The sequence below is a fragment of the Neltuma alba genome, unplaced genomic scaffold, assembly GCF_004799145.2.
Source record: "Neltuma alba isolate B1F8T4 unplaced genomic scaffold, ASM479914v2 tig00012116_pilon, whole genome shotgun sequence".
Lineage (NCBI taxonomy): Eukaryota > Viridiplantae > Streptophyta > Magnoliopsida > Fabales > Fabaceae > Neltuma > Neltuma alba.
The window spans coordinates 772,419-883,704 of NW_021636668.1; the positions used below are offsets into that span (position 1 = coordinate 772,419).

The 111,286-nt window shown below is 35.9% G+C and overlaps 17 protein-coding genes, 2 non-coding genes and 3 pseudogenes across 22 annotated transcripts in view; 11 read left to right on the forward strand and 11 right to left on the reverse strand.

Annotated features, from left to right (window-relative positions):
* Positions 1–4,078, forward strand: part of LOC114722785 (protein REDUCED WALL ACETYLATION 1-like) — a 6,154-nt gene extending 2,076 nt beyond the window's left edge. Inside the window, exons 7-17 of the mRNA XM_028908879.1 lie at positions 483–641; positions 1,051–1,200; positions 1,316–1,571; positions 1,897–2,012; positions 2,101–2,187; positions 2,322–2,410; positions 2,573–2,635; positions 2,744–2,800; positions 3,058–3,154; positions 3,273–3,433; positions 3,604–4,078. Of these exons, the coding sequence (XP_028764712.1) occupies positions 483–641; positions 1,051–1,200; positions 1,316–1,571; positions 1,897–2,012; positions 2,101–2,187; positions 2,322–2,410; positions 2,573–2,635; positions 2,744–2,800; positions 3,058–3,154; positions 3,273–3,431 (1,233 nt within the window). The 3' untranslated portion in view covers positions 3,432–3,433; positions 3,604–4,078. The remainder of the gene's footprint in view (positions 1–482; positions 642–1,050; positions 1,201–1,315; positions 1,572–1,896; positions 2,013–2,100; positions 2,188–2,321; positions 2,411–2,572; positions 2,636–2,743; positions 2,801–3,057; positions 3,155–3,272; positions 3,434–3,603) is intronic.
* A 1,690-nt stretch (positions 4,079–5,768) lies between these two features.
* LOC114722995 (pentatricopeptide repeat-containing protein At3g14730) lies at positions 5,769–10,196 on the reverse strand. Of its 2 annotated transcripts, XM_028909147.1 has the most exons (3): positions 7,642–10,196; positions 7,286–7,489; positions 5,769–7,148 (listed from the first exon to the last, which is right to left on the reverse strand). In XM_028909147.1, the coding sequence occupies exon 1, from the start codon at positions 10,108–10,110 to the stop codon at positions 8,218–8,220; it is 1,893 nt and encodes a 630-aa protein (XP_028764980.1). In that variant the 5' UTR covers positions 10,111–10,196; the 3' UTR covers positions 5,769–7,148; positions 7,286–7,489; positions 7,642–8,217. The 2 variants fall into 2 exon arrangements, with proteins under 2 accessions (XP_028764980.1, XP_028764979.1); XM_028909146.1 differs by having other exon boundaries at positions 7,286–10,196.
* Positions 6,191–7,195, forward strand: LOC114722920 (probable purine permease 10; annotated as a pseudogene).
* Positions 10,197–11,451: 1,255 nt separating the features above from the next.
* On the forward strand, positions 11,452–17,335 carry LOC114722856 (probable starch synthase 4, chloroplastic/amyloplastic). Its single transcript, XM_028908975.1, has 17 exons — positions 11,452–11,646; positions 12,184–12,358; positions 12,562–12,652; positions 12,756–12,913; positions 12,992–13,386; positions 13,466–13,517; positions 13,799–13,921; positions 14,018–14,093; positions 14,183–14,367; positions 14,460–14,654; positions 14,732–14,803; positions 15,015–15,224; positions 15,445–15,570; positions 15,965–16,114; positions 16,344–16,405; positions 16,493–16,568; positions 16,702–17,335. The coding sequence occupies exons 1-17, from the start codon at positions 11,495–11,497 to the stop codon at positions 16,885–16,887; spliced, it is 2,484 nt and encodes an 827-aa protein (XP_028764808.1). The 5' UTR covers positions 11,452–11,494; the 3' UTR covers positions 16,888–17,335.
* On the reverse strand, positions 17,219–18,215 carry LOC114722857 (chlorophyll a-b binding protein of LHCII type 1). Its single transcript, XM_028908976.1, has one exon. It carries the CDS (start codon positions 18,151–18,153, stop codon positions 17,365–17,367), a length of 789 nt encoding a protein of 262 aa, XP_028764809.1. The 5' UTR covers positions 18,154–18,215; the 3' UTR covers positions 17,219–17,364.
* A 1,629-nt stretch (positions 18,216–19,844) lies between these two features.
* On the reverse strand, positions 19,845–24,154 carry LOC114722855 (LRR receptor-like serine/threonine-protein kinase FLS2). Its single transcript, XM_028908973.1, has 2 exons — positions 20,791–24,154; positions 19,845–20,277 (listed from the first exon to the last, which is right to left on the reverse strand). The coding sequence occupies exons 1-2, from the start codon at positions 23,939–23,941 to the stop codon at positions 19,955–19,957; spliced, it is 3,474 nt and encodes a 1,157-aa protein (XP_028764806.1). The 5' UTR covers positions 23,942–24,154; the 3' UTR covers positions 19,845–19,954.
* Positions 24,155–24,961: 807 nt separating this feature from the next.
* On the reverse strand, positions 24,962–25,041 carry TRNAL-UAG (transfer RNA leucine (anticodon UAG)). Its single transcript has one exon. It is a non-coding gene; the product is annotated as a tRNA-Leu (tRNA).
* Positions 25,042–28,229: 3,188 nt separating this feature from the next.
* LOC114722808 (glucan endo-1,3-beta-D-glucosidase-like) lies at positions 28,230–29,081 on the forward strand. Of its 2 annotated transcripts, none has more exons than XM_028908907.1 (4): positions 28,230–28,322; positions 28,448–28,482; positions 28,560–28,809; positions 28,916–29,081. In XM_028908907.1, the coding sequence occupies exons 1-4, from the start codon at positions 28,244–28,246 to the stop codon at positions 28,939–28,941; spliced, it is 390 nt and encodes a 129-aa protein (XP_028764740.1). In that variant the 5' UTR covers positions 28,230–28,243; the 3' UTR covers positions 28,942–29,081. The 2 variants fall into 2 exon arrangements, with proteins under 2 accessions (XP_028764740.1, XP_028764742.1); XM_028908909.1 differs by having other exon boundaries at positions 28,448–28,476.
* Positions 29,082–29,131: 50 nt separating this feature from the next.
* Positions 29,132–29,203, reverse strand: TRNAP-AGG (transfer RNA proline (anticodon AGG)). The gene has a single exon. It is a non-coding gene; the product is annotated as a tRNA-Pro (tRNA).
* Positions 29,204–29,962: 759 nt separating this feature from the next.
* On the forward strand, positions 29,963–30,888 carry LOC114722826 (mitochondrial inner membrane protease subunit 1-like). The gene is made up of 4 exons (XM_028908932.1): positions 29,963–30,126; positions 30,214–30,438; positions 30,606–30,716; positions 30,807–30,888. Exons 1-4 carry the CDS (start codon positions 30,025–30,027, stop codon positions 30,846–30,848), a joined length of 480 nt encoding a protein of 159 aa, XP_028764765.1. The 5' UTR covers positions 29,963–30,024; the 3' UTR covers positions 30,849–30,888.
* Positions 30,889–36,083: 5,195 nt separating this feature from the next.
* Positions 36,084–37,797, forward strand: LOC114722825 (mitochondrial inner membrane protease subunit 1-like). Of its 2 annotated transcripts, XR_003738187.1 has the most exons (5): positions 36,084–36,458; positions 36,541–36,765; positions 36,935–37,045; positions 37,125–37,335; positions 37,608–37,797. XR_003738187.1 is itself a non-coding variant. In XM_028908931.1 (4 exons), the coding sequence occupies exons 1-4, from the start codon at positions 36,333–36,335 to the stop codon at positions 37,164–37,166; spliced, it is 504 nt and encodes a 167-aa protein (XP_028764764.1). In that variant the 5' UTR covers positions 36,084–36,332; the 3' UTR covers positions 37,167–37,797. The 2 variants fall into 2 exon arrangements, 1 of the variants encoding a protein (XP_028764764.1); XM_028908931.1 differs by having other exon boundaries at positions 37,125–37,797.
* A 1,778-nt stretch (positions 37,798–39,575) lies between these two features.
* Positions 39,576–40,238, reverse strand: LOC114722921 (agamous-like MADS-box protein AGL29). Its single transcript, XM_028909041.1, has 2 exons — positions 39,969–40,238; positions 39,576–39,914 (listed from the first exon to the last, which is right to left on the reverse strand). Exons 1-2 carry the CDS (start codon positions 40,236–40,238, stop codon positions 39,576–39,578), a joined length of 609 nt encoding a protein of 202 aa, XP_028764874.1.
* A 9,581-nt stretch (positions 40,239–49,819) lies between these two features.
* On the reverse strand, positions 49,820–52,858 carry LOC114722922 (cation/H(+) antiporter 15-like). Its single transcript, XM_028909042.1, has 3 exons — positions 52,346–52,858; positions 51,156–52,163; positions 49,820–51,061 (listed from the first exon to the last, which is right to left on the reverse strand). Exons 1-3 carry the CDS (start codon positions 52,856–52,858, stop codon positions 49,820–49,822), a joined length of 2,763 nt encoding a protein of 920 aa, XP_028764875.1.
* Positions 52,859–54,909: 2,051 nt separating this feature from the next.
* On the reverse strand, positions 54,910–57,623 carry LOC114722923 (cation/H(+) antiporter 15-like). The gene is made up of 3 exons (XM_028909043.1): positions 57,429–57,623; positions 56,273–57,280; positions 54,910–56,172 (listed from the first exon to the last, which is right to left on the reverse strand). The coding sequence occupies exons 1-3, from the start codon at positions 57,621–57,623 to the stop codon at positions 54,910–54,912; spliced, it is 2,466 nt and encodes an 821-aa protein (XP_028764876.1).
* Positions 57,624–61,692: 4,069 nt separating this feature from the next.
* On the forward strand, positions 61,693–66,309 carry LOC114722883 (3-oxoacyl-[acyl-carrier-protein] synthase I, chloroplastic-like). The gene is made up of 7 exons (XM_028909008.1): positions 61,693–62,243; positions 63,054–63,485; positions 63,924–64,097; positions 64,734–64,847; positions 64,983–65,084; positions 65,619–65,685; positions 65,781–66,309. The coding sequence occupies exons 1-7, from the start codon at positions 61,803–61,805 to the stop codon at positions 65,846–65,848; spliced, it is 1,398 nt and encodes a 465-aa protein (XP_028764841.1). The 5' UTR covers positions 61,693–61,802; the 3' UTR covers positions 65,849–66,309.
* A 565-nt stretch (positions 66,310–66,874) lies between these two features.
* LOC114722885 (uncharacterized protein At2g34460, chloroplastic) lies at positions 66,875–69,127 on the forward strand. Its single transcript, XM_028909010.1, has 5 exons — positions 66,875–67,055; positions 67,195–67,410; positions 67,508–67,627; positions 68,423–68,695; positions 68,783–69,127. The coding sequence occupies exons 1-5, from the start codon at positions 66,918–66,920 to the stop codon at positions 68,795–68,797; spliced, it is 762 nt and encodes a 253-aa protein (XP_028764843.1). The 5' UTR covers positions 66,875–66,917; the 3' UTR covers positions 68,798–69,127.
* Positions 69,128–74,164: 5,037 nt separating this feature from the next.
* LOC114722884 (urease accessory protein G) lies at positions 74,165–77,712 on the forward strand. Its single transcript, XM_028909009.1, has 6 exons — positions 74,165–74,495; positions 75,407–75,467; positions 76,060–76,261; positions 76,451–76,572; positions 76,705–76,809; positions 77,425–77,712. The coding sequence occupies exons 1-6, from the start codon at positions 74,221–74,223 to the stop codon at positions 77,506–77,508; spliced, it is 849 nt and encodes a 282-aa protein (XP_028764842.1). The 5' UTR covers positions 74,165–74,220; the 3' UTR covers positions 77,509–77,712.
* Positions 77,713–78,582: 870 nt separating this feature from the next.
* On the reverse strand, positions 78,583–80,197 carry LOC114722788 (cytochrome b561 domain-containing protein At4g18260-like; annotated as a pseudogene).
* Positions 80,198–82,055: 1,858 nt separating this feature from the next.
* Positions 82,056–84,329, reverse strand: LOC114722978 (60S ribosomal protein L18a-2-like). Its single transcript, XM_028909110.1, has 4 exons — positions 84,219–84,329; positions 84,006–84,069; positions 82,762–82,837; positions 82,056–82,591 (listed from the first exon to the last, which is right to left on the reverse strand). Exons 2-4 carry the CDS (start codon positions 84,008–84,010, stop codon positions 82,250–82,252), a joined length of 423 nt encoding a protein of 140 aa, XP_028764943.1. The 5' UTR covers positions 84,011–84,069; positions 84,219–84,329; the 3' UTR covers positions 82,056–82,249.
* A 2,277-nt stretch (positions 84,330–86,606) lies between these two features.
* Positions 86,607–88,696, forward strand: LOC114722958 (40S ribosomal protein S14-like; annotated as a pseudogene).
* An 859-nt stretch (positions 88,697–89,555) lies between these two features.
* Positions 89,556–94,115, reverse strand: LOC114722815 (uncharacterized). Its single transcript, XM_028908917.1, has 3 exons — positions 93,940–94,115; positions 90,793–91,290; positions 89,556–90,339 (listed from the first exon to the last, which is right to left on the reverse strand). Exons 1-3 carry the CDS (start codon positions 94,025–94,027, stop codon positions 89,750–89,752), a joined length of 1,176 nt encoding a protein of 391 aa, XP_028764750.1. The 5' UTR covers positions 94,028–94,115; the 3' UTR covers positions 89,556–89,749.
* A 3,255-nt stretch (positions 94,116–97,370) lies between these two features.
* LOC114722960 (prefoldin subunit 6) lies at positions 97,371–100,122 on the forward strand. The gene is made up of 5 exons (XM_028909080.1): positions 97,371–97,506; positions 97,597–97,667; positions 97,791–97,915; positions 99,462–99,522; positions 99,811–100,122. The coding sequence occupies exons 1-5, from the start codon at positions 97,428–97,430 to the stop codon at positions 99,865–99,867; spliced, it is 393 nt and encodes a 130-aa protein (XP_028764913.1). The 5' UTR covers positions 97,371–97,427; the 3' UTR covers positions 99,868–100,122.
* The last annotated feature ends 11,164 nt before the right edge of the window (positions 100,123–111,286 follow it).

The window sequence follows — 111,286 nt, forward strand, 5'->3', positions numbered from 1 at the left end:
TTTTTAATAATACGATTTTTGTCTGAAGTACATCTGTAGTTGTTGCCCCTTTGGAGATTTGTGTCTTTTAAATGATACCTTCCTTCTTCTACCACACTATTGTTATCTACTAAACTGGAAGCATTGTGCAAAGACTGCAGCAATTTGAACTTGTAAATACCTTGATTCTTATGTTTTACCTTTAGGTTTGTACACTATTCATGAGTTCATGCTCTGATACTCTTTTTCATATAACCATTAGTTATTTGAACTGTGCTTTCTCATTGGACATGGCGAGACATAGTGATAAACATGTATGACTTGGGAACAGAAGCATGCACCGGATCTAAGAATGTTTTTCTAAGTGACCAGTTACTTGCTGTATTTATATGATTCTTTTAATACTATTATCCGGCATCTGCTATATCTATACTTTGCTTGCTTGCATTTATGATAAATAATTTCATTTGCTTCTTTTTCCTTCGTTTCCCTCTGTTTTACAGAGTTACAGTCGAGATCTTTTTCTCTTCCTCTACCTCCTTCTGATTATAGTTTCAGCCATGACTTCTTTGAAGAAGCACAGCGACAAATCAGCATTTTCTGGAAGAAGCATATTTTACCTTAATAGGCATCAAACAGAGGAGTGGAAAGGATGGATGCAGGTTGGTGCCTTCATCAGGCCTATGTTTGACATTTCAGCTTGTTATCAACAGATACTAATTTCTTGTAAAGTTTATAATTTTAGTAATCATTACATCATTGTTATGGAGGGCGTTTTTTTTTTTAAAAAAAAATTTTTGAACATGATTTTTCTCATGTTTTGGGCACCTCATGGTATAGATAGTTGCAGATGCTTGAAAAAAGCTGTGAAACTATTGGGTGGTCGCTTTAAAAATTATGGTTTTCTGTGAATGAAATTAAGAAATTATGGTCATAAAAAAATTGTACATGGCTCAACCTCTTCCGGCTTGATGTGTATTCCTTCCAAAAATTTCTTCTTTATAATATTTTAATGCCTTTCAGGTGCATTCCGCATTTTTCATTCATGATATTTCTATTCTGTTTATTCAGGTCCTCTTTCTAATGTACCATTATTTTGCTGCAATGGAGATATACAATGCAATACGCGTTTTCATTGCTGCATATGTTTGGATGACTGGATTTGGCAACTTCTCCTATTACTATGTCCGAAAAGATTTTAGCCTTGCACGCTTTGCTCAGGTCACGTAAAAGTCTTAATTTTCGTTGTTATGTTTTTCCTTTTTCTACTTTCCACTTCTTCCTTACCCCTTTTTTATGAAACTAGATGATTCTAACTCATTAATCTGCTGTGCAGATGATGTGGCGGCTTAATTTTTTTGTGGCCTTTTGTTGTATTGTGCTTAGCAATGACTATATGCTCTATTATATATGTCCAATGCACACCCTTTTTACTTTGATGGTGTATGGAGCGCTGGTTGTTTTTAACAAGTATAATGAGAAAAGCTCAGTTATGGCTGCAAAGATTCTCACATGCTTTCTTGTGGTGATCTTGATTTGGGAAATTCCTGGAGTCTTTGACATTTTATGGAGTCCATTTGCTTTCTTTTTAGGTCAGTAAATCTATCATGCCTGGAGTCAATTCATTTTTAGTCTGAGTTTGGTTATGCCTTCCGCCACCTTTGTCAGCTAGTTGCATTTTTAGTGGGTTTAGATTTAGCATTTATTTTGCCTCTAAAATTGCAGGCCTCATCTTGTTGAATGTAATACTTGCCAAAAAGTTATGCCGTATACTTTTGTACCATCAATCCTCCCAGTCTTTGTGCGTATTTTAAAATATAACAGTGTGTTGTCAACTTTCAAGTTGATGTGTTATCTTATGATGGAGGCTTGCATACTTTTTAATAATTGCGTATTATGGTTATCTTTTTGTGGCAGGGTATACTGATCCTGCAAAACCTGATGTCCCTCCAATGCACGAATGGCATTTCAGATCTGGACTTGATCGCTACATCTGGATAATTGGAATGATCTATGCCTATTTCCATCCAACAGTAATCTCTTCTGCTAGTTTTTCTATTGAGTCTTGTTTTATGATGAAATTTCGTTCTTGTAACTAACAAATATTCTCCTCGATATTAGGTTGAGAAATGGATGGAAAAGTTGGAGGAATGTGAAACCAAGAGGAAAATCACAATCAAAACAATCATTGTTTCAGTTTCTTTATTAGTGAGTTTCACAACCAATGATAAGATCATTGTTTGCTCAAATTGTTGTTCTCTTTCAATTTTCTTATCTGGTTATATTTATATCTAAACCAAGGTGAATAATAAGAAGATCTCATTTTAATGTTTAACTTTTAGGTTGGATATTTATGGTATGAATATATATACAAGCTGGATAAGATAACATACAACAAGTTTCACCCCTACACCTCATGGATTCCGATTACGTGAGTATGCTTAGTTTTCATTTCCCTTTTGTAAATTTTTTGGTTTCTGTTCCGTTTATTTTTACAGGAACCACGTCGTAGAGGAAAATGAACAGCAGTTTCATTAGTAACTGCTTTTCTTTTTGTTTTTTCATTAGTAACTGCTTTTCTTTTGTTTTTCAGTGTTTACATATGCTTGCGGAATTTCACACAGCAGTTTCGCAGTTTCTCTTTGACCCTCTTTGCGTATGTGTTCTTTACTTTGTTGTTGAAGTTCTCTTCACGGTGGTTTTTCATGAGTTGATGCGTAAACTTATGTTCTTCTTAATTTACACCATTTGCTTACGTCATTAGGTGGCTGGGAAAGCTAACTTTGGAGACTTACATTTCACAGTTCCATATCTGGTTGAGGTTTGTAAGCATATTAATAATGTAATGGAATGGAAACAAAGTTTGAGGTTGAGGTAGTTGAACTTTACGCTTTTTTTGTCTCCCCGCCTGGACTCTTCTCTTTGTATGCATTATGGCTTTTTAACTGATCATTTGTATCTATACTTTATTATCATGACTACAATGCACGATTTATCAGCACGAGAAAAAGATTATTTGTGCAAGACTTGTTTTGTAGTCCCAAAGGATTTGGCTGATCATTCCCTATATGTGCACAGATCAAACATGCCCAATGGACAACCCAAGTGGCTTCTTTCTATTATTCCGGGCTATCCTCTGCTCAACTTTATGCTTACAACTGCTATATACACCTTGGTAATGAGCTTTTCTCTTTCCTTCTTTTTTTGTCAATTTTTGTTCTGTTGTTTGACTCCCAGTCTCCGGAACAATCATAAGAAGTTGCGGTATGCTGCTATCTTGAAATTCTTTGCAGATATCCTATCGACTTTTTGACTTAACAAACATGCTTAAGTCAGTGTTCATACCAACTAAAGATAATCAACGGCTGCTGCAAAATTTTCTCGCTGGAATTGCTATTTCTCTTTCTTTGTATTGCACCTCGCTGATTCTGCTTCAGATTCTCAATCAGTGATGGTAAGCCCTTCTTTGCCCTGTAAGGGGTTTATGGTAAGGCATTAATGAGTACAATATGATGAACTTTGCTAATATTTTGTTTATCTAGTGTGAGGGAAGAGAGAAAATAAAGCAAAATTCCTTCCAATTTCTTAAGCTGCATGTACAGTAAATGTGTATCTTCTTGACAGGCTTGAAAATTCAAGACATTAAAACCAGGCCCCTCCATTCAAAACAAAAGAAAAATAGGTGGATTAAAATAAGGATATATGAAAATGTTAGTTCTCTCAAAGTGCTCCGGCGGCCCGTCTGCAAAGTTCATCATACTATCATTCTTCGTTACCGCATCAGATACAAAAGTTGATAAATCGTAGAGGTTGGGAAAAGAAGGGGCTGAACCCCATAGCAAGTTCAAATCAATTTTCCATACATGTGATTGTTCTTACACTTGAAAGAGATACACGTGGGGAAGTGTTATTGCGTTTGCCTCCAAGAAATTCAAGATTTAGTTACTTGTTTATATTCTGTAGCAGTACATCATTTGTGAAGGTAAAGGCAAGTTTATTCTTCGTAGTAACAGTTGCACTGTCTTAATGGCCAGAAGTGCCAATATAGTTTCGCTTTTTTAATTATTCTTACGAGAACAATAAAATGTAACTATATATTTCTATATAGATATGCTATATATATATATATATCGATCGGAATATATGTTTCATCTCAATGCTGAGAAGCCAATGATCCTTCCTTCATATCAGGTCGTAAAAGCGAGCATTGTAACTACAAATTTATATGAACGTCTGAGTTGTGTGAGGCTATTTATGGTTTATGAATAAATTTTCTATAAATTCTGCGTTATATATAAATAGAAAATAGATATGGGTGTACGTTTGGCAGATGATTAAGATCAGGATTTTAGTGAAACAATTTTATCTAAATTTAATTAATTATTTTTATTAAATTGTGACAAGATCGCATGGCGCCATCATTAGGGATAGAAGCAGACAGCCAGCAGCCAGGCATATTACCAAATGCAAAATTCAATCATTTGCATGGAGTGGCCCCTTCCACGTATTCTGTTCATGTTCGTGCTTCGTACAGATGCGCATCTTTTTGTGGGTTTAACTAGTCGAAAGGTTGTGTTGTTGTTTTTCAGCACTATTTGTTTGAATTGAGATATGAGATGTGAGGAGAGGTATAGGATTGTATCTACGTAGGTATGTACCACTCTGTTCTGTTTCTTATGTGAAGTAAGAAATTTTTTTTTTTGCCTAGATATGAATTACTTGTAGAGTGATTAATAATTTTTTTATTTTATCCCTATTAAATATAGTAAAAAATTGGTGAGAGAAAATTTACAATATTTTTTCAATATCTTTTCCTTTTGATAAATGTAAATTTTTTTAATCAATTTAATGTATTCCTTAACCTCGAGAATGTGACACAAGTAACTTATATAGGAAGCGAATAATATATATGTGTGTGTGTGTCTCTGAGGTCAACAAAGATACCTCACGTATGATCCAAAGTAATTAGACCAATCAATTATGTAAATACCAGAGTGGCAAAATAGCAAAATTGATAATTTAATACCTGACTTGTAATAACAACATACCATATCCAATATTTTAAGCTAAAATGCAATATTTTAAAATATTGGACCCTTTTTTTGTCAAAAAAATATTGGACATTTAAGTTGATTTCATCTGTTTTTTTTTTAAAAAAAAAAAGATATGCTTTCGTATGTATTGCACAGTCTAAGAAATAAATAAGTTGTATTATTTATAATTTGAGAATAAGGGAAGCTATAAATTTAATATTTAATATTGATTATTTAAAAAATTTCTATAAACATGAAGTGATATGTATGCTTGATTGGAATAATAAACAGATTTCTAGTCTTGGGGCAATAAATGTCTGTCACTTTCTTTCCCCTCATCCAACTTGGCTGCATCACGATTTTTTTGGCAACTAGTTTGTTTGATAAGCGTCTTACAAACCTTGTCTCATGCTGTTTATAGGCTGTCTATAGAATATAGATGACTTTTTTGTCTCACTCTCACGCTCTATACGACTCTGTTTCTCCACTAAAATGAACCCATCTTAACCCACCTAACTAATGAATTAAACTTGATCTAATTAGTACGGCAAGTGCTCAAAGTGCATTTTGGACACAAACATTATTCCTCCCTCTGTCTCTAATTCTCTTCATCTGAAACTACATCAACTTGGACATGGAAGAGCCTCGAGAAGTGCGTCTTGGCATAAGAGGAAGTCAAATGCTTATTTTTGTTTACAAAGAGAGAGATTCCTGTTATGAGATCATTGAGTTCAGAGAGCGAAGAAGGATTCTTCATATCCTACTTATGAATTTACTCATATATGAAGTCTTCTACTGTGATAAAAACTGAGTACTTAGATAGCAAGTTGATACTTGCAGACAAATCATACCCTGTTCTCACGCTACTTGGATCTAAACCTGTAAGAAGTGCCAAGCAGACTAAAAAACAAAGCTTTGGAAGCGTCATGTTTCTGACATGTCTATGTAGTTCAGTCACCTAACTATTTCTTCCCCGCAAAGAAAGTAGGAAGCAGAATCTGAGAGTTTAACTATCTCTTTCTATGTCGCCTGCTGTATTTCTTAAGCCACCTATAGCTGTATTAATGTCTTGTAAAGTTTCCCTTGCAGCTCACGGGCACAAAGAAACAGAACCATTGGAGGATGAAACAACTGCTTTCCCAAACCAATCAACAATCACTGGCCGAGAAAGACGATGATACAATCGTTGGCTCCGAGTAACCTTATGCACTGTATTTATCCTGTCAAGCCAGTCAGCTGCAACACTCTTGGGAAGATTGCACTATGAAAAAGGTGGAAAGAGCAAATGGATGGGGTCATTAGTACAGCTAGTGGGCTTCCCCGTTCTTCTTCCTTATTACATCATCTCATGATCCCTCTTTAAAAACCGCAACAGAAATTATTGACGTTCAGAATACTGAGAAGCAACCTTCTGTTCAAAAGCTAGCATTCGTTTAATGTCCCTATTGGTCTTCTTGGAGCATCAAATTGCTACACGTATTAGCTTGGGCTCTTGTACCTTCTTGTTTCTACTCTGTCTCTCATTTCCTCATCCCTGTTAGCTTTCAATGCTTTCTTCTCCTTCTTCCTCAGTTCTCTTCACTTCACACCTTGCATCATAAACTCTCTAGTCCTCCTCACCGTCTCCTCCATCCTCCTTGTGTTCCAAACAGAATCTGCAGCTTCAGATTCTTCCACACAAATCTCCAAAGGAAAATACGTGACTGGATTCTTGTGCGCACTTGCTTCGGCTGGTTCTTTCCCTCATACAACTAGCGTTCAAGAAGGTTATAAAAAGGGAAACTTTCAGAGCAATCATGGATATGATAGTATGTCAATCCATTGTAGCAACCTCCGCAACATTAGTTGGACTTTTTGCTAGCGGAGAATAGGAGGAGCTGAATAGAGAAATGGAAGAGTATGAGATGGAAGAGACTTCCTGTGCGTTGAATCTGACCTGGACAGCCATATTATGGTCGCTGTTTGCTATCGACTCTGTGGGGCTGATCTTTGAGGTTTCTCTGTTCTCCAATGCCATAAGTGTTCTGGGTTTGCCTGCTGTTCATATAAAGGCAATCTCTATGGTGTTAACAGCTTGGGGCTTTGTTTCATGTGTCCATCAACAGCACCTGGATGATTGCAAATCCAATAGTGTCACTGAAACGGAAACACCTCACCATCAGAAGAGTTTAACAGACGAATAATGTATATTCTGGATTTTGCATAAGATCATCGTAGTACTATTAAAACAGTGTGAAAATCACTTGTGATGTCAGATTTCTTCATCATCGTACCTGGGCCACCTCCGCCAGCTATATACTATCGATGACCGCAAACCTTGAGATGGACGTCAAGTTGAACCTATATTTATTATGAAACAGGCCAGCGGAGTTGGACCACGTGAATTTGTATGTTTTGAAGTTAGCCTTCTGCAATTGAACCAGCTGTTGGCCTGTCTGCTCTTGATGGTCCGTTCCAGCATTTATGAAATGAGAAAACTAGGGACACAATAATATAAGTGTGTAAAGGTTTATTTCTCCTATTTTTAATCATGCTTTTGTCTCTCTCACTAAAAGCATTTTTAATTTCAAAATATCCAGGTTTAAAGACAAATAACCAAGAAATGCTTGAATTCAACTAAATTACCAACCTTAGGACAACAAAATCATCAATATAAATAAAAATATAAATTTATAGCAAGCAACGCTATTCATAAATGAGTAATATTGCAAATCATCCTGTTCCAGCCTTATGCTCCGTTCTCTTCACTCTGTTGGGCCGACAGGATCATATAGAAATCCCCTGTCCAAGACGAGTGGAACAGTGGTCGTGGTTAATTTCAATATGTCTCCTCCTTTCAGTCAAGTTCAACATTTTCTCATTCTTCTCTTTCTCCTTTTCACCAGTAATATGTTCCTTAGCTAATAACTATTCTTATTGGGTCCTTGCCTGCCCTGGAACAGAGGAGAATCATGCAGCTGGCTATTGGCTGAGCTTCTCGAATGATGACGTTGCTGAGGAAATTTATTCAGTAGGAAGGTATCAATCTCGTCAATACCTTGTATAATTAATCCTCTGTTTAGGTGCAGCAACTAACACATCATCTTCTTCGACAGATATACACGGGTGCTGTGCTGTAGTGAACAAGCCACAACCACTTCTTAACACTTTCCGTGTTCCCCACAAAAGAGAGTTGTCGTGACAGATTTTAATCACATGTTAAATGCTAGATCGAAGGCACATATCCATGCTCCCGGAGAAGCACAGTCAATGAATTTAGGCCATCACGGATAAAGTCAGTTTCGGGATGGTTCCTATCACCTGTTACAAAAAAATGCACACCATCTGTGAGCTCAATCCAGCTACACCCAGGTGTCTTCCTCACATTCTCTTGCCTCATTGTATGTCTCACCTCTGATACTTCCTCATATCGACCAGCAACTCCATAGACATTTGACATCAATACATAATTTCCAGAGTGCCCTGGCTCAAGTTCAATCACTTTCCTTGCGGCAATCTTAGCCAGGTCTGTATTCTTGTGGAGATGGCATGCCGCTAGCAAAGCCCTCCATCCTATAGGATTAGCCTCAATGGGCATTGTTAGCACTAAATCATAAGCTTCCTGGAGTTGGCCTGCTCGACCAAGCATGTCAATCACACAAGTGTAGTGCTCAATGGTAGGAGAAACACCATATTTTGATTCCATTTCTGCCAAAAATTCCTGCCCCTTCTTCACCATGCCAGCATGACTGCATGCAGACAGCAAACCAACAAAAGTGATTTCATCAGGTGCCAGTTGAGTTTGACACAAACGAGAAAAAAATTCTAATGCTTCATTGCCACAACCATGCATTCCGTAACCCATGATCATGATGTTCCAAGATGCCATATCCTTCACCCTCATATTATCAAAAACCGAGTGAGCATATCTCATATCACCACATTTTGCATACATATCCATCACAGCATTGCTCACTATACTATCGTCTTTCCCAAAACCGTTAACAATCATATGGCCATGTATCTCCCTACCATGCGCTAATGCTGCAAGGTGAGTGCAAGCAGGCAGCACATTTGTAATCGTAATTAAATCAGGTTTAACCAATTCACCGAGCATCATGCTGAAAACCCTCAAAGTTCCATAATGATCGCCACAGTGTTCATGAATTGATAACATCGAATTCCATGAAAAGATATCCTTCTCATCCATTGCCTCAAAAATGTTCAAGGCATCAATTAAGCATCCGCACTTTCCATACATGTCAATTAGTGCATTAGCAACAGAAACAACCGAATCATAGCCCATTTTAATAACAAATCCATGAACAGCTCTACCATTTTCTAAGTCTCCTGTCATGGCAAAGATAGATAAGACACCAGTAACCGTGTATCTACTTGGAACTACCCCGTTTAAGCCCATCAACATAAACATCTCTAGAGCCTCATCAAACCGCGCAATCTGCGCATACCCATTGACCATTGAGTTCCAGAGCACCACGTCTCTAACAGTCAATTCATCAAACACCTCCTGTGCTTCCTCCATCAACCCAAATTTCAAATAAGTATTAACTAAAGCACTGCCAACAAATACGTCCAATTCCAGCCCAAGTTTAAACAACAAGCCATGAATCTTCTTAACCTCAAAAGAATCCATAGCATCACCACATGATCTAATGGCGCATGGAAACGTAAATTTATCTGGCACAACGCCCACACACCGCATTTGCTTATAAACCTCAAACGCATCGCGGGCAAACCCATTAGAAATAAAACCAGAAATGATTGCATTGTACGCATAAACATTCTTATCATCCAGGGAAGGGTAACTAAAGACCGTCAGGGCGTAGTTCATGAGGCTGCACTTAGAGTACATGTTGATGAGGCTGGTGACGGAGAGCGGGGAATCAAGGAACCCATTCTTGAGAATGTAGGAATGGATTTCCTTACCTTTGGATAGGTTGCTATGGTGAGCACAAGCCTGGAGGGAGGAAATGCAGATAGTGAGGTCATAGTGAGGTTGGGGGTGAAGTGAATCGAAGGTGGGTGAGGTAGAGAAATAGAGAAACAATCCAGGTCGTTTGTGGAGTAAAACTCTGAAGATTGTTCTCCTTCCATTCATCTAACTGAAAAGAAACCTTTTTGCAGAGTTCGCAACTTGGAGCTGTCACCCGGCTTCCCTCGATTCTCAACGTTCGGAACCAGTTGTTGTTGGATCCTTCCCCGCGAAATAGTTTGCAAACCTTTTCATATTCGTAATTATAAATAACTTTAAAATTAAAATTAATCTAACACCTTGTAAAATTAAGAGAAAATTAATTTTTTTGAAATGTAGTTTTAAATATTAAATCATGTTGAAATGAAAGTATAATTAAAAATAAAATATTTTTAAATATAGATACAAATATAATTATTTTTCCCACAAGAAATATCAATATTTATATAGATAAATAGAGAGTTTTAAAATAAAATAAATTATGTAATTTATATACTTGTTAAGCGTGTTATAATTTATACTAAAAAGATTGTCATTTTTATAATAATTTACTTCATACTTAAGAGGTAAAAAGATGGCCGAGAAGAATCAAATGTTAACTCAGGCAATCAAAAAACACTGTATAAAAAAATAAAAGCTTATCAAATTTAGATACGTAAATACTAAATTCATTTTTTCGGTACATTCTTTCTCTCTCTTTTTTTTTTGGTTGCGAATTTTCGTTCTTTATTTTTAGCTTATTGTACATCATTTTTTTTTGTTAGAGTGAAAGGGGTGTTATTACACATTTTTTAACCAGCCCTACTATAGGGTAAGGAAAGAGATTGGTATCTTAAAATTTTATTAATAACCCCCTTTTTTTTTATATTTATAGTGGAGTAATACTTTAATTGCATAGTTGATCAAAACACTCATATAATAGGAAGGACAAAAATTTAAACCTATTGATGAGAAACTACACAACTTTTTTTTGGCCAGAAGAAGTATTTATTCATTCAAAGTAAATAAGATTATAATCACCAATCTAAAAGAAACTAACCAATAAAGACAACAAACTTCAATCCTGAAACCGCAAATAAACTCACTAAAATACTAGAAGACGAGAAAACACATCACAACAAAATTCACGCATCATGAGAAACTACACAACTCGAGACTAGGAAAGAAAATTAAACAAGAAGATAAACAAAAGTAATAAGAAAAATTATGAATATATAATCAACGGGAAACTTTAAAATTAAAAAAAAAAAAAAAAAGAAAAGAATTCTTATCTGAAAGCAGCGGTAAAGTATGATGACGTTCCTGCATGAACACCCTTTCTCCATGTATTCCACTAATCGTTTACCCGAAAGAAAGAATATTAGACGTGGCGGCATTTTGGTTTTCTGTTAGGCCAAGCAAGCGCAAGCATATAAATCACCAAGTCCTTCTGCCAAAGAAACTGAAAATCCTCACTCCTTCTTCTTCTTCTTCTGATAAAGCTCTCAAGCTTTTCTCTCTTGCACTGAAAATGACTACGCAGCTGCCAACGTGTTTTTCGCAGTGGAATACCTCGGGCCTCAACTCTATCTCTACCCCTAAGCTCTCCAATGTACTATGCTTTCCCTTGCAATGCCGTCGCCTTCTTCCTGCTTCTTGCAGAGTGGGAAAGCAGGATCACAAGTAATGTTCTGCGTTTTAGCGCCACTTCAATTAATTCAATGGCTTACGACGTGTTAGTTAACATTTTTGTATCGTCCTTCTCTAATTCGTTGCGGTCATTGATTTCGTTTTTCGTAGGTTTTGGAAATAGAAATGAGTGCTTCCCTTTGTGAGTCATGTTTCTTTCTTTTTCTTTTTGGGTGGGAGGGTAACTTTGAGTTCAGAAATAGTGCGAGCATGAACATGTTCAGAAATATAATTATGCTTGCATCTTTTTAAAATTGATCTCAGTTTCTTGGTTTCCCGGTCATCTTTTGAGTTTGTGCTTTTAATATCAGTTTTCATTTTCGCCATCTTTCATTCCTATTATAGAACCTTTGAAGTCTATAAGATCTGTGAATTTCAAAGACTGAACATACCATCATGAAATCTAACAATCATGCTAAAGAAACCTAGTTATAGTCATCGTGCTGCCTCTCAGTTCTTTTATACTTTTCTTTTATGATAGCTAATTTAGTCCCTGCCTTGTTATGCTCAAACTCATTCAACTGTAAACAGTTTCCAGCCTCAAAATCAACCCATCAAGAAAGTTCCTGAGGATCGAACTTCAGCAGATGGGGATTTCCTACCAGTTGAATATGTTGACTCTAACAAGGAACACTCAGGAAGTACTAATGCTGATGCAGAGCAGAGCCTTGCAAGGAATTTTAGTCTTTCTGATATCACGCCTTTGGTATCTCCCAATCTTTTGTTATGTATAAACGATGGCTTGTTCATGCATACACATCCACACACATGCATATCTCTCTTTAATTGCATTTATGCCGGCCTCAGTTTTAAGTCTGATAAAAGATATACTGTTTGGTGTACAAAATTGCAACTGAAGAGATAAAAGACGATGATGTTACTTCGATATAATATTCTCCTATGTGACAGGCCATAAACAAAGATGTAGCCAAGCTAAGAGAGGAGCCATTAGGTACCCAACTCCAGAATTTGTTGGAAATGATAAGATATGTTGAGAAAGGTAAGATATCTTTCAGAAATACTGATAGACCTTGTTTCAATTCCTTCGTCAAATTTTTTGGTTTTATAGCTTGTCGCCTAAGTAGATTTCTTTAATCCTGTAGATTCAGATATTTATGTCTTAAAGCAAGCCAGAGTTCGGTCACTCGAAGATCTTCAGAACATTCTTTATGAGAGGGAAGTATTGCAAAGAAATGTTGAAATCTTGGAGAAAAGGTTGGCAGAGACTGAAGCACAGTTAAAAGTGGCCGACCAGGAAAAGGTACGTGTGGAACTCTTGGAAAGAGAATATTCCCTCTTGGAAGTGAAAGACTTGGAGTCAAAATCCTCTGTTTCTCAGGAAAACTTATCAGAGATGCTTTCAACACTAAGAATTAGAAGCAAGGATCTAAGGGATGGGATTGAAAACTCGCAGTTGCTGTTACATAGGGAAACCAAACAAGCTGATAAACCAACCACAGCATTGCAACGAAATCATGACCTTCAGAGGAAGGTTGAAGAATTGAGCACTCCTGATGTTGAACCCGCTGATCATATGCCATGGGAATTTTGGAGTCAGCTGTTGCTTATAATTGATGGCTGGTCACTTGAAAAGAAAATATCAATACAGGATGCAAAGGTTCTGCGAGAAAAGGTGTGGAAGAGAGACAGATGTATTTTAGAAACATTCATGGCTGTCAAAGAACAGAGTGAAGATGAGATTATTTCAGCACTTCTTGCAACATCTGCAACAAGGTATTATCTTTTCTATTGTAATTATCTTGCACTCTATGTATCTTTTGTTGTCTAATCCGGCTCTTATTTTACCTCTTAGTTCGGGATTGCATGTAGTTCACATTGCAGCAGAGATGGCACCAGTAGCCAAGGTGAACTAATTTTGTCCTACGATAAGTTCCCTTGGATGTTTTCTTTCCAAGTAAAGTTATTTTCACTTTATATATCTCCAGATTTATATCTTGTTCTAAGCTTGGGAATCTTTTCATTTCTGGATGCTTAACCTTGCCATACCTCCAATTTTCCAATTTCATGAGAGAATTTTTATGGGGCAGAGTAAATTTTTTTTTTTGGTCACACCTCAGCTCTGAGTAAAACTCTTCATGGATTTAATATAAATATTAAGATTTAAGATGAATTTTTTCTATAATAGGTTGGTGGTTTGGCAGATGTTGTCGGTGGCCTTTGTAAAGCATTGCAGAAGAGTGGACACCTTGTTGAAATTATTCTTCCCAAATATGATTGCATGCGGTATGACCGGATCAGTGGCTTAAGGGTATGCTATGTAGTCTTTTCATAAAATGATCAAACACAAATATGGAAAGAATCTTACTACCATGAATCACTCATGATAACCTTACCCTTATTGCAGGCTTTAGATGCAGAGATACACTCATACTTTGATGGTCAACTGTACAAAAATAAAATCTGGGTTGGCACTGTTGAAGGTTGACAATTTAATATTTCTGTACGTTGAATATCTATCTTGTGTACTATTCTGTTTATCTCGCGTAGCAACTTAACCTTTGTTATGCAGGCCTTCCTGTGTACTTTATTGAGCCTGTTCACTATGCTGAGTTCTTTCGGAGAGGACGGATTTATGGAGAACATGATGATTTCAAGCGCTTTTCCTGTTTCAGCCGTGCAGCTCTCGAGTTTCTTCATCAATCTGGCAAGAAGCCTGATATCATTCATTGCCATGATTGGCACACAGCATTTGTTGTACGTACTATCAATTTCTCTGCAGCTAAATTTCATGTTTCTTATGAAAGCCCTGAATTTTCAACTACCAGATTTCATGTTTCTTTTGCTAGGCTCCACTATATTGGGAAGTATATGTCCCAATGGGATTAAATTCTGCAAGAGTATGCTTTACATGCCACAACTTCGAGTATCAGGGGACTGCCCCAGCCTCAGAACTGTCATCTTGTGGTCTTGATCCCCGCCGGTTAAACACACCAGACCGATTGCAGGACAACAAAGCTCATGATAGGGTCAATCTTGTCAAGGTATAATAATTAAAATTTATTTATTATAGTTTATTTCATGAACTGAAACTACTAACATTTTTGCATCCGATTGTCAGGGTGGAATTGTTTTCTCTAACATCGTGACAACAGTGTCTCCTACTTATGCTCAACAATTGCAAACCATGGAGGTATGGTCCTTGTTCTTGTGCATATAAAGAGTTTTGCCTCCTTTATTAAAATAACACAAAGAGAACATGTTGGAACTGGCCACAGATATGATAAGACGGAGATGGGTAAATAGTTGGAAGAACATGAAAGAAAGAGAATAAAGGCATGAACAATATTGCAATATTTCAATGTTTAGGAATGGTTATCATGATATTATTGTACTCAATGCAGGACGGGCAGGGCCTCCATTCAACACTTCGCTCACAATCCCACAAATTTTTTGGCATTCTAAATGGTATCGACACTGATGCATGGAATCCTAATACTGATACTTATCTCAAAGTTCATTTCAATGCGAGTTATCTTCAAGGGAAATCAAAAAACAAGGATGACCTGAGAAGGAAACTGGGTCTTTCATCTGTAGATGCCAGGATGCCGCTGGTAATTATATGTTCTTATTATAAATGAGAAGTTACTTGGTGCAACGATTTTTATTTTTATGTCCTTCCTCAACTGTTTTAATCAATTATATTTTCTTGATGTCATAATTCAAAAGAATCCTGACTTAATCAATATAATAATCTACCTTTATTTTTCCTTCTTTCCTACTTCAAGAATTTCGCAAATTGACTTATGTTTGGGTATTTTTATGCTCTTCTAGGTTGGCTGTGTAACGAGATTGGTGCCACATAAAGGCGTTTTTCTCATTAGACATGCAATATATCGAACATTAGAGATGGGAGGACAATTTGTTCTTCTTGGTTCAAGTCCAATACCGAAAATTCAGGTCATACTTGTGCCCCAAAATTTATAAGCGTTTCATTTCTATTTGTTGAATGAGGAGAAGATCAAGCAATATAACATAAGAACTGAAACTTTCTGACCATTATTCAACTTGAACATTAGCTGGAAAGTTATCAAAAAGTAGAGAGGAAAATGTACTTCGTATTTTTCTACTAGTTTTAAATTACTTTTGCAGTACTGTTCTTAAAGCATTCAGTTTGAAGCAGACATATATGTGTGTATCATGTTGTAATTGTCAGCAAAACTTCACAGCCAAAACTCCTAGTCTAAAATTTAATAATGCGTAAGTATGTGAAATCAGGAAAACAGAGTATTTGAAGGAATACACTTCCTTCTTGTATGTATTCTTTACTGATTTGTGTTTCTCTCTTTTTTAGGAAGAATTTGAGAAGATTGCTCGCAACTTTCAGGATCATGACCATGTTCGGTTGATATTGACATATGATGAATCTCTCTCTCATCTCATTTATGCTGCATCTGACATGTTGGTCATTCCATCGATCATTGAACCTTGTGGCCTAACACCGGTAAAGTCTTCGCGCTTGTTCATGAAACTCGAAGAGCAACGAACTGGAGCATGTTACTCATGTTGTAGAATATCCATAAATTACAGCATCTTTAGCATCTCCATGAATGACCTTTGGCTTTGTTTTAATGCATGTGTTTCGTGTTTGAACCTTACCGTGAAATTAGTAATCATCAGTCTGTCTCTGTCTCTCTTTCTTAAACTCTCCTGCCTTGTTATCTGTTCTGCAGATGATAGCCATGAGATATGGCGCCATCCCTGTTGCCAGAAAAACTGGAGGAATCAATGACAGGTATCAAAACCTGCATAATATCACCACATGGAAGCATAACTCTCTTTTTTTTCTGAAGAATAATTGAATTATATGTCTTTTTTGTAGTGTTTTTGATGTCGAAGATAATACAGTGCCTTATGAGCTAAGAAACGGATTTACATTTTTGAAGGCAGATGAGCAGGTAAGTCGGCGAAATATCAAATCTTGAGTCCTATAAGCTTGTCATACGGTTGTATCTATTGTTCAATGCAGTAGGATCCTTTTGAAGGAAGCTTTCAGGATCTGATGAAATATGATGAAACAAATTTGGGCAGGGATTAGACAATGCTTTGAAACGTGCATTCCAGTTGTACAAAAGAAATCCTGAGAGTTGGGATCAGCTTGTTCGGAAGGACATGAACATGGATTTCAGCTGGAAATCCTCAGCAGCACAGTTTGAGGAGCTTTACTGCGACGCTGTGGCTAGAGCAAAGAGAAGGAACATGCTTAAACGAACCTGACAACCTTCACCTCTCTGCGGCAACTTTTCAAGATTTAACTTTTGTATTGTTTGTGAATGGGTTCTGCATTTTGAGTCTGAGAGAGGAAGCTGCATACTCCATGAGTTCTCCAAGTGATGTAAATAAAATAAAAATTTGCTCTCTCCTCAGGAATAAAAACGTGATATTTATTGCAGCAAGCCATGAATATCTCCACACCTATTTTCAGTCAGCTTTTGCACTGCTGCTTTTTTCTCCACATCTTAACGTTTGGGCTTAATAGAAAACTTGCCACACTGTGGATGATTTCATAAACATGGGTTCCATTTATTATCATTAGCCGCTACCAGAAGTAAAATTTTGAGATCAATTTGAATTGAGCCCTGGTGCACAAAACACAATATGCTCCTTAACTGGTTTGCAACAAATTTACATCACGAGTCACAACCCACACATTCTTCTTCTTCTTGAAAACAAAAAAAATACATTTTTCTAAGTTCACTTTCCGGGAACAAAGTTAGTGGCATAGGCCCAGGCGTTGTTGTTCACTGGATCAGCAAGGTGGTCTGCAAGGTTCTCCAGAGGTCCCTTTCCAGTCACAATGGCCTGAACAAAGAACCCAAACATTGAGAACATGGCCAATCTACCATTCTTGATCTCCTTCACCTTCAGCTCTGCAAAAGCATCCGGGTCATCTGCAAGACCCAATGGATCAAAGCTTCCACCCGGGTAAAGTGGGTCTGTCACCTCGCCAAGAGGCCCGCCGGCAATACGGTATCCCTCAACGGCACCCATCAAGATCACTTGGCATGCCCAAATTGCAAGAATGCTCTGTGCATGGATCAAGCTTGGGTTGCCCAAGTAGTCAAGCCCACCCTCACTGAAGATCTGAGATCCGGCCTTGAACCACACAGCTTCACCGAATTTGACACCGTTACGGGCCAAAAGCTCAGGGAAGACACAACCCAAAGCTCCGAGCATAGCCCACCTGCAGTGAATGACTTCAAGCTCACGGTTTCTGGCAAAAGTCTCTGGGTCAGCTGAAAGCCCGGCAGTGTCCCAGCCATAGTCACCTGGGAACTCACCGGTCAAGTAGGACGGGGGCTCACCGGAGAAGGGGCCCAAGTACTTGACACGGTCGGGGCCGTACCATGGGCTGCCGGAAGGGCCGGCGGGCTTGACGGTCTTCCTCATGGAGACTCGCCCAACACCCAACTGTGCTGGAGAAACCTTAAGTGCCTCACCGGCAAAACTTGGGGAGGAGAGGGCCATAGTGGAGGCAGCCATGGTTAAGCAAAACGCAGCTTGTTTTGAAGGCTGTGAGTGGTGAGGATGAAGTGAAAGAAACGTGGAGTTTGGGTCCCTATATATAAGGGGACGGAGAGGTAAGAATCTTATCAGAGGTATCTAAATCTTCATTCTCATTGGGGCTTCGAGATTTTTGTAGTTGTGTTGCTTTGTCCACTTGGCACCGCCTAATCCACAGATAACGGCTAGATTTGTCAAAAAGGGTACATCCAATCAGAGAATGCCGCGTGTAACTTCAAGATTTCTATGTCTTGAAGATTTTTTTTCCCTCCATGCATGTACCTGAATAACAGCATACGAGTCATAGTGAAAGGTTATCGTCTTCATTGGGAAGCATTATCCTTTTCATAAGTAAAATTGAAAACCACCATGTATATGTGAAAGGTTAATTAGTTGTTCAAAGTCATACGAATACGATAGCGACTATGATTTGAATGTTTTGGTAGAATCTTATCAGTAGCAAGCATTTTCAATCCGCTTCAGATTTTTTTTTTTTTTTAAGGAAATATGCAACCATGGAATCCATTTCTCCATAGCTTCCACGTATTCTAATACATAATTATATTTCTACAGAAAAGTTCTCTTACTAGTAAGTAATAATAACCGGCTAATTACCTCTAAAAGAATATTATACTTGAAAAAAAATTGGAAAAGAAAAGGATGGACCATCCTGTGGGTAAGAAACAGGGAATCACGAGAGGGGACAAAAGGCGACGGGGAAGAATTCAAAATGGATATGTGGAGGACGTGAAGCGAATGGTTGGACGAGGGAATCACTAAGCATTTAATTTTATTCTCTTCAAGGCAACCAACTCCATAACAGTATATGAAAAATACAGAACAAAGAGGTGTTTAATGGCTAGCCGTCGGAAGCCATTGGACAAGCTTCCCAATAAATCCCCTGCCCCTCATACTCTGATGAAATATTGCATTTAAACTTGATGTTGATATGTTTATGTGTGGATTTGAAAAAAAGAAAAGGTTGCAAAAGGAACTGCTTGAGATTTTTTAAGTGTTCTTTTTTATGTGAACTTGTTAAGGATAATGTCGTTATGAAAAAACACACAACAATGCCTTCCTTAGGACCGAAAATATTATAAGGGAGTAAAAGTGGAGGCTTGCATTCATCAACGGCTCTGTAATGAAGCAACTGTGCAAGCATTATCAGCCACATGTTCTCTTTGTATTCTGGCCAAGTATAAATTCCACTTTTGTCGGTTTTCCCAACGTTATGGATCACTTCCTGTTATTTTGCAGACATAGTACCATTATCTTGAAGTTCACGTGTCAATTCCTTATTGGATTGAGGACGTGTTTACGTTATTGCTATAGGTATATCGTGATCTGTTCAAGGGATTAAACTACCCCAAGGTGATAACTGCGTTTGGAAACACAAAATTATTCAACCCTTTCATTGAAATGCAGAGATAGATCTCACTTTACCCAGGTGGAAGTTTTGGGCCTTGTAGATTGGCCATGTTTTCAATATTTGGGTTCTTTGTTCAAGCCATTGCCACTGCAAATGGACCTTTGGCAAACCTTGCAGGCCATCTTGCTGACCCAGTGAACAACAATGCTTGGGCCTGTGCCACAAACTTTGTCCCAGGAATGGGTGACTTTGAGTATCTGAGAAAGAACTTATGCAGAAATGGATCACAATATCTGTTTCTTATAAGTACTTGTGCCTTTATTCATTTCTGAAAACTGAAATGAACATCACAAAGATAATATTACATTATACACAAACGCAAAATTTTCTCCTCTCTTAATTTTTTGTGACCTATGATATTTTCTTCTTAAGCATCATCAAGACAGACAACACTTGGTTCATACTAGGTCGATGTTCAGGATCAGGGAGAGTACAACTCAATGATAGTTTCAACAGCTCCACTAAGACATCTTCCTGATGTTCCTTCTCCTCAGAGAGCAAAGGATCCACAAGTTGAAGAACATGTTGCTTTGCCAGTGCTTTCTGCACTATTTGACGCAGACTATCCTCTTCTGTGAGCCCTGTTGGTCTCCTTCTTGTTAGAAACTCCATTACTACTATACCAAAGCTGAACACATCAACTTTGGTCGTTACTTTCCTCATGTACGCAAGCTCTGAAAATTAAATCAAAGTAGCTTTGGTCAGATATCAAAAATTACCAACAATTATGGCCACAAATGTTGGTAGATTCAAACAAAAAAAAAACAAATGCCTGAGAGTTAAATTTTGGGTTTTGAAAAGTTGGGTTGGTTATTAAGCAATGGGCTCTCTGATTGGCCTTTGTATTTAGAGCTGAAGCTCTCTTTTAAAGTTAAATTAAAAAATAAGGATACAATAATACCCTCTTTTTTTTTTTGCAAGAAATGAATGTTTAATAGTATCGATTTTCATATAATTTGAAAATAATTGCTAAATTATTTATTGTTTAGTATATAATTGAATTTTTCATTACAAATTAATTAATTAACAAAGAATGACACTTTAATTTGTTTGTATTTTCAACTCGAGCCCATGCATCCATGCATGTATAGTCAATCCTTGTTCTACTCTCCCATTTTCTTTTAATATTTTCAAAATGATAACATGTCTAATCTGAATAACCAATGCATTTGGAAAAAGGACATTACCTGGAGCCAAATAACCAACGGTGCCTTGGAAAGCTGCTGACGAGGACACAGAAGCACCATCTTGCAAATGGAGACCAAGCATTCTAGCTGTCCCAAAATCACTCACATGGGCCACCCAGTCTCCATCCAAAAGAATATTGGAAGGCTTTAAATCACAATGCACAATTGGAATATCATAACCAGAGTGCAAGTAACCCAATGCATCAGCAGCAGACATGAAAACGTTGAGCCTTTCAGATAATGTCCATCTAGATCGATCCATCCCTTCTTCATGTATTATGCTATCCAAATTGCCATTCTGCATGTACTCCAAAACTAGAGCCTTTATTTTCCTACTCTCCCAAGCATAACCCACTACCTTGACCAAATTCCTATGCCTTAGTTGGCTCAAGGTGCTTATTTCTCTCTTGAAAAGTTTGTCAGATTCTGCAGAAAAATAGTCCAAGTTCAGTTTTTTTATTGCCACTTTCTTGCCGTCTCCCAATTGACCCTTATAGACAGTGCTCAAATTGCTAGCTCCAATGATGTTATCTGAGCTGAAAGAACTAGTAGCATTTTCTAGCTCCTTTCTATCAAATCTTTCAGGTGTCAAAGCCGATGTGTAGTTTGGTATTCCATGATTCTCAAGCTTGTTAGAACGACGTGATCTGGCCTGTCGTATGAGAAATAGAGTCACCAATACCAAAATTAGGAGGACAGCAACCGATCCAAGTGAGGCAATAATAATTATGCTCTTCCTGGATAATGAATGAGATCTCTTAGTTGTTTCCCTGCATGGCATCAGAAATTTGGTTCCACAAAGAGCAGGGTTTCCTATCAATGCAGCTGCATCTATATGTGAGAATATTCCGTTTGATGGAACTTGACCTTCAAGTTGGTTAAAAGAAAGGTTGAGAAGCTTTAGATTGGAGAGGTTGGCAAAATTATCAGAGATAGATCCCTTCAAGTCATTATGAGAAAGATCCAAAGAAACAAGATGCTGGAGCTTTGACAATGTCTCGGGGATTTCTCCATCTAATTGGTTCATTGAAAGGTTCAAGCTTTGAAGTAAGTCCATGCGATTGAAAGCCTTTTCTGGAATAGGACCTGAGATATTGTTGCCTGAAAGATCAAGATTAAATAGATTTCTGCACCCTGAAAGTGTCTTGGGAATGACACCAGATAGATTGTTGTTTGAAAAATCAATGGCTTGTACCATTTCCATCATACCAAGCTCTTCCGGTATACTTCCAATAAAGTGGTTATGAGACAAATTGAGATATAGCTGCATGCCTCTAAAATATACGATGACATCCCCAGGAATTGACCCAGTCAGGTGGTTCTGTGACAAATCCAGCATCAAGAGCTGGCTGAGCTGTCTCAACTCTCTTGGAATTGATCCATTGAACATGTTCCCATGGAGGTCTAAGTAAGAAAGCATCTTAAGCTTGGAGAAAGCCTTTGGGATTTGACCAACCAGCTTGTTCTCATGTAGCTCAAGCTCTGTTAGCTGATTTAGTTCAAAGAACTGATTTGGTATTGTTCCTTCCAATGCATTCCCATGCAAGTATAGACCCTGAAGAAGACTGAGGTTGGATAGCTCTAAAGGAATGTGACCAGAAAATCTATTATCAGAAAGTGATAATGTCACAAGTTGATTTAAATTCCCTATTTCAAGTGGAATAGGCCCTGTGAAAGAATTTAAATTCAGCTGAAGCATCCTGAGATTGAACAGGTTTTGGATAATAGGTTTTAGCATCCCACTAAAGTAGTTCTCAGCCAAACTTAGAGTTCGAAGATTTGAGCAGTTGAAGAGATCATCTGGGATTTCACCGGACATTTTGTTTGATGCAAAAGACAAGAAAGTAAGATTAGGCATCCTTGAAAAGCCTTCAGGAATGTTCCCATTTAGTGAATTAAAGGCTAAACTTACATTCACCATACTAGTACAATTGGTAATACTAGGGGGGATATGACCATGAAAACGGTTGGCGTGCAAGACTAGAAACTTCAAATTATGAAGCACTCCTATGTTGGAAGGAAGTCTACCTGAAAGGAGATTCTGGCTCATTGAGAGATATGTTAAGTTTGTCAAGTTTGTGATTGATGGAGGAATTTGTCCAGTAAACTTATTTGAATGCAGGGTTAGAACTTTAAGTGATTTCAAAGATCCAATTTCAGGAGATATTATTCCCTCTAACCGATTCTGTGACAGACCCAAGTTGGTTAATAATTTCAGCTGGAAAATGGAAGAAGGAATTGTGGAGGTGAAGTTATTGCCATATATCCTTAATGTCTCCAAATGAACTAAGTTTCCGAGCTCGAAAGGAATGCTTCCAGACAACTGATTTGTGTATAGTTCAAGGTTCACTAGCTTCATGCACTGACCAAGTTCAGAAGGGATTTTTCCAACCAAGGAATTCTCAAATAGAACAAGATATTCTAAATTTCCGAGGTTCCCAATCTCTCTAGGTATGCCTCCTGACAACTGGTTTTGACTAAAATCTAGAGATTGCAAAGCCCTTAACTTACCTATTGAAGGAGGAATAGATCCAACAAACTTATTAGTAAATCCTGCGACTAGCGTAACGTTAACCAAGTTGCCAATATTTGAAGGAATTTTACCATCCAGATTGTTAGAATTAAAAGCAATACCTAGCAAAGAGGTGCAGTTAAATAAGCTTTCTGGGAGGCTTCCATTCAGATTGTTATTACCCAAATCCAAATACTGCAGGCCTTTCAAGTTTCCTAGCTCAGGTGGGATTGGACCCCAGAGAGAGTTGTTAAAAAGAACCAATTGAGAAAGCTGGGAGCAAAAGCTGAGCTGAGGAGGAATGAGCCCAGAAAATGAATTTGAGGTTAAGTCAAGAATCTGGAGGCCAGAAAGATTGCCCAGGAATGGTGAAATCTTACCTTGGAGCTTTTGGCCAACCTGACTGAGTGAGGTAACATGTTGTAAAGACGGGTCACAAGCAATGCCAGACCAGTTGCAATGATGGGTTGTGTCAACCCAATCTGCCAATGCTCCATTTGGGTCGTGAGTGATAGAGCTTTTGAAAGCTTTCAAAGCTTCAATTTCAACTTCCAGGGAGCTTGATTCAGCATTTGAAAGTATAGTTGAAATGGAAATGAACAAGACTATGAGTATAGTCAAACTGATCTTTGGAGGCATCGGAATTGAAGGAAGGATAGAAGATGGGTAGACTCAGCTGCAGTTTGCAGATATGGTGAAAGCTGAACTAGAAAATGCCTTTATATAGACGAAGTTTTGACTTCCAAGAAGAGCAATGAACCCATTTGTGACAGTTTTCACACATCACATGCTGGTGGGTCAAATGATTAGCAGAGATTAAGGACGAAGTTCTTTATTGTTTGGACAAAGACTTGACCATGTTGAAGCTGACTTCTTGAGTTCATGTCGGTATCGCCAAACGAGCTGCCTCCTATAAATCATAACGCAGATTGAGACCTTAGATAATGATGACGGTGTAATAGCAGGAAAGAGAGAGAAGTTGCAGGCATGTTATCCATATTCAGAGCCCAATATCAACAAATGCAGCAATTATAGTGTCTTAGACGGTTGGTGCAATGAACTTTCAACTTAAGGGTTTCAAGTTTGGTCTACATTTTTCTCCAACCCATGGGCGTAATTAATCAACAAGTATGACCATAGATTTTCGCAAAAGCTCCAGTTTTGAGTAGAATATTAGTTAACACACGTGGAAGTGATGACCCAGAAAAACAGGGAAGCAAGTGGACTAATATATGATAATATGAGTATAGAGAAATAGGAGCATTAGATATGAGAAATAGTAGTATAATAATAGAGAGGAAGCAAAGCTGCAACTGCAAGTGGTGTATGAAACGCGGTATGGAGGAGTAGAGTGGGGTCCTTATATGATATGCATCATTAAACAAGTTGGCAACAAGGTTGGTGACATACTTTGACCAAGAGAAACTAGTGGTGGAGCGATAGGTCGTTGTATTGTAGTGAATTCCATTCATTCATACTTCATTTGTCAGAGAAGGAGACATTGTTTTTAGTGGAATCTTGCATATATCTGAGTCGGCAGTACAGATAGAAGCTTTAACAACTCTGTAGTGTTAAGACATTGTTTTTACTGGCATCTCGCATCACTCAGCAGCAGATAAAAACATTATTAAGGAAAGGAAAAATTGATAATAATATCGATGACAGCTGTGGGATTTGAACCCACGCCCTTTCGGACCAGAGCCTAAATCTGGCGCCTTAGACCACTCGGCCAAACTGTCAGGTGACGATGCCCTTCATATGATTAATAATATATGCAGCAATTTAACCAACTGTTTCGCTCTCCCTTCTTCCAATGTAGGGCAGGGGATGTCTTCCCACTTTGGATTCATAAAATTTTTTAATGATTTTTTTTCCCCATAGTTTTATAGCAAAAATGTTATTTTTATTTATGGAATTATTGAATTATAATTTTCCTTTTTTGTATTGATGTTTTATGTGAAATTTCCTATTTAAAAGACAGAATATGTGTTGCCATTCTTAGATTATATTATGCATCAGATAGTCAAAATTAGAATTTTGATGAGTCGGGATAAGTAAAAATTAACATGACACAGGAGATTATACCAGTTATAAATATCTTGTAAATTATAGTAGTTTATAAAATAACTCATTTTCAGATATCAAGAAATAGCCATTTTGAGATATACAATAGCCTGTGGTTTGGTCAAATTTTCAAAACTCATTTTAGTTGATTAAGTTATTTGCTTTGCTAAATTAACAAAACAAGACATTTTTATATATTCCTTAAGGTTTTTTTTTAATGAAATATATCTTCAATTAATGAGATCCATATCATTTCTCATGCAGATCAAATCAATATGTTACATGTAAGGCTTGTAACCAAAAAAAAAAAAAAAAGGTCATCGAATCTGTACCCTTTGCTTCAAGCATGCAAATTTTCCAAACATAATTGAGAATATTCTAATTTTATATAGGTTCCTTTAAGCTACTAACTAAAACAATAATCCAGTAGGTGGCAAGGGAATAGCATTTCTAATGCAAAATTAAACTAGAGTAATCCTCATTGTGTACGCATATTATACATGATATAATATAGCTGACAAATTTGACTTGGTCAATAATATAATCGGATGCAGAATAGATTACTAATACTAGCTCCTTGTAAACATCGGACTAAAAACACATTGAGTGTAACCCTTTTACTTCAAAAGCTTGCAAAAAGATAAAAATAATAATAATACTGATAACATAATCTATTGACCCAAAAAAGATAATTTAAGTCAAATAAATTAATACTTGTAGTGAACATTAATTATAGGTTAGACATACAATAAATGACAACTAAGCCAATGAAACAATCATGTGCATGATTTCATCAGTGGGATTAATCAATAGCCAATAATAAGTTGCAATATTATGCATACCTTCTAGAAGTAGTCTTCCATTGTCATGTATAAGTCGCATGCAGAATTATTAATCACTATTTTTCAATTTTATTCTTATTTATGAGGAGTACGCATTGGATAGAGAAAGAGGAGACATGCTAAACAGATTTTAATAAGGGCAATTTTTTTTTAAATTTAAGATAAATTTTATAAATTAATTGATCTTCCTCAATTCGAGTGAGATATATTTTTTGATGAAAAGAAGGAGTGTTATACTCTTTAATGTGTTGTTAGAGTGATTTATAGTTTTTTTTTTTTAAAACAATACATGATTCGGTATGTGTGGAATGTAAATATAAAAAGGAAAAATTCCAAAAAAAAACTTCTAAAATTTTAAAATCTTAAATCGGGAATGACTACAAAAATGTGCTGTTATTTGCTTTTCAAATATTGTTGATTATTATTAAAGTGTAATGAATAAGTTTGATTTGAAATTTTAAAATTCAAAAATATTTTTTTTGAGATTCTCTCTTATAAAACAAGATTCCTAATATGTACTTCTATGCTCCTTAAAATAAACTCTAATTAATTAATTTAAATAAATTAAAGATGTTAGTTATGTGATATGCTATTTCTAAAACACCGCATCTTTCTTGATTCTCCTCCTTCCTCTTCTATTTAATTGTTGTTGGAGGAATATCAATAAAATTAATTTGAAAAAAAATTGAGAAAAGTTGATAAATATATGAAATAAATTTTATATATAAAACAAATTAACATTAACTTCTTAATTAGATTTTACATTAAGGATTAAAGATCGGAGGAGTATGAAACTTCCTATGAATAAGAATATTTTCTTATTCAAGAAGAAAGCATAAACAGAGAATTAAAGAAATAAAAGAAAGAAAGAGAAGAAACAAAACAGGCGTAAGCTAAAGAATCAACACAAACAACAGATAAGAAAAGAACCATATTGTTAACAGGCGCAAGACACATCAATGGCAATAAATTCCAAAAATATCATCATTCTAAACCCAAAAAAAAAAAAATTATGTTAATTTGTCATGCATAGCTGCAGTTTCTGAAGGACAGAAATGTGAAACAAACCCGATGTGTGATTTTGGGTCTTGAGAATTAAAAATGGCATGTTCTTCCCCAGGAAGCTTCCGTTTTTCCAATCTCAATCTGGGGCTCACTTCTCTGCAACTTCGAGCATGTAAATAATTAATTAAACTGATTACTCACAACCACATTAGGTTGTTTGCTTGCGACTTGAGAGGCATAATGTGTTAGTCCGCAGAAATTTGATTTTATTTTAGTTTTAGACATGATGATTAGTTCAATTATAAAGTTGTTTTATTTGGTATATTCTCATTTAAAATATTTAATGGCATTTTTAATCTATAACGTAAGTGATTTTGGAAAAACATAAGCACATCTTATAGGAGTTAATACATAATTTTTGTAATTAATACTTCTTCTTTTTTTTGGCGAATTGATTAATACTTCTTTTTATTCATTATATATATAAAAACTTATATGCTGCTCAAACTAGATTTTACAAAAATTCAAAGTGGATTTTATAAAAACTAGATTTTATTCATTAAGCAATACCATTGAATAATTCGAAGTGGAAGATTTTACAGGAAGCAAAACCTTCTCCATTTATTTATTTATTTATTTTTTGCGTGGGCGTGTATTGAATTAATTCATTTTTATATTTATAAATTCAACAATTATATATAGAACATGAATGTGATAGATAACAGAGGAATACTATTAATAGGCCTGACCCGACTCTTTGCCAATTAAGATCAACCTCTGTATGAACCCTAATTAAACCTTTCCTTTTCATATGTTCCATTTAATTTGTTATCTGTACTGTCTCAACTCAAGAATACCAAGCAGGGATATGCAGTATTCCTTGGAGACAATCCAGCTTGTTCCACAGCAACATATGCAAAAACCTCTATATATACCTTGCCCCAAGACTCTCAGTATCACATCACATCCACAGCAATTGGTTAATCATATAGCGAGCTTCTTTTCACTCCTCAGAGAGTTGCTGTTCAACATGGCTGTATCTGCTGGGTCTCTTCCAGTTCCACTTTCACCTCTCTTCATTTTCCTTCTCCTCCTCACTCTCAACTCAGGTCATATTATATATTGCTAGTAGCGTCTCGCCCATATATATTATATATGATTGGCCTGTTGTACGTGTGTGTGTGTGTGTGTGACTGTATATCTAGCTAAGTGATTTTAAATTTGGTTGGTGCAGGTGGGAATGTGAAGATGGGCAACGGACAGGTGAAAGTAAAACACAAGACTCTTCTGTTTCCGGGAATATTTGTTTAGTGATGATATATGATGGGTTGTATATATGGAAGCAGGAAAACGAGAGGAAGTGGTGTGTGGCGAGGCCTTCAGCAAGTGAAGCGGAGCTGGAAGCAGATATTACGTATGCATGCAGTCACGTGAGGGATTCGTGCAGGCTGATTCAGGAAGGCGGAGCCTGCTTCTTCCCTAACACACTCATCAACCATGCCTCCGTTGTTATGAATCAGTACTATGCTGACATGGGAAGGAACTCTTGGAACTGTGACTTCTCTGCCTCTGCTCTTCTTGTTCTCTCTAACCCAAGTACGTACATACCTGCCCTTCTTCTTTCTTTTTATAAATCTATACCTGGCCCAGCTTGGTCTTGTGATTGCTTGGATTCTGAGCTCAACCAGTTGATCTCTTGCAGGTTATGGTGGTTGCTCTTATGCCTAGTGGAACTAATAAATGACTCGTGGCGATAAAGATCTGGGTTTTGATATAGCTAGTACTAAAGTATGTTTAAAGTTGGATACAGGCATCAGTATGTGTAATCTAATGAATTTACAGTAATAAAGTTGACATCTTCGTGAAAATCCCGGATGTTCAAAAAAGGGTGAAACAACAAAAAGGCAAACATAGTGGAGGGGCATTCCGAGAATTGAACTCGGGACCTCTCGCACCCTAAGCGAGAATCATACCACTAGACCAAATGCCCATCGGTGCGGCGTTTAATCCTTTTATTAGTTTCACTTTATGCATCTAATGTCGTCCGCGGAACCATAAGGGCCCTAATATTTGAGCATCTTGAACGCTAAAAATATGAGAATGTTATGCAGGAAAAAATTCTATATATCATAAACTGCTTCTTTGGGCCATCTATTAATTATTAAAGATGGTGTGAAAATTAATTTTTTAAAAAAAAGGCAAAGCTAAAACCTTGAGAAATATTATAAACGCAATGGTTCATTTTTTTGGTTAAAAATCAATTTGTTACAACATGCTTTTGAAATATCCCTCGTGGCGCATTACAAATTGAAACTAACAATCAATATATAAATTAATAATTAATAAAAAAAATTTAATTTTTTTGGTAGTAATTTTAATTTCTAAACTAACGCAGCCCATCAAAAATTATGATAGAATTATCATTTTCTATTTTGTAATTTATGATTATAAGCTGCTCAATTATTCTCCCTTAACACCTTACTGCAATTCTCCTTTGAAGAGGAAAACGCGAACCGCACGTGATTGCGATCTTCAAACGCTCGTTTGCGGGAAGCGGAAACGAGCTGCTTCTGCATTGGGAAAAGCAAGTGGAATAATAATAACGGGCAGTTGAAAGGCATTAACAAATCCCTCGAACCTCGCCCGCTGAGCAGAACGGATCCTCTTGCCGCAGTCCCTGTGCTTCCGACTCCGGTGCCGGCGCCCTCAAGTGTGCGTGTTCTGTTGTTGACGGTGAACAGGCAAAGCTTTGACATTCTGCGCGAATAGAAGTTTCTCGGCCTTTCACTCAGAGCGAGAAGTCAGGCAGCGATGGTTTGGAGAAATCTGGAGCAAATTAGACTCACGGCCAAAGAATTAGGGAATTTGGCATTCTCGCTTGTGAAAATCCCCTTTTCTCTTCATGTCACTGTTGTAAACTCTCTCTCTCCCTCTCTCTACTCTCTTGTTTAGATTGTATTTCATGATAAAGAGCATCAAAAGGATGGTTCGAATGTGCAGGCCTATGGCCCGAGCATGCTTCCGACAATAGGTCCGATGGCTACCTTTTTATTGGCCGAAAGGAACTCCCCACGTTTTGGTAAAGTTGAGCGCGGGGATATTGTCGTTGTGCAGTCACCTGAAAACCCTCAAAAGTTCATAGTCAAGCGCTTGCTTGGATTGCAGGGTGATAGTGTCACATTCCTTGTGGATCCTAAGAACAGTAATAAACGCAAGACTGTAGTGGTACCATTAATTTCTCATACACATTCTTCAATGTTGGTTGATTCAGAAGGATTTTTTTAAGTGATTTTGATATTTCGATGATTTTGAACTTTTCGAATTTGTTAATCTGTATCTTCCTGGATGGTTATGATGATTGTTTCTGTGGTGTGCTTGCCTCTCTTGCTTAGGTCCCCAAGGGACACGTTTGGCTAGGGGGAGATAACATATATAATTCCAGGGATTCAAGATATTTTGGTCCTGTTCCTTGTGATCTTCTTCATGCCAGGGTCTTCTGGAGGGTAAGTTCTATTCTTCCATCATTTTTCTGTGTTCCCTCACTTTTTCTCTACTGTTTTTCGCCACTAAACTTCTATTTATTTTGCCCCCAGGTATGGCCACTTGGGGATTTTGGACCCATGGGTAAAAACTGATCGAAGATTTCAGCTTTGTGAAGCACAGTTCCTTAGCAATGTTACCGCTCTTTTTTGTTCAATTCCTAAAGGTTTATACTCGCCTGAGTTTCATTTTAACTCACGAAGTGCCATTTCACCTATTTGGAGCTGTAAAACTCGTTGTTCCTATAAGATGAAAGATGAAAGGCAGTGACGTGTGACATGGTTCAGGAATTGTGCATCAGAATAAACACGGAAATACCTGCAGCGAATTATTTTCAGTAGTATAGCACATTCTTTTATATGTATGTGGTAGGATTAGCCTATAAAGTTTGGTGGAAGAGCATTTGATGTCCTACCCATTGAAGAAGCTGGTTGTTAAAAATGAGGAGGTCCACGCATAGCTAGCATTTTATCAATCTCAGTATGAAGCGTTTTTATGCACCACTTTTAGTGTTCTGTTTATCTCATGAGGGAGAGTTTTGTAAATCTCAAAAGAGTATTTAAAAAAGATGTTTTTACACAAATCTAAGCAAAACTCCTCTCAAGATAAAATCATTTCCAATTTAATAACTCTGACATGCCCTGAGGCTTTGATGAATGAAGACCATGACAAAAACTGATGCTGGGGAATCTCCAACTTGAGATTTTAGGTATTTTTTTTTCACGGGAAGACGTTCAAGGCTTGAACCACAAGATTTTGAAACTGTGATTCCATTTACTCTGAATTTTTAGCTGTCGTTATAGTAATGTTCCAATTTGGCTACTACTTCTGGTTCTATTTATAAAATCTCATTTGTATTTTATAAATAAAATTTTATAATTAGGTCTAGGAGTGGAGGTAGTATTAGTTATGATATAAATTTTTCAGGATGGAAAACTACATTCTATAGATGGAAACAACATGCATTTTGGCCCAAAAGAGAGAAAAGGAAGCTACGTATATTTTTTTAAGGGCTTGCTCGTGATGCATCATCAACAGAAACAAACAATGGATTATTATTTTGTTGTTAATTAACGCTTATCACTTTGAATATCGCCTGGTAAAAATTTTAGGGCTCCTAACTTTTAAATGTACTATTAAATAGAAATATATCTTTCCTTTCGTCTAAAAATAAAGAAATAGTTAATTTTATCAAATCATTAACTATAGAATTTTTTTCAGGCTAAAATACAAAAAATTCTTCAAATTTTGAATCAGTTGCGCATTTCCTCTTTAATCTTTAAAAATTTAAATTAAGGATCCAGATATTTCATTACCATAAAATTATTATTAAAATTAATTAGTTTTAACATGTCATAATTTTTTATATTTTTATTATATACCATTTTATTTAAAATAATAATATTTGGCGTTGACATGTAAATTTGAATATTTTCTAATTTTTTATTTAAAAAAGTACATTGTAAAATAAATATTTTAAGTATTTTTTGAGTATTTTGTATTTTTTAGCATTTTATTTTAAGTATAAATACATATAATTACTTGCCAATTGCTAAATATTATTTTTTTTAAAAATTGAAATAATATATAATAAAAATAAAAAATTTATATTACATCATCAAAACATTAATATGCTTAACAGCAGGAGAGTTGATAGTCAAAATATAAAACATTAGAATCATTAATTTAAATGTTGGGAATAATATTGGAGGTAACTATATTTTTTTAAATTTTTAATTTGATATTTATGTGTTTTTTTTCCCTCTTAAGTAAATCATTATGTGTTTTTTTCTCTTAAGTAAATCATTTGATTTTTTTTTAACAACACTAACTCTAATAACTTTGTTCTATTAGTATTTTTAATCTGTATGTAAGGATTAATGATGTTAGTAGGAAAAAAAAACTAAAGATTTAATTAAAAGGAAAAACCTATAGGTATCAAATTAAAAATTAAAAAAAGTACAGATGCCTCCAAAATAGTTCTTTTTTTAAATGTTTACAGATCAGGGACGTAACATGCAACTAATCCAAAATTTATGAGAGTTCTGTGCATATTAATTTTTTTATACTCCTCCAATGCTAAATATAAAATTCTTATATTAGTGTGTATAAGAATCTTATGTTTAAGACCGTTCAAAAGAGCGTAAAAGTTCAGAGAAAGTAATAAAAATTACCAGCGGCGAATAAGCAAAAGTCCCGAAGCATTAAAAAGGAATAACAATAAAGTTCAGCTGAAAAAGAAAGGAATCATGGTTGTATTTCTACTTAAAAAAAAAAAAGGAAAGAAAACAGATTAAAAAAAAAAAAAAAACAGAAGATGGAAGGATCAATAAGCCGGGTTGACCGCCACGAAAAGGTTGGTTACGGTTACCATTTTCCCAGCCCAACAGCTCGTCATTTTTTTTTTCATTTTACCTTTTTAGCCCCCCGCCCCCCGAAGGCTTGAACGAAGTTTCCTCTCCCTTCCTTCCTTTGTCAGTCCGCTGCCCCTCACTTTCAGTCTCTCCCTTCCTTCCTCTACCAGTCTGCCCTCTGCCGCCCCTCACTCTCAGTCTCACAGGCTCTCACCCTCGTCTCTCATTCACCTTCACAATCGCGACTCGTCGCTGCCACCCTGCTCTCTAGCTCCCGACCTCGGCGTTAGCGGCGGCGGCGGACTCGACGCTCTGTCTCTGCTTAAGCTTGGCGCGACGTGACTCCTCTCTTCGGCGTCCCAATCTTTCAATCTCCGTTAGCTGATGCTTCCTCGTCCTAATCCCTCTCTTCCCTTTGTTTTTGATTCATTTCCACCGTTTCGAACTCGTGAATTTAGTGGAGACCCTGTTAGTGTCCCCCAATCAAGCCAAGAGTTCGAGTGGCTTTCTCATCCTTCTTTACGCTGTATTGGGATAATTTGGATTGTATTTTTATACAATGGTTCTTCCTTTATTATAAGTTTAAATAAGAAATAAATAATAAATGATATTTTATAAAAAAGAAAATGACAGTAAAATACCATGTGAATTTCAAAAAGACAAATAAGGCACATGAATAAGCAAAATGACAAATAGGGCACTGGGTATCAATTTAAAATTTAGATTTTTGGCCTAATGACCAAATTGTCCTGTCTGAAAGTGAGAGAAAGCAAAGAGGAAGACGCTGATGAAACACGGGAAGAAGGAAAGAAGAATGTTGGAAATGCCATTATCTTACTCCTCCGCATCACTATTCTTTAGACATTGTTGATTTGGTGGGTTTTGATTGTGGGAAAGAGGATTTGTAGTAAGAGAGGGAGTGAACCTTTGGGATTACATGATTAGAAGTTGATGGCGAGATTGGATTATTCATTTTTGTGGCTGCTTCATGGTGAAATAGGAACAGGATTATTACATTTGAGGGTTTATATTCAGTATTCGGTGAATGATGAAGCAGAAATCAGAAAACAGTGGTAAGCAATTACGTAATATAACTGCTGTCATATGCCTGTTGGTTTTTGGTAAATCTCATTACGTGAATGGTAGATTTTATTATACATATAGTTAATTATGAAAGTTAATACATTACCCTGTCTGAAAGAACTCGTACTCTCTGAGATTGTCGTCGTCGAAGAGGTCGCTGAAGTAACACTAACTGTGATAAACAAGTAGGAAGCTTAAATATTATTCTTCATAGAGCATTTTCGATGGGTTCCCACAGCTTAAAATGTTATTGCCTAGCATTCCTCTTTTTGGTTCTGTCTCTGTTCTTCGCATAAAACCATTTTCAAAGAATGTGAAGTTGTCTGATTTTCTAGTATTATTAAACCATTTGTCCTGAATTTTACAAAACACATATTGTGATTTACAACTTTCGTAGTGAAAGTGACCACTTTGTTAATGGGTTTTGTAACCTATTTTTAGGAGATAAACAACTTGTTTGTAAAAACTAATAAAATTCCATGCTAAATTTGACAAAACATATAGTGGCATTTACAATTTCCGTAGTGAAAATGACTACTTATTCAATGGGTTTTGCAACTTGTTTTCAGGGGATGAGCAACTTGTTTCTAAAAACTAATAAAATTTCACGCTAAATTTGACAAAACACATAGTGAGATTTACAACTTTCGTAGTGAAAATGATCACTTCTTCAATGGGTTTTGCAACATGTTTTCAAGGGATTGGCAACTTGTTTCTAAAAACCAATAAAATTCCATGCTGAATTTTATAAAACATATAGTAAGATTTACATTTTTTGTAGTGAAAATTACCACTTCTTAAATGGGTTTTGCAACCTCTTTTTAGGGGATGAGCAACTTGTTTCTAAAAATCAATAAAATTTCACGCTGAATTTTACAAAACATACAGTGAGATTTACAACTTTTATAGTGAAAATGACTACTTTTTAAATGGCTTTTGCAATCTGTTTTCAGAAGATGGGCAACTTGTTTCTAAAAACTAATAAAATTTCATGTTGAATTTTACAAAACATATAATGGGATTTACAACTTTTGTAGTAAAAGTGACCGCTTTGTTAATAGGTTTTGCAACATATTTTTGGGGATAAGTAACTTACTTTTTACCACCAATAAAATTTGACGCTGAATTTTACAAAACATATAATGTGATTTACAATTTTTATAGTGAAAGTGACCACTTCTTCAATGGGTTTTGTAAACCTGTTTTCACTGGAAAGGTAACTTGTAAGCATAAATAAATCATTCAGTGAACGTGCACCTGAAGTACGTCACAATAAACATTGAACTATTAACTTTCATAATTAACTACATGTATAATAAAATCTACCATTCACGTAATGGGATTTACCAAAAACCAGCAGGCATATGACAGTAGTTACATTACGTAATTGCTTGCCACTGTTTTCTGATTTTTGCTTCATCATTCACCGAATACTGAATATAAACCCTCAAATGCAATAATCATGTTCCTATTTCACCATGAATCAGCCACAAAAATGAATAATCCAAATCCCGCCATCAACTTTTACTCACTCACGTAATCCTACGGTTCACTCCCTCTCTTACTACAAATCCTCTTTCCCACAACCAAAACCCACAAAATAAACAATGTCTACAGAAAAGTGATGTGGAGGAGTAAGATAATAGCATTTCTAACATTCTTCTTTCCTTCTTCCCGTGTTTCATCAACGTCTTCCTCTTTGCTTTCTCTCACTTTCAAACAGGACAATTTAGTCATTAGGTCAAAAATCTAAATTCTAAATTGGTACCTAATGTCTTATTTACCATTTTACTTATTCAGGTACCTTATTTGTTTTTTTGAAATTCACATAATATTTTGCTGTCGTTTTCCCCTTATAAAATTATATCATAAGTTCTTGGTGTACGGTCTTCGAACGCTCGTTTACGGGATGGGAAAACATTACAGGGAGACGGGGTTGAAACTTGTAAGGCACTAACAAATCCTTCGCCTGCTGAGGAGAAGAGAACGGATCCTCTTGCCGCAGTCCCTGGGCTTCCGACTCCGGCGGCGGTGTCCTCAAGTGTGCGTGGTCTGTTGTTGACGGTGAACAAACAAAGCTTTGATATTCTGCGTGCATAGGAGTTTCTGGGCCTTTCAGTCAGAGCGAGAAGTAGGGCAACGATGGTTTGGAGAAATCTGGAGCAAATTGGACTCACCCCCAAAGAATTAGGGCATATGGCATTCTCACTTGTCAAAATCTCCTGTTGCCTTCATGTCACTGCCACCTATCTCATAGACCCTGCTATTGTAAGCTCTCTCCCCCCGCCCCTCCTTGTTTGGATTATATTTCAGGATAAAGAGCATCAAAAGAGCTGGTTCGAATGTGCAGGTCGGTGGTCCTAGCATGCTTCCGACAATGGGTCCGATGGCTACCTTTTTATTGACCGAAAGGAACTCCCTGCGTTTTGGTAAAGTTGAGCGCGGGGATATTGTCTTGGTGCGGTCACCTGTAAACCCTCGAAATTTATTGACCAAGCGCTTGCTTGGATTGGAGGGTGATAGTGTCACATTTCTCGTCGATCCTAGGAACAGTGATAAATGCGAGACTATAGTGGTAACATTAATTTCTCATGCACATTTTTCAATTTTAGTTGATTCAGAAGGATTATTTGAAGAGTGATGTTGATATTTCGATGGTTTTGAACTTCTCGAATTTGTTGGTTTGTATCTTCGTGGTTGGTTATGGAGATTTTGTTTGTTGAGTGTTTGCCTCTCTTGCTTAGGTTCCTAAGGGGCACGTTTGGGTACAGGGCGATAACATATATAATTCCAGGGATTCAAGACAATTTGGTCCTGTTCCTTATGGTCTTCTTTATGCCAAGGTCTTTTGGAGGGTAAGTTCACTTTCTTTGTGTTCCCTCACTTTTTCTCTACTGTTTTTCGCCACTAAACTTCTATTTATTTTGCCCCTAGTTATGGCCACTTGGAGGTTTTGGACCCCTGGGCAAAAACTGATCGAAGAATTCAGCTATGCGAAGCACAATTCCTTAGCAATATTACCATTCTTTTTTGTTCAACTCCTAAAGGATTATACTGGCCTGAGCTTCGTTTTAACTTACGAGGTGCCGTTTCTCGTCCTTGGAGCTGTAAAACTGGTGATTCCCATAAGATGAAAGGCTGTGAGGTGGGACATGGTTCAGTAACTGTGCATCAGACTAAGCACATAAACGCCTGCAACGAGTTATTTTCAGCAAGATTGCATATTCTTTTATATGTATGCTAGGATTAGCTTATAAAGTTTCGCGGAAGAGCATTTGATGTCCTAACATTTAAATTGTTGTCCTATTGAAGAAGCTGATTATTAAAAATGAGGAGGTCCGGGCACAGCTGGCATTTTATTAATCTCAGTATGAAATGTTTTTATGTACCACTCTTACTGTTCTGTTTATTTCTCAGTCAAAAATCAGACATGCCTGGAGGCTTTGATGAATGAAAACCATGACAAGAACAGATGTCGGGGAATCTCCATTTTGAGGTTTTAGGTATTTTTTTCATGGGAAGATGTTCAAGGTATTCTGAAACTCTGGTTACCATGTATTCTGATATTTAAGGTGTAGTTTTCGTCAGTTCAGAACTAGGTATTAAGTAAAAACGTGCTAGACAACCTCTGTGTCATTAACCTTCAAAGACTGTCAAACTCCATACACATGTGAGCTCCCTTATACCACCATGATCCTGATGTCCCACAAGATGCAAATTCCAAAACGGACATTCTCCAATACAAGATCTTTTTGCTTCAGAGAGCTCCCCACAGCCTCATTGATTTCTTTGCTTCGCGAAGGTTTGGTTTCAGATTGGATTTTCTATGCCTAGTTCTGCAATATGCACCAGTTCCATCTTGAGTCAGTGCTCTTGGACCTTTTGTGTATCAAGATATTGGCTCCTGAATTAGTTGGGGGATTTGTTATTCATTGTGGTTCGAGTCTCAGTGATGAAGGGGCGAGGCTTCACTACCTGGCGCTTTTGACAATGTTTATTCCAGCAGTGGAGCAAGCTATTTGTGATTTTTTTGGGTTGAGTTGGTTTGATTTGAGTGGGTCGAGCCGCTTGTTATGCTTATTTCGACATTATCCTGTCTGGAACTAGAGCAGTTTTATTTATTTATTTATTTTTGCCAGAATAGAGCAGTTTTAAATGAAGTGACTGTTTCTGTATAATCCTGTCCATGTATGAATTTAATTATTCTAATTGAAAGTTTAATATTTTTCCCCAAAAAATGATTGGTGTATTTTAGAAAAAGTTAATTAGCTACCATATAAATGTTTGAGACTACAAAAGTACAGGGGAACAACATGCATATTGGGCCGGGAGACAGAGGGAGAGAAGGAACCTGCATGTATTTTTATCAGAGCTCGCTCATGGTGTATCAGTTATCACCAACAGAGACCAACAATTTAAAATATGGTTTAGTTATTAATTAACGCTTCTAATTTTGAATGTCGCCTGATAAAAAATTCATTGCTCCCAAAAATTAAATGTACCATCAAATAGAAAATATGTCCTTTATTTCATTTTAAAAATTAAAAATGGCTAATTCTTTTTTTTTTAACCAGAAAAGGCTAATCCTATTAAATCATGAACTACAGATTTTTTTTATAATTTTAAAGTTCAAAAGAGCCTAAAAGTTCAGAGAAAATTAAAAAAAATAAATAAATTACCAGCGGCAAACCTGGTACAACTTAAAAAAGAAAGCAAGAAAGAAAGAAAGGAAAGGTGCTTGGTTTTGTAGCCCAAAAAAAAGAGAAGAAAGAAGGAAAACAGATTTAAGAAAGAAAGGAAAGATGGAGGATCAATAATTAGTCTCTCATAATTAAAGAGCTTCAGGTTGTGATTAATTAATAAGAAAGCCAACATATCTCTTAAACCAAAATATGCATTACTCTCAATCCCCCATCTCTTTGAACAGCATTTGCACCTTTTAAAAAGGCATAACCAGATTTTCCATCCTTTTACATATTTTATATTCAGATTTAAACTTGGCAAAAAATTTTAAATATCATATGTATTTTTGCCAACGTTATAAATATTATATCGTAAATTCTTAATGCTGCATAGTATACTAATATCATTTTGATCATTTTATAAAAAATAATAATGAAGTTTGAAGGAGGCCGCCATATTTATAAATGATTCATAAACAAAAGTCGACTTTATTATTATTATTATTATTATTATTATTATTATTATTATTATTATAGATATCACACTATGGTCGAACAAGTCCTCCGACCAAAAATGAGCTCAATTAATGCCCCCATTTCACATTCTCCAACCACCTTCCTTATTCATCACCCCTTTTCCTTCTCCAACAAGACAGCCACAGAATAGTCAGAAGACAGACATAGAAACAGCCTTATAAATTTGTTAGTTTCCATTTTTGATCTCGCCGCCATCCGAAGCACTGGCCCCATCATCATCATGATCACTTTCAGCAACATTATTTTCTTCGTTCAACTGTAATTTCTCTGCAAGTACCAGCAAAGACGACGCAGCCTCCATTTCTCTCTTCCGCAGCTTCACGTCTTCCCTGAGTTTCTCCAGCGACCGCTTGAACCCCTCCAGCTTGCTCAGATCATCGGGACCGCTCTCAGGTCCCAGCCCGTACTTGGCCATCTTCTCCTCTATCGCCTTGTCCAGCCTCGCGCCCTTTTTCTTCTCTTCCTCCAGCTGCCTCGTCAGATTCATTAGCCGCTTGTTCAGTTTCTCCGCTTTTCGAGAAGCTTTCTTCGAAGAAGAAGAAGAAGAGGTCCCACCTGCCGGCCATTTCGCCTCCTCCTCGTCTTTGTCTTTGTCCTCGTCCTCGTCTTGGAGGTGCCGGAGAAACCTCTGAGTCACCACGTCGACGGACGGATGGCCGAAGGAGAAAGGTTTGCCGCCCGGCGAGAACACCACAATGGCGAGCTCGGCGCCGCACAGGATTGCTAGCTCGTTCGCTTTCTTGAAGAGCCCGTTCCGGCGCTTTGAGAACGTCACCAACCTCGACGCTGCGTCCTGCACCATCTCCATCTTGATTTTCCGACGACCCATTGGCTCAGTGACCACTTTCTTCTTCTTCTTCTTCTTCTTCTCTTTGACTTTGAGGATGGAGGAATGTATGGTATATATACACAAAGAAAAGACGCTGAAATTAATGTTTCTAATATGAGATTATTATTACTATTTATGGCCATTTTGGCTATGATGGTATTGGTTTAATTACTTTTCCCCTACTTGCATAGGTTGAAGAATCAACACTAAATATGGTTTGGCATTTTTCAATTCAGTTGTCTTGGATTTTGGAAAATAATAAAGTTGGTATGCCTTTATCGGTTTTTTTTCCTTCAACAGCTTAAAGTGGAGAACTGCAGGATTTTTATTTTTTTGGCTTTTCATTATGGTTCAGTATATACATTGCACAAATATTTAGTATTCCACTTTTGAGGTCTTTAAAAATTGGATATGTTTCTGTGCAACTCGTGTAAAGGATTCGTCTGGGCTGCCATTATTGGTCATGGAACCATGAGGACAGGGTGAAAGCATGCATGCAAAAAATTAAGGGAGTAGAGGCTGCTTTGTATAAAAACTATCTTATCACTTATTCAAAAGAGTTTGAACATTTTTATAATTAAATATAAATCATGTGACTTTCTTTCGTTGAAGCAAATAAATCTAGGGATCTTTGTGTTAGGAAAGAGGAATAAAATTAAAATGCTATCTTTCATCTTTAATATAAGAGCCAGATAACCAATTTGAGAAAATTAAAGTACTGTTTGGTATGAGGAAAATTGATAGAAGTGAAAGGAAAGAAAAATTTTAATGAGCTTTATTTAAAAAATTTAGAGAAGTGGTGTTTTAAAACTTTAATAAAGAGAAAAAACAATATAAAAAAGTAACAAAAATTAATTAAAAGCTTTTAACCTGATTTTTTAATTTTTTAAATCAACCTTATCAAAAAATTTTCTCCCTGGCTCTCCCCTCTCCTCCATTTGCCTCATACCAAATGGATCCTAAAAAAATTAGTTAAGTTAGTTACTTGTAACAAATATGTGTTAATTTTTCTGAATTATTCTTATTCAATCATAGAGTACATTGGAACAACCTTTGGTTGTGGAAACACATTATAATCAGTAAGGATATTTTGAAAAAAAATACATTATAAATTTGAGAGACAAAATAGATTGAAATCTTATATTTAGGATATACAACTAGCTCTTATATATATTTAGAACCGAAAGTAGTGTTAAATTTCATAGAAAATGTCTTTTTTAACTAGGGCCATGGCTTAGTAAATTGAATTACTCCTCTCATCACCCGAGTTGTTAAATTTTAAGATAGAGTTAATGAGATTTAAGATTTTTCATAATATTAATAAAAAATATTAAAAGTGATCTATAAAAATAAAATCAGCATGATAATTTGTCGGACTATTAAGAATATGTTTACTTTTGTGTGTAAAAAACAAAAGTTTATATCTGTCCTCTAAAGGCAAAGACTATGACGTTACTAATTAGTTGTATGGATTTTTTGTCTTAAGAATGTTTGAATTTCTCTCCTTTCATTTCTATACACATTTCAGTATCTTATTTGTCAAATATGTGTAATAAAAAATTAATTTCTTTTATTTGTATTATAAAGGTCTAAACTATAACCTATTAACCATTCACAGCATATTATTTTTCATCATTTTTGAGTTAAAAATAGCTTTAGAATTTTGAGACTTTTGATAGATGGAAAAAGCTTTTTATCCCTCTAAAGTTTGTGACATAAATCTCTTATCGCAACATTTTGAAAAGCATAGTTTGATGAAAATGCTTATTTTTCGAAATTGCAGTATGGATTAATATTCCTAAAATTGTTAGTTCGAGTTGACAATCAAAATAAAAGAGAACTCATTCTCATAAATGCTGCATTAAGGGGGTCAGAGGAGGCCCTCCTACCTTCGCATGCATTGATCTGCGTGCACTCACATCCGCTTATAAATCGTATTTTGATGTTTTAGTCAACGCATTCCCTTCGGTCAAAATTCAGTCTGCATTTAATTGTAATATGATCTGATTAATTAATAGGGTAAAATTATTTCAGATCGAGTCAACTAATTTATAAAACTTTAGAAAATAAGGTAAATAAGCTGTTTATTACTTTATTATCAGAGTGGTGACGCATCTTAACCTTTTTATTAATATTCTGTCTTTATTGTCTGTTAATTAGAGTGGAAGCTTTTTGTCTTAAATATAAATCACTTGCCGGATATTATATAATCATTTTTCAATTTTATTATTATTTAATTTTTAAAAAAATAAAAATGTGAGAATGATTTTTAAATATAAAAAGAAAATTTTTTAATAAAGGTAAATTTAAATTTTTAATGAATTTAATGTATTTTTTTATTATATGAAAAACTGAAACTGTATTATATAAAAAAGTGCGTTGCTTTCGGGAAAAAAAAATTCATCATTTTACAAAAAGATAAAAAAGATTAAATGCGAGAAGAGTGTGAAATTAAAATTGTAAAATTAATAAGGTTAAATTTGAAAAAAAATTAAAACAGGAGACAAAGAAAATTAATATCTTATATTTCATATTAAAACAGATATTAGATCTTTTTTTTTTAAAAAAAAACAGATTCTTTAATAATATATATTTTTTAAAATCAATAATTGCAAGCATGTAATTAATGCAAATACTGGGAGTATACGCAACAAGAAAGATTATTATGATTGGGAATTTATAAAGGGTTAAGGTGCGTCCAACACCCCGAACTATTTACCCAGGTGCGTCCAGTGGCCTAAAGTAATTTTGGGTGCATCCAGTGTCTTAAACTAATTAAAATGGTGCGTTCATATCCCAGACTAACAGAAATGTTATGTTTAACTGTTACTTTCCTGACTCAGCGTAAAGTTGACCCCAAATATTCTAAATGGCAGACATATGGACATTTGATGTATATTATTTTTACTTAAAATTGAATTTATTTCCTTCCTCTTCTTCTAAATAAATTGACTTTTGAGTAAGAATAATACACATCGGGTGCCTATGTGTCTGCCATGTAGAATATCTGGGGTCAACTTTAAGTTGAGTCAGGAAAGTAACAGTTAAACATAACATTTTTGTTAACCTGGGATATGGACGCACCATTTTAATTAGTTTAGGAGACTGGATGCACCCAAAATTACTTTAGGCCACTGGACGCACCTGGGTAAATAGTTCGGGGTGCTAGACACACCTTAACCCATTTATAAATAAAAAAAATTCCACTAAAAGCACGCTATATGGCTAAATCATCAAATGGCACGAGCACGACCTTCATTATTTCCTGTTTTACATTCCAATTCCACAGGTCTCTAAAAGCTTATTCTGATTTGAAGGGCATCTACAAAACAGGGCATTAAAGATATCATAGGCCTAAGCTTTCGGCTGATTCCAAATATTTGAGAAACTTTTTTTTCTTTGCCAACCAAATATTTGAGAAACTAATTAACTATGGAGTGTGGACTAAGTTACACGAATGCATGCATATCCACCGACAATATATTCCTACGAATTAAAGTTAAGTATTTTCCCCCACCACACACAAACTGTCTAAATGACACTATTATTTATACTACTTATGGTCCTAACTATAAAATCTCATTTGTAAATTATAAACAAGATCTTATAATTATGACTGAAAATAATCTATATGTATGGATGAGATTTTGGATTTAAATCGAACATTAACACATTAAATGGATCGAATGGTTAAAAAAAAAGGGTCTTCTGACATATGCAAATCAATATTATTGAAAGCAGTTGTGTCTAAAATTTGTTCATTAATGGTGCTTATATTTGACAGTGGAGGCAGTAACCTCCAAAAAAAAAAAACAAAGAAAGAAACTTTCAATCTATCAATATATCATTATGGAGTGATTGGCTCAACTGGAAGGAGTTGTTCCAACTTAAACTAAAAGTAACAGATTTGATTACTGTCCATATGGATCCTATTATGATTTAATTCCAATTAGTTTGATTTGTAATTTTCTGAAGGTTTGGCCACGATACTGGGTGCTCTTTGGGAAAATGAAAGGCTTTCAATCTTATCATATTCTCTCTTTTCTTCTCTCAATGAACAGATGATGAGTTGGTGAGATCAGAATCATTTGCTTTTGCAGTTATCGGAGTGAAAGTGCCGAAATATTGGCCACAGGAGTTTTATAAGATATTGATGATCTGGTAGTCTGATGCAGATTCTCCATTCTTCATTTGAATTTCAAAGCGCATACTTAGCATTCACACATTCGAATGACAATTCATCAAAGCTTTAATGCCATTCAATGGTGCTGCTTTTTCCCGTAACTACAAAAACTTAAAACTATCAACTCAGAATAAAACACAACGCACAAAACATGCAGCACTCACTGATTCTTCCGAGTTCATGATGAGGCTGCTTTATTATTATTAGGATTAATATAATTTTTGTCATTCAAGTTTACACTCATTTTTGTTCCAATCTTTTAAATTTTAAACCATAAGTTCTGATCTCTCGAATGGTAAAATTGTTTAAGATTTTATTGGGTTGTAGGAACCAATATTATAAATGAAAATAAACTTGAGAGACCAAAACCAAAATAAAGACAAATTTGAGAGACAGCGTTAACCGTTTTCAGATTTAACTTCCAATATTATCATTAGTTTTTGTTGTTGTCGCCATTCTTCGTTCAACAGAAAGATTATTTTATTGCGTTTTACTACATTTGATGAACACGTAAATTGTTGGCCCAAAAAATCTATGTAAGAGATTTTATTTTTTATTTAAAAAGTAATATATTTCATTAAAAAAAAAACTCGAAAAACAGGCTAGTTTTCTAGACGCACGTTCTAATCCCAGTTCGCTGCGCACATATTTAGGGCATTTGGCGGTTATCCAGTACCCACGTTTGCACACAGACGCCGGAGGAGTGAGGACCTTCTTCTGATCTTTGACCATTTGACCTCACCAAAAAACGCGGTTCCACTCGGCTCGGTCCCCTCCTCAGCCACAGCAAAATGACCCTAATACCCTCAACAACTGTTATATTATTCTCCCAGGTCATCTGATATTCGCCTCACCATAGAGACGCCATTCTAGAAAAGCAACGTGTTGGCTAAGAAAATTAGCCCAACCTCGAATCTACCTTTATTTCAACCTTCAATATAAAATCCCACCACCCCCTTCTTCCTCTCTCATCATTCCTTCGTCTTCTTCAACACAACACAATGCGAACTGTTCAACATTCTAGAGAGAGAGAGAGAGAAACCGTGACTGGTTCAGATATGGAAGGCAAGCATCATAAGGTTTCCAAGGTTGGGTTCTTCAAGAAGCTGAGCAGACACTCGTGGAGGTTGAAGTTTTATTGGTCTTCGTTGAGATGGAAGAGGGTTCATTTGCCTGTTTCGTTCATGGATGATGTTGTCTTCAAGATTGTTTCTCTGTTTGAGGCCATTGTCTTGGTCCTCTCCCTCGGCCTTTTCTACCTTTTCTTCGGCTGCCACTTCTGATTCTCCTCAATTATGAATTCTGAATTCCCACTTGCTCTGTACATCCCTCTGTTTTCGTTTCTTTTATTTTTGTTGTGCTCTGTTCTCTGAGTTCCAACTTGGGAACCTATCCAGTGAATATATATATATATATATATGAAAGAAAGAAAATGAAAGTCTTTATCTTCTTCTTCTTCTTGTTTTGTGTAATCATGGACGATTCCCCAGGAAAAAAAAGGAAGAAAATTTTAATAGTTTGAACTGGCTTTTGGAAGCAACCAGAGCTCTCAGATCAGCAGAGATCTCTCTATCTGCTCTGCTTCTTCATTCCGAATATGGATTATGAATTGGCATTGCTTTTTCTTCGTCTTCCTCTCTGCGAATGTGAGACTGCTTTGTGATAGTGACAATTGCGTTGCAGAGATGGGGTTTTTTCATTGACGAAAATGAACGGACTTCCAAATTGGGTGCGCATCTTAAATTTTGATCCAACTACATATATTTTTAACTAGTTTCATTTCTCACGGCTGCTATGTTATAGCTAGGTAATGCACATTAGGGAATTGTTCTGGATTCACCCCCTCTAGCTCAAATAAAACAGAGTTATATTTATGCATATTTTACCGATAAAAATTAAAAATGCTGTCAAATACAAGTATATCATATATAAAGGTACTAAAGAAAGAGAAATGACAGAACAGAGCAGTTATTGGAGTAATTATTCTTGGAAAGCCGAGTAGTAAAAGTATCTATTAAAGAAATTAAATCAATTACAGAAAAGATAGTTAAAGTTTTAACTTTTAAGACACATTCAAAAAAAAAAAAAAGTACTCATCGCGAAGACTAATAAATTAAAAAGACAAAAAAAAAATCTGTGGATGTAGGACATGTAAGGATGATATTCCATTCTTTCCAGGGTAGACGTGTTGGGCAACCAAATAAATGGCAATTCATCATCTTGGTGTAACCATGCTTATCTGCTAAAACCAGACCATGTATCAGGTTTAATTGAGTTAATTTTATTGTTAGGACTATATATCTCCTTCTCTTTTAATTATAAGATTCATTTAAAAGCTTCGACTATAATATAGGGTTAAGTAAAATTTTGACCTTGTCATTTCTCAAGTATAATTTTGCTCCTAGTCTTTTAACAGTACAATTTTATCCCTGATTTTATTTTTCAGGTGCAATTTTACTTTTAATTTTTTTTCTTGGGTGCAATTTTACCTCTAATCTTTAAGTGTAATTTTGACCATGAGGGGCAAAATTACACAAAAGAAAATATTATGGTCAAAATTGCACCACTAAAAAGATCATGCGTAAAATTACACTTAAAAAATAAGATTAAGATTAAAATGACACCTTAACCCTAAAATTTAAAGTCGAATTCTTTTTTATCTCTTTGATAGAAATATTTAAAAAAATATATTTTTTAATATATATTAACTATAAATAATTTTTTTAACTTTTCCTTTGAATTCTACAAATTAGTTGAAATAATTTTATATTTAAAATGTACTCCTTTTCTTTTCGTAAGAAATAATTGTAGAATATGTGATATTTTCTTTTATAAGAATTACTTAAAAACTGTCTCAAAATTTGTTCGTTAATTTTTTATTTTACTTCCATTTAATTACTTATATTATTGAATTTAATTCTTATACATTCTTTTTCCCCTACACATTTTTTCTTCTACATGAATCAGGATATTTTTGAATAAAAATAGGCTACAAATTTTAAATATTTATTTTCTCTAATTAATTTTAATCAACATTTAGAACAAAATAATTTGGTTAGGTGTATCTTATAAAAATTAACGGACAAAGTAATGAAGTATGCTTCTTACTTGCTAGCCAATAATTTAGAAGAAGTGGATTGGATGAAGCCGAGTCCATATTTGCAAGCAGGTGGACCAACCTCTCAACACTATAAACTTAATTAATGTATGTATTTTAATTGATTAAACTAAACCTGATCTTAATGGATGATTAAGTGTGCAATTAGCAACGAGCGACGTCGTTTTCCTTTTGGCAAAAATTAAAAAAAATTATTTTTCCCCCCCTAAAAAACGTCGCAGTCCACAGCGCGGTGTCAGGCTGACGTCAAAAGCAGAATCTTCCCGTCACTTTCTTCGCGATAGTGACGAATGTGATGAAGAAAGCTTCTCGCTTTTACAAGGAGGATCGTCTCCCCTCACTCTCGCTCACGTTAAATACTTGGGGGCTAAGGTTTTTTTTTTTTTTTTCAAATATCATTGGCCTTCCAAAAACATTCATTCAGTCCTCACGGTTTCAGAATTTCAAATGGGAACTTCATTTTTTAAAATTTTCCTGTAACATCAATTTTTTTAATTGTAAGTCAACACGGCACTTTGTGTGTGTGTATATATTTGTGTCGATATATATTTTTAACTTGTTTTTTTTTTGGCTAACAGTGGTCTATATTATTTACTTCAGTCTTGTAATTTACCATTTTACCCCATAGTATATCCATCATCTCAAGTTTTTTAATTGTAGCTGGTCAGGTAATCTATATTTTTTAATGTAAGTTTATAATTAAATGATAATGTAAAATAGAACTTGGCATTATAAATATAAGGAAATTAATGTAATTACTGTCATATATATTATATATTATTTCTTTTCATAATTAATTTTAATTTTTCTATTCAATATAATATCTATCAATATATAAATCGTATGTTCAGATACAATATATGTGCAATTAATCATGCCAACAACGCAACTTAATGATAGTACAAATTAAGTTTAACAATAATAAACTATTAATAATTGGATTTAAGGGTAGGGTTAATCTTTCACGATACAAACTAAAAAAAAATTCAAAAACATAACCTTCTTTAATGAATTGTCCCCCAACCCACCCTTAATGGATGATATTTTAAAAATATCTCTATTTAATTAGGAACAGATATATAAAGAATAAAAATTTTTCTAGACAAAAACAACGTTTTTTTTTGCATGTTTTTGGCGATTGACAAGAAGGGTGTATACTAGTCTCACGTTTGACCTTTGACGATCTACGATAAATCCTTCGTTGGCTTTGAATTGGTCAAACAACAAAGGATGCGCATCTATATTTCTCCCACTCTGTTTTAAACGAAGTTAATAGTCTTCAATGTTTTGGCCCAAAAAAAAAAAAAAAGTCTTCAATGATCATCTTAGAAGTCCATCCCCTTCATACGGATGAGCTTCATTGATTCACATGCATGTCTCTATGTTTTTCTATCATGATTTTCTCATTATATAAAAAGGTCTTAAAATTATTATCTCGAGTATGATGTCATTTTTTCAAATGGAAGAAAGAAAACTCACATAACTACATACTACCTTTGTTGTTTAATATAAAAACTTATTTGATTTTTATTTTGGTCTTAAATATAATATTTCAATTCACTTTGCTCTCATATTTATATATTTTTTCAAGGTAATTTGTATAATAATGATAGTTTTAACCAATACACTTAATTAGCAAGAATATTTTAAAAAATATAAAATATATTTATTACAAATAACTAACCTAACTAATCTTCTTAATCTATTTAAACTAATTAACTAGTTCTTATATTAAGGATCAGAACTAATGACATAATTCATGACGAGTATAAGCTTTCAAGTGGGGAGCTCTGAAATAATTATATATTAAATCATAAAATTAACTTTTTTGACTTGGTCAAACAAAAATATGTGCTTTTGCACCTCTCTCTTCCAGACTTTTATTGGGCATATGGGCTATAAACAGAATTATCAGACTCGCTTCAGTCAAGAATCATCTGTTGGAAACATGTATATCTCCTTCGTATGATTATCTCAGAATCTGTTTAAAAGAGACAGTTACATGAGAGTGAGATCCTCATAGATGAATCCTACTCACTTCATCTTCCGTATCCTTACCTCTGTCACAAAAATTTCTCCTTCAACCAAAAAAAGTCTGGAAGAGAGATTTTTTTTAAGCACAACAATAGAGTTAAAAGGAAAAACAAAATTCCTAATGTGAATTAAACTACTCACAAAATTCTTTTGTTACAAAGTAAATCAAAAAATAAAATCCTATGTCGCTTCTTTTCCTCTTTGCAGCAGGTTAGTTCATCAGAAATAACTCACCATGAGCATTATTCAGACATGATTAATAAGCGTACCGAATCCATCTTCCTTTGTTTCCTGATCATTTGGATGTTTCTGAACAGCATTTCCGGAAATAGTTCCATCATATCCATATTGCTGCACAATAAGCACAGAAGATTTAGAACCAAAACTGTTGGATGCCAATATGTCCCCTATTGCTCCAAGCTCAGGGCAATCACACCATTCCATGAGACCTGAGAATAACACACAGTTCCTCCCTCTTCCTTGTCCCACTATGTAAAGATGATAATCACCTTGGTCTAGCTCATTTAGTAATTCGGGAATATCCTCACCCACATGAAATTCCTTCTCTGAGTAACTTATGGAGTCTTCATTGTGTATTGCCTTGATTCTAAATAAGTCCACATACTCATCATCCAGATTTTTTTGCTTGGAACTATCCAGAACTGTGGATGATATCCGATTTGATTCCAACTCAACTTCCATACCTGTATGGTATAGCATCCTCACTAATGAGAGGTGAACGCCGGGATAAGTTGCCATTCTCCAGGCAACAGCTAAGGCTTCACGATCATCGGGTCCACCGACGAAGATCATGAGAATACGACAAGTGGTTTTGGATAGTGGGAATACGCCTCGATCAATGAAGATCCCCACAGAACAAGGTGGTTCTTGCATGATATTGTAGTTTATGTCTTTGTATGCACTATTCAACATTTCTAGACAGCCTCCTGTGTTGACCTGCTTGTGAAAAGGGAGGAGGATAAGGTTAGTGTGTTTTTCATTTGCTGTGTTCCATATGTCTTCATGAATGGTTTTATAGCTTGATAGAATATTGAATGTTTCAACTTGAACGGCATCATTTGACCCGGCTAATTCTTGGAAGGTGTTGTTTATGCCTTCGAGCTCAGCTTGTGATTGACTATGGTACTGTGTTCCTAGGGGAGAAACATGTTGGCTCATGTGATCAAGAAGCACGAAAGCGCCACGACTTGTAAGCTCAACAAGGTAAAGTGCACCAACATAGAGAGGGGAAACTCCTGAGGCATGGAAGCATTCAAGGATCTTCACCATGCTACTGGCATGGCGATTGTTATGCACACAGGCCAAAATTCGAAGTTCTGTATCAAGTCTTGAATTTTGTACTGTTCTCATTTTGTTCATCTTACATTGCTTTCTTGGTCTGTAAGCAATATTGGTGATAACTGAAGTTGCTATAGTCATTATCACAACAGCAGTGACTAGAATTGAATAGGATGAAATTGCCAAAATCTGCAAATAACACACATCTGAGTTGATTAGTCATAAAATTAAAGTGGCGTTTGATCAAATGGCACAAGTCAAACTTCAAAATCATCATGGATACCTCTCTGTCCCAACCAATATTGAGCATGATCAGAGCCATGACGCCTTTGGTGTTCATAAGCACTCCAAGACTCAAACCATCTCGAAAAGGAATACCATAAGCAAAAGTAGCGATCAAAGTGCTGAGAATCTTTGGGATGCATAATAAGACAATAACCATAACTGAAAATGTCCAATTTTTGTGAGATAGAGCACTTGTCAAGTCGATTCTCATTCCAGAACCAAAAAACACCAGAGGTGCTAGAACGCCAGAAGCAAAATCATCTGCTGCAGACATCATTACATTAGTGAATCTCCCATGAGGCAGAATCAATCCAAACACAAAAGCCCCAACAATGCCAGAGCCTAGGATGTCTGTAATATATGCACACATCACAGTTCCCATCAGCAGAAACAGTAGCTGATGATCATTCCATTCTTCCCGGTCGGTTTTTTGATCAATAATTGGAGAAATGACAGGACGTACCACAACAATGCAGAAAGTGATGAATGCTATGGTACCCACAACAGTGTACATTGCTCCAGCTCCATGGTTAAGGGTAAATGGAATCACTAACATAAACAGAAGCCAAGAAAAAGAGTCACTAACTATGGCCGCATCTAAGGCTGATCTTCCTAGCTCGGTATAGAGGAGCTTGAGGCTGGCGAGGATTTCAGCGAGCAAGGGAAAACCCGTGACTGTAAGACATATTGACCATAACAAGCAAGCTTTAACTGGATCATTTTCAATGGTTTCATCAATCTGAAGGGTGTAAGTTTTTTGATGCAGAGCAAATATGATCGCTCCCATTACCATTGGAATGATAACACCAGACACGGCAATGCTAAAGGCCTTCTTTGATGCTCGTAGGACGTTGTCTAAGTTCATCTGCAGGCCAGTTAAGAAGGCGTAGAAGATTAAACCTAAACTGCTCATCACGTTAACATCTAAAATCCCTCGAACAGGAAAAAGAAGGTGAAGCATTATCGGTATTTGCCCTAGTATATCCATGCTGAGCATGAAACCGGCCTGCACGTAGATTTGTATCAATCACCCACAAGTCAGAATGCAAAAGAATGATTCTGAGCTCCCTATTTTATTTTATGCAATTCTAACACCAAAATACCCAGAACAAAGGGAGAAAAGGAGGGGGAAAAAAAACAGAGAGATGTTATTAGTGAACAAAGCTGTGAATGCACGCAGATACTTACAATAACTTCAGCAACAAGACTAGGGAGGTGCAAGGGTCTAGCGATGATGATGAAAATGCGAGTGACGAATATGGTCCAAAACAATTGCACGGCCAGAATCGGAAGTTCGGATCCATAGATATCACTGGTTTTCCATACTTGATTGGCGTTTTTTACAGTGAGATTATAACACACATTGGGATTGTGGACAAGCATGGCTTCTCCTTTCTTTTCTTCTTCCGAAGGTGTTTCTGCTTTCTCCTCAGAGATGGACAAATAAGAACAAAGTCGTTGAGTTTCGAGAGGAACAACTGGGGATTTAAGATGCCATTGAGCAGAGGAAGAAATGAAACGAGTTGCAACGGCCTGCCAAATTCTGGCTTGCATTTGAGGTGGCACATCCCCTGTTTGGCCTTCGTTGCTGGATTTCGAGTGTACCGTTTGATCTGTTTGTAATGGTGTGCCATAAAGGTTTTCTCCTTCGCCATTGTACACCTGACCTGTTTGTAACGGCATTATTACCCCACCCGCCATTATTGTCATCTCATGCCTGTTACCACACCTGGCAATTTCATTAGACAAAAATTATATAACCATGCGTAACTAAGTTAAAGTATGACGTGCTTTATAATAAAAGGTGTTAAAATTATATTAAAAAGTTCTGATTTTTGAAAATATTTTAAACCCCCCTTACGGTACTCGTGATGAATTTTTTTTAAAGAAAAAATTACCCATAATTCCTAAACAAGGGGAAAAAATTAGATATTAAAATTTTAAGAAATTTAATATTCTTATGAGTTTGACTTGTAAATATGTAAGTTTGACTTGTAAATATAAAATGTTAAATTTGACCTGTAAATATGCAAGTTTTATCTGTACTGTAAATATGCATGCTAATTTGATTTGTAAATAATAAAATTTTAAGATGTTTTTATATTAATTTTTTTTATTTGGACCAATGAATAATTTTCCTCCTTTTCTTAAATGATGCCTGATGATTAATACAAACAGAAAAATTACCTTTATTGGGTTTTAATTATGTATATTGATTTCTTTTTTTGTGTGATGAAAAATTATCAATGAAGCTGATCAATTTAGTAAATACTAGAAGGATCAGTAGTCAAAAAACAGCTGGACACTACCAGTTTAATAAAATTATATTAAATATTTGTATAAAGTTACATTTATTTTAAATAAATTGTCAAAATAAATTTTCAAAATTAAAATACTGTTTATATTTTAAAATTATACTTAATCTAATAAAAATATTTTGATTTTATAATTTCTATACAGTTAGATAGTGATATAGTATCATCGGTTAATTCAGATTCAAGCATTGATAAATCTAAATGAAACAATTTTCCCCTTATAGTTCTTTCCTGATTCCCGTTTTTTTCTATTTATAATATGTAAAGATGTTGAATCCATATCACCCCATTCAATAAGCTTTGATGTTTTAACTTATTAGTACCTCTGGTACTAATTATAACGTTACAAACAAATTCTTATAATTATGATCGGAGGTAGTATTATAACTCCTAGAAGTTTTATACAATTTTTAAGTCATTTTCTTATTTTTAATTTATCTTCTACTTCTCCTATCCTTGATATAGGATCTAATTGAGGAATTGACATTGGTCCTATATATAAGATTTATTTTATATGTTCATCAATTTTTTCATCAACACTAATTGAGTAGGAGAGGAAGAGAAGAAATTAAGAAAAATGATTAGGATGTTTTAGAATAAACATATCGTATTACTCCTCTAGTCCTAAATATAAGACCCTTTTTTGGGTCTTATATTTAGGACCTGAGGAGTATCTAATTTAACTAACATTCTTAATTTATTTAAAATTAATTAATTAGATCTTACATTAATGACCAGAGGAATATAATTTTTTTTGGCCAAATTTATCTTCTATAATTAATGGATACACCTTGATTAGTGAAAACTTCGATTAAAAAAAAATAATACTATCAACGACATTTTTAGACCTCATAAGAGAGATAATGACAGCTAAAGATTATTTTCCAGCAAGACTTTCATAGTTTTCAACTAAGCTTCTTTCGATGCCAACTAAATTTTGTCATTTTCAGACCAATTATCCTACCCTTTACCGTTATTAGTCTCTTCTTCGAGGCCAGATTGTCATTTTCTCTTGCAAAACATGACATAATTTTCTGAGAGAAATGAACTCAATTAAAAAGTCAACAGTTATATATTGTCTGTTATAAAATTCCAATATTTCATAAAATCAAGGTAAAATCCTGTCTACTTCGCAGCGCTATCATGGAAAAGCTACAACACATGCAACAAAGTTATTAATCCAAGTATCCTACTGATGACTTCATCCCCCCCCCCTCACAGAAATTTCTCCTTCAACTAAAATCTGGAAGGGAGATTTTTTAAGCGCAATAGAGTTTAAAAAACAAAAAAGCAATTCCTAATGTGAATTACACTGCTCACAAAATTCTTGTAATCAGAACTGGTTACAAGTTCACCAAAATACTCAAATCCGCCGTCGCTTCTTCTCCTCGCTGGTTAGTTCGTCAGAAATATTGAATCCATCACCATGAACGTTATTCAGACGTGATTAATAAGCGTATGAGAGCCATCTTCTTTTGTTTCCTGATCATTTGGATGTTTCTGAACAGCATTTCCGGACATAGTTCCATCATATCCATATTGCTGCACAATAAGCACAGAGGATTTAGACCCGAAACTGTTGGATGCCAATATGTCTCCTATAGCCCCAAGCTCAGGGCAATCACACCATTCCATGAGACCTGAGAATAACACAGAGTTTCTCCCTTTGCCTTGTCCCACTATGTACAGATGATAATCATCACCTTGGTCTAACTCATTTAGTAATTCGGGAATATCCTCACCCACATAAACTTCCTTCTCTGAGTAAGTTATGGAGTCTTCATTGTGCATTGCCTTGAGTCTAAATAAGTTCACATACTCATCATCCAGCTCTTTTTGCTTGGAACTATCCAAAGCCATAGACAATATCCCTTTGGCTTTCAACGCAACTTCTTTATCCACCTGATATGAAGCTTCATCAACTAGAAGTATCCTCACTAATGAGAGGTAAACTCCGGGATAAGTTGCCATTCTCCAGGCAATAGCTAAGGCTTCACGGTCATCAGGTCCACCTACGAAAATCATGAGCATACGACAATTCGTTTTGGATAGTGAGAATACGCCTCGATCAATGAAGATACCCACTGAACAAGGTGGTTCTTTCATGACATTGTAGTTTATGTCTTTGTACGCCCTATTCAGCATTTCTAGACTGCCTTCTGTGTTGACCTGCTTGTGGAAAGGGAGGAGGATGAGATTAGTGTGTTTTTCATTTGCTGTGTTGTATATGTCTTCATGAATGGTTTTATAGCTTGATAGAACATTGAATGTTTCAACTCGAACGGCATCATTTGACTCGGCTAATTCTTGGAAGGTGTTGGTAATGCCTTCAAGCTCAGCTTGTGATTGACTATGGTACTGTGCTCCTGTGTGGGAAACATGTTGGCTCATGTGGTCAAGGAGCACGAAAGCGCCACGACTTGTAAGTTCAACAAGGTAAAGTGCACCGACATAGAGAGGGGAAACTCTTGAGGCATGGAAGCATTCAAGGATCTTCACCATGCTACTAGCATGGCGGTTGTTATGCACACAAGCCAAAATTCGAAGTTCTGTATCAAGTCTTGAATTTTGTATGGTTCTCATTTTATTCATCTTAAATTGATGTCTTGGTTTGTAAGCAGTGTTGGTGACAACTGAAGATGCTATAGTCATTATAACAACAGCAGTGACTAGAATTGAATAGGATGAGACCGTCAAAATCTGCAAATAACACACAAACACATTTAAGCTAATTGGTCATAAAATTGAAGCGGTGTTTAATCAAATGTGACACGTCAAATCTCAAAATGATCATGGATACCTGTCTGTCCCAACCAATGTTAAGCATTATCAAAGCCATGACGCCTTTGGTGCTCATCAGCACGCCGAGTCCCAAACCATCTCGAATAGGGATACCATAAGCAAAAGTAGCAACCAAAGTGCTGAGAATCTTTGGGGTGCATAATAACACGACAATCATCACTGAAAAGGCCCAATTTCTGTGAGAGAAGGCCTTTGTCAAGTCCATTCTCATGCCAGAGCCAGCAAAAACCAGAGGTGCTAGAACACCAGAAGCAACATCATCTAATGCGGACATCATCAGACCAGTAAATCTCCCATGAGGCAGAATCAATCCAAACACAAAAGCCCCAACAATGCCAGAGCCAAGGAGGTCTGTAATATATGCACACATCACAGTTCCCATCAGCACAAACAGTAGCTGATGATCATTCCATTCTTCCCGGTCGGTCTTTCGTTCAATAATTGGAGTAATGACAGGACGAACCACAAAAATGCATAAAGTGATGAATGCTATGGTACCCATCACAGTGTAGATTGCTCCAGCTCCTTCGCTAAGGATAAATGGAATCACTAACATAAACAGAAGCCAAGAAAAAGAGTCACTGACTATGGCTGCATCTAAGGCTGATCTTCCTAGCTCGGTATAGAGGAGCTTGAGGCTGGCGAGGATTTCAGTGAGCAAGGGAAAACCCGTGACTGTAAGACATATTGACCATAACAGGCAAGCTTTAAGTGGATCACTTTCAACGGTTTCATCAGTCTGAACGTCGTAAGTGTTTCGATGCAGAGTATATATGATCGCTGCCATTACCATTGGAATGATAACACCAGATATGGCAATGCTAAAGGCCTTCTTTTGTGCTCGTAGGACGTTGTCTAAGTTCATCTGCAGGCCAGTTAAGAAGGCGTAGAAGATTATACCTAAACTGCTCAACACTTCAACATTCAAGATCCCTCGAATGGGAAAAAGAAGGCGAAACATTATCGGTATCTCCCCCAATAAATCTGTGCTGAGCACGAAACCAGCCTGCACGTAGATTTAGATCAATCACTTGCAAGTCAGAATGCAAAAGAATGATATATTCTGTGCCCCCTCATTTTATTTTATGCAATAATTCGACTCCAAGATACCCAAAACCAAAGGGGAACAAAGAGAGATGCATGCAGATACTTACAATAACTTCAGCAATAAGACTGGGGATGTGCAATGGTCTGGCAATGATGACGAAAATGCGAGTGACGAATAAGGTCCAACACGTTTGAAAGGCCAAACTCGGAAGTTCGGATCCATATACATCACTGGCTTTCCATACTTGATTGGGGTTTTTCACAGTGAGATTATAACACGCACTGGGATTCTGCAAAAGCATGGTTGCCCCTTTTTTAATTTTCTGAAGGTGTTTCTACTTTCTTCTGAGAGATCGATGAACAAGAACAAAGCTGTTGGCTTTCGAGAGGAAGGAATGGCGATATATAAAGGCATTGAGCAGAGAGAAAGAAATGAAATGAGTTGGTTGTAACGACAGGCCAAATCTCGGCTTGCATTTGAGGTGGCACATCCCCTGTATGGCCTTCGTTGCTGGATTTCGAGAGTGGACTTTGTAGGAATATATACCGTTTGATCTGTTTGTAAATGGTGCCATGAAGGTTTCTCCTTTGCCATTATACACCTGACCTGTTTGTAGCCTTGCTTGTAACGGTATTCTTAATTTCTTACTTGCCCGCGTTTGTTTTCTGTCACTACACCTGGCCATTTCACAGAACAAAATTTTAAATTTATACACCCGTTCGTTGGCCAAAAAAACAAAAAACCGACAAATTTAGATACCCACGCGAAATTAAAATAATAAAGTGCACCATGTTTATTGAAAATTATAATAGAAAGTATTAAAATTATATTCAAAACCTCTCAATTTAAAATAGTTTGAACACCCCTACTGCCCTTTAAAATCTGAAGAAATTATTATTTATAAATTAAATATATTAATAAAATGTTAAATTTGATCTATAAATATCTTAATTTAATTTGTAAATATAAAATTTTTAAAGGTCTCTCCATATTTAATCTTTTTATTTGGGACCAATGAATAATTTTCCTCTTTTTTTTTTTTCAGATGCACAATAATTGATTGATTTTTATGTGTGATAAAAAATTATGAATGAAGCTGATCAATTCAGTAGATACTGGAAGAATCATTACACAACAAACATGTCGGCACTACAATTTTAAGAAAATTATATTAAATACTTGTGTGGAGTAATATTTATAATCAAATTTCTGAAATTAAAGTATTGTTGATTTTTTCCCAGATAAAAATTTTAAATTCAAGTGATTTCACGCATGCTGGTTTAAAAAAGAAAAAAAAAAAAGAAAGAGAGTAACTTTCTACTCTGAGAAAATATCTCGCATATGTTAGTCTAGAGTTAGTAGCTCCCCCTTATCTGCTTGCCTTCTTCTTGTTCTTCTGTACTCTTTCGTCCAGCTTTAGCTGCAGCATATTCCGTATCACGAACTGTGAAAATCCCTGTCCTGTGTTCATCTGGGTAAAGCGCTGCCACGGTACCGATGGCCATCGCAGCCGGGTGGTATGCCTTCATTTTCTTTCAAGTTTTCTTCCCATTTCAATTCATATATCAGTCATAAACGTGCGGGACTATTCTTAACTAAATTTGAAATTACCCAAATGAAGGCTTCAAGTGATGAGGCCTATTAAAACTCCTACTTTGATGGATTTATATTAGCTAGTAGAAATAATATATATGCAAGAATTACTCAATAGTGATGGTATCCAGTTCTTTCTGACTGATGTGGTTCTTAATCACAGGGCGTGGGCTCTGCAGTGAATAAGCTAAATGATGGGGTTGCCAGGATAGCTGAGGTCAGAGGCATTGCTGATTCACTACAGACACCCTTTCAGAGACAAGCTGCTCCAGAAGAGGAAACTCAAAGAGACTTTAGAACTAGGAGATTTACTATCCATGAATTAAGTTCAAGGTTGTGTCGTTAAAGGACGATACAACATGTGATAATAATGTGAAAACCCTAGAGGCTTCAAAATAACAACACAAATGCTTGTGCATGTAACTCCAAGCATACTAATGCACGCACGCATTAGTACTTCTCTTTTGAATCAGAGGGGCATGCATTAATAGCGAGCACCGAGCAGGACCAGTCCTGTAACCTTTCACCTGTTGGGCATCACTAGTTTATAATGTCATTTTCTATCTTGAAGCTACCAATTTGTCTAGAAGATAGGTTTCACAATCATAAACATATCTGCCTTCAAATTGATGCCTCCTTTAATGGAATTGAGAAGAACAATTATTTTATTTTATTTTTCTAAAAAAATGGAATATATACATGGTACTATTTGTTTATGATTTTATTATTGTACAACACAAGAGTAATTATAAATAGCGAGAAACTTTGTAATGTGAATGATCATAAATAGCTCCAAAGTACAGGATGGGGCTATCTGAGAATGAAAATGGTGAGGCAACAAGAGATTCAAATTCAATGATAGTTCATTTGGTTCATATCTTTAACAAGTTCTTGGCGTCTCATGATTCTCATTTAAAGGATAAATTTGTGTGATCTCATTTATTTGCGCTTAGTTAAATCACCCAGTTCCGGAACTTTGTTCCGATTACATCTGGATCCGACCCGCGTCATGCACCTGGCTGTAGTGGGTGAGTTTCCCAATGGGGATTTGTGCATATGCTGAGGCTGGAACTCGAGACCTCGTTTAAGCGATACCAAGCCGCTTATCACTTAGACCAATCCCTGTTGGTGACAATCACATATTTTTATTAACCAGCAAGCCCTTAAAAGTTAAAATAAAGACCTGTGACCCAAAAAAAAAAAAAAAAAAGCAGACCACAGTTCTTTTTTATTTTCAATTAAAAAAAAGGAAGAAGCTCCGAAATATGAGACTTTGAGTAACAACATTTTAAGTTATCAACCCGTGATATGCTTTTTTTTAATCCAATTTCGTAAATTAAAGGGGAAATCAAAAGAAAATGTTCGGTTACAAATATTTATAAATAAAGTTTGCCCAACCAAATGGAACCAGATTTTACGGTCAACAAGATCGGTGTGGGTAGATTAGTTTGGTTCTACTTCTTTTTTTTAAAAAACAAAAAAAAAAAGAGAGAGAGAGAGAAGAAAAATTATGTTTAACTTCTAAAATTAAGCATTTAGCCAGTAATCACCAAATCTTAACACAGCATAAAAGCGCACAATGAACTTGACACGCTTTCAGTGAAAGAGTGACAAATATATAATTATATGTGAAGTGAACTTAGAAGCACAATTACTGTTGTTACTCTATTTTTTCCGTGAAAATTAGCTCCAAATTTCATGCTGTATCTGCATATATGTGATGCCTCCTTAAAAGGTCACATCTATCTTAGGAACCAAACTCACTTGTTTTCAGCGAGCTTATTTATTGATCCTAAAACTTTTAAAATGTTAGAGAGTCACCACGAATGCCATGCTATAATTTGATTTGATAATATTATATTGTCTGTGGTACTTAATATAATATAACACATCAATTCACTTTACCTTTTATTTTTTCTCAAAATATCACTGTCAGTTATAAAAGGTCCCATTAAGAGATAATTCTGATCATTTAATGTACATGATTAAAGAGGTTAGTTTATAAAGACCAACACATATTTGTGATAAATAACCAACTTAATTAATTTTTTAGATATCTTTAAATTAGTTTTATAACTCTTATACTACTTTCGGTCCTTAATAAGACCCTGTTTGACTTTTATTTTGATCCTAAATATAAGACCTCAATCCATTTTGTTTCTCATATTTATGCATTTTTTTTCAAGGTAGTCCTTCTAATAATTATAATTCTAGCCAATATAGTTGATTAGTAAGGATATTTTAGGAAAGATAACACGTATTTATTACAAATAACTAACTTACCTTTTTTCCTTAATCTCTTCTGCTTAGTCAACTGAGTCTTATAATTAGGATCGAAGGTATTATTAAGAACTAGATGTAGTATAATAGCATAAAATGTAATTGCTTCCACAAGATTTTTTAAATTGTAAATAAATTTAACTAACTAATTATATATTGAATTATATATTAAAAATATATGCCAGAAAAGGCGCGGTAAAACCATAAATGTATTAATTTTGTAGAAAAAGCAAACACTCATAAAAACAAAAAAATACGATGCAATTATTCGTTTATTACCAAACCAGAGCGCGCATCCTGCCCGCATTCAAATGGTCAACACATGTACGGAATTGGGTGAAGCCCTTCAAACGAAATCTGCTATTGTTGATTAGTTGTTGAGTTCTCGACTTGCATCGTAATCGTCGCCTGCTATTTGATAATGCCACTGGATGCGAAGAGTTCGAAGGCCTGATTACTTGTCGTCGCACGAACACATAGCTGAGGATTCAGCTCTTAAATACCACAACAACTCCCGGAGTAGCCCAACTACGTCTGAATTCCTCCCCTCCACTTTTCCGTCGTTGTCATCGTTGCGCCTTTCACTAGCCGCCGCCCCCGCCGCACCATGCTGGCACTTCAATCTCCAACTGTTCGAGCGTCTCCATTTGACCCGCTTCGCAAATCTCTCAATGCGCCCAAAAGATCCAAGAAGAAAGTTCATTTCATTTCTGCCACTGTGTCCCCCAAAGTTTCTGCTCCCAAGAGAGAGAAGGACCCAAAGAAGCGGGTGGTGATAACGGGAATGGGACTTGCCTCTGTGTTCGGCAACGACGTCGATACATTCTATGAGAAGCTTCTTGCGGGTGAAAGCGGAATCGGTCCCATTGATCGATTTGATGCCTCCAAGTTTCCCACGAGGTTCGGCGGGCAGATCCGAGGGTTCACCTCCGAAGGTTACATTGATGGCAAGAACGATAGGCGGCTCGATGGTTGCCTTCGGTACTGCATTGTTGCTGGCAAGAAGGCCCTCGAGCATGCTGACCTTGGCGCTGATAAGCGTTCAAAGGTTTGTATTTTGTGTAGGTTTAAAATGCTTCTATCGTCACTTGGTTGGCCTTGAAGTAGAAATATAGTGATTTTCTGGCTTAATGCTCTTTGTCGACGTACTTGCCATTACTAGCATGTGATTCACGTAAGATTAATAATCCCTGCATCTTAGTAATAATGAAATTATTATTATCGTCTTTTAACTGTTCTTCTGGTTTACTATGATTACATTTTGGAACATGTAATAAGGAAATTATTATTATCATCTGTAACTTAACTTTATTCTGAAAAGGATTTATATGCATAGGCAGATGCAGGGGTCAATTCGCATTCAGAAAGGCGTCTGAATATTTAAGCATTAACATGATTTAGGGAATCGGGATTAGCGCAAATTATTGTAAGAGCTTTGTACTATGTCAGTTTGGTGGTTTTGCAAAGCAAGACCTGTCGACGACAAGTTTCTTGATTAATCTCAGTTTGAAGCTAGTTTGATTCAAAGAACAGTTGAAGACTCGAGGTTAGCGCAGATTGTTGATACAAGAGACTCCATGTAAACTGTCTGCAGAATACAAGTATTCTGTTGTGTCTTTTATCATTAACGTTGCTTAAATCACTTAACCATATTATGACATTGAGAGGCACACCATTTTGAATCATAAAACAGCGTGTTCATACAATGTTCTGTAACTCTAAAATGTGTTAAAAATATAAATTTTACTTCATTTGGAATCAAGCCTTAAAAGTGACCCTTTTTTCTGGTTTGATCAAAGTTCTGTTCTATATGTTATCCAAGAAACCTTCAAGCCGTTGAATTCCTTTTCCTTTTCAGATTGATAAGGAACGCGCCGGTGTGCTAGTTGGGTCAGGAATGGGTGGTCTTACTGTCTTTTCTGATGGTGTCCAGGCTCTAATAGAGAAGGGATACCGCAAGATAACACCTTTTTTCATTCCTTATGCCATAACTAATATGGCTTCGGCATTGCTTGGAATTGATCTTGGTTTTATGGGTCCAAATTATTCTATTTCAACTGCATGCGCTACCTCCAACTATTGTTTTTATGCTGCTGCGAATCATATACGGAGGGGAGAGGCTGATCTAATGATAGCAGGTGGGACTGAAGCTGCCATCATTCCCATAGGGTTAGGGGGTTTTGTTGCATGCAGGGCCTTATCTCAGAGAAATGATGACCCAAAAACTGCTTCAAGACCCTGGGACAAGGACCGAGATGGCTTTGTTATGGGTGAAGGTGCTGGAGTACTGGTAAGGCAGCATTTATTCCTCTATGATCTTCGGTAAAAAAGAACATAATCTTCATTTTTTTTTTCCCATGTCCTTTATATTATTTACAGAGTACTTTGAATTTCTGCCATATTGAGAGTGACCAGAAAAAAAAAAAACCCATAGCATAGCTAAATAAAAATTTTGCTGTAGATTTTAATTTTCATCAGATATGATAAAATTGCAAGCTCTACTATATTTCTACTTATGCCTAATCCAAAACATAACGACTCTTGGAGTTTCAAGGGACTAAGTATTGGTGGTGAACTGCCAAGACGGTAAAAGTAGTTCTCCTTAAAGATACTTTTCCTCTTCCCACTAAAAGACTGAACTCTTCTTAAAATGCCCAAAAGATTGGTTATCTTGTACGGTTATTTACTACAGGCTAGTACCTGAAGCTTGAGATTTCTGTATTCACAGGTAATGGAGAGTCTGGAACATGCTATGAAGCGAGGAGCACCCATTATTGCTGAGTACCTGGGAGGTGCTGTTAACTGTGATGCTCATCATATGACTGATCCTCGAGCAGATGGACTTGGAGTCTCTTCATGCATTAAAAGCAGCCTTGAAGATGCTGGCGTGTCACCTGAGGAGGTACTAGCTACTTTTCTTACTAATGTTTTCTAATTTATCAAATACCAATGGTTTCCTGCGGAGGTGTCTTCATTACTTAATTGTCTTTTTGGTTCCTCTTGTTATAAAATTGTTTGATTGATTGATAATTGATGACTGAAGTTGGATAACGTTGCATAACGTGTAAGGCCATGTGAAGCAATGGTGGTTGGGGTGGGGGGTTCGACAATGTTGCATAACTTGTAGGTCCAATTCTCATTTCCTCCCATTCTCTCTTAATTTGAATTAAGTTTCAGCGTGAAAGATCATAAGCTTGTACTTTGTTCACACTTCAAATTCAAAGAGCTTTTAGGTGAAGGGACGTATGAGAGGTTATAATACAAACTATAGACGTTTTTGTTTAATAGCTTGAAGTTGTCATAATAACATGAATTAGGACTCATTTTCTTCAGCATAACGATTTCAATACTTGTGTTACATTAATTGATTTCTTAAGCGCAATAAGATGCTCATATATCCACATTCTTTCTATACCCATCAGTCACTCCAAGCTAGTAATAGTTATGTCTGATAAATACCTATATACTTTATTCTTCGTTTACAGCTTCTGCAAATTAGGCTATTACTCGATGATATGTATCTATGACATTTTTTCAGGTCAATTACATAAATGCACATGCAACATCCACTCTTGCTGGTGACCTGGCGGAGATCAATGCTATTAAAAAGGTTTTCAAAAATACTTCAGAGATCAAAATTAATGCCACCAAGGTATTATCCTACTCTTGAAATCATATTTGGTGACGAATTCATTCATTGTATTTGTGTTTTGTATAACTGGTTATATTTGACTTGTTCCCTGGTCACGCACTGATTGATATGATATGGTCTTTCATTTTGTACCAGTCTATGATAGGGCACTGCCTTGGTGCAGCTGGGGGTTTGGAAGCCATTGCCACAGTGAAAGCCATAACAACAGGATGGCTACATCCTTCAATCAATCAATTTGTACGTTCATCTTAGTCAATGCTGTTGTTTAGGAACTTTAGGAATGCTTCCATTACTGTTAGATAAATCATTGTGTCAAATTTTCTGTTTGAATGGGATCTAATTCTGGGTAAAGAATGCTGAAGCAGAATATTTGCTCCTGAGTTTGTTTGACATAATGGTGCCGGGTATAATCAGTAGTCTGCATTCTTCATTATTATAATAATTTTATTGGGGTTTATGCGCTTCTCTGGCAATAAAGTTTTGAATATCAAGTTGGTATTGATATTAAGATTCTCATTACTATGCTAAGATGTCAAACCACGTTATTTTCCTTTACTGGGCAATTGGAGAGGACAGAAGGAATGTTTAGGGTATGACAAAGAGTTATCTCTTTCAAAATCATATGGTTACCTTATAGATAGTTATGAGATTCGACATTTGCCTATTAAACCTGTCGTATTTTCACTAACCAGGCAGAACCATTGTGTTCCATTTTCGCGCTGCAAATGTTTTAAAGTCAATGTCTAGTTATGTCCTTATTCTTGAGTGCAGAATCCAGAACCGGAGGTTGATTTTGATACGGTTGCGAATGTAAAGCAGCAGCATGAAGTTAATGTTGGTAAGATTCTAATTATGAAACTCCTCAGGCATTTCCATTGTTCAGTGATAGATATCAGAATTTGGAGATATAATTGGTGATCTCATCTGTTTCAGGGATTTCTAATTCATTTGGATTTGGTGGACACAACTCCGTGGTAGCCTTTTCTGCATTCAGGCCCTGAGCATCCAGTTTGTGTGCAGCTGTTGTAGAAGCAGGGTCTTAATTGGGATTTTCTTTATTCTCCACTGAGGCTTCCTTAACTTGATTTGGACTCAATTTTCGAAAGCCGCAGCTGAGTTTTCAAATAGCTTATTTGAAATTTAGATTCAAGATCGTTTTGTTGAACCCATTAAGTTCAGTGCTTGGCCTAATTGGTCCTTGTGTTAATTGAATTTCAATCACATACCAGATGAAGAAAACAGCTCGAACTTATTCTCTTATTCGTTTTCCTCCTGCGTGCTTTTTTGTTTTTTTCAAAGTTCTTCCCTTCTTGTGTCCACTGTCAAGATGTGTATACGGTTGAGCTATGACGAGTCTCTTGTAGTGAAATATATTAGTTTAATTGTTGTTATTATGGTCGTCGTCGTCATTTAACTGTAAAAAACTTGAATGGAGCTCGTGAATGAAGTCCAGTTTGGAGTTCTTTCCGGGTGTGTCCGCATGTGACGACTTCTAATATCCCGAATTTGACAGTTCTGGTCGGCATAACGGCAAAATATATGACGTTTCGATTTGGTATACACTTGTAGGTGTGTCTTTTTTTCTTTTTTCTTTTTTTCCTGTTTCGAGAGGATGAAAAGTAAGGACTTTTATAAGAAGTTTAAAGATAATATAGAAAAATGAGTATTGAATTTGGGAACTCAGATATTGATTTAATATCAATACTTTTATGAGTTCTTTAATTGTCACTGTCCGTCTTTTTTGTCCAAATTAAATTTAAATAATTTTTATTTTTATTTTAATCCACAAAACCTCGACATATGCACCAAATATATTGTTAAAAGCAAAGTTATGCTTGCATGAACAAATTAATCTTTCCGGGGGAAATTAATCTTCACAAGGGTATCAATCCCAAAATAAAATACGGAATGAAGAAAGCTAAAATGGACTAATGAAAGACTAGCTTTCTTCCTCGAGGCGCTGAAGTTAGCACTTCGCAACAAAACAAAAGGCGGGCCGAGGCTGAGCCGTTAACTCGTTAGCTACGTGGCAGTGTGCGCGGTTCGTGGCTGGGAATCGTCGACAGTGGCATGGCTGCTTCACCTCTTATCTTCAGGAATTTTCCTCACGCCACTCTGCACTCCCATCTTCATCGTCATTACCCTCTAAACGCTTACTTCGCTTCCCGCTCTACCTTCAAATCTCTTGCTCTTCTTAATTCTGCTGAGGTATCCAACATGTACTTACTCTACGATAAATTGAGGCCATTATTATTTATTTCCTAGTAAGCATGATGAATGCGTCTTAAACCGTCGTTGTAACGTCCGATTTTATTTATTTATTTATTTTTGGTTATTTGGGCGTCAGATGGAAGGAGGTGAAATATCTGAGGAAGTATCAAATAAAGATGGCGAGGATTTGAGTATGAAGAAGAAAATTTTTGTTGCTGGAGCCACTGGAAGTACTGGTAAAAGGATTGTTGAGCAGTTGCTGGCAAAGGGTTTCACCGTCAAGGCTGGAGTTAGAGATTTGGATAAGGCCAAGACTACTTTTTCCCAAAGCAACAATCCGGCTCTACAAATTGTGAGTAGTTCCCATTTCCAATGAAGTCCCAATCAAATATTCGGTAGAATTTTATCGATTCTGGATGTTTACTACGGTTTGATTGCGATTATTTCAGGTGAAAGCAGATGTCACGGAGGGTTCAGACAAGCTAGCTGCAGCTATAGGTGATGATTCAGAAGCTGTAATATGCGCCACTGGCTTTCGGCCTGGGTGGGATTTGTTCGCTCCATGGAAGGTCTGTCAATTTTGTCTCAAGAGAATTGGGGTTTTAGTTGTATGATTCATGTTATGATACTTCACTCATTTGGTCATGTCAACTGAAGGCTGGCAAGGGTTGATGGCAAGGCATTGAGTAATGGCCATGATTCCGCTAACAACGAGGAAATGGTTACGTGAATTTAGTCTAATAATTGAGCACAACGTGGATGCAGTATTGGTTTTTGACTTAATTAGTCGGAACATCTTGTATAATCTTCTCGAGTGCTTCAGTAATTAAGCTATTGATCCTCTCTTAACCTTTATATTGCCATGTGAAAATAATATGGCTAGGATTTTAATATCTTCCATGTCGATGTCGTGGGTGTTGATTCTTTGCCAGGCTTTCACTCTTGATTTAGTGACTGGCATCAAATTACATATTAGTAGGACCTGACCTGAAGATGTAAATACAGAGCCATTAGGGGTCCGTTTGTTCGAAAGTTTGCAAATTGTATGAATAGTCGTGTGCGTTGATTTTCAGACAATTTAAGCATTCGCAGACTGTTTTCATGGCATATAGTTGTACCATATGCTTCCTTAATTCTGAATGTCTGCATCATAAGATCGTTTTGTCAAGGTATAGTACTTTAATTGTGCTTTCTAATGGGTTAAGGTAAAATGTGTGATTATGAGTGTAGTGTATGGAATTTTCCATGGTGACATTAGCAGTCTTGTCCCTGCTTTGTGTTATTTCAAAAGCAATGTTAGACACTGTTTTTTTATTATTGACACAGTCCAATCCTTTAAAAAAGATGGCTGTCTTCATATGCAGGTTGACAATTTTGGCACGGTAAACCTGGTTGAAGCATGCCGTAGAGCTAATGTGAACAGATTCATTCTTATCAGTTCCATTTTAGTTAATGGAGCTGCAATGGGACAGCTATTCAATCCAGCTTACATCTTTCTTAATGTTTTTGGACTCACTTTAGTGGCCAAACTACAAGCAGAGCAATATATCAGGAAATCTGGTATAGATTACACAATAATAAGGCCTGGCGGATTGAGGAACGAACCTCCTTCTGGAAATGTTGTTATGGAACCTGAGGTATAGCCTCTAAATTACCTTTGATAGTTTCACGTTTATATTTTTGTAGTGATGCTTTTCTGACACTCGACGTTCTGGCTTTATTAGGATACCCTTTATTGAGGTACCATATCCAGAGATCAAGTTGCAGAAGTAGCTGTGGAGGCCTTGGCCTGTCCTGAGTCATCTTATAAAGTAGTGGAGATAATATCCCAGCCTGATGCTCCTAAACGTTCATACCAGGATCTTTTTGGTTCCATAAGGCAGCGTTGATTTCTTAGTTCAGGACTTCGTTATGAGTCGCTAAGTGCTTTCCCTGATTTTTTCACGGCTGGGTGGCAAATATGTACCTATGATATCATAATCATCTGTGCTGCTTCAGTATACTGTATGGTACTGTTAGACATGTAAAACTAAAAAATCAATACATATCTTTGAACCTTTTTCTTTTCATTTGTCCCCCAAGACTATTCTTTCTATTCCTTTTAACTTTTAAATATAAGTAGGCAGAAATCCGACATGGAAAGACACAGAACACGCACGTGAAGATTTATCCTCTCTTCTGTTGTGTCCAGAACTTAAAATATGATAATGTTCAGTGGGTATTAATCCTCCTCTTTTGCTAAGGAAGTATTATTTAATATTTATTACTGGAGCAGAATGTATTATTCATCTGTCTTTTGCACCTTGAGGACATCTTGCACGGTTTTTGTCTGTGTTTCATGTTCATAATATTCGCTATATTATAGGGGGAAGAAACATTACATATATGGTTGAAAATGTTCGGAAAAATCACTCACATATCAAATTACATTAAGCATCCGAATTTTCTGTCTCCCACCTCTCTATGCATAAACAGCATCGAATGAAATTAGAGACTCAGAAAACCATCTGGTGATCTTTCTCATCTGTCAGAAAACAGATCATCAAGCTTACAGGAGCCAAACCAGAAAAACCAAGGCTGCAAGAACAGCTGGAGCACCCAGAGGCACTGCTTGGCTCTCCATTGGCGTGGGTGGAATAGCTGCAACATCTTCCTCCACGTTCATGGCCAGGCCAATGTGAGCAGAAACCAGCAGAGCCATGAAGCAGAAAGTGAAAGCCATGGCCATCCCGCAGCTTCCCATGATCACAGCTCTGATCTTGCCCTGCCTGCTCAATAACAAAAGGCAAAGTTGGCTTCACTTGTCTGTAAGTAGTTGATGTGGAAATGAGAGTGGAGCTGCTTTTTATAAGGAGAGATTATGATGAAGCGTGAGGCATATTCATCTATAAAATGGAAGCTTTAACAGCAAACATAATGATTTGAGAGTGTTGAGGAGGATAATAATGTTATGTCTGCCTTATTTTAAAAGCTCATTTGCGTTGCTGGAGCTGAACTGTATAATGGCACTCGATGCCTTCTTATTTTTTGCATTCTTAATGAGAATCCCTTTGAGTGCGAGTGAAGCACGAAGCAAACCATTTATTTATACATAATGAAATTGCCAATTGCCAAGTGTCCCTTTTTTGTTCTTCATCTAAGGAATAAAATGATGTCTGTAATAATGTTACTTTTCTTCATTAATGTTGATTAATATGATACTAATTAATTAATTCACTATTACCTGTAAAATTGTTGGGCAAAATTATACAATTATCCTTTTCGAAATATACACAAACTCACTTGATGTATTATTTTTTTTGGACTAGTTTTGGATGAAATTTTGAATTACAAGCACTATGGTATAAATTGTGAAACGGGTAGAAATTTGTCATGCATTATTGTTTTTGATTATTTGTAAAATTTAAAACTAGAAATATTGAAACAGCTCATGCATAAAAAGCTTTAAAGCATGGAGATATGATTCCTTGGTGATTCTTTTCAAGCAAAGGGAACCGTGTCAGGTAATGTAGGCCGCTTTTGCTGGGAAAACAAAAAACGAAAGAAAATGCTAACCCAAAGACAATCAGTGGGGGGCTGCTTCATTCTACCTTTTATGATATTGCCACTGAACCCATCTTATCAAAATCTGTTTCAAAATTTTGTTTAGCACCTATTTGTTGGACGCATACTTTCACTCGTACGACACAAACACTCCCCCTACTTACTTCACATATTTACCTTATTGTTCATTTCCCATTATTAATTTATCTTTTTTTAAATCATTAATTTAATTTTTTAAAACTCAGATGTTTTTAAAGGGATTCTAAATTTTGGGCAGGTGCACAAGAGGTCTGTTCTAGGGCGGCCACAACTCCACCAACAAACCACCCCAAAAAAAAAAAGTTACAGAACCTTTTTTGTGTATGTTTGGACAAAACGAATGTTAATTTTTGGGTTTGGCCCTCCAACTTTTCTCATAGAAGAATGAAATATTGGCCCTTACTTGCCTAACTAGATACTACTTCTCAAAAGTGGCACCGAAAGCCCATTAGCCCCCAACAAAACTTTGGATCACAGCCCACAATAAACGCTTTTTGGGCAACTTGCCCAAATCATTTTAAAAAAAAAAAAGGCATTTTGCGTTGGCGGTAGGCAACCACAAGAAACTGGACCAGCTATTGAAACGGTTGGATAACTTGTTTAAGTTGCATCGGTAATTGAATCAGTTCTAATTAAATATTCATATAATTTTCCTGGTTATCTCTGATAAAAAAATTACATAATTGAAAGACTGAATTTAATTTTAAAATTAACCCCAAAAAAAATTAAGACAAGTGGAAGCGTTGTAAAACTTGGTGGCAGAGCGGCAGGTTTCAATGTTTGCATTGAACGATGGAACTTGTCAGATTAAAATAAAGAAAAAAGGAATCTGAACTTTTCAAAACATTGAGAAAGGGGAAAGCTTGTTTGCCTCACAAGCTCCAGCTCCAGCGAGCAGACATTGCCTCATCCTGTTTATCACCACTGGTACTTCCGAGCCCAAATATCCTATTTTCTCCCTCTTATCTCATTTAAAACTTGTTTAAAATAACTTATAAAATAAATACGCAAGAAGTACTTTATCCCTTTTTCCGTGAATGCATCTCTTTTTACGTGAATGTACTTACTGATAGTAAATCAAAGCAAGTCTTATTGAATTTATTTACTTATTATTAACCTTTTTTTTTTTGCTGCTACTACAGAGGGGGAAAAAACGGTTTTATGTTCGTAGGTGAAATGAGTCCCTCAAATCATAGACTTCCTACCAATCAGAAATAGTAGCAACGAATTAAATCTCGTTATTTTCCATGCGCCTATAGTATCAATTAAAACAAATTAAAACAAATAGCTTTGCTTCTTTTTTTTTTCAAAAATATGATAAATACATATCATTATGGTTGGTGGGGACTTTCTCACTCTTTCTTAAACAATATTTCTTTAACTCTTTCTTAACATGTCATTACGAGTTTGGCCCCTCTGCAGTACCAATGGGTACAATAATTCCATCTTCTAAATTGTAGTTAAAAGAAGGGTGAAACTACGTATTTGCTTTCATATAAAAACAAAGACCACGTATTATTTGTGAAAATTTCCTTTAAGAACAGTTAGGTACCCGAAATTTTTTTAAAAAAAATTAAAATCATAATAATATTGTGCTGTTAAAAAATAACATTAAACATTGAAATAATAATAATCACTGTTAAGAATTAATATTGTTATAATTTTAAATTTTTATAATAAATTTGTCTCAAACAAAACTTTCATGTGCATGATGCTTATCCTTTAAAAAATTATATACTCCTATAGTCCTTAATATAAAACTTATTTAATTAATTTGATTATATTAAAGAAGTTAGATAAGTTAGTTAATTATAAGAAAAATGACACATTTTTCCTAAAATAACATAATCATCTTTCTTAATACCCTATCTTTTTTTTATTTGATTATGATCGAGGAAATATCCATAAAAGTAATTTAAAAAAATTAATAAATATAAAAAATAAATCTTATATTTAAAATTAAAATTAATTTAATAATTAAGTCTTATATTAATAACGGAAAGAGCAAGCAAGAGCATTCTTCGAGATCTTCAAAAATTCATGTTAATTAACACGCACATTTATGGAGGCAAAAAGAAACAGACGACACGTTAAAGCATCTCCGGACCAGTGCGTACGGTCTATAAAACCGCGCTCACACTTTCACCGGAAGTCACATTCACATTTCCCAATTTCTGAAACTGAAGCCTGAGATGGAGATTCAGAAAGCAGGAAGAAGCCAGCAGAAGCCAAAGCTGCGAGAGATCGAAGTGATGATAATCTCTGCCAACAACCTCAAGAACGTGAAGCACCTGCACAGGATGAAGCCCTACGCCGAGGTCTACGTGGACAAGGACGTCCATCTCGCCAGAACCCACGTCGACGAGCACGGCGGCACCGACCCCACCTGGAATGAGGTGGTCAAGGTTAACTTCCCCGTGGGGCTGCCGGAGAGCGACATCAAGGCTGCGCTCAATGTCGACATCTACGCGCAGGGGCATCTGAGGGACAAGCTCGTCGGCAGCGCCAGGTTGCTGCTCTGCGATGCGCTCAAGAACGGAGACGCGTCGGAGCCGGTGGATAACCCGATCGAGTGCACGACAATTCGGGTGTGGAGGGAGTCCGGTAGGGCGCAGGGGCTGCTGCACCTGTGGGTGCCGCCGACGGGGAGGTTTATGATGAGAAGGGAGTCGCTGTCTTTCAGCGTCAGGGAGGAGACGCTGGAGAAAGAAACGGCGGAGAAGGCGGAGGCGACGTCGTCGGATGAGAGTGATAATTAACATTTTAAAAGTGTGTATTGACTCGTTAATGAAGCCGGTGTTGGCATGTTAGAAATCGGAGTTAATGTGTGCGTTAGATCTAATTTAATTTAGCGAAACTCGTTTATGAAGCGGGGGCGGCCAAACAAAACAACAGTTTTAGCGAGTGAGCAAACACTGCCTTCCAGTGCCACGTAATACGGCCATGCACAACCCATTTGTTACTTGTTAGCTAGTGTTTGGTTTGAACAAGGCGAGGAGCGGGCGGGGTGGGGCTGTACGGGGATAAATCTGGCTTCAAGGGCGCATATTAAAAATGGGTCAAGGTGCATCCACTGCTTCTTTAAAGTATTTTTTGAATCAAAGTATTCAACACTTTAAAATATGTTTTAAATATTTTAAAATATTTTTTGTTTTAATATTGACTACACAAAAAGATATTTTTAACTGCTAAGTGCACCTAAAAAAGCTTTTAAGATATTAAATGTAACAAAAAAAATATTTTACAGTACCTGCAAAGATGCTTTAATGCTGACTTTAAATTGCTGAAGGCATCTTAACTCGTTAAAAATTTCAACTTTAATAATAATAAAGTATTTTTATTATGGGCCCAGTTCTGACCATTTAGAATATTATAATCTTATCATCTATCATCATTTGTCGCCTGAGGATAAAAGCACAAGACGTGTTTTCACCCAACACCGTAAAAGTCTCCTCAGAAGAGTGACCAAAGAGATATACCTCAAAGGCTCAAACAGTACGGTGTCACGCGTCACTCTTTCACTCCTCTGTCCGTTGGTGCTTTCACTTCCTCACTGATAAGCAATAGCAGTGCCAGGTCAATGGAATCTCACGGTGACCACACGCATCATCACCATGACCATAGCGACGGTCACCAGCACCAGCACCAGCACCACCATTCCCATGGAGATTCAGGCTCGCAGTCCTGGGTAGGAGCCGATGGGAGGGTGTACCATAGCCACGATGGTCTAGCACCACATTCTCACGAGCCCATCTACTCGCCGGGCTTCTTCAACAGAAGAGCTCCTCCTCTTCTTAACAGAGATTTCAACGAAAGAGCTTTCACTGTTGGTATCGGTGGACCAGTCGGTACTGGGTATCTTATCCCAACCCTTCATATGAATTTTCCCCTTTTAGCTGGTAATTGATATCTCTTGTACCTCTGGAATGAGAAAATAGTAATCGGTGGTTACTATTTCTCTGTCGGCCTCTGCATCCTGAGAATGAAAATATATAAGCAGAAATCAGCAGGAATCGATTTGGAAAACTTTTCGGAAAATATCTAGACAAAGTAATGCCTTTGAGTTACTTGCCTCTTGCTAGTTTAGCGCCTAGATTGACACGATGGTCGTTTAAATTCGTTGTGTTCAGTGGCAACTGGTTGCTTAAGTTTGTGCATAGCTAAAGATAACGCCTTTAACGAACTTGCCTCGACCTAAAATGTTTTCTGAAAAATAAGTGGCACAAGGAAAGAATATAAATATATATATATATATTTATCCAGTTTATCTCTTTTTCAACCTTTTTTCCCCCTCTCCTGCAATTTATATATTTTTTAAAAAGAATTAAGTTGAGAGTATCCAACTGAGGCATAATGATGATACCGTTTTTGAATTATCAGTTTCATTCCCGATAAATTGCTAAATTAGTCGGTGTTTTTTCATAAGATAATTCGTCTGCTTGCTACGATATCTGGAATAGAAAGACCAAAACTCAACCGATTACTTTTTGCTTAAATGTGGAGCAGTGAACATATTACAACCTAGAAAGGGGCAACATTGATATGTTTTCTTAAGAGTTTTTTAATATTACAGACAAAAGGTTTCTACATTTTGGACAAACGGTATTTTATTTCCCTTGAAATATAGTCGTGGATGATGAGGGGATGTCAAACACTTGAAACGTCTCCCTGAAATGTCACGGTGGGATTTTTGCTGTAGTTTCGCTGTTTTACTGCAAACAACATGTAATTGATGTTGACGGGTTATGAATGATTTCTCCGTGCAGGAAAACAGCTTTGATGTTGGCCCTGTGTGAACACTTACGGGACAAATACAGCCTTGCTGCAGTAAGTACTTAGTATATATATTTTGAGAAACTGAAATTCTTGAATTTTAAGAAACTATTTATTTTTATCTTCTTTCTTTCTACCTTTGTTTTTTTTTTTTTTTGGGTCTTAGATGGTGGGTCTTCTGGAATGATGGAGTAGACAACTGAAGGAATTATAAATATATCTCTGAAGCTGTCATGAATCTTTAGCTTAGGTCTTAGGTATCAGGTTGCCAAATATGATTGAATCATACAGCAAACTGTGGAATCAACCATCGTGTGTTGGCCTTCTAGCTTGTGTATCAAGTTGACGTGGAGTACTTAAGCGATAAATCAATGCTTCTTAGTCTAAGTTTAAGCAATGAAGATCAGTTTGTATTGTTGGCATGGTCTCTTGTTGGCCCAGTTGCTCTTATATTTTTGGTAGTAGTTCAAGTCTGTTTCTATTGATGTGGTTATTCGCTTAGTTTTATCTATGAGAAATGATGTGCTCATTGTGATTGTACCACTCTTTGAGCTATATCTCTAGTCCAAAGTTAAAGATACTTCTTTCCAAGAGTCTCTATGTTTCTATTTTGTGAGACAGGTTAGTAAAACTTAATTCCTTTCAGGTTACAAATGATATATTCACTAAAGAGGATGGTGAATTCTTGGTGAAACATAAAGCACTTCCAGAGGAAAGGATACGGGCGATAGAAACTGGAGGATGCCCACATGCTGCAGTTCGAGAGGATATCAGTATTAATCTTGGACCATTGGAGGAGCTATCCAACTTGTTCAAAGCAGATATACTTCTTTGTGAATCTGGTGGAGGTAATTACGTCGATAACTGGACTTTAGGGGTCTATAATTTAAGCTGAGTCAGGATATTTTTACTTGGTTTCATTAATGTCAATGAAACATGGAGCAGGGATATTTGTTCTTACATGCATTTCTTGCTGCAAGAAAAAACAGATCTATCCCAAAAAGTTTTTGAACATCAACCCTGGGTTTTTGTTGCAGATAATCTAGCAGCCAATTTCAGCAGGGAGCTAGCAGACTATATCATTTACATAATAGATGTATCTGGTGGTGACAAAATTCCTCGGAAGGGTGGTCCTGGAATAACACAAGCAGACCTTCTCGTATGTGCTAAACGCGTATATATATTTTTGATTGTGACACTTTCGAAAAAGCATTAATCATAAATGTTGCTGTTTAACTTGACTAATCTCTTTAAAAAAATGATCTTGGAACCTATTGGAGTTGGTTTCCAGGTAATAAACAAGACTGACCTTGCAGCAGCAGTTGGAGCAGATTTGGCAGTCATGGAGCGGGATGCTCTTCGGATGCGAGATGGGGGACCTTTTGTCTTTGCACAGGTTTGTTAATTTTAGCAGTAGCAGATTTGGAGTTTCTCCAGCTGCTGGACTACTATTATTTGGCCCAACTTTCCCTCTATCTTCCTTATTTCTTGGGTTATGGATCTCAGTAGCGGTTGTGGTGGGCATAGCGGGCCCATCACATTCTCTTTGGAGCATTGTCAGGTTCTTCTGATTTTAACCCTGAATTTCTTTTTCTATTTACAAAACTTCAAGTTGGATGTTGAAGAGTTATTTTATCTTACCAATGAAACTTTAATAGACAAAAGTGGGTGTGAGCGAAATTTCAATGTCACGGTGTGTATAATTATCGCCCATATGCTTTTAGCTCGTGAGCAGCTTTTTAAGTTCTTGAATACTTTTTTATAACTGAGATGTTAGATAAGACAATCCACTCCTTGTTCGAACCCGCTACTCACCCAGCGTTGGGTATTTTCCCCATTTCCAAATTTCAGAATCTTAGGCGCATTACTTTCTAGCTCCAACTTTCTTCTTCCTGCCTTTTTGGGTAATTTTTAACAAAAGAACAGGATCCTTAAATTACTCATGTTTGGCTCCTTTTGAACATGTCATTGTTGTCCATGTTTACGATTACCTGAAATTATCTGTGTACAGATGAAGCATAGGATTGGGGTAGAAGAGATTGCGAATCATGTGTTGCAATCATGGGAAGCAGCTACTGGAAAGAAACGTCATTGACGTTTCTGTGAAAACCGGTGTCACATGTTCTGTCATTTCATGAATATTACTGTAAACTTCTCAAAACATGTTTATGTGTTTATGCGAACTCTCCTTTCCCTTTACTTTGTGTTGCTGTTACGAGTTACGGTGCTCATGGACTTTCAGAAAAACAGTAAAAATAAGAAAATCCTATTAGCCTCGTCTTTTAAAGCCTCAAAATTATTGATAATTCGATATTTTTCTTTTTTTTTGGTACAAAAGAATTGGATATTTTTCTTGTATTTTCAAAGGTTCGCCCCAAAAAAAAAAAAGGAATGAAAGAAGTTATAAATCTTCTTGAGTAAGATGCCTATTGATCATGATTTTATTACTGGATCTTGTACCACTGAGGAAAACTGATGTTATGATTTCCGTCACAAATCCCTTTGCAAACTTATATGAGAAGCATTTCTGGGATCATCTTATTGGTCATTCAGATTCAGGGAATAAGCATGATGACCTCCTTCTCCGAGACATAACCTTATTTCAGCCTCGCTATTACATGATAGCTTAAACTCGAAGTATGGATGATTGCTTGCTTGTTCATGAAGATGCAATTGCAAGGCAACCCAGTTCATGAAAAACACCACATGCTTTTATTTCAAGCCTTGCTATTCTGTCATTCCTTTAAAATATTCCTCTTACATAATCCCTGTGACATAGTGGATGGACAGAAAATTTTTATATCCCAAAAGCCATACATAATTTAGACATTAATCACGTATGTTTTCTAGAACACACTTAAATTTGATTCCCAACTTAAATATAGTCATCAGTGCACAAACTAGTCGCACAATCATCAATCAATTCTATTCAGTTCATATCCCACTGCCACTATCACATAGAAAATTCCAATTTACATATAAAGGGAATGTCCATAACAAAAAGGAGAGGAAAAAGAGAAGAAAACGTGGCAACTTGCGCAAATAAAGTCTTACTTTTTAAAGAATGCTCTTCATAAAACCACTACCTTCACTTGCACAAAGTGCAGACCCCAAAAAAATATTGTGAAGGTGAGCCAATCCCAGACAGTTTTTCTTTTTTTAAAAAAAAAAAAAAACCTTTATTGGTCAAACAAGTTGCCAAGTGCATTTTTCTTCCCACACGCCACTGGTAATAACTCATTCTGGTTCTGCAAATGAGGAATGTCTTGATCAGAAGGCGCAGTTGACTCTGTGCCTGGAATCACCCTTTGCTTTTTATGTACTCCATTTTGTCTTGTAAGAGGTAAATCAATGCAACGCAAGAGACTTGTGCTGTGAAGAGGATAGTCCAAAGCGTTATGCTTTTTAAGGTTCTCTTATGGTAGGCTTTGAGACCTGTGTAAATGTTGATGATCGCCACCAATGAGATTATTGTCCCTAATATCCAGTGAACAAAGTACCAATAAGTCCTCTCTTTCTTTTGCCTGCAATAAAGGGTTATGGTCATGCAAAGATAGTCATGAGGGAAACTTGTGAGAAGATGGATATCACTGATGAATCAACCTGTGAGGCCTGAAAAATCCTATCAAACCTTGAACCAATATAGCGCCATAAAGTGCAAGCCCTGTTCTTTGATGGTTGTTATCAAATGAATTCTCAAGTTTTTCAGGGACATGACAGCTCCAGCTGTAGCAAGAAGCACTGAGAGCATCTGTTAGAATTTAGATGAAGTGTTCAGCTTTATGCAATCAAGGAGAGGATAAAAAAATAAAGATGCATTAAAATATCCATGACTTGTAAAATCAATTTAGTTAACGAACAGTGATTTTACCAGCTACTTGTAACTGAAAATCATAAACTATGAATGAAAGCAAATCTAAGTAATAATGTCACAGTTGAGGTCTAAGTGGATATGAATTCTTAAAAAAAGTTATGGGCGGACCATCACTAACTAAAGTTAAAGTTGGGTAATGATTATGTTTTAAACCAAGATCAGAACTTGAATGATGGCAACCTGCAACTTCCAAGAAGCGTCTTTAACTTCACTCAAATTAATTCAATTACCACTGCAGCTTAACTGCAGTTAACATTTATCAGTAAAAATAAATAAATAACAAGAACTAATAGGGAGCTATCAGCAAAAGGAAAAAAAGAACAAATAGAGAGAAATTTATGACCTGAAATGCAACATGGAGATAAAAGAGGACCCTACTCCTTGTTGATCCATTCCCCTCTCTACCTGACATTCTGATAGTAAGTATCCCTAATGGCATTGAGAATCCCATCGAAGCCCACAGTAGCAATCCATGAAGTGCTATGTCAGATGTCTTCTGAGAATTGATCTGCTAAATTAACTCGCAGTAGTTAGACACTCACTTATCGTATCAGCATTAGAAAGCCTATTACGTTTCTAGTTGATTAACTACATGTTTGGTTCTACACGGGCATTTGCAGCTTACCAGTTTATCCCAGGAAAATAGTAGCGAAGGCTTTTTCAGATATAAATTTTGCGAAATAGTATTTGATACTGCCGATATACAATCTGTCATCTCTAGAAGAAAAGAGAAGAAGGAAAAGCAGAAGAAGCAATTGTTCAGTTGGTTTACCTTGTTGATTTTGTGATTTGAGCTCTTGTGACTGCCAGACTGACTCACCTCCTTAAGGAATGAACACTCAGTGAAAGGAAGAGCAGAAACATAACATGAAAGGATAAAAATGCAGACTTGCCTCCAGGAAATATGCATTCTTCAATGCCTCAGAACAAATAAGAACAGCAGCACAAGCCCCACTAATAATCACAGTACTCCTCTTCTATGTGTGCGCTTCAAGTTAAAGATGCTTTATATATGATTGTTCTTGAGATGGTAGAGAGAGCTTTTGAAGTGTGGTGAAGACACTGCATGCACTTTTTGTATAAAGAAGCTAAAAGGAGGATTAGTATTTGAATACTAAAAAGTTGCTGCAGTGGCTACAAAACCCATAAACACGTCCAATATGGGGTAGTTGAACAGATGTATGTATTGATTATAGTTTAGATGAAAGAGAAAAGGGAGGGAGGAGTAAGATCTCATTTTCAAATGTGGGGTTCGTTGACATATGCACACACTGTCTAGTGTCAAGGACTCGTTGAATTATAAACATAAATGGTCAAAATCCGATGGGTGCATAAGGTGCTTGATTTGAGGTGGACAGTTTGTAAAGGTAAACGAGGGTAAGATTCAAAGACAAAGGTCAAAACCCACCATTATTCCTCTCTACGCTAATTATTTATCACTTTTATTCGTACCTTTTTTCTTTTTAATTTGCAGAATTGATATAATTACTAGTTATGTATCTTGACTTGTTTCACACCCACATATATAAAAAGATGCGTTGGGTGAATTCAGTAAATCTTGTGAATTTAAAAGTTCAGGTGATGTAAAGGTAAAATATTAAAATTATAAATTATAAACAGAAATTTGTTTAAAAGTAGTTGCTTCTCTCTCCAGCTTAATTTTGTTTGTTAGATTTGGATAAGAGAAAAGAAATAGATTCTCACGGTAAAGGATCACTTCTAGAATCAAGACCACAAAATTCCTCACAAATCCTACTATCTTGGCTCCAATATATTTTATTTCAATTTCAATTCAATTTCCTATATATATAGTTTACGTGAATAAACATGATAGCGTCATCCACGCGAAGCAATTTTAGTTGCTAACCTTGGCTTGGAATCGCTAGAGTGACAGGCACCAACGAACACTTGTGATGGCATAAGTTCGGTCGCTCGGTCTTGTGTAAAAAGCTCATGACCCCTTACACTATGGCACATAAGTTCAGTCCTTTGGAAAGTTTTAAAAAAGCTTTAAGGGTTAAACTGCATCCTGTACCATAAAGCATTTTCTTAAATGCATCTGCACTTCAAAATATTTAGTTGCGTCCAGCACCTTAAAGTTCTTTTTTTTTTGGTCTTGAAGCTGGATGGACCAAAATATATTTTTAGGTATTGGACATACCTAAAAAAAAAATCAGTATGCCCATGCTGAATGTATAAAAAATACTTTAAAATGCTGAACACACTTAAAAGAAAACTTCAAAATGCTAGATACATCACAAAATACTTAAAGATACTAAATATACTTGTAAACACACTTCGAAGTGCTAGATACATCTCAACCTAAGTTTTAACATAGCCTGGTTTGAAAATAGATCAAGTTCATCCTATCTTGAGCACAATTCCGTTATATCCATTTATTCCGTAACTAATATCTTGCTCTCACATGATGTATGTGGGAATGAAGATGATACGGTAATAGTTAGGAGAGGAAGAGGGGACAAATGGGATTGGCAGGAACAATGATGAGGACGAGAGTGGCATTAATTAATGGGCACCAACACCATAGAGGGAGTGGTGGTTGCCAATTCTCAATCTGCGGCCGCCAACGCCATAATATTGTTGCCAATTTAAGTCATGCAGTGGCACTGCCATCTGTCTCCCTTTGCTCCCAAAAGGCATTGGAGCCACACCACCAGCACTTTATATGTAGATCCAGAGCCATCAGAACACAAAGGCATACATGTGAGAGCTTGATTTCATCTGTGATTATTAGTAGAACTCCAAGATAGACAAAAATTTATGTTCCTTTCTTTCTACTGAGTTATAGAAAAGATTAAGATCATATCCAATAAAAATATAAAAATAACAAGACTACAATCCAATGACAGCGTACTATAATTCTCAACAAAATCAAGCAAGAACATAAGGGGGCGTTTCTGCCAAAAAAGGCCCCAAGTCTTACTCTCTTCCGCCCTACACATTACATAAACAAATTGGGCCTTGATGCCTTGTATGTGGTCTTCAGCGTTCTTGTGGGTGGTCTGACCTTCCTGAAAACCAATGGGAACTTGATTTTGGAGTTGTGGAACTGTTTGGTGCTCTCCCTTTTGCAAAGCTTTGCTGGGATCGTGGCGGTCTTAATAATTTGAATGCAGGGGGACCGGACCCTGTGGCGGGAAGCCATCTCATTGTACATCTGCTCCACAGCACCATTTAGAGTGGTATCACGGTATTCCTTGTACATGTTGTGGTAGCCAGTCCTGCTCTGATACCGCAGCCAAATACCATAGTTCTTTATCTTTGTTGGGTTCTTCTCAAAGATCTGAGAGCAATAGAAACTACATGAACTTAAATAACTAAACTTTTTTTTTTTTTGGTCTGATAAAAATGTACGGGTTTTAATATTCATCGTAGAAACAAACAATCAATAGCATAAAACCTCAATGCATGTTGAGATTTAAGTTCAAAAGAAAGCTGTAGCTAACAATGTACTTCAAAGTCAACTGAAGGGTAAAGATTACTTCGACACAGGCAAGATGCATGGATGAACAGCATGCAAGCATGCATACTTCCAAATCGATAATGCCCAAAAGCAATTCAAAATCAAAAAAGCCCATTAAGATTCCGTCCCTTTTTAATATCCATCTACCAGAAATAAAAGGAAAGTACAGAAGGGAAGCAAAGTAGCAAAAATGCAAGAATAAGATATATGGCACAGAATAGTGGACTGCAAGCAAACTAGTCGGCTTAATGCAATTGAAAACAAGTCAGGGTTCAAAATGATATTGAACCACAAAAACACTTGAACAAGACATGTACAATTTGGTAAATATATAAATTCAAGGTTAATACGGTGGCAGATGGAAACCATACTGTGCATCTCAAATTACGAGCAACTTTAGTATTCATCTCTAATATCCTCAGGGTTATTTTAGAAATCAGCAACAAGCCACACTCTTGGACACAGAAAGAGTTCAAAATATGAGATTAATTCAACAAAAAGATTACATAGGGAAAACATTAGACCTGACAGAATAGACAGTTAATAAATTAATTTCATAAATGTGCAAAATCAACATCAGTAGAGAAAGAATAGACAAAAGAGCAAGAAAGAATAGACAATACAATGAGGATAAATGAATATTCTGAGGCACACTGTAGCGGCTGTGCTCAGATTCCTTTAATATATATAGGACGCAACAGATAGGGTTTCTATGAGCTATACAATTATAACCATACACGTGTAGGGAGGAGATATAAATGATACAGCTGTACAAGTATTTAACCATATAAACAATAAACAATATAATTATATTCTAACAACTAGGCAATGACATGTCATTACTGGCTAATAACTGATCCATTTGCAGCAGGGATCACAAAGGCAAAACTCTGGATTGAAATCAAACCATGCATGTATTTTCCAACTGTACACACAGGAGTAAATGGGCGCCATAATTCATGAACAGCAAAATTTAATACGCCAAACAGAATTCCGGCCGAGAAAATACACCAAATATAAATTAACATCAGTCACATTTTACATTTGTTGGAGTTGGCGTACAAGTTCAACAAGACTAGACAAGATAATAAAGACCACCGTGAAAAGAGATGGCACGGCGTCTAAAATAATCTTTTCAAGCAATGAATCTAACCAAAAGAAAAGTTGATCTTGGCGAGATACGGTGCAAATACATACAACATAAAAATTGAAGGACACGTAAGTGAACTCATACCTCATTGATAGCAAGCACTTGACCGTTGCTCTTTTTGACCTTCTTCAGTTTCCTCAGAAAATACCTAGTTCAAAGAGATCAGCCAATCCAAAATATCAGATTAACCCGCTGGAACCAGAATTGGATTCACTTAGCATAAACTTCAGCATTTTCTCGAGCTGAAGCATTAAACAAAACTGAACCCACATATGGATCACGAACAAAACACTTTACCAGAACTTTGACTTGGCTCGAACCTCGTTAGTGGCTCATAACTTCATGCGGTAAATTTTCGGGTGTTCATCCGATTCTGTAGGGAGAGCCCTCCCAACGACTTGATACTGATGGAACTGCGAACCAAAAAGAATGTTAAGAAAGAGCTAAGGGTACCAAAATCTCAAATGGCCAGCTATATAATTGTCAGGCTTCAATTAGATGAATTGGGCATGAAGGAACATAAATCACTTGACGAATTAGAAATTCAACAACAGTAAGTTTGATTCAATAGGCAGATGAGCCTTCTCACCCTAAAAGTAACCATTTTTTCAAAGCAGGTTGCAGGACGACTAGAACTCCCGAGGGCCTGTTTGGTTGAGGGAGGGAGGGGAGGGAGGTTTCATCCTCACCTTATTTGGTTTGATTAAAAAGGAAGGGAAGGAAGGGTATTTAATGATATCCCTTGTTTGATTCAAGGAAAGGAGGGGAGGAATAGTAATAATCAATTTACTATTTTACCCTTACATATTAGTTTATGTTTTTTATTGATATATTATATACATTAATTTACATCTTAATTTAAATTATATAATTTATTAAAAACTCAGTCTTATCATGTTAATATGTGTATTAAAAAATTAGTATAGTAATTTTTTATTCTAATTAATATAATAATATATTTAAAATAATCAAATTAACAAATTTTATATGCTCTAAGAAAAATAAAATTTTATTTTCTTTAGGCTATCTTTTTTTCCAGCTTTAAAATATATTTAATAAATAATATATTTATAAAAACAATTAATTTTATAATATTATAATTTTTTATTTAAATAATTTTTTTATTTTTAAATAATTTTTATAATATATTTTTAATTATAATAATGTATATATTTTTATTTTTTTTACTTAGAATAATATATTTTTATTTAAAATAAATATTATAATAATATATTTTATGGGTAGAAGTGGAATATTAAAAAAACCATAAGGACATAATTGTCCAAAATTTTGGCTCCCCTCCAAAAACCCCCAATTTGGAGGGGAGCCAAAATGGAGGGAGGGAAGAGAGGGGAGGGGACATTTTAGCTCCCCTCCCCTCCAAAATTTTTAACCAAATGAGAGGAGGGGTTCATTTCCCCTCCCCTCTCCTCCCCTCCAACCAAACACCCCTAAGGCTTCCTCTGTGTCCCAGTCAAAGGAAAGGAAGGAGAGCCTAGCATTTCGTTACGGTTATGTAGGAACCAATAAAACCCTACTCGGGAAAGAAGCCTTCGCGCAGTGAGCTTTTTTATTTTTGGATTTTTTTTTCCCGTCTTCACAAGCTATTAGCACATCGCCACATCCTATGTGAAAAAAGATATAATAAATGTATTAATTCTGACGGGAAAATTTTTTAACTAAACCCTTGCATGCCATTATTCTTTTATACTATTTTTTATTCCTAATTATAATACTCCTCCGGTCCTTAATATAGGACTCAATTCATGAGTGGTTTTGGTCCTAAATATAAGATCTATTTCTCATATTATCAATTTTCTCTAAAATACCCCTATGAATACTCCCTCAACCATAATCAAGTAGAAGAGGAAGAGGGGGTATAAGAAAAATGATTATGGTGTTTTAGGAAAAATGTGTAACTTTTCTTATAATTAACTAACTTACCTAATTTCCTTAATATAATCAAATTAGTTAAATAGGTGTTATATTAAGGACCGGAGGAGTATGTTGTTTATAAACTATAAACGAAATTTTATAATTAAAATAAGAGTTAGTGTGTGTGTGTGTGTATATATATATCTTTGCGTTCAACAAAATAGATCTAATTTGGTCCAAAAAAAACATAATACATCTAAGACTTTCTAATATATCCATTGCATCTGCTAGGAACAATTTTCACGAGGAAAAAAAATATGAGAGCGAGGATATCAATGTCATGAGAGGCTAGTTTCTTTTATTATATCTAATCCTGTTAGTATCTCTGTATCTGTCTAGCTAAATATATGAATTATGCCTTGTATTTGGCATGGACGTAGTATTACACAATGGGTTTTTTTTTTTTTTGGGTGAACATGAGTTTTAAAAGCTAGAAACCAAAAATAAGGTTGAGTAACCTTTTGATACGAGAGAAATAAAAAGAGAGGATGAGCTCGATTTAAAAAAATTAAAAAAGTGTGGTTACAAATTTTTATTTGATCTTTATTATTTTTTTATGTTTCCCTCTTTTTCTTTCCTTCTCCCATGCCAAAGTTTCCAGCTTAACGGCCCACTATGGGGTCTGGCCCAAAAAGGAACGACCCACCACAGGGGAGTGAAAGTGGAAAAATAGTAAAAGTAATGAGTCGTTAAGAAATTATGTTAACCTGAAAGGCAGTTCAGCAAATTTTGTTATTTTCCTGCAAAACCCTAGTCCGTTGTCTATCCTCTTTTATATAGCGAAAGCAGGAGCCGGCCTCCTCTCCCACTTGGCCGGTTCTCAGAACAAGCAGGAGGAGCGACTCCGCAACCTTAACCCTAGCGTCCGACCTCATTGTCTCGCAACCATGGTAAGGAAATCGCATTGCGACTCATTTTCTTTTTTATCTCCTTTTCGTGCACATGCTGTCTTACTTAATGTTTGAACTACCAATTGTGTAGTTTGACATGTCTGAGGGAATCGATCGATAAAAGTTTACCACTTTAGTCTATATAGTGAATGATAATCTTTAGCCTCTGAATGCTGGGTTGTCTGCAATGTCAATAAATCCATTTTATGTGCCATGGTTTCTCCAATTTATTACGAATTTAAACAGCAGTAGAGGAGACAAGTAATATATTTTGCTAAACCTGACGCGGTCGCAAATTCTTCGAGCGGACATTGATTTCTTGAAGCTGTTTGCCTTAATGTGGTTAAATAACTGATATATTTGGTCTGGTGGAGCACTCCATATTTTTGAAAAGCAAGATCAAAGCTGAAGTCTTGAGATTTAATTTTGTTTCTGTTTAAGACGCGCAAGATGGGATCAATTATAATTTGCTATTTATGTTTTGTAGTCAAGGAGAAAGGTAAGAGAGCCAAAGGAAGAGAATGTCACCCTTGGCCCAACTGTAAGAGATGGTGAACATGTTTTCGGTGTAGCCCATATTTATGCATCATTTAACGACACCTTCATCGTGAGTATTAACAGAAGATTTTACCCTTTGTAGATTTGGATTGCTTAAGTCAGGTTTTTATTGATTTTTTTTTTTAATTGTTCACAGCACGTGACTGATTTGTCCGGGAGAGAAACGCTTGTCCGCATCACTGGTAAGCTTGTTCCTTATTCGTTCTTCGGATGTAATGAACCGAGTATTACCATTTAGTTGCCATCATTCCTATTTCCAGTTTTTATACTAACTAGAAAGAGCTGGGCTGAGTGAACTGCGCTATCTATGAGTGTTCTCATAATTGATCAATTTGTTATGTCTATACATTTTAGAGCTGTAGGACTAGCATTTAATTGAAGTGTTTTACCCTATGCCAGCTTTGTTATCAACACAACATATTACCGTGCCCATTATTCACTTGGAAATCTGTCTTAACTGTTCAGGATTATCATTAGGTATATTTCTCTTTTCATGGTCATGTGATAACTATTGGGGTCTCGTGATCTGTCTCATGATTTTAGGTGGAATGAAGGTTAAAGCTGACAGGGATGAGTCTTCCCCATACGCTGCTATGCTTGCTGCGCAGGATGTATCTTCTAGATGCAAGGTTTGAGGGACTTTCTTGATAATTTTTGTTATTTCAGTTGGTCGCACTGTAAAATTATGATGCAAATATTAATTTTAATAATATGTTATGTAATTAAGTAATAAGCTAGATATGAATACATATTCATTGACTGAGTCGAAACATTCTGGGACAGGAACTTGGCATCACTGCTCTTCATATCAAGCTCCGGGCCACTGGTGGAAACAAGACAAAAACTCCCGGTCCTGGTGCTCAGTCTGCTCTACGTGCCCTTGCTCGTTCTGGAATGAAATTGGTCGCATAGGTAATGAATGACCTCTAATGGAATGAAATCTTACTGTATAGCTCTAGAATTGTAATGTGGCTGTAACTTAACACGTGATATTCATTTTTCAGAGGATGTGACTCCAATTCCTTCTGATAGCACTCGCAGAAAGGGTGGTAGAAGAGGTAGAAGGCTTTAAAGCGAATCATGGTATATGCTGGGGCCTGCTCTTCTCGTGGCTATATTGCTTTCTTTTACTTTCTAGACAGTATGTTATCATGATGAGGTTTAGGTTAAGTTGGACGTCAATTTTGGAATTATATTGAACTTCTCGACTATTGTCTTGTCCAAGGATTTTGCTTGAGTCAATTAAAATGTCATAGTTGCATACTGTTCCAATTTCTGCGTATTGCATCATTGATAGGGTGGTTCTGGCTGGTATTGAAAGTTGGCTTGACGACGATTTGTACCTAAACTTGTCCATCATGAGGTTCATTATGATCCGATGATCCCCTCCCACCATCTGCTCCAGTTAGTTTTAGGTCTTTATTGCACGTAAAGCTCTCCTTTATTGCGACGTGGGAATAGTCTGCCTTAGCGCTCGAAGCATCAAAAATCTGGAGTCTTATTGTTTTAGTCGGGGCTTAGTCAATGCTATATAAATCTCACCCAGCTTTGTGGTTAAAATTAACCAGCATCTCATTAGATGTCGGAAGCATGGTATGATTGGTACCAGATTAAAGTGGTTAATATCTAATCTGTCCGAAATGTTGGCTGGTAAAATTGGGTGACGAGCTGACGTTCTGAAGAGTATTGAAAATGGGCACGCGTGGGATCAACAATATGCTAGGGTGGATTTACGGAGTTTATTCATCTACCAATAGTGCTATCACTCCCTCTCCCTAATTGTTATCTTAGTAATTTCTCCTCTAATGACGTTTTAAAGAAGAGAGCTAAAAACAAGGCAATCTACATGATCCTGGTTCCTTAAGTTTTCAATAATATTTAAAACAAAGTGTTCAAGGCACCCAACAATTCCAGAATCGCAATTCGATTTGTAAAATCACCAAAGGGTAAAGTCTATATGTATCTCGGATTCTTTCCAAATGCAGTCCGTGACTTGTAACCAGCCAGCCTGCATAAAGCTTAAGCTAAACTGCATTATCAACTTTCAGCTATCCTACTAGCTAACACCCACTTGGATGAACCTGAATGGTTTGTTTAAATATTGCAAATGAGATTAGTCTTTATCGTAAAAGAAAGTGGTCTCCCAGTCCATAAACAAGGGGCTGAAGAAGCAGCACTCCTAGAGTAGAGTTCACGCGATTGCCAGTTTTCATTGATGCACGTTCAACTGGAGGAAATAATATAATCTTCATAGACAAAACAAAACTATAGCATAAAGTAAAGGCCAATACATTTCATTTCTCTTGGTAAATACAATAAACTAAATACGACATTCACGTACAACACATTGGCGTGGGACTTTACTATTACCTCCCAACTCTAAAAGCCAACAAAGCATGTTACATTGCCAAGTTTCTTACTTAAACCAAACCCCAACCCATCCCTTCATGCCAGAACCCAAAGTAAGCCCAAAATTGAGAGCCCAAGCTTTACCAAGCCCAGCCCATTTCTTGTGGACCCAGAAAACCAGACCCTGACATCGTCGACCACGGGCCCACAAAGAGAGCTCATATCATCACTCCTGGTATTATAATAGATGCTATAGAAGGCAATTCGGGTCCTCTCAGCCTTGGCCGTGAAATTGAGGTTTGCACTTTGGAAAGTAGAGTTTGAATTTGGGGTGTAATGAATGTTCTGAGCCTGATCGCCAGCAAAGGCCATAACAGCAAGAGGCTGCTTGCACTTGTCATTGGCATGACCCAACAGGAAGCTCAGTCTGTAGTCTTTCTTTGGTGTTGTCTCAACCATTTGAGATATTATGCCTTCCTTTCCTGACACAAGCTCAACGGCTCTTCTCCCCTGTGGGACCGAGTAGTGATCCGAATCAATGTATCGGACCGCCCGGTTCGACTCCACCACCCAACCGGGTAGTGAAGATGTTTCTTCGTCCAGGTTCGTGGGGAGCAATACTCCCAGGGATGTGTTTCTGAACATCCACGGACCTTCTTCAAAGTCGCCATTGATTACTGCATTTTCTGCACAGTTCAACACACAAGTAAAGGTCATAACAAGTGTATTAGTATTTCAAAATTCACCCCGCAAATGATGGTGAATTGATTTTTACCAAATGGTGTGCTTTTAAGTTTGAAAAATGAGCAAAAAGGAGCTTTGGTGAGGTCTACTCATTTATGAAAGTAGCTAAAGAGAATCAATGATTGAAAACACCATATAAATTATCTCATTTAATGGAATCCAATGCTTCATCTACTATACTAGGACGAGCTTCTTCTATTCACTTCTAGTCCCCTAAGAATTTCTATTCAATTACAGTTGATGGCAATTAAAAAACCCAACAACTCCTTTTAATCCCACCTAATTCTCATGAATTATGCATACTACGTAAGCTTGCAAAAGTCAAGAAGTTGACAATGTCCACAAATTTATTGTGGGCAAACGAGAAACGGTGCAAGGAAGGAAGGGGGTACTACCTTTGGGCTTATCAGGAGTGAAAAGCTTCTTAATAGCAACGTTATCAATGATGGGCCCACAGGTGGGGTCATCCTCCATGCCGGGGTTCTTGAACACCAAACTAACCTTATCCCCTTCGGCGCTGAAGGCCCAGGCGTAAGGATCCCACCCTTGGATGTTGTACAGCGTCTGCAGGTCTATGGTCTGTGATGCTGGTGGCACGGACACGTTGAGCGACTCAAGCTGAGCGCACGTGCGAGCCGCACTGAAGGTGACGGAGTAGATGGAGCCCTTCTCCACCGTTAGATCCTGCTTGATCTCAGCGTCGTTGCCAAGCCTCGCCGCGTGCCTACCTTGCGGTACGATGAGGATCATCCCACCCTGTTTTTGCCCCGACCGCACTAGCTCCACCGTCCCCGTCGACGTCCAGATCGGTATCTCGGTGGGGCCCTCCGCTATGGCCTCGCTCGGAAAGCCGTTCGATGGAGACGTCTCGAAATCCCCGTTCGGCACCAATCCTGCGTTTTTTTTTTTCCCCATTTATCAGAAATCCAATTCTAATACAATTAACACAACGTTATTGTCCTTCAAATGCATCAATGTTCCATAATTACATATCCATACTAAAGCAATCAAAAGCAATGCCTTGGAGCTAAAATTCAATTCATGAGAATCTTGTTAATCTTCATCGGGTTAATTAATCCGCAAAACCTTATAGTTTCAATGAATGTTGAATTAGGTCCCTATAGTTTTTTTTCTTTTTATCAGGTCCTTATACTTTTACCTTTTTTTAATTAGGTCCTTGTATTTATTTTTCTTTTAATTTAGTCCTTATAATTTCACTAAATTTTTAATCAGGTCCATGTAGTTTTAATTTTTATTTATTAATTAAATATAAGTTTAATTAAATAGATTAATACTGAAATATAAAATACTAATAATTAAATTAAATTAATAATTATGTAATAAAAAGTAATAGAATTAATTAATTCAGGAAAATTTTTTAGAACAATTAATTTTTTGCTGAAAAAATTAAAATCATTATAATAATTCAATATCTTTAGAATATTATTGTTTATAAACTAATATTAAATAATATATACTATTTTATGTTTATATAATAGTACTATTAGAATTTATAAAATAAAGAATAAAAAATTCAGGGACTTAATTAAAAATAAGGTGAACTTATAAGTACTTGATAAAAAGAAAAATAAATACAAGGACCTAATTAAAAACAGGTGAAAGTATAAGGACCTGATAAAAAGAAAAAAAAACTATAAGGACCTGATTCAAAATTAATTGAAACTATAAAGAGCTGTGGATTAATTATCCCATCTTCATCTAATCAAATTTGGCTTAAAGAAGAGACAAAGAATTTGGCATCTATCAAGCATATAGTTTAATGGACACTGAACTTCGATGGCGTCATTAACATTCCAACATACCATACTTTCAGATGAAGAAACCTAACACAGAATATTTGAGAGCTTAATAAAGGAGCTTAGTTAGAATATATCTCTAATTATTAGGTTATGCTCTTTCGCAATAATCTTGCTTCTTTTTTTTCTTTTTTTTTATCTTTTTCCAGAGATAGATAGATGTTTGGCCATTGCTCTTCTGCAATTAATATATATTATTATGTTTTTCACATTTTCTATTTTTGGTCTTGGTATTAAATTCTATCATTTTCAAGGGGTATGATATTCGGATAAGCTTATCCGAGTATCGGCCTCAAGTATGAGAGAGCCCATCCTAGAATGAAAGAACCAAAAGGAGTTAGCTGTTACCTTCCTATTTTCATTCAATACGGTTATGGTTTCCCTCAATTCCCTCCCATAAAACGACGGGAGAAGATGTTAACGACAACAAATTGGGGGCGCGGCGGTGGTCCAATTGCCTCAACACGAAACAGACCAGAAGCCGCGTTGAGCTAGTGGGCCCCAAAATAAGACGACACGATACATCACCGCCGTTTAGGAGCTGGCGTGGCTTTGCCCGCTTTACGGAAAGGCCCCTTCTTTTTCTTGAAAATCGGTGGGAAAAGGCGTGGGATATTTGGCGGGAAGCCTTATGTCAATAAGGTCATTTCGCATCCCTAGGAGAACAGGAAAGTTCGCATGCTTGGGACCCACATGCTTATTGGCTCGGCAACCGTTGCCCTCTACCATCATGCTAGGGGCAGCCTTAATGTTCCCATTTTTCTATTTAAAAAAAGCAACTCACTTTCTACTAATGTTTGACAGCTTTTCTTTTCTTTTCTTTTTTTTCACGTAAGCATGTTTAAAAACTTTTTAACACAATTATTATTAGAACTATACATATTCTGCATTTTCAAACTATGAACAGTTTTTAAACCACATTACTTTAAATGGTTCCTAAAAAAGGGTGGAAAATGTGAAAATGAAGCAAAGGAGCTGGGTTGATGGAAGAGTAAGAAATGACGAGCAAACCAATCAATAGGTGGGCAAGTGGGGTTGAACCTGGTGACCATGGTCATAGAAGTGGTCATATGGGTTTTGACGAGTTGGTCACTCAATATTTATTTCGCTTATCATTCAGCCAAGGCCAGTTGAATTACAGGTCAGGACCAAGGACTTAGATTCTTGAACTAAGCTCAAGCCCAAAACAGCAAATCGCATATCCTTAATCTTCCACGTCCAAACCAAGATCACCAGAATTCAGTCAAGCCAACCCCACTGGTTATTAATGGAAGCAGAATCACATGGAAATATAAATGCTCAGACTATACCCCACCCACACCCAGAAACATTCACTTTAACATGAACACACTGTAACAATACCCCACCCACACCCAGAAACATTCACTTTAACATGAACACACTGTAACAACACTACAAATATCAATCAAGATACATACAGTGTTCGTACTTGGTGCCAGAGTGTGGTGCAACAGAACAGAAAGAAAAGCCCCCAAAAATAGCAGAAATAGCAACCACATTGAAGCACATATGAGAAGTATCATATGGGAGAAGAGAAACTGGTACTTGAATCAGATCTCAGCAATGAAAAAGGGGGAAATACTCCCAAAAAAATGTATAACCCACTGTGAAACTCCTTCTGGTGCAAGAAAAGGAAAAGGAAAGCACCGAATTGACACAGACATGCACACTGTGAAGCAGAGAAGTTAAAGGAGAGGACATTACCATCATCTGCCATGGCTCTCAAAACCAAACGAGGAAGGAAAATCACGAAAATGGAGACCCATTTCATTCTCATGGAACTCCGAGCCATCTGCCACCAGTTATTCTGTCTCTCTCTCGCTCTATTGCGTGTTCTTGGTTGATATGAATACTCTGTTTTTGAGGAGCGTAGAGGCAAAGAGGGTAGAGAGGGGGAGAACGCGAGGCTCTCCTTTTATGCGCGATCGAGATACCCTCGTCCCTTTTTATGTTTATTAATATTTTAAATTAAAATCCATTTATTTAAAAAATTAGTAATTTATTATGATTAGTTTTACTTTTCCGTTTTCTGAGGCCGCCGTTCTCATGGCGGGCCCGCTACACCACCCATTTTACGGCACTCGACAGTGCTCACAGGGGCTCAGCCGCTCAGGGGTACGGTCTCTCTGCTTTCTTGTCTTTCCATTTCCATTTTCCATTCACTCCTCACCTCAAACATGAGATTATAATTTCAACAGTTTTAATTTTTATTACATAAAATATTTTTATTATTATTTTAATTACCGATAGAGGATAAAATTTAATACTTCTCCAATCCTTAATATAAGATATATTTAATTAATTTGATTAGATTAAAAAAATTAGTTAATTATAAAAAATATAATATGTTGTTTTCAAAACACTATAATCATCTTTTTTAATATTATTCCTTCCTCATTTACTTGATTATGATTGAGGAAATATCTATAGAGGGTAATTTATAAAAAATTAATAAATATGAGAAATGGGTCTTATATTTAGAACTAAAATTAATTTAATAATTAAGTCTTATATTAAGCACCGGAAGAGTAGTTTAATTTCATTCATTTACTTTTTAAAAAATTTAAAATTTTATCCATGTTCTTATAAAATATAAAATCTCGACCATTCAAATTCTTAACACTTAATAACTATTTAACAGTTTAAATGCCTTTTATCAAGTACGACACTAATTTTTTTTCTAGGAACAAAATGATATTAATTAATAGAAATATTATGAAGCAGCATAAGAAATTATTGGATAAGCACGTAATTCTAACAATTTTTTCCCTAAAAAATGCGATGAAAGAAAAAGATTGCAGCATTGTAGGGATAAGCTGGCATACAGTATTTATATGAGTCTTATGCCAGGAGGCAAAGCTGATGAACTGGCTTTTTATACAGATGATTTCCAGCCTGCCTCTTCTGTGCGATGGATATATTTCAGTTTTATAAATCGAGCAAAAAGCACGCGGAAGCATAGCAGCAAGAAAGTATTGTTGCCAAGTTATATAATTCCCGCAGGAGTTTTAATTTGCCGCATAAGTGAGCCGTTTCTACAAACTAATACTACCCCTATCTTTAATATAAAGGTTAGTTTAACTTTTATTTTAGTCAAATATAATATCCCAATTTATTTTGTCTCTTATATTTATTTATGTTTTTTAAAATAGTGATAATGGTAGTTCTAGCTAATACACTTGATTAGCAAAAATATTTTAGGAAGGACAACACATATTTATTACAAATAACTAATTTAACTAATTTTTTTAATATATCAAATTAATTAATTAGTTTTATATGAAGAACAGAGGCGGTATAACAGTAGGAGTTTTTAGAAAGTTTCTATTTGTAATGGATGATGGATCATCCTCCACGCTTTGCCTAATTCACAAGGGAGCCTCAGGGAAAAGAGACCGACCTATTTGGCGACCCACTATTATTACAAAAGCTAGTATGCTGCAAGTAATGTGTGCTTCTCCTAGAGCTATCGGACTATTCGCCAAATACTTTCTTTTAGAATCTGAAAAGGTGAAGCGTTGTGTGATGGTTTATTGCTCTATTTAAATTTTCATTTTTCCGAGTTTGGTGTTTGATTCCACACCTCTTGAGCTTTGTTTTTGCTCGAAGTCGAAGGCTTCTTGAGTTCGAATCTTGCGCCCTAACACCGGTGAACACTAAACTCACTTGTATATTTTTTTTTACTGTAAAACAAAAAAAAGTTAAAATACATCCAACGTCTTGAAATGTTTTTTCAGATGCATTTAACATCTCGAAGTATTTTGTAGTATATCTAGCACCTTGAAGGTTTTTTTTTTGCTTTAATGTTGCATGCACCAAAAAAATTTATTTTAGATACTAAACGCACATTAAAAAATATTTCAAAGTATTATATGCACAAAAAATAAAAATTTTAGGATATTGGATGCACTTATACTTCAGGGTGCTAAATGCTCTGGAGAAAATATTTTATGGTACTAGATATAGCTTAATCTAAATGGGTTGAATGTATAATATGGCTGATCGACTTTTATTCATAAATTTCCAAATATTAAAAATAATTTAAATGTTACAATTCATGAATAAAATTATTAATTTACGTAATAGCACAATATGACGTATTTGGAGCCCACAAAGCATCACCCATAAAATTTTGTCCACTGTCATCTTCCCTCCTAGCACATCCTTTATTTTTTCCCCTCTTTTGGCCTTATTCTTTCCAAAATTTCCTCCTTTCTCTCCTCTCATAGTACGTAAAAGGATGTTTCCTTTGAAGAGCTTCATAAAATGTTATGTAGCTTGCCTTATATGATTTTATTTTATTTTTTTGAAAAAGAGCAAACATGATGAGGTTTATTTCAAAAGAACGGAACAGGCTATTATAGAAGAAAGTCGTCACGGTGAACAGATGGCGGCAGCCTACAAATGGGGCAGCCATGGCCAAAAATCAAAAGGTGTAAGGACAAATTTTGAAAAAAGAAAATCAAATGATGATGATATTGCCATAATATAACCAAGGGAGAAAATACCTCACCTTTTTTTTTTTTGGCATTTTAACAACCGATTTAAGATTTGGCCTCTTTCCATTTGTCTTTTCTCCCCCACCTTCTCTCAACTTCTCATCTTAACTATTAAATCAAACTCTAATAATTCAAATTTAATATTTTATAAAATTACTATTAATAATTAAAATGATAAACCATGAATAAATGAATCCAGACCTGTTAGGGATAAATGCCCTATTGAGAAATTAATTGGCAAATGGGACCTAAAAGATCAGTTGCACACAAGAAAGATCAGTGCACATCACGGAAGATCAATTGCACGCCATGGAAGATTAGTTGCCAGTACATAGAAGATTAGTTATATGCACATGGAAGATTACTTGCACCAAAACCGAAGATCACTTGCACACGATGAAAGTTCCCTTGCACAAAGTCCCTAAAGCCCATTTGATAATTAATTTCTCAATGGGGTATTTATCCCCAATTTTCCCCAAAAAAAACTGTTTTATGAAAAAGTGTGTTTTTTTTTTTAATGCCGTAGAAATCGTCTGTTGGAAATTTTCGGCCCAATAAATAATTCGAGGGGTTGTATTTAGTTGCGTCACAATAGTTGTTGGGCCGGACTAGGATTTTGAGCCTGGGCTTAATCAGAGTGCATCTAAATAAACAAAGAGGGACATTGGTCGGAAAGAACAGCGCGCCGATACGATGACTTCGTCTGCCGCCCTTCGAGATGCTCAACGCGACCTGGAAAACAAAGCGAACGATCTCAGCAAGCTTCAAAAGGGCAAGCTTTTTAATTCCTCCACCATTTATTGCAATTTTCATTTTTCAATTTTTTATGTTCTCTTTCGTTATATTTTGTTTATTCTATCAGATATTGCAAAGAATCACCAAGTGAGAAAGAAGTATACTATTCAGCTCGGGGAGAACGAGCTTGTCCTTAAGGTATAGGTTACTCTATCTATTACTTTCTTTCTCTCTCTCTTTTTTTAATTTTTATTTCGTTATTTTGTGCTGAAATGCTCTTGTGTGTTGTGTTTTCATATGTAACCTGTTCTGTTCCGGCAGGAATTGGATTTGCTGAGAGAAGGTGCAAATGTTTACAAGTTGATTGGCCCTGTACTTGTTAAGCAGGACCTAGCTGAGGCCAATGCAAATGTGCGCAAGAGAATTGAATATATCTCTGCTGAATTGTAAGTGTTGTTTTATTTTTCTAGTTAGCGGTTGTTAGAGCTGTGATTCTAATTATCTTCTTATTTGCTCAAGTGATCACGGGTTTACTAGATTATTGAGTGGAATTTCACGATGTTGAACACAACTACCTCTACTCCTTTATAGGGTTGACTTCATTATTGTAATTTTTTTTGAGATGTGGATAAAATAACTCTAATGAAAAATGGGCAAGTTATTCATGAACGTCAGTTTTTCCTCGTAAGACTTATTGTTAGCATCTTGGTTGATTATGCTGCTCATGCGTTCAATTGATTTTATAGGATTGTACATTGTGGAAAATAATGAAAAGAAGGTAGATACGGGAGAAACTACTCCTCCGTCTAGAGTACTAGGCTTCAGAAATGTGGTCTGAGTGAGAAAGGGAAACAAATTCAGCAGTCAGAAGATATTCAGTAGTGAGTTGCTTCAATGCTGTGATGAAAACTGCATGGAAATTTAATGTCTAAAGAACCTCCTCATTGACATTCAATCAATCTCTTGAATTCTTCTGAATCCGAGGACTCGTTCTCTACATATCACGATTAATGATCTTAGATGTGTTTTCCATATACAACTCAGACAACCTAATAATACTAAGCTTTCAAATACAACACTATTTGACTAGCTGCCCCTACTAATTATTGAATAATTTTTATTCCAACCATCTCTCTCTTCCTGTATAAAACTTGTATACTAGACCTTTTCCTAGATTAGATGTGTCATATCTGCTGAAGCCTTTGTCATGTAGCTTCCTATTGCTTCATAGTGTGCTGTGGGTCAGTTTGGGTATTTAATTATGTGAATTCACAGCGTTGTATCCCATTCTTCTGCATCTTTTGTGATGCCACCTCTTCATTATGCTTTCATACTTTCAAGAATTAAATCATCAGTTGCTTACCAATTATATGATTATTGACTTATCTATGACTTATTTTTAAGTGCTTTCTTAACTTTTAGCTTAGATTTATGATTTTGAGTAATGAAGGCATATCGCAAGGATACATGTATGTCTTCATGTTATTTTTCACCTGTAATTAAATCTTACAATTCATTACGTTTTACCATTCATGATTTAGAACTGTACTTTCTGATTTGTGATGCATATCATGTTTCGACAAGTGTGCTTCCAATGTGGAAATAAAACTCTCTTGTCTTATTACTTTTTGGTTATATTAGGAATTTGGAACCCTAGTTACATTCCACATCTCACCCCTACCTTCATCACATGGACTAGCCCCGGGTGGCTCTTGTTTTTATTACTGTAATACTATGGCTTGTGAAGTTTATTTTTTCTTAGGTGCTTCACAACCCCACGATGATTATTAATCATGAAGATATGTGAACATTCATCAGTTCTCTCCCCCTTATGCGTTTCTAGATTATTTGTTGCTAGGTTGCTGCGTGGTGTGGCTTTCACTGCTGTCATTTTGCCATATTTGAGCTAGTTTTAGTACCTCAAAGTCATACTACGGTTTTTCTTATCACTATCACATATATTTATTTAGAAATGGTCCTTTTGAATGTTAGGAAGCGTCTTGATGCTACCCTTCAGGATCTGGAAGAGAAACAAAATAGCAAGAAAGAAACGGTTTGTATATTACTTTTGTGCCCGTTTATTAGCTGTGGTTTCACATTTCTTATGATCTATATTGAAGTATTTGATCTTTGATTGTGACCAGTAACTAGAATCTTTGTAATATGGACGTTTGTTTTATTTGTTGAAATTTGATTTGTATATATAATAATCTCATTTTAAGAAAACAAAAATATGACGGCTTGTATGATATGTGGTTATTCTTTGGGAATGGTCGATAAGATGAACTTAAAAGAATCAACAGATGATTCATTGTATCATTTTCTTTTCATAATCTCGCAGATCCTAAAATTGCAGCAAAGGATTCAGTCGCTCCAAGCTGGGAAAGGCAAGGCGTAACGTTCCTTTCCATGCTGTTTAGGTGACGTCTATGGAGTTGCTATTTTCAACCCGGCCAAGCTGGAAAATGCTCATATGCCATTTGTTTTAGGGTTGTTTGCGCTGTGAAGTATTATTAGGTTGACAGTGTATTTTGCCATAGTTAGTGTGCCTATCTTAATTTCTTTTTGTTTTGCAATTTGGGCTGGATCCTCCAGGTATTGTAACCACTAATTATACAGAAGTTTGAACTAAGATATGACTCTTTTCTTCACACCCCTCCTGTTCTTTTTACCGTTTTCCTCCTTTCTTCTTTAGCATATTTATATTGCTCTAGGGCAGAATGGTGATCCCCATAAAGTTGGTGCTGGAAATTATTACTCTCTAAATTTGCATTTTAGGTTTAGGTTTTTCTTAAAATGGGTAATTATTCTTTTTGGACCAACTCCTTAAACGGGTAATTCGAATCATGCCTTTGATGGACCTTGTCTTTATTGTGGGTGGAACAGTGGGGTTCAGTTTCTTTTGAGAAGTCTATTGTGGCCAGCAAGCATTAAGGCTAAAACCTGTGACAATTGAATTATTGGTGAGGGCCAAGAAGTGGAATGAATTCCTTCCACTTTCTAGCTTCCTACTTTGGGCCTCATTCTTTGTTAGTTGGAGATAGAATCAAGAAACCATTGAAAACGAGAGTGAAAATTTCATCAGATTAATAGTGAAAGTGTGTTAAACAATCGTTTTTGGTAGACAAAACTATGAACAACCTTCTGCAGCCGTTTGTAGTTGTGGCCGCGGCTGAATGTAAATAAAAATTTTCTATATGAAGTAAATGCTAGCTGCATTTTAGTATATCACTGCTTCCCCTTTAACTTCTCTCCAGTCAATCTATTTTCATCAGCTTCCCGGAAAGATGAATGACGGGTGTATACTAGTAGTACAAGGTAGGAACAACACGCCCCTCTTTTCATTAATGCAATGGAATGTATTATTCGTATGTCTGTAAAATTAAATTGTACTACTTTCTCTCAAGACAAGGTGATAAATTCTAGAATGGAAATCATCCAAGAAATTGTGAATCTAGGAGTCATAAAGCAAGATTGCGAGACAAAAATGGCCACTAATATTACCACTACCGTACTAGTCTAGAAATGTCACGCCCCATTCAGAAGTCCCATCTGGGTCATTCGATCAAAGTGGGGAAATTACCGGGGGAGCAAATGATGGTAGCTAATCTACAGAATCTCGTGAAGTTGCAAGAAAATTACTAGCTTTAGCTACCTCGATGATGCTCTTTAATTGATGCTAGTGGGGTTTAAGTATCACTGTCTTCTCAAAGGATCACTCATTTGAACTCCCAATGCGAACTCATGGAGAGGGGCTATCAAACAAACTTGAAGCATTTTCGGGTGCACCAAGCAATTTGGCTTTTTGGTCGGGCCATGATTCCAAATATTAATAATGATTATGAGAAGTTACAAAAGGTTACATAAAAACAAGGTTTCCCAGGACCCTCCAGGCTCCAGCAGGCGTCTCCAGATAGAGAACAGTAGAGACGAAGGATCTGTGAAACTTATCAAACCTTTGTCCCTCCCTCAACCTAGAGGGTCCTGCACTTAAAAAATCTTATATAGAATTGAGAACTACATGTATTTCTCGGAGCTATTGTTTACATCGTCATCCACATATTGTATTTAGGATGGATATCTTTGATAAATTTATAACTTTAACAAATAACAATTGCTGCCTTTTGGTGGCCTAAGGATGAATTATTTGCATAATATATATGAAGCCTCCAGATTATAGCTAAACTTGAACCATGAAGGTCATTTTCCATCTTTTATTTTGATCTCTCTTTCATACTATCTTTTTCTTGTTTTGGATGATTGAATAAAACTTCAGCATTTGGTTAGGAAATGAAACGAGAATATAAATAAATTTTTTAAAGAAGGGGGAAATTGCAATGAATCTGGACAAGATATATGCTATTAGTTCAATGAATTTCATTCCTCTCACTTTTCCTTCGTTAAACAAAACCTTAAAAACCTTGGATTCCTTGAGGCTGTCTGCAAAAGGCGAACATCCATATATCCAAGGGCCAGCACGAATATATATTCTCTATTGTTAGATCTTTTGTCTGGCTTTCATTATTGCAATTATCTCAGTCCTTGTTCATATCAATCTTGATTTAGCTTGTATGGGCTTGCTTAGCGGTTGAATTTGAATATGTACTGGTCATTTCATTCCATGAAAGAAGTAACCACAGACTATAGTTAATGGAAGAATAAACATGCTTAATTAGACCAGTACGAATTAACATAGCAATTGCGTTCATTGCAGGAAACAACTTGCGAAAGTTGCTTCAGCAAAATGAGCATATTTGAAGAGATTCACGTTTTCATTCCGTAGATTGGACATTATGGTTTAAACGCAACTGATATGAATGATGTTGCATCAGTATGCACTTCCCAGAATTGTTCACGTGCTTGTTCATCTGATAGACAACATCCAAGTGATAATATCTCTAGTGGGGTTGGCACCAACTTACCATCAATCATGAATACATGCTTGACCAAAACTTGCAGAAATTACTTTCATGGCAGATCCCACTAGTTACCACCAAAGAACAAAGGAAAGGTGGAGGCAAGGACTATGTCAGTGCATAATATTAAGTAAAAGATATTCTGCTCTACTTTTTCATTGTGAGGTTTGGTTGGAGTTACCAGAAAACAAGATCTTTTTTTTATGTCCTGCAGTGAAAAGTATGTCACAGTGAAAATTAGAGCTGTGAGCTGAACTCCAGGGGAAAAGAAGCTGGTAAAAAGTTATGTAATGAAGATTCAGGGAGCTGGTAAAAAGTTATATAACGAAAAAGTTTATGTCATCAGTGAATAATATCAAGCAAAAGATGTTCTCTTCTACTTTTTCACTATGAGATTCGGTTGAAACTAACAGAAAACAAGATCTTTCTTCATGTCTGCCAACAGTTAAAAAAATTGTGGTGCATTAAAAAGATGCTGGTCAAGAGCTATATAATGGCTAACTACTGAGTCAGCAGAAAAAAGGCCATCTGGGAAACAGTTTAAAACCTATCATTAGTATGTAGAAAATGGATCATAAGGTGAACCATACCATGCTATTAGTTATATTTCTAGAAAGTCCTAACAGTTGACGCTTCATGCTTGTATACATGGAGGTATGTGTGAAAGACTATACCTTTTGCTAAAAGTAGAAAATTGGCACCGTTTTATGTCAATAATTTTCAATTATATTTTGAAGATGAATACTTAATGCAGAAACAGCATGTGCCAACTGCCAACTGCATGTTCGCCTTTTTAGAAACTGCTACTTTTATCTTGGACATATTTTATCTTTAGAAGCTGTTTCCTAAGAAATTCCCATTAAAATAAACTACATTTAGGAATGCCAACAGAAATGAACAAAGCAACTGAGCTATCTCAAAGTCATGTTGTATTCCATTATTAGCTGCTCATAGACCTAACATCTCAGAAATATCTTATACCTAGCACATCCACATACTTAAGATTCATTCAAGCTTACCTTCTTACATTAGGACACTTGGAAGTAGCCAATCAAAACCTATTTATGACATTATTGCAATAAGACCACACGCGCGCACGCACATACACACTAATTGCCAGCCTACTATCCATAACCTGGGGTAAGGAGCATCACACGTTGCCCAAGTACAGCATACTGAATCATTTCCTTTCCCCAAGGAACTGTCCAAAATTGCAGCATGCCAAGTTGCAATGAGGACGAAACCAACTTCTTTGACAGAGTTAGTAAATGGATTAATCTAACTATAGATAGACATATGAGCATGAAGATTACAAATTAATGCAATGGGCCAGCATGGGAGTAACAGAGGCCAGTGGAAGTATTGCTGCTGGATTCTTGCCTAAATAAATCAAACGTACTAGAACCTGTTCACTTGAAAATATCTAGCAATCTAGGTAAAATATACCTACCATGCATGCTAGTGGTGATGGAAGTGTCAAAAAAAAAAAAAGAAAGAAAAGAAAGAAAGATGACATCAAGTACAATGCAGTTTCAATTACCCCACTAAGAAGAGCAAAATTATGACCTTAATGTGTTCTATATATCCTTCATAATCATAAAAAGCTTTATAGGAATATTGTTTCTAACACGAACAGAACAATTGTTCCAACATCGTTTTCTCTGCATGTTGGGTCTGTACAGCTTCTATCATAAGCACAATCTTTTGTACTATATTTTGATTAGAAGATATACACTACATTGATACTTCAAAAGGAATTTCACTGTACAGAGCACTGCTTCTTTAAGACTCCATATTTGTGTAGTCTGCTTCATAGCCGTCAAAGCATTTTACTGATAGAACTCCTCCACTAAATGAAGTACTCAAGAATTTTGGGATACTCATTCTTTCCTCTTTTTTCTTTTTGGACTTTTCATCCCCTTCGTACGTTCAGATTATCATTAGGAATTTTAAAAAGCCAAGGAGATTAGTTTGAAATGAGAAATACCAAAGCTCACAGTTCCCTTTGCACATGGTAGTGTTCTAAGTGATTTCTGTTCTTGGATATAAACTGGAATTATTAACAGACATACGACCTGGATTTACGTGTGTTCATGATTGTTTCACGGACCAGAAGCTTCTCATGCAAAGAACACACGCATTATTTCTGTGTGTTGCTGGTGGCATGTGCATGACAAGAGCATCACAGTCACAGAACCTAATGAATTAATGGTAAATGTTAACGAAGATGGGAGTATTGGACCACAGTAAACTGTGCCATCACTTTCACCGAGGAAGATGAGTCTCAACTTTTTTCTGAGGCCTATCACTCCTCACCCCAGATTATGGGTGACAAAGTTCAGATTTCATTCTCTTGTCCTCTTTACCTTTAGAAATCTAATTCTCACTCAAACGCACCTTTAAGAAATGTTCAATCTTTTTTTTTTTCTGCGTATTAACAACCAACCACTGAATGGAGTCAATAAGAGCCTCTCCTGTCTACCTTTTTTATTGCTCATTTCCAAAAAGAATGGCGCCAATGGTATTCATGAGCCTTAAATTAATCCTTATCAAGGCCAGCGAAATATTCTCTGCAATATTGTAAGGCATGTACTTTCTGTCAATTAATGATTTAAGAGAGCGAGAGAGAGAGAGTGTGTGTCTAGATTAGCATATTTGACCCTATATGATAGGTTTCCCGTGCTTAAAACTAATATTAAGATCCTATAAAAGCATATGAAAAAAAATACTATGATTCTGCAAGCCCCTGTCTTTTTATTGGGCAGAGTTTCCGTTTTTCAATATTTTTGAATAGGTTATAAGGAGATTTTTTTGACTAATTGTCTGGATTTGAAATGAATTGTACTAGAAGTAATAGAGGTTGTTTTTTGAACATGATTTTTCCCAGTTACAGTGCTCAAATTTGATATTTTGCTGACAGAATATTGAGTCTCTTCCTTTCAAATCGATAAATGTTGCTGGTGAATAAGTTGATTGATTAGAACAATTTAGCAAATTGAAAAGGATAAGTGCTAAGCACCTCCAAACCACTAACAATATGTGGACCATGAAACAAAGCATGGTTCCGGGAGGGGAAAAGGAAAAGCACTTTACAGAGAGGGAAGGGGGGAGAGAGAGCAAAATGCCCTTTAAAGCATTTTTTTTTTTGCTAAAACATAGGTATCTTTTTATTGAAGACAATTCTATTCGAGGCACTGTCAGGCACTAAATGTGGGCACTGTACCTCTCCCAGTAAGAATTCGAATCTTGGTTCATCATATTGTAAAGGACTAGTCTCTTCTGCTAGACTTAATCTCCATTGGTTACAAAGCATCTTCTTGTAGCATCTTCCTTCTCCTGATTTTCAAAGTTGGTTCCAGATGTCATTAACTTACTTGTTCATGGGCTGTACTGGCCAATCACGTTATCTATAAGAATATTCGATCCCTCGTGCTCAGTGAAATAGAGGATCAATCTTTCACAAATATGTTTAGCACAAAACAGATACAAATTAAGTGAATTCCCTGATAAAACAATCTTTTACTCCTCCTGTTATTAATATAAGAGCTATCTAACTAGTTTGGGTAGTCTAAAAAAACTAAACTAAATTACTTATTAGTTTTAATAAATATGGCATGATCTTCATAAAATATCCTATTACATTATATATCATTTTATAAGTAAGATAAATTAGTTTTTAAAAAAATAAATATGAAAAATAAAATAGAGTAATATCTTATATTTAGGATCAAAACTAACTTTTAGATTTAGAAATGGAGGATTATTGCTTTGGATTTTTAGGACTAAAGAGGGCTTGTGGTGTAGCAGTGAGGCATGGACATTTTGATCATTTCATTTTTATTCATGTGTGTTAGATATCACGTCATATTTATTATAATTAATTATTTTATTTTATTCAAAGTAGTTAAACAATTTTTATATTAAAAACGAAAGGAGGAGTATGATTTAAGAAGGGCAAGTTGGTAAAAACAAATTAATATTTCATTGACATTCTAAAACAAGAAGCATTTTAAAACCACGAAATAAATAACAACTATTTTAAAAAATTTTAAATCGTAAAATTTATTTAAAAACCGACACAGACGTTGAAAACTGAATAATTAATTTTTCTCACAAAACAATATACTCCTCCGGTCCTTAATATAAGACCCATTTAACTAATTTGATTAGATTAAGGAAGTTAGGTAAGTTAGTTAATTATAAAAAAAGTGACACATTTTTCCTAAAATACCATAGTCATCTTTCTTAATACCCCTCCTCTCTCTTATACTTAATTATGGTTGAAAGAGTATCCATAGGGGTAATTTAGAGAAAATTGATAAATATGATGAATGGGTCTTATATTTAGGACCAAAATTAACTCAAGAATTGGGTCCTATATTAAAGATCGGAGGAGTATTTAGTTTGGCATGGGACTTTAATTTTTTTCAAAATGAAACTAGAGTCAAAGTCACAATTAATTTAGTTGCTTGAAACACATTGAGGCAATGGCACATGAAGTTACCCTGCTGAGCTCTAAATGGACCCAAAGAATTTCTCTTGTCATTAAATAATTTTATTTCATCACAAATTAAAAGTTGAAGTAAATCATAACAATTATCATTAATATGCAATAGATATTTTTTTTTAATATTACCTCCTGTTTTTAATATAAGAATTTGTTTGACTTTATTTTGGTCATAAATAGAAAATCATAATTCACTTTGTCTCTCATATTTATCTATTTTTCTCCAAGTATTTCTTGTAATAATAATAGTTTTAACTGATATACTTGACTAGTAAGGATATTTTATGAAAGACAAGATCTATTTATTATAAATGACTAACTTAATTAATTTTTTAATCTGTTTAAATTATTAATTAATTAATTCTTATATTAAAAACATAAAAAAAAAAGGTAATATATTTTTCTTTTTCAGATTTAATTTGCACAAGAGGAACGTGGTCCGAGTCCATTCTCCGTGGCCCTTTGCCCGCGACTCTACACCTCTTCCGGGACCCAAAGGGCCAATCAAACTCAACACATCATATGCAAAGCCCGTGAGCCTGAGAATGACGTGACTTGTGTGTGACCCACACGCAGATACATTTACACGCGCACGATGATTACTCAGTTTTTTCCCCCCTCACATTCGTTATGATGTTATTACTAACTATTAAAATTTATATATCTATTCACAATAAATTTTTATATCAACTCTTATAATATAATATTAAAATTTGTAAATTTTCATGTGGACGTTATTTTGTTATTGTTAATTGTTAAAATATATATATGCATTTACAAAATCGCTTATAATTATGAAATATGAACATTTGTCATTTTATTATTATTAATTGTTAAAATACGTATATAGACTTGTAAGTTCAGTGATAAACTTGATCTCATGAATATAAGTAATTTAATCTAAATTTTGTGACAAAAAAAAGCCTTTGTTGGTAAAGATTGTTTGAGAATGTTTAATACGCTGTTGTGAAAAATAGAATGAAAATTAAACACAAACTTGTCATTTCTTAACAGAGAATAAACATAGCTAAATTTTACGACTAATTATTCAAACTTAATATATATTGAAAGTTCGAGAAATAAGAAACTTCAACTAATATTAGCAATAAAACATTAACATTTTATAGAATTGAGATAAAAAATACTGTCCATATTCATATTAAATAAAAAGGACATAATTTTTTTTCCAGTAGCCATTAATCTTAATGAAAATAACTTTGTTCAGGAGATCTTGAGTTTAAATCATTGTAAATATAAAAAAAATGTTTTTGGGAAAGCTACTTCTAATTAAACCTGGCAATACTTATACATTAAATTCTTATCTAAATTCGGAGTAGCATGTGGGATTGAATCATTTGTTAAGTTCCCTTAAAATGACACGATGCCAAGAGGCAATAATATCTTGATAAGTTTCTTATTGTTTCGGCAACTTGTATTAGATTAATTTTAAAACACAATTAAGCTAAGCTTAATCTCAAGTTATTTCCACGTAGTTGGCCATGACCCATGAGAGCTTTTGTTTCGTCTTAAATGTCGTGTTTGTGTGGCATTTATGAAGGGATATGGGCATGCAATATAGCTTCGTGTTGGCAGCTCAATATTCCATATCGCTTTAGGGAAATCAATGCTCAAGACAAAACGTTACTAATTCGGTACACACGTACTCAAATTAAATGAGTGATCTCTAATCACAATAATTGTTGACATTAATGTGATTAATTGGCTCTATTCAAATTAATCACTCTTCTGAAAAACGATACATTAGTCATATATCATGTAGGATGTTGATAAATCATGCATAAATTGATTATTTTTTTTTTAAATAAAAGGCTGCGGATAATTCATGAAAGAGATGGTGCATAAAGACGTACGACTCAATTTATCAAGATCCATTATTTTACGGTCTAAAGAAGAGTTAGCAAAGCATAAATTATTAACACCAAGATTTTAGATGGAGTGGGTGAATTTGCGGTTCGCACATTCATTAACCTTTTTATATGCATACAAATCCAAAATGAAATTCCCAAAATTGATATCGCAAATGACAATTTTGGTGGAAGAATATGGTTAAAATAATACAGGCAGCATGGGCACCAGCACGTCAATGATTCATGAACCAGAAAATGATGGAAAATTCCCATCGGATGATTTGTTAAATACAGATCTAAATATGAGGTAACCCGGAAAATGCATAAACTTCCCTGAGAAGCCTTGTGATGGAACTGGTTGACTTGTTTAATGACAAGGATCGCACGAAATGATGATGGCCAACCATTAATATGGCTATTACCAAATAAGGATACTTTTATGCTCACTACGTATTCTTCATGCATACTTTTCTATTAAAAACTTTCCAGTACTCTCATTATACATATTAATAGGTATAATTTTTCTTTAAAAGGCCAAACACGAAAATACTTAAAACTTTTAGTAAGAATTTCATAAACAATGAAATCATTAAGAATTGTTACTAGTATAAAATACTCTTTTGATATATTACTTATTACTTCCTCTAACTCAAATTAATTATTGTTTTGGATTTTTTTTTATGTTTCAAAATGATTGTTTATTTACTCTTAGTAAGCTATGAGAGATGTAAAACTTTTCGAAAAGTAAGTGATTATTTCTGTTTAGTTCAAAAATAATTTTTTTCATGTTTCAAAATGACTGTTTATTTACTCTTAGTAACCCACTTTCAAAAAGTTATTATTTCTGAATGTTTTATATTAATATTCTAAAATGCCTTTGATAATTAAAAGTTTAGAACACCTAAACCTTTGACATTGTAAATTAGTATATATATTTTAAAAAAATAATTTTAGTTTCTAAGAAAACAAAACATTAAACAAGCAAGTCACACATAAAATTTTTAAAAGTAAACTCTTAAAGCAGTATACCTCTGTTTTTTTCTTTTGGCCTGAAAAAGAAGTGTAGTTCTCTAAAAAGTAATTTCTCAAGCATAAATACTTAAGCCATACAACCCTGAAGAGTTAAATATAGAATAGAAATATAAATTAAATATTCATGGAAAGGATTAGAAAAGGGGTTCATTACCTCGTAGTCAAAACAGCCCTAGCCCAGCAACCAGGAACACGACAAGTGGCTCATCCTTTCATCTTTTCACAAACCTCTTGAAAGTTCAACTTTTGCAGTAGTGGTGGGAATGAAGAAGCTACGCCACAACTTTAGACCTGTACAAGTGTGTGTTGTGTGCCATAAGGTTGAGAAAATTGACAAGGGTCAACAATAATATCATCTTTCCAGTACGTAGCAGCGTGTATATTTCACGGGCATCATGGGGTAACTAAATTAACAACTCACCAACCTAAAGCTAAATCAAAAAACTCTCAAAAACAAAAAGGAGTTCCTTCCGCACCATAATATATATCCAAAGTAGCTGGGTTGGGATTAAACCATCCTCCAAAAGATTAAAAAGGTCTTAATTAGTCCATGTGATGTGAGTGCCAACAATATAGCAATTACCAAGCGTGTCTACCTCACAAATTTTAATCCTTGTACCTGTCTACCTGCACCTGTCTTCCACCAGAGGGAAGAAACAGATTGTCACGGCTCCACTGAAGTACACCTTCATCTATATTCATAATGAACATAATGATAGACCAGAACAATAGAGCAATAGCTGTATCATTATGTTTTATTTAGCACAAAACCGCCTCCATTCCAAGTTTTTCTTGCTGAATATTAATTGCTTTACGATTCCAGCGAATCATAATCTTGTATACGCGAACAGAGAATAGTTTCGGTAATGAATTCTGTAATGGAAATTTAACATGGTAAAGTTACTGATAAGAGAACAGTTTCATAAAATCTGTAAACTTTAAAAAAGAAAATTAGACCATAAATGTACTGAAAGAGCCAAAAGAACAAGTTCAAATTGAATGATAGTTTCTATGTTTTGAACAAATTCTTACTCTTTGTACCAGTGCAAGTGGGTTCAGCTCTGCCCTTCCATTATGTGTTGGGGAAAGATTCTTGAAAGATAATTTTATGGGACCAGTCTTTAATCATAGCCGCCTCTCACATGTCAAATAAACGAGAGCTTCCCCAGCGATGGCCCTTTGTAATTTATGCCAACTTTTTTCCTTCCCGGAATTTCTCCAACTTTCAGTAGTGAGCGGCCTTTCGTACTTTGATTCCCTCCTTTCCAAAAAATACGCAATCTCCATATATTATAGCTTCTTTTCTGGCGTGCAACGCAGTCTTCTCACCAAGTGGCGTAAGGATAACAAGGAATGAATAGAAAGAATATAATTAAAAAACAGTCCACATCTGTACACACACATATATCTCGACCATATATATCTCGTTTTGAGAGCATAGATGAACCACATTACTCATGATTTATAGACCATACAGCTTCCTACTTATATATA

What these genes read in the sequence shown, in the direction of transcription:
- LOC114722995 (XM_028909147.1), bottom strand. Translation starts at nt 10,110, where the DNA reads ATGAATGGAAGGAGAACAATCTTCAGAGTTTTACTCCACAAACGACCT.
- LOC114722856 (XM_028908975.1), top strand. Translation starts at nt 11,495, where the DNA reads ATGACTACGCAGCTGCCAACGTGTTTTTCGCAGTGGAATACCTCGGGC. An exon ending in TTTCTGATATCACGCCTTTG is followed by an intron (nt 12,359 to 12,561) that starts GTATCTCCCAAT and finishes CCTATGTGACAG; the next exon opens with GCCATAAACAAAGATGTAGC. An exon ending in ATTGGCACACAGCATTTGTT is followed by an intron (nt 14,368 to 14,459) that starts GTACGTACTATC and finishes TTCTTTTGCTAG; the next exon opens with GCTCCACTATATTGGGAAGT.
- LOC114722857 (XM_028908976.1), bottom strand. Translation starts at nt 18,153, where the DNA reads ATGGCTGCCTCCACTATGGCCCTCTCCTCCCCAAGTTTTGCCGGTGAG.
- LOC114722855 (XM_028908973.1), bottom strand. Translation starts at nt 23,941, where the DNA reads ATGCCTCCAAAGATCAGTTTGACTATACTCATAGTCTTGTTCATTTCC. An exon ending in CGTTGGTTATTTGGCTCCAG is followed by an intron (nt 20,278 to 20,790) that starts GTAATGTCCTTT and finishes TTTAATTTTCAG; the next exon opens with AGCTTGCGTACATGAGGAAA.
- LOC114722808 (XM_028908907.1), top strand. Translation starts at nt 28,244, where the DNA reads ATGGCTGTATCTGCTGGGTCTCTTCCAGTTCCACTTTCACCTCTCTTC. An exon ending in CCTCCTCACTCTCAACTCAG is followed by an intron (nt 28,323 to 28,447) that starts GTCATATTATAT and finishes TGGTTGGTGCAG; the next exon opens with GTGGGAATGTGAAGATGGGC. An exon ending in TCTTGTTCTCTCTAACCCAA is followed by an intron (nt 28,810 to 28,915) that starts GTACGTACATAC and finishes GATCTCTTGCAG; the next exon opens with GTTATGGTGGTTGCTCTTAT.
- LOC114722826 (XM_028908932.1), top strand. Translation starts at nt 30,025, where the DNA reads ATGGTTTGGAGAAATCTGGAGCAAATTAGACTCACGGCCAAAGAATTA. An exon ending in ATAAACGCAAGACTGTAGTG is followed by an intron (nt 30,439 to 30,605) that starts GTACCATTAATT and finishes TCTCTTGCTTAG; the next exon opens with GTCCCCAAGGGACACGTTTG. An exon ending in ATGCCAGGGTCTTCTGGAGG is followed by an intron (nt 30,717 to 30,806) that starts GTAAGTTCTATT and finishes TTTTGCCCCCAG; the next exon opens with GTATGGCCACTTGGGGATTT.
- LOC114722825 (XM_028908931.1), top strand. Translation starts at nt 36,333, where the DNA reads ATGGTTTGGAGAAATCTGGAGCAAATTGGACTCACCCCCAAAGAATTA. An exon ending in ATAAATGCGAGACTATAGTG is followed by an intron (nt 36,766 to 36,934) that starts GTAACATTAATT and finishes TCTCTTGCTTAG; the next exon opens with GTTCCTAAGGGGCACGTTTG. An exon ending in ATGCCAAGGTCTTTTGGAGG is followed by an intron (nt 37,046 to 37,124) that starts GTAAGTTCACTT and finishes TTTTGCCCCTAG; the next exon opens with TTATGGCCACTTGGAGGTTT.
- LOC114722921 (XM_028909041.1), bottom strand. Translation starts at nt 40,238, where the DNA reads ATGGGTCGTCGGAAAATCAAGATGGAGATGGTGCAGGACGCAGCGTCG. An exon ending in AGGAGGAGGCGAAATGGCCG is followed by an intron (nt 39,915 to 39,968) that starts GCAGGTGGGACC and finishes CGAAAAGCGGAG; the next exon opens with AAACTGAACAAGCGGCTAAT.
- LOC114722922 (XM_028909042.1), bottom strand. Translation starts at nt 52,858, where the DNA reads ATGGCGGGTGGGGTAATAATGCCGTTACAAACAGGTCAGGTGTACAAT. An exon ending in GTCTTGTTGCTGAAGTTATT is followed by an intron (nt 52,164 to 52,345) that starts GTAAGTATCTGC and finishes ATCTACGTGCAG; the next exon opens with GCCGGTTTCATGCTCAGCAT. An exon ending in ATATTGGTTGGGACAGAGAG is followed by an intron (nt 51,062 to 51,155) that starts GTATCCATGATG and finishes TGTTATTTGCAG; the next exon opens with ATTTTGGCAATTTCATCCTA.
- LOC114722923 (XM_028909043.1), bottom strand. Translation starts at nt 57,623, where the DNA reads ATGCTTTTGCAGAATCCCAGTGCGTGTTATAATCTCACTGTGAAAAAC. An exon ending in GTCTTATTGCTGAAGTTATT is followed by an intron (nt 57,281 to 57,428) that starts GTAAGTATCTGC and finishes ATCTACGTGCAG; the next exon opens with GCTGGTTTCGTGCTCAGCAC. An exon ending in ACATTGGTTGGGACAGACAG is followed by an intron (nt 56,173 to 56,272) that starts GTATCCATGATC and finishes TGTTATTTGCAG; the next exon opens with ATTTTGACGGTCTCATCCTA.
- LOC114722883 (XM_028909008.1), top strand. Translation starts at nt 61,803, where the DNA reads ATGCTGGCACTTCAATCTCCAACTGTTCGAGCGTCTCCATTTGACCCG. An exon ending in GTGAAGGTGCTGGAGTACTG is followed by an intron (nt 63,486 to 63,923) that starts GTAAGGCAGCAT and finishes CTGTATTCACAG; the next exon opens with GTAATGGAGAGTCTGGAACA. An exon ending in TCAAAATTAATGCCACCAAG is followed by an intron (nt 64,848 to 64,982) that starts GTATTATCCTAC and finishes ATTTTGTACCAG; the next exon opens with TCTATGATAGGGCACTGCCT.
- LOC114722885 (XM_028909010.1), top strand. Translation starts at nt 66,918, where the DNA reads ATGGCTGCTTCACCTCTTATCTTCAGGAATTTTCCTCACGCCACTCTG. An exon ending in ACAATCCGGCTCTACAAATT is followed by an intron (nt 67,411 to 67,507) that starts GTGAGTAGTTCC and finishes CGATTATTTCAG; the next exon opens with GTGAAAGCAGATGTCACGGA. An exon ending in ATTTGTTCGCTCCATGGAAG is followed by an intron (nt 67,628 to 68,422) that starts GTCTGTCAATTT and finishes CTTCATATGCAG; the next exon opens with GTTGACAATTTTGGCACGGT.
- LOC114722884 (XM_028909009.1), top strand. Translation starts at nt 74,221, where the DNA reads ATGGAATCTCACGGTGACCACACGCATCATCACCATGACCATAGCGAC. An exon ending in ACAAATACAGCCTTGCTGCA is followed by an intron (nt 75,468 to 76,059) that starts GTAAGTACTTAG and finishes AATTCCTTTCAG; the next exon opens with GTTACAAATGATATATTCAC. An exon ending in TAACACAAGCAGACCTTCTC is followed by an intron (nt 76,573 to 76,704) that starts GTATGTGCTAAA and finishes GTTGGTTTCCAG; the next exon opens with GTAATAAACAAGACTGACCT.
- LOC114722978 (XM_028909110.1), bottom strand. An exon ending in ACCCTTCAGTTGACTTTGAA is followed by an intron (nt 82,592 to 82,761) that starts GTACATTGTTAG and finishes TATTGCTCTCAG; the next exon opens with ATCTTTGAGAAGAACCCAAC.
- LOC114722815 (XM_028908917.1), bottom strand. Translation starts at nt 94,027, where the DNA reads ATGGCTCGGAGTTCCATGAGAATGAAATGGGTCTCCATTTTCGTGATT. An exon ending in GAGAGCCATGGCAGATGATG is followed by an intron (nt 91,291 to 93,939) that starts GTAATGTCCTCT and finishes AAAAAAACGCAG; the next exon opens with GATTGGTGCCGAACGGGGAT. An exon ending in CACTCCTGATAAGCCCAAAG is followed by an intron (nt 90,340 to 90,792) that starts GTAGTACCCCCT and finishes TGAACTGTGCAG; the next exon opens with AAAATGCAGTAATCAATGGC.
- LOC114722960 (XM_028909080.1), top strand. Translation starts at nt 97,428, where the DNA reads ATGACTTCGTCTGCCGCCCTTCGAGATGCTCAACGCGACCTGGAAAAC. An exon ending in TCTCAGCAAGCTTCAAAAGG is followed by an intron (nt 97,507 to 97,596) that starts GCAAGCTTTTTA and finishes TTATTCTATCAG; the next exon opens with ATATTGCAAAGAATCACCAA. An exon ending in AGAACGAGCTTGTCCTTAAG is followed by an intron (nt 97,668 to 97,790) that starts GTATAGGTTACT and finishes CTGTTCCGGCAG; the next exon opens with GAATTGGATTTGCTGAGAGA.